Source organism: Camelus bactrianus, chromosome 3 (assembly GCF_048773025.1).
Source record: "Camelus bactrianus isolate YW-2024 breed Bactrian camel chromosome 3, ASM4877302v1, whole genome shotgun sequence".
NCBI lineage: Eukaryota > Metazoa > Chordata > Mammalia > Artiodactyla > Camelidae > Camelus > Camelus bactrianus.
This window is the reverse complement of record NC_133541.1, coordinates 14,504,044-14,648,222: the sequence shown is the minus strand read 5'-3', so window position 1 is coordinate 14,648,222 and position 144,179 is coordinate 14,504,044.

Genomic DNA, 144,179 nt, shown 5'->3' with positions numbered 1-144,179 from the left:
TGCAGTGGTTCTTAAAGTGCGGACCAGCAGAATTAGCATCACTGGGAACTTACTAGAAATGCAAATCTCAGCCCAACTCCACACCTGCTAAATCAGAAACGGGATGGGCCCCAGGCATCTGTAATTTAATAAGCCTTGCTGGTGATTTGGATGCAACAGACATGTAAGGACCACTGTTCTGTAGAATACTGCCTTACTCTGTCAGGGTTTGTAGCAAACTACAATGCAAAATTATTTCCATTCTGTGCTGTGTTTAAAAGCTTTTTGTTCTTATTAAAATGCAATGCTCATCTAATAAAATCAGATTATTCGATTAAAATGAAATGGATATAATACGATCATTTCTCCAGTAATTTCCTAGAAATGCTGAAAATCTTTAATGAACCTCAAAACTCCAAATATGAGATTATGTATACTTTGGCTGCATGGGGATGACTTGGAGAGGGAATGGCCAGTTTGGAATTTACTGAAAAAACACCATGGACTTGAACTTACTAAAGCTGATCCTGTACTGTCCCTGCTGAAAAACCAACCTGCCAGTCACAGAGACCAAAGCTGAGCCCCTGTTATTATAGCGCCATACTTCAAGGAGACCAACCAGCCACTTGGTAGTCAGTTGGCAGCTGATATGCCAGCAGAAGGCAATACTTTATAAGGATAGGGCACCATTCTTCAGGAAGGACTATGTGCACTCAGTCAGAAATCTCTGTATGGCATTGTCTCCTCAAGAGGAAGAATTCACAAGTCCACAAACCAATGGGTATATGTAAGAGTGGCCACACTCACCATCTGTGCACACTTACCATTGCTGAAGGAATGTGTGCTTCCCAGTCAAACAGTGCTTGGATCCTGTTACTGTATGGGACAGAGATATACAACAAAAGTCCCATTTATTAAAAACTATAGCTGCCACCTGGGCATCTTAAGCTCCTTATGTTCAGGGACCAGCAAGCAAGAAAGGAGTTGTTACCTTGCCAGGGCCAACTAATCTTCATCACTGGGAGGAGACTATATTCGATGGAGGCAGGGAGGAAAACATTTAGAACCAGGTGACTTGCTTTAAACAGCCTTATTTAACTGTGACTGTAAATGAACAGGTACAGTAACCACAGCCTCAGGAGGACATGTGATCAGGATTGAAATTCCTTAGGGATAAGGTTGTAGTTGACACCATGAGACATTAAAAAATCTTTAAAAGAATACAAAAAACATTAAAGAAATGTGAAAAAATAAGAGACATACAATGTAAGAGGCTTAAGAAAATAACAGAAAAAGCACAAAAAATAAAATTGAAAAGAAATCTAGGTAGTATTTCATACATAATGAAAGCTTATAAGAAATTGTTAAGTTCCTAGAAAAATCAAAATTGATTCAAGAAGAAACAGAAAATGTCAATGCATTTAAAACCATTAAGGAAATAGAAATATTAAGCAATTCAAAAGTATAAGATTCAATTCAAAAGATATGTTCTATAAAATGTTCACAAAAATGTTAGTATTTAATTTATGTGCAAACTATTCCTGGATACAGAAAAAGAGTGTCTTTATTTCTTTAATTAATTTAATGAAGCATTCAAACCAAAGATGCTACGAGAAAATTTCAGCCAATTTCACTTATGAGCAAAGACGTTATCCATTAATAAAATATGAGCAAATTAAATTCAGCAATGCATTTTTAATTGGGTTTTTAAATGTTTGTTTAATCACAGGAGTGAAAGAATATTTTTGCATTAGTAAAACATTAATGTAATTTATAATCTTGATCAATTAAAAGAGAAATACAAAAATAAAAATGAATCAGATACAATAATCATAAAGAATATGATAAAATCAATTACACAGACATAATTTCAAACTCTGAGTAAAATAAGAATATGAGGAAAATTTTAAATTTGACAAAGGGAGTATATCAAACACACATGTCAAAATTTTTTATGAAACTTAAGAATAAAGAAAACAAGAATGACAATCATCATCCTTCCTCTTCCTAATCTTATGAGTTTGAGGTAGTACAGTAAGACAAGACAAATAGATAAAAGCATAAAGGCTTGAAAGAAACAAAATTATAAATATCCACAATTACTATTTTTGTCTATGCAGAATATTGAAGAGAATCTCTTAAAAGTAAAAGAATTTAGAAAGTGTACCTGAGAGAGATCAATGTACAAAGTCAATAACATTCCCATACACAGCCAAAAATATTTTGATAATGTAATTAAAAATATAATATCAATAAGATGAACAATAAAAGCCATAAGCTTCATGAATTTAGTCTAACAAATAATAACAACAACAACAAAACCTTTAGGGAAAAAAGATAATAGTTATTGTCTTAGCCTCTTTGTGCTGCTGTGACAAAATGCCATAGACAGGGTGGCTTATAAAAATAGAAATCAATTTCTCACAGTTCTGGAGGCTGGAAGTCTGAGATCAGGGTGCCAGCCTGGCTGAGTGAGGGCCCTCTTCCACATGGCACACTTGTCTTTGTGTTCTCACATGGCAGAAGGGACTAGGGAGCGGTGTGGGATCTCTGTTAGAAGAGAGCTAATCCCACGTATGAGACCACCGTCACATCTAATCACCCCCAAAGGCTTCCAAATAGCTTCATCTTAGGTAGGTTAGGATCTTAAACTATTTGGAGAAGACACAAACATTGAGATCACAGCAACTGTCAAAAAAATATAAAAGAAAACCTTCATGGAAAACAATGTTTTTCAATGAAAGGAAGTTAGGATTGTGAAGAGGACCATTCTTGGTAATATAAACTACAAATGCAGGGCCAGTATTTAAAATTCCTGGAGTTCTTCACAAAGCTTAGCCAACTGACTCTAAAATATACAAGTATGAGCAAAGATGGAAAGAATAACCAAGGAAAACTTAAGATTAGAAAGGAAAGATTTTCTATAGTTAATAATTACATATTATTATGACGTTAGTCATAAAGCAGTGATTCAAGAGTCAGAAATACATGGAAACTTTGTATATGGTAATTTGACATCATACCAGAAGAAACATTGGTACTATTAAATAGTATTGTGACAACTTTTTAAATATAAAATTATTACCTATCTCTAATGCTCCATTCATTAAAATCAATTTCAGATCATTTAAAACACAATAAAGAATAAGAATAAGGGAAAAGAGGAAGCAGAAAAATTTTAGAAGGTAATACAGATGAATGTCCTTATGATATTAGGGAAAAATTATTGCTAAATTTGACCACACTAAAATTTGAAAGTTTTGACTATTTTAAGACATCATAAACTCATTTAAAAATTAAGCTATAAGTTAAAAATACTCCAATGCACGTAGCTTATAAATATTTTAGTCACAGTATATAATAAGTCACAACAAATAATAAGAAAATATAAATGACCCAATAAGAAATGGGGGAAAAGTATATGAATAGGCAACTCAAACTATATGAAACCAATATGAGCAATTAACATAGAAAACATGCTAATTCTCAACAGGATCAGGTAGGTACAGTAATGCTCCCCTAAAGATACCAAGGCTCTGATCCCTAAAACCCTTGGTATTACATGGCCAAAAGGATGCTTCAGATGTGATTTAGAGTATGGACCTAAAGATGGGAATAGTAGTCTGGATTATCTAGGTGGGCTCAGTCTAATCAAATGAGCCCTGAAAGCAGAGAACTTCTCCAGCTGGAAGGAGAGACTAAGACAAGAAGAAACCTAAGAGACTCAAACTGTGACAGGGACTGGACCTACCTTGGCTGGAGGGGAACCACATGGAAGGAAGAAAAGGAATGCAGGCAACCTTTCACAGCAAAGCCTAGTCCCTGGCTGACAGCCAGTAAGGAGAGAGGGACCTGAATTCACCATCAGCCTGATGGAATTTGGAAGCAGTTTCATCCAGAGAATCTAGAAAGAAAACAGACCTGCAATCACCTCGGTTCTTCCCTTGTGAGATTCTAAACACAGGACCAGCTGAGCCACTCTGTTCCCAGACTTCTGATCTACAGAACTGTGAGATGATACATGGTTGTTATTTTAAGCCACTAGATTTGTGGTAATTTGTTATGGCAGCAATAGAAAACCAGTATAGGACCAATGAAATATTTCCCACCTATCAGCTTGGCCAAGATTACATCAAGTATTGACAAAGATGTGAGAAACAGGAGCATAAACACAACTAGCGTGTTGGTAGGAGTGTTAGCTGATATGGCGACCCCACAGAAAGCAATTAGTCTCCATCCGTTTAGGCTGAACATGTGCATATCTTTGGACCCACAGATTCAACTTCTAGGTATCTGTCCTAGAGATGAGCGCTCATGGAGACAAGTCAAAGAATATTTTTTTATTTTGCAATAATTGTAAAGATAATTAATGGACACAAACTAATGATTACTCCTTAAAATGTAATGAAATAGTAAATGATTTATACACTTAATGGAATGTCAGGCAAGAGTTGTGACTGCTTCACATCTCATTTAATAATAATTATAAGAAGAAGATAAAAATATTTCACAGTTGTAAGCTCTTACTCTATAGAAGGCAATATTCTTGGTACTTAACTTACATTAACTATTTTCATCTCCATTACTCTTTGAAGTAAGAACAATAGTTATCCTAATTTAAAGATGAAAAAACCAAGACCAGTGGAGATGAAATAACTTACCTAAGGCCATCAGCAATGAGGACCCCAGGTTTGACCATTTATATTGTAGTTTATGTGAAGGGTGCCCCATAGTTTTGAGCAGCATATAAGATGTGTTGTCCTATGTGGAGATCTTGGAGGCGAATACGGTTTATCAGTATTAGAACTTGGACTCTGACCCAAGCGGTGTGGCTCCAGAATTCGTGCTCTTAATTGCCAAACTAATATTGCTTGGGTTTTCAATTAGTAAGTCCCTACTATATTCCAGGCACTGTGTGGATACCTAACAATGTCACTGATAGTGGATCAATAAGGACTTTGCCATGTTGAAATATGCAGTTTAGGGGCAGGGGTTGGGCTAAATATGCAGTCAGAGCATAATGTGATGATGTTCGGAAAAGGATGCACTGGGTATTATGGAGATGCATGGTATTATGGAGATGCATGGCAGGCGACCCCAGTTTAGGCACAAGTGGAGGGATTGAGGAAAGCCTAAAACAAAAGACAGGAAAACAGTTCCAATAAGAAGGCAGGTTCACAGCAGATGAAAAACTGTACAGAAAGTCCCCATTTTTAGAGAGAGAGAGAGACCCATGAAGGCCTGAAGGACCTTCATAGGCTCTTTCTTCCTTCTGAATTGTGTTTCTTGTAGAATGTTTGATACCCATCCAACAACTTAATTTAAAAAAAAAAAAGTTCCATCAGATCTGATCCTTGCCTATGGAAGTCACGATGAACGGCACAGAATGTCAAAAGGAGATGCAAGACAGTCAAAGGGGTTGCTTTCTGAAGACACGCAGAGGGCCTGCAATCTCAAAGCTGGCCATCACCCAGGATTTTATCATTACTATTATTATCATTAGAAAGTTTTAAACCAAGTCCTAATTGCTTTTTCCATCACTAGACTTGAAATGTGTGAGTGTGGAGGTGAGGGGTGGTAATTTCACAAAGAAATAAAGAACTTTTTCTTCTGTTTCACAGAGAAAAAAAGCTTATTTGGAGAAAATGCGGCATGTGCGACAAATATGCTGAGTGGTCAGCCAAGCACACCCTCATATATCTGCCCAGCAAAATTATGAAGGAATACAGAAAATCAACAATGTCACTAATATTAAGTGAGGAATTAAAAGCCCCAAGTGCATGCTTAGCATGCACGAGGTCTTGGTAACTCCATTATAAATAAATGAATAAATAAACCCAAAAGTACCAAATGTTAAAACTATAAATATCAAAGAGGCTATTGAACATTATTTGGGACTTTCAGAAGAAAACTATCTTGCTCCAAATAAGATGATAAATAAAAATCTGAAATTGTTTCACAAGAAAAGCCAAAGAATATTTTCTAACTGTGAGAAATTAATTTTTTATTGTCTAAGTGTTAGTGTTGAACAACATTCCAAAAATATATGCAAAATTATATCACTGCATATATTTGTCTTGGGAGGGAGTTTGTTTGTTTGTTTGTTTAACAATGGATGTTGGAAAAAAGCAATCTAAAGCTTCAGGGCTGTGATTTTCTTCCATTGCTTAGCAACACATACAATTATAGATATGCAGAAGCAAAATTAGTGACCTTTCTTTTGTGCCTGCCTCTAATGTGTATAAAGGATCTTTGATTATTTCAGCATTGTTCAAAAATTTGGAGGACACTCTAGACACAGGCATTGTATTGTACTATTTTTCAGTGTATTTTACATAAGCCAATAAGGCTTCTGTCTTTTAGGAAAACAAAAAAAACAGTAGTTACATATTAAAATTAGCATCCTTAGATACTATTTTAGTAATATTTATGACTTTGAGAATGTGATTATTATACTCTGCAATGTGAGAGGTAAAGCCACAATATGAATTCTTAAGAAAAAAAATGTGTTAATAATATTCTATTATGATATGTGACTATGTTAGTCAAGGGCTTTCCCAGAAAAATGAAGTATCAGAGAAGAGTCTTGGTTACAAGATGGGTAATTTGATAAGTAGTTTTTCACCTGAGAAAGTCAGCTGCTATTTTATACACAGTTGGTTGTAAAGAGGATTAATCCCTACAGGAGCCATTTATCAATATCTTGCAAAGTTAAGACACATACAACCTACAACCCAGTGAACACAGCTTCCATATATATCCTAGAGATACAAGTGTACTAGGAAATATATGGCAAAATGTTTGTAGTTGCTGTATTCGTTTTCTGTCACTGTGTAACAAATTACCACAAACTCAGTGCCTTAAGTTAATACAAATTGATTATGTTGCGATTTCCATGGATCAGAGGCTGGATTCTCTGCTCAGGGCCTCCCAAGGCTCAAATCCCAGCGTTGAATGGGACTGGAATTTCATCTCAGCCTGGGGTTCCTCTTCCGAGCTCATTTAGATTGTCAGCACAAAGCAGTTTCTTAGGCCTGGAGCTCAGCTCCTAGCAGTCGCCCCTCTCTGTAGGCGGTTGACAGTATTACTCTGTGATCTGCCCTTCATGTTTGTATGCTTCCAGAAAGTCACTTACAATTTCCAACTACCAAATACACAGAAGAACTGAGAACTATAATTTCCCTCTCAGGTAGATCAGAGTCATTCCCTAATACACATCTTCAACAGATTTCACATAATCAGCTTGGCTTGCCTTGCCTGGGTTCTGTCCAAACTAGTATGGCTAGAAAAGGAAGTCAGACAATGAGTAGGTGTTTATCTCACCTTGTAGCCTCCTTATAATCCCAAGAGGTTCACATTGCTGCCTGGACCCAGCTGTCTTTATATTCTAATTGCAAAAGATTCCACTGGGTCTGCATCAGCACTTGTGAGTAATTTTCAAATTAATCTCCAGTTTGGTTCAAATATTTGTTTGGTTGTTATCTTCCTGGTTACTTTGGATGTGCATACAAGGCATTAATGTTACCATACTCTGAGAGATTCAGAGATAATTTTTAGATTGGTATGCATACACAGAATTTTAAATACCCAGAAGCTAACTCAATCTTTTAAGATCTATAATTATCAAAATGACAGTTACACTAAACACATTTATTCCATACAAAAAACAGAGTGTAAACACTATGAATTTACAGTAATTGACATCTTAGGGAAATCAAAACTGTCGAGAAGCTCAAATTATGATTTAACGTGTAATATATAATTATCACTACTATTGGGTTTTTGTTTTTCTTTTCTTAAAAAAGAGTTCCCTTATAAGTTAGAATCAAAACATGGTGCTATGTTTAAAATTCTGTGAATCATACGTGTGATTACTCTGTTTTTCATAATATGCAGTTTGTTAAATATCAGATATTATCGATGGAAAATAAACATTGGTGTTTCTCATCATTTCATTTCTTAAAAGTTTACTCTACCCTCTTATATTATAGTGTTAAAGTAGCACATTTATATACTATAATTATTACAAGAACAGTCATCAAAATAGCATGTTTTATTGTCTTGGTACATTCAGGCTGCTGTAACAAAAATACCATAGACTGGCTTACAAAGTAATAATGGAGAGAAGTTTTTAGCTTTAAGTGTATATATTATGAAAGATGAAAAGTTGAATGATACATGCTTTTATTTCAAGAAACCACAAAAATCTAGCAAATTATCTCTAAAGAACTTAGAAAGAAGGAAATTAAATTAACAGGCAGAAATCAACAAAGTATAAAGTAGACATAATGTAAAGAAAATTAACAAAGCCAAATACTGGTCCTTTGAAAGGATTAATAAACTGATAAACCACTAGTAAGACTAATCACAGAGGGAAAAAGAAAGAAAATACAGAATAACAGCATTAGGAATGAAAAATGGAATCTCCCTAGGGATACTTTGTTAAAAAGATAAGAGGATAGTGGGTCCAAAACTTTATTTTAAATTTATAGGATAGTGTACTCATTACTATAATTAATTAATTACTATAAATTTGACAACTTAGATAATACAGATACATTTCTTGAAAAACATGATTTACCAAGCTGAATGCAGGAAGAAATACACATACACACTATTTTTCTGATCAAACATTTGTAAATAAGAGGTAGACATCATGATACTTCCCCTCAAAATATTTTAGCGTACAGCTCCTAAACTGGAACATTATTCTAAATCATCACCATATCATCACGCTCAAGAGATTTCATATGTATTCAAAGAAGTTTTCAAATAAGTGTTGAATATTTTAGGTAGTGTTATGTTTAAAACAACTCACAAACTTTTTCATTGATCACAAAATTTCTCCTTTTCAGCTTTTTTCCCACACAAATTACATTTAGTTTTTATGCTGAATCTCTTTTGATTTAGAACAGATTGCCTCACTTTATTTTTATTTTCCATGACACTGATATTTTCAAGTGCTCAGGCAATCTTTCTTGTAGACTATCCCACATTCTGGGATCTTTCCACATAAAATATCTCAGGTTGAATGTTTTTGGTGTGCTGCACATGGGTGACAATCTTCAACATCCTGTTTCACATTGCTTCGCTCTGTGAGGCATACGTGTCAACAAGTCACATATTTTCATGCTGAGTTTGGTGACAAATGTGATCTGCCAAATTTCATTTCTGCAGAGGTCTCTTTCACTTTGGAGTTATTAAATAACCTGTAAGGTGACATTTTCAAGCTCTATGAATATCCTGTTCTTTATCAAATTTTCACCCAATGGTCACCCAATTTTAGCATCCACTGATGAACCTTGCCTGAATTAATTAATACAAAGGTGTTTGCAAGATGATAAGTAAAAACAAACATTATTCCTTCTACATACATTAACTAGCTTTCTCTTCTCACCAACCTCCCTCTTTGATTAACATGTAGAACGTATGGATTCTTTGTTATTTAGTGTGTTAAAGTTCATTTACCATCATTATTCTTTTTGATGCTCAAGTTAGATGCTCAGTGTGGAAGCACATTCAAACTAAGTCTGTGTTGTTGTTGTCGTCATTGTTGTTTATAATATGCCCCCATCATTCTTTGAACATCTCTTGTTTTCTAGTATGACAAGATATCCTGGGCACACCTCATTATTTATTTGTCCTATATGTGGAATCCAGTGTTTCTCTAAGGTGACTGGATCCTGTTAGTGGCACCAGGAGTTCAGAAAACACACTCTTCTCTAGATATGATTATGTGGTTGCTACGGTGGTTACTGCTTACAGGCTCTGGAGATGAGAAATATGTTGCTCTAAAATCCATGCATTCACACTGATCTCTCCAACTGAAATCCAACACCATGGGTTTCTTCAACTTCATCCACTCTATTTACATATCCTTCTCCCACAGCAAGAGCCCTGACTTCAAACATCAAAATGTGTATTCATTTTCCCCAACTACATCATACACAAGCTTCTTTTGTAATTTCTACATAAATACCACCAACATCTCAAGACTATTAATTGTTCAAGAATTCCTTGCCATTCTTTCTGCCCTTTGATTATATTCTAATAAAGGTGTAAAATTAACGTAGCATGGTCAGTTGTTTCTGTATTAATTTAATTTTCTGTGTGTGTCTATTATCTATTTGATATAGGGCTAGGATAAATGTATTGAAGGAGAAACAAATAATCTTCTATGTTTAGGTCACTGTTGTTTGGAAGTTTTCTCTTAGGGTTCAATTTAAGCCTAAATAGTTCACACTAGTTGTACTTCTAAATAATTGCACAATTCATATAATTGATAGTATAATATATATCACTATAAATCTATGTAACTAATTTTTATAAACAATAAAAAGTGGCATTTTTACTTCTGTTTTCCTAAGAGTTAGCTAATCAAATATTTCCTTTGAATATCCCCTTCACTTCCCAGAATCCTTAGAGGAGATACGTGTGTTTTAAACAGCACTTTTTCCCCATTTGTTTTGACCTACCTCTAAGAGAATTAAAGCCTATACAATTTTTAAACAACCTATAGAAGGAGCATCCTTAAAATTAAGAAGTAATAAATTGAATCAGAGAAACTGGGAATAGAACATGAGAAAAAAAGTGAAGATAATTTCCAGAACGGCAACCTGGTAGCATGCCTTGAAAGCAGTCAGCACTAACATACAATCAAAGCATGGAGATAAAGGTTATATGGGAAGATATTGCCAGGCAATAAAAAGGATCAGATATATTGCCAGACAAGTTATTGGAATTTTTTTTTTGAGAATCAGATTACAGTGGGGGTGACAGAAAGGGTAGAAAGACTTATCCAAAGATTGCAGGAAATTGAAAGGTTTCATAACATAAAGTTCTAAAGGAAAGAAAATATACAATCATACTACTTTCACTTATTATAATAATAATGAACATTTTGAGCAATATTTTAACATTAAATGGGCATATAAACTTATTAGGAGAAAGGAGAGTAGTTTAAGTTTTAAAACCCTTAACTACCATCAAAAAAGTCAATAATGTTCACAACTCATAAATCTGGATTTTGTACTATATATGTAATACTTTGAAAAGTGAAGTTACATATGGGCCAAAAAAAAAAAAAATCCCTCAATGTGTTTAGAGTCCTTTCTCACGAGAATCAAGCTTTAGATTGCTGTATACGAATCCTTTAAAAGCCATGCCTCTATTTTAATGGTTGGAGTTTAATTTTTAAACTAATTTTTAGAGATGAGATTCTCTACCTCCCTTCCATATGCTATTTCTTTCCTTTCTGTTTTGCTTTGCTATAGTTGTAATCCAGTGGCACAGTCATGGCTATTTCAAGCATCATTCACATGAACATTGTTCTCAGATGCCACACACGTGAAGTAGCTTTGACATACTTCTTACATAATATGTAACCTACTTGTCTTATGCTTTGAGCTAGAGACTGTGGTTGGTTTCAGGAGATTGTCTCAATTTGAATCCCCGGTGTACAATGTGAAGAGGAAAAAGAGTGGATGGCTGAGTTGGGTAGCTGTCAGCCTTCATGGAATATTGGGTACACATTCAATTCCAAAATTTTGTGAACTATGCTCATTCCTCCTGGTTAAGGTTTTATGTTTCTCCCATGTTGGACTATATTTGGACCTCAAATTGTTCCTTCAAATCAGTAGGAAGCCCTGGAAAGCTATGATCCCCTGGCTGTCCTCTTTTCTCTTGAAGGATGTCAATGCTGATTATAAACTTGTTCTCCAGAAACTGCCACTAGGCTACTCCCCTGGCTGTCTCTTTCTCCCTGCGACTTGCCTCTGTTCAAACAGAAGGTTTAGGAAACAGTATGAAATTTAATTCACTAACTTTATCTTCTATCACCTCTGGGAGGTGGAGACGGGATGAGAAGTTGTACCATCAAATACTTGAATGTTCTGGGTTTTGGGGGTTTTTTCCCCCATGGCTGCCACTATTAAAAGTGTGTGAAGTGATGACTGAAGATGTATCCTTTCTCCTTTTGTTTTTATTGCTGTGTGCTTTTTCTTTTCCTTTTTATTTCTAGATTTAACTATTTATAATTGCTCTGTTAAATTCAGAAATAAACTCATCACTGTTCTTTAATCTTTCTGTAGAAATTCAACATATTTTTAAGAATTTAGAGTACTAAAGAAAGTATTTTTAAGTAACTTGAAGTTAACACAAGTTATGATTAGTAATATATTCATTACAGATGGAAGGAATTTTCTCCCTAGCTAAGGTTGGAATTAGGGTTGTTTCGGTTCAGTCTTAGCTGGGATGATTGCTTAGTTTATTCAAATTCAGAGGTAGTTGATCATTAAAGTGGACAGAATTAATAAACTCATTGGAAATATCCATGAGAACAAGTATTGTCCAGGACAATAAGGTATATAATCATTCAAAGTTTAGTGGAGCATGTGCAGGTGGTTTTCAGGTACTTCTGAGTATGTCTAAGTAATTGTGGTCATGCCAGCATGATTTCCTACAATACTCTTACTGCTCACTCTGCCAAATTACACAGAATTATGACCCAAAAGTACAGCTCCAGAGGGCAAAGGTGTTGTGACATATCTAATTCAGTGTTTTTAGTTTTGTAGTCTCTTCTTTGAATAAGTGGACCTCAAACTTCTCTCACTTTTACGTTTTACAAAACCTGGAACCGTCCTTAAGTGTGGCCTAATTGTTTTGTGTTTGTTCTTAATTCCAAATCCAATTTTGCAGTGTATTGCCCATATAAACCTGGACAGCATGCTCAGTCCACATAAGGTTCAATTTTCTCATCTGCAAAATGAAGATCAAATTACCTACCACGTGGGGTTACTGTGTGGGTTAAGGACTTTCAATGCTTTGATAAATGTCCAGCAATATTAAACAACCAAAAAATTATTTTATTTATTTATTTATTATAACAGTTATTTTAACTATTGCTAAACAAATACAGACACTAGTACGTATGATGACTGATCCTAACTTTGCGTTCTTGCACCAGGACATCCTACTTGCAGTTGAAAAGTCCATACTAGGAAGGAAAAGAGAAGGGAGATATTAACAGACTAGTCAAATCCATCAGCTACAGTCTTTCTTCCTGGCTGCTGTTTAGTTTCTCCTGCTATGCTACGGTTTCCTCAAGACTTTGAAAAGAGACACTTTTCCCATGCACTAAAGTTTAGTCACTTTTGTTCAGAGCTGGACTAAGAAAAGTGGGTGATACTGTCAAGAAAAGACTTTAGAGTCTCATCTAACACCGACCAAGGATAAACCTTGTTGCCCTGGATATGTAAAAAATGTCTATTCCAGCTCATACATAGTCTCAGACTATTTGTCTTACTTTAATTAGTGAGTCTAGAAGAAAAGTTTTTTATTAATAAAATTAGCATACAGAAATAGATTTGCTCATTTGTTTTCCCTGGCTGAGACAGGGTCAAAGATCTGAAAAAATTTAGAAAAGAATTTCCTATCCTGTTGCATTATTTATTCTCTCTTCAGTGATTTTATACTGAAAAAAAAACCCATAATATTGTAGAAGTCCATTAGCCATTAAAGGCTTTGAAGTTCCAATTATAAAATAAATCATTCATTTCCTGTAAGTGGACTTTCAATACAATGTTGGCTTTCAAAATTTCAGTTACATGCAGAATGTTTATTGTGTATTTTCTTTCAGTGAGACCAATTTGAATTTTGGCAATTATGTGAGAATATGCAGCCTTAAAACCTGGCTGAGAGCTAGTTCTAAATATGTGTTGAGTGAATGATTTAATGACTGGATGAAAAAATAAATGGAATAAATTGTTTCAGATTAAGTTTCCATAAATTTGTATAAAATGAAAATTTAGCTCTCCCACACTGTTCTGTGAAATATTTGGTTCAGATTTGCTTTTCTGCTTCCATTTTACAAAATATTTTAGACCTATTTTTATTCTAAGAGGAAATTATGCAAATAACACTTAATCGCTCTATAAAACAGTTCTGAATGAAGTGTTTCCAGTTATTCACAATTAGTTTGATAGATAAGGTTATTAAACTAGTTTTCATGCTTATTTCCTCTTGTTAGTTTATTCATTCATTTGTAATTTTTGAGGTTTTCATAGTAATTGTAGAGGAGGAAAATTATTTATAATATATTGAAATACTCTTAGATAAAATAATTTCTTACTGCTTTCCATATTTGCCTCAAATATAGACAGACAAATAAAACCTCTATGAATAATTTTAATCAGTGCCATTCAAAGCACAGACAAATAACTAATTCAGAGAAGCTTGGGTTTAAAAAAAGGAAGAATAATTTGTCCTTTATTTTCTTAACCTTATGGCATTTTATCAGTTTAGCCATAAATTATAGCACCTAGATTTCTGTATTATAATTGTCCTTTAATTTATATAAATTGAGATTTCCCATAACCTTTATAGAGAAAATAAAAATAAATAATTTTTACTCTTGGTAAATAATGTTTCTGATTATGCTAAGGTTATTTCATCTTTTTTTTTCTATTGCATCTTTCCACATCAACACACACATATGCATGCACATTTATGCACACACACACACACACACACACACACACACACACACACACACTATTTGGACCAAAAAACTCCCTTTCCCTCTGTTTTCAAAATTTAAATTTTCCAGTCATGTGTGTACTTTCCTTAGGTAAACTTTCTTTATAAACTATTTATGCACTGGTGCTGGGGTATTAACTTGCTTAGGTAACATTTTATTTAAATACATTTTACTAGAGTTTCAAGAGAGGGTAAACCTCGATAAATATTTATGTCATTCGGGAGTGTCTCAGCCCTCAAAGCATTTGAAATGTATGCCAATTAGATCTTCTCTTTTAAACCACACAGCTAAGAATGCTGGGGGAGTTGTCTGTCTGAAGTCTCAGTAGAAACCTAAGATAGAGAAGGGCTTTCCCTGAAGGATTTGTTAATGTTGTCTTTTGACAGATGAGTAAATTCAAGAGTCCTACAAAGTTTTTAAGACAATTGCATTGGCTTGGTCTGAAAAAAGTAGAAAGATCTCCAACAAAAACAGTTCTTAGAACCGCAAACTTCTGTGGACGGGAAGCAGTCTAAGAAGCCTACTGCCATAGACTAAATGTCTGCACCCCCAAATGCATACGTTGAAACCTAATTCCCAACACGATGATATTTGGAGGTGGGACCTTTGGGAGGTGATTAGGTCATGAAGGCAGAGCTCTCGTGAATGGGATTAGCGCCCTCATAAAAGAGACCCTAGAAGTTTCCCTTGACACTTCCACTGCATGAGGACACAGTAAGAAGATTGTCACCTATGAATCAGGACACAGGCCTTCACCAGACATGAAAGCTCCCTAGACCTTCATCTTGGACTTTCCAGTCCCAAGGACTGTGAGAAATAAATCTCTGTTGTTGATAACCCATCCAGTTTATAGTATTCTGTTATAGGCGTTTGAATGGACTGAGATACTGATGAAGTAAAATTCCCATTTTTAAGACCAAAAAACAAAATTAAATCAGGCCCTCCCAAATCTGCTCAATCATAAACAGCAAATTTTCCTCTTCTGGTGCTAGGAAGGTAACTCCTTAGAAGATAACATTAGTTTCTCAGTCCTGTAAGGGGTCGTGATGACCCACCACTCACCTTGTACGTGTAGACATCTTTGTTGAACACTATGGACAAAGCCAGTAAATCATTTCCCTTAAGCATGGCAATTGGTATGGGGCAGACTGGGTCAGATGACCTGAGGATATACTGGGCTACACCTAATGTAAGTTCTTAGTTTAAATACTCACTTATGAGATTACTAATGTTACTGGCTAGATTACTTGTACTTTGTCTATTTTATAAGGTTATTGTTTCTTATATTAACAAATGTGTGACTGAGCTTCTAATAAAAATAATGATAACTAGGCAACTTGAAATAATTAACCAAATATAGAATTCAATAAGATCAATGAGAGTCACAGTGAAACTCTAGATATGGGAAGAAGCAACAAGAGGGAACAATTTTCTGGGCTGTAACAGACTGATAAGACAGGCAGTTCAGAGACTTTTGGCTACCCTTAACAAGGCTTCGTCCAGGAAGAGCGCACTGAGTGACCTGGCAATGAAATCTTCGCCTGACCTAGGAATGAGCATTTCTAGGGCTACAGCACAAATTTATCATGAAATGGCTCCCAAATCTTGGTCAAAATTAAGACCTAAAGGGATGAGACTGTAAAATAAAGAAAGTTGCCTGCCATCCGGTTCTACAAGGATCAAATCATTGGCCAAATTATTGACCTGGAATACACTCTGAAAGAAATTCAAGGTCAAAATCAGAATGAGGCACTTTGTGCTGTGAGAAAACTGGCAGAACTGGCTCTCAGATAGTTAGATATTTTCAGGAGAAACTTTTATAAACCCAGTTTCTTGCATCATCCCATACTTAGAAAACCATTAAATAAGATACCCATTCTTTGCAAATAAAGGAGGCCTTCTACTGAGATGAATTATTGAATGCACGTCTCCCTTTCCCAAAAATCACATATATACTGGCTTCCCCTCTTATCTCTTCAGAACAGTCCTCAGAGCTTTCTGAAAAACTATTTCCTGGGTTATAAACCTTAGGTTGGCTAGAATAAAATTCTTTATTTCTCTCTTAGATTGGTTATTAATTTTTTTGTTGATAATACCTATTCATCTGTAAAATATCATTTAGGAAAGAAGAATGACTTAAGAGCTGAGACGGTGTAACCCTAGAGGGTGGAGACAAGAGATATGGAGAATTATTACTAGAGAGCAGAAGGACTGAGTTCTAATCAAGAAAGTGCAAAGAAATGCCCAGCAAGTTTTCAAAAGCACTATGGAATAGCCACTCCTGTGTGCCTCTTGTGTTCCCCATTTTTGAATGAGAATATCCATAGTCATGATCCTATTCTTATCCAACCATTATCTGTTGGGTTTTTGACACAAGGGGAGGCAGATACTTTATCTATTTCAGTTATGTCTTTCAATCTAAAGGGGCTGCACTTGAGAAACTGTACTGTAGGACACACACCTCCACACCTGGTCTAATTTAGATGATGAGAAAACAAAAGCAGTTAAAAATATCTGCTTTAATTTGCAGATCACATTGCAAAGAAGAAAAAGAGAGTTGTATGATATACCCATTAAAAACTAGCAAGGTTATTCACTCTATGCACAATAACTATTTTAATATTTTCTTTCCAAGAAGTCTAACATGCTAATATTCCAGATATATAATTATACATGAAGAATTTCTAGTCAGTTGTTATAATAACATACATGTTCTCAGAACTAAGTTGTTTCCTTTCTTATTTCTCTTTTTTCGGTTGGTTGGCTTATTTGTTTTTGGGTGGGGAGGTAATTAGGTGTATTTATTTCTTTATTTTGAGAGAAGGTACTGTGGATAGAACCCAGGACCTTGTGCACACTAAACATGCACTCTACTACTTGAGCTATACCCTCCCCCACTGTTTCCCTTCTTATTATAAAATCATTTTTAGTAATCTACATTGATCATTAGTGTTAGTAAAATGCTTTGTTCATGTTAGCTCACTATCTTCCCCTTAAAAATTTCTATAACCTTTAAAAGAGTCTATCATATCTTTATATATTTGTCAAAACTAAGAAATCTTACAGAAAAGAATATGGGCATAGTCCAATTACAGATCATTGTAAAGGTCAGCAAGATATCAATATTACAAGGTTGTCTGTCTTTGTCTGGGAAATCTCATGACAACTTTTAGCTGAGAGTTCAGTTCCATTGTTAGGCTCCCAACATAGAGGAACCTCTCACAAGAGTAAGTGTGACATCCTTCACGTGGGTAAAGAATGTTGGTTTTGACTGTCCTTCGACAACATACTTCCTTTCCATGGCCAGTGAGAGAGAGGGAGAAATTTAAGCCCAGAAGGAGTATCTTCTCTTTAGGATTTTTCTTCCCAGTGAAACTGATTGGACTATTCAAAGTCAGAACCAATCTCTGTACTGCTAAGAGTCTCTAGTGGAATGTTTTATCCCTAATGGTTGAAAACTGGGTTTGTGTTCCAGTCTTTGGCAAGTCCTTACTAAAACTGGTTTTAGAAAATTAGAGCGCATCTTTGCAGCTGGAGTGGGCAGCAGTCACATTGACCTTGGCTGTCCTCGGGTTAGAACCGCAGCTTTGTTACTTGTTACCTGTGAAATCATGGTAGATTACTTCAACCTCTCAGTAGATTAGAGAGAACCATAGTATCTCATAGAGTTTGTGAGGTTTAACTACATTTATAGTGCATAAAACTGACCTGGCACACATCAGAGCTCCATAGCATAGCTATTACAATGAAGTTTTTTTTTATTACCATGAGCTCTATAGGTTGTCTGGGTATGAGTAAGTCCCAAACAAAATTACACTTCTGTTAGATAGAAAGAATTGTATGCTAGATACTTCACCAACAGTGGCTGCGACAAGTAATCACCTCCTAAGATAAACTATTTTATAGTGAGAGATTGATTTACTACTTTAAGTAATGTCTAAGGCATTCACTGAATATATAATTTATTTAAAACATTGTTGATAAAACTGACAAGTGAATCCTGGGTTAGTCACTCAACTATTTGGTCAAAATGGGACTCATATGTCCTTATTGTTCTTTAGAAAAGGGCAAAATGATAATGAGCAATTTTAAGCATGAGTCACATAAAATAATGAAACAAATTTCTATCACCCATCTGGATTCTTCAGTTGATCATTTTAGAAAACTAAACATAAAGTTTTTGAAAAAATGAAAGTAAATAGGGCTTTCAATATGTATGTTTGATTTTGCTAAGTGGAATTACAGCTTAAAATCAGTTACTTAAAAGAAATGAATTTATTACTTTTAAATGAGTAAAAAACTAAAAGATATGGATATTAATAATTTCTTGATCATCCATTTTGTACTCCTAAATTCTACTTACTTGCATAAAGTTTAATCAGCTAGAAAAATATGTATCCATCAAAGGATAATGGAATTGCCTTGTTGGCTTGAACCCATCTTGAATTGCTGAGAACTGGATACGTGGATGGGGGAACCCTAGCTGCAATATCTCCCATCATGTACTTCTAAGTACGTAAATATATTAAAGCTTACTCCTTAAATATCATAAAATAAAACCAAATATTTATATAATTAAAATATTTAACTAATGTTCAGTTAACACATGGCATATCACTTTGTATAATTTTCCATAAGAGTTATTCTGTAAATGTTCAACTTTCTTCCTTATTGAAATGATCTCCTCATTTGTGTACTTGCTCATTTGGACTCAGTGTAAAATAAATAGATAATATTTTAAGTGGTTCTCTAGAATTATGTCATTCATGATTGAGCTTAGCATTTGTGCTACCTTATTTGAATAGGTCACATTTTATTCAGTGCCGAAAGATAGGTTGCCTGGTAAATGTCTGCATTACAACCAGTAATGTTTGGAGAAGGAAATACTTTGTGTTTAAAGGGTTTAATACTTTAAACTCTTAAAGTAAAAGTTGCAAATTATTGAACAGACTGATGCATGTGTATTATTGATCCAAAAATCATAATTATCTCAAAATTGTTTCAGCTGAATATTAATTTATTAGATAAATGATTTTTATATTAAACAAACACTTTTGCATTTAATAAGACACATGCATTATTGCACATTATTGTTTGCTTTAAAAATATAGTTCATTTGAATAGTTACCTTGTCTAGTATGAGGTCAAATGAAACACACATGTGCTAGCAAGCATTGTGGTATAAGTCTTTTGTTTCTTCAAAAAGTGTGAATAAAGTAGTTACTGTAGCAGTCAGAGAATACAAAACTCAAAAAAACTAAAGTCTTTTAAATAACTTTGAGTCCTGTGCTTGCAACCGTTAAGATTGTACAACAAAATATCAAAATAAACTGCCCAAAGAAGGCTTTGTTTTTCTTCTACTGTGTGTGCTAAGGTGGGTGGGACCAACACAACCTTTAAATGTTTTAAAGTAATATCAAAATTGAGGGCTTAGAAAAATTTATTTCATGAAGTAGATCAGGCAGGTTAATATTCAAAAGGGACTAAAAATATAATTATTTAATGAGACAGGGGAATCTTCTTTCCCACATCCCTCAGACATTAGTACCCTTTTGCAAGAACATAAACCAAGGGCCACAGAGATTAATGTTTCATAGAACAATTTTTGTCCTTCTAAATCATCTATTGTTTTGTGAATTGGAAATAAAACAATTGTTAATAATACAACTTGAATCTCATTGGATGGAAAACCTTTTTTGGTCAAGAATTATATCTTATTCTCTCTAAGCTTTGGACCTCAACAATGAAGGCAAGGTTGAGGCAGAGTCCTTCCACTGAATTTTGTCAAGATTCCTTCTCTACTCTGATGGCTGACTTCGTAAGTCTAGACATCTTTCATGACTGCATTATCTACTTCAAATGCTCACATTCAATCAATCATCATATATAGTGTCCAGTGTTTCCTTTTTCTCATCAGACTCCAAATCCTTATCTTCCCACCATCACTACTGTAGTTCTGAAATTTGTCACATATCTCTTTGATGTCCGCTGGAGCTTTCCTTTTCATGTCCATCGGTCCTATGCTCTTTCTGTCCGGTTCACCTCATGCTGTACAGTCAGCTGAGGCATTTCTAGACAGAAGGGCGATGCTGCTTGAACTTCAATTACTCTTAGACAATGTTAACTTCCCATAATGTTGCTCTCAAGAGATTTTAGGATCATGGTTCCTGCTTACCTCTCCTATGACTCTCTGTCAAATCAAAGCTTTTATCACAATTCATCTATTTGTGACTCTGAAACTAGATGGTGAGAGCCTTAAGACACTGTGTGTTGTATGTTTTATCTTGTTTTGTTTGTGTGCTCTCAGTGTTTAGAAAATATCTTACTTTTTTTTTTTTACATATAAGTTGTTGACTCTGGTAGAAAAATTAGGAGAACATAGTTACAGATAAAATTTCAGCATGAATTAACAAGTTTGTAAATCAACAGAATTAACATTTTGCAATATGAGGCATTTGATCTGTGATTCAGGTTCTCTTTTATTTTTTCTCTCTAATCTAATCTAATCTAATGCCTTCAAATTTCCCTCTGATTCAGTCACTATCCTGAAGTCTAGACTTACTTTCCTAGATATTTATGCAGCCACGTAAGACTGTAAGGGTACAAACTTCCAGTTCTAAAATGAATAAATTCTAACCATCTAATGTACAACATGGTGATTATAGTTAATAATAGAGTATATACTTGAAGATGCTGAGAGCAGATTTCATCACAAAAAGAAATGATAATTTATAAGATGATGAAAATGTTAGCTAACACTATAGTGGTAATCATTTTGCAATATACAAGTGTATCAAATCAACACAGTGTACATCTTAACCTTACACAAGATTGTATGTCACTTATATCTCGATAAAGCTGAGGGAAAAATGATTGTAAGAAAGTATATTCCAAGAGCAGAGAAACTCATTTTGTTTTGTTCAGTGTTGTATCTGAACACATACAATGGAGAAATACATAAACATATATATATATAAATTTATCTAATAAACATGTAAATATACATTAATATCTTTAATGATGTTTAGAAAAATTGCACCAATCACAGACACACAGTTCAGTGTATTATCAGAGTGAACAAGCCTGTGTAACCTCCACCTAGATCAATAAGTTAAAGCAGCATTGCAGACACTTCTTTCCTGCCCCTCTCTTAAATATTATGACTATACTGATTTCTAAAATCGTAGATTAGCTTTGCCTGTTTTTTGAGCTTAATATACATCCAGTCATACCAGTATTAATCTTTTGGATTGGGCTTCTTTCTTTCAACAATTATATTTCCCATATTCATCTATGTTATTACTTGTAAGAATCATTCATTCATTTTCCTTATTCATATGATATCCTGTTGTATGAATGTGTTTTAATTCTTCTAGTATTGAAGTACATTGGAGATGTTTTTGTTCTTTGGTAAAAGTAATTCATGTTGTAATCCTCATTCATGATTTGTGGTGTGTCTGTGTGGCTGTGTCCTGGGTAAATATTTGTGGATGGGTTGTTGGGCTTTAATGATTGTGTATGTTCAACTCGAAGAGGTAAAGTCAGTTTTCCAATGTGACTTTATCAAAAGAAATTCCCACAGTTGTGCATGAGAAAGCTCCCATAGCCCCACATCTTTTCCGACTCCTGATATTAACATTCTTTTTTATTTTCATCATTCTGACAGATAATTAACACTATTTATTGACAATGAAAAAAAAGTTTTATTTTGCTTTTCGCGGATGAGCACTTTTTCACATCTTTATTGGACACGTGATTGTTCTCTTTTGCAAACATGTATTAAAGTTTTCCTCCAATTCCCTATTGAGTAATATTTTTCTAATTGACTTGAATGAATGTTTTATATTTTCCAGACATGAGCCCTTTTTTGGTAATATATATTCAAACTATTTTCCCCTCACTTCTACATACTTAATGTTGTATTTTGATAAAATTAAATTAAGTTTGTCAGGATCATTGACTCATTCTTTTCCTTTTATTTAGTGTTTCTGGTGTCCTGTTTAAGAAACAGTTTTGTACTCAACTTTTCCCATCTCAGGGTCATAAATGTAGTCACAAGTATTATTCTATAGAAATGTAATTTTTCAATTTGAGCATTCACTTCTAATAACATTCTAATCTAATGCATCTAGAATTGGCTTTGATGCACAGTGTGAAGCTTTAATGTACAGAAGTCAAAGTTTGTTTTTATCCACATGGCTATTCAACTGGCACAGAGTAATTTATTTAAAGGATTATTCTTTAAGTTACCACCATTTAAATAAATGGAGTATGTAAAATGCTCACAGATTGTAAAGATAGCAGTTCCTCAAAAATTCATCTTATTGATGACAGCAATCTGAATAAATACTCTAGCAAGTTGTTTTGTGGAAATTGACACTCTGAACTTAACATTTGTATGAAAAAACAAAGAGTCAAAATAGTCTAGAAAATCTTTTAAAAAAAAAAAAAGAAGAGCAAAGTTTGAAAACTGACACTACCATATAGAAAGAGTCAGAAAAGATTTATAGCAATGAAGGCAGGAAGGTATTGGAGAAATGACAAAGAGTCCATTAGAATCAAACAGACAGTATAGAAACAAACCCACACATATATGATCAATCGATTTATAACAAAGATGACACTGTAATGCAACAGAAAAACATCTGCAGATTTTTTAAGACCAAACCACTTACCAATAAATCAATTGAGACTTATTGTGGATCTAAGTGTGAAATGTTAAAACAAGAAATCTTCTAGAAAAAAACAGGGTGGTTTTCTTAAATAATCTTAAAGATTTCTTAAATAGAAGTTAAAAAAGTTCCAGCCATGAGAAAAAAAATATCACATTATGAAAATAAAAAGGCAGGCTTTTGAGTGGGAAGAAATAGTAACAAAACATGTATTAGAAAAAAAAATAAACAAACTGAGACTATAAAAACAATATCAACAAAACAATAAGACAAAGGCAGTCAAGTTAATAGAAAAATTCAAATGTTTGAACAGCCACTTCAAAAAAACATGAATGGCCAACACACATATGAAACATTATTTTATTAGTGATCAGGAAAATGAAAATTAAAGTTGCAATACGGTACATGTACGCCCACTCAGATAGCTAAAATTCAAGTGCAGTCAAAACTGCATATTAACGACATGTGGAGCAATTGTCCAGCCACTTGGGAAAACAATTCAGCAGTATCTACATACCAATTTAATGAACTTACATACATGCCCAACAGAAATAAGTAGATACGCTCACCAAATCCTTGTACTGGAATGTTTATAGCAGTCCCAAACTAGAAACACCACCTACAAACATCTACAGAACAATGGTTAAGTGAATAGGGATACACTCACATGACAACGTACCGTGCAGTGATAGAAACGAACCAGCTACAACTAGTCACAAAAACATGGATGAATCTCAGAGACGTAGCATCGAGTGAAAGAAGCCAAACACAAAAATATGGCTCTATTTATATAAAGTTCAAAACTTGGCAAATCTAATCTATGCTGTTAGAAGATCATACATTGGCTATCCTTGGTGTTGACAGTGGCATGAAGGCTCCAGGAGAGTCTACAGGAGTAAGAGTAGTATTTTGTGTTGTCCACAGTACTACTTACATAGATTATGCACTCTCTAAAATTCATTGAATGGTGTACACTTATAATTTGTGCTCTTTTCTATGGACAATTTACAGTTCATTTAACGGTTACTATGAAGAAAATGCATACAACCTATTCAGATTTCTACATTAGCTTCCTGCGTGGAATCAGTGTAAAAATTTTGACAAGCAAGCTGTCGCCATTTGAGGTCAGAGTACCAGCTTGGAGAATTCAGGAGCACGAGGGTTGGTACCAGTGTGAAATCCTTGGGTGCCTGGTGCTTTGGTCAATCTCCCTTCACCAAAGAATAACTCAGACTTCCATGCTTTGAAGCTTGTTGACATTGGCCATGACTGTCATCTCAAACCTGAGCTAACATTTTGTTAAATCTGTACATTCCAAAACTTGGACAATAGGTGTTGAAATAAATTTCACAGAAGATCCCCCCTTTTTTTCCTCTTGAAATCTAGCTACTTAACCAGTGATCTATGATAGAAGAGAATCTTCACATTTGACAAGAACAAAAAAGAACTCACATAATTTTTTCCAAGTGCTAAATTCTGTAGAGATATTATGAAAGCATGGATTATACATTGAACAGCATAATTTTTTTAAGGAAACCCAACTTATTTTATTTTTTCCATATTAGCTAACATCCTATGATCAGTCTAGGTTTTTTATTTTTTATGATATATGGTTAATTAGACTTACACAGAAATTTGAAGAGAAATATAGGCATCTAAACTCTCTTAGGTAGGGTATCTAATCCCAAAAGTGACTGTGATCGGCTGAAAAAATAGCTTCTTTTTTTTCACTGAAGTATAGTCAGTTTACAATTTTGTGTCAATTTCTGGTGTACAGCATAATGTTTCAATCATACATATACATACATTTATTCCCTTTCATATTCATTTTCATTATAGGTTACTACAAGATACTGAATATAGCTGAAGGGCATAATTTTTATTTAACAGAAGTGAAATATCTCCTTTAAGAAAGGCTCTGTATTAAATAGGATGAAGCCCGCCCTCTCCAGCAGACAGGATTTGGCGATGCAGCATCGTAGCAGCATGGAACCAGCCTCAGCATGCTGTGAACATATTCATAGCAGCCTCATGGAAGTCCCAGGACTGCTGGGCCAGCAGCTGCTCACTACCAACGAAGCTCCTGCTATCACAGAGAACTCTTTTTCTAATTCTCCATAGAACCTTTTTATAGAATGGGGCTCCACTGCCACAAGGGCTCATCGCCAGTAAGGGATTGATTGAGCAGACAATGGCTAACCATAAATAACACCCGCTTAACTGGACATGTCATCCGTGCAAAAATAACTATCCTGTGTGTCATTACAGGAGGAATATTTCAATTACATAAAAACTGCATCATGGCAAATAGGGCTGAACAATATGAATTAACCAGAAAACTCACTTTAAACCTCCAAAAAAATAAAATAAATAAATATATACAGTAGGATGCTTAGAAGATGAGAAAACTTGATTTAAAATCACACTCTGGCGCATACTTTCTGTAAGTCCAAAGAGCAGTTAAATTGTATCCCTAAATATTTTGTAATACCTTCCTCAAGAGACAACAGTATGTTTCGTAAATTTAGTCTGATAGGACATACCATTCTAAAAAGGGAAAGTTCATAAGGCTAGAAGTCAGAAGACATTGACTCCCGGGTCCCATAGATACCTGAGCAACTTTAAGCAAGTCCCTTATACATAAAATGGAGATAAAAGCTGCTACACTGTTACTTTGGAATTGTTGAGAGAGCACCTGAAACAATGTGTGTGATGTGTGTGGAAGCCCTGTGTATCATAGAGAGCTGTAAAAAGGTGAGGTTTTCACATTTGGCTATAAGTAAAATGATCCCCCGATCATCTTTGAATAATCTGTATTTCTATTTCTGGGACAACTTATATAACTGATACATAAGACTAAATAAACATTTCAACATTTTTTTTTCATTTTCAGGTGCTAAGGAATCTCACATTTTACGTGAAAAATACACTTCACTTTTTAAAATATAAGCCTGCTTTTAGCTTCTGTCATGTAAACTCCCCATCTTTTGACTGTCTCATGGGCATATAGGTTTTGAAATGACAATATGTCAGGGCCAGACTATACAGCATTTTCTTATTTTCACTAATTTTCCTTAAAAGATGCCCTTTAAAAATCTGAACAATTAAATGTTGTATTTTTTGTGTCAGCATAATATTTAACTCTCTTGATTTATAACCTACAAACAAATCCAAACATATATTTTTCTTTTTATCACCCTGCATACCAAGATTTCCAGAATGTTCTAGATGGAATTGGCATTTTTGTAACAAATTTCTAAGAGAAAGATCATCATGAATATCTCTCTATGTCACACACACAAACACACACACACACAGAGCAGTAAGAAGATGATCCTTTTCTCTTTTCAAAATACACATCCAGTCAGCTTTGCAAGCAGCAAAGCTCTCGTAAGTTTATTGTACACAAAGGACCATCCAGAAAACGTAATTTAATTTTTTAATTAAACCTTCACTTCTATTTAATTGCACACTACACCTTCTCCAGTGCTGAGACATAACGAGAAGCAAGCAATTTCAAACGCGCTTGAAGGTCTTGCGCTGCTCAAAAGTAGAACTAGTTTCCATGGCAACGGGCATACCACCCTCTATTTATTCCCAATAAATGACAAATCAGAAGTGCAGCTGTAGTATCGGGGAATTCTATTTCTCCTAACACAATACAAAGCTACAAATACCTCTGCTAGCATGGTTACCACTTGTGACAACCTAATAAGTGGAAAAAAACAGGCTTTCAAAACGTAGTCTGCGGCTGCGTTCTCTGCAATGCGATGACTGTCACAGTAACCTTGACTTCTATTCTATAACATGCCCTTGGGTGAGAAAGCAAAACAGAAGGCATTATTTTCATGATGTTGGATATTTTACACTGCAAATGAGATTTGTTTGCTTTAACCTAAGAAGCAAATTAAATTCCAAATTACGTCGTCTAATAGCTACTGCTGGGAGGTGCCGTCAACAGGATTATTGATTCGGAAACCCAACATCTGCAAAACGCTAACCTGATCTATTAGGCTAAACAAAGGCTTTAAGGCTCAGCTGGTCCCTCTTTGTCGCCTTCATCATGCTTTTGGTTAAATGAACTCCAGCCCAGGAGATGGGAACAGAGGCTGGTGAGAGTCTATCAAGTTAGTTAGTGACCATATGGGAGAGCATCAATCTGACCTAGTACAAAACCTGCACTCCCTCAGGCTCAATCACATGAAAGCCTTCTCTGCACGTTCATATATGCGCATATGCCACAGACACACACTCCTTCCTCAGTGAACGCCAGAGCCATGCTGCTCGAGGGAAAAAAAATCTGTACCTTTCACATCTCAACTTATTTGTAAGTCCTCTCACGAAGTGTAACTGTTATGGAAAATAAGTATACATTCAAACAGATAGAGGATCTAATCTTATACTATTTTCCCATAAAAGCTGATCTTTCATAGTCAGAAATGTTGGTATTTTTTTAATCATCATTTCATTAAAACACATGCTAAAAGATTTAGGTATATGTCACCAGCGTAACTCTGATGAGATTGGGATGAACAATCAACCAAACACATAAATTTTTTATTTGCCAATTGGCAAGTTAAAATTACTAATGAAAACACATGCATACGCGCACGCACAGCCCTGCATTTTGTTGCCATTCTTATACTCTGCATGAAAGACCAGGGGCCTCTGGGAAGAGCAGAGGCCACGATCTGTTGTGATCTTCTGCCTGCTCGTGGCAGGTGGAAACACAGCCGAGCTTGCATCAGCACTCCCGCGCCCTGACCACTTCCCCCATTGTTTGTCAGCAAGACTGCTCATCAGGGATGTGAACAGACTAATGAATAGAACTGTTTCAGTGTTGAGCTGTTAATCTCTTTATGATTTTTTTCGACATCACCATTCTTCTTTGACACCTCTACTTGTTCTTGTCACAGCAATAAATCAGAGCATCAAAAGGTAAACATAGTTGTTTCTGAGATTCTTTAAAACTGTTCCCCCAAATCCTACATACACCCCTCAGAAATGGATTCCTTCACGAACACTAGTTAGAACAAAACCCCTCTTCTTAAAAATAGATATACTAAACCAAAGCCAGCAATAGATCTATTTAAACTCATAATGAGGAAGGTCATACACAAAGATTTAGCAAAATGTCAACCATATGCTAATGATTCTATTAAATATTGATACATCACTAAAATCACGTGTTATGATTTAATCGAATAATAGCAGATAAATCAAGTTGCCATATAATTACTACAAATTACATAGGAACTCAATACTTAGATTAGCAATTTTTAAAAATTAACCACCTACACTCACTCAATAAAATGCTGTTATACTATTTGAATATATCAGTTGATGAAAATTGGTATAAAATTCTGGGCTTGAACATTTTACAAGAGCAAAACTGAAACTGACCTTTGAGTTGTCCATATTCAAGTGAATTAATGTAAACAAGATTGCAGAAGGCATACTGAATTAACACAATGAAGATCTTCACTTCATAAACGAAGCATATTTTGCACACAAAGGATTGATGCTAAGCAAGGCTTCATTTTAGAGTCATCTATAGCTGATGTTTTTTTGAGTTTCAGTTCTTGCTCTGACACTACAGAGCCTGATTTGCTGGATCAATCTGTTTAATTTCTCATCATCAGCCCCTCCTCTATAACACTAGGTAAGCAATATCTGTCTCGGTGTTATCGTGAGGACCAAGTGAAGAAACACAGGCAACACCTCTGCAGTGCCAAGCACACAGTAGGCAATTAATGAAGTTTTTTGTCCACTTCCTTCTTTCTTCTACTCTAACTCTTAGACTGGGAAAAAAATTGTCAAGCTTGGGAAATGTATTCTTAACTGAATACCAGCTCCCTTCCCTGCTGTCTAGTATTTCATCCATTCTGTCTTGGCCTCAAGGAGATTCTCTGTCTCTTCAGAGTTCACTGGAAAAAAAAAAGCTTTATACATTTTGGAGGAAGGAGAGAGATTTATTGCTTTTAATAACAAATTTAAGACATAGCTTTTGAAAAATTTAAACAATATTTAGGTACATGAAATGAATGCTAAAATGCTCATTCTACTCATTCTTAATTTTTATTTTATCATAATTATGCAACTGCATAGTATAAAAAATCAAAGTAGGACAAATATAACAAAAAACAGTAGACCTTGTCATTCATATATTCATCTTCCTGTTCACCCACTATAGACAATGGATTTCAGCTCTTTAATTACTCCATCTGTTTAGTGTCAGGTTGTTAAATAATGTACTTATACTCTATTTTTCTTCAAGTTTTAGATATTAACCTACTGATTCCTTAATATAGAATATGAAGATTTAGAGATCCTTTTTCCTATTCCAACCATATAATCACATATAAATATTTCCTCTGTCCAACATCCAAAATAATTTTGCTGTAATTTTGGTGAATTCAGTATTTAGCATTTATTTTCTTTCTTGTACAGCATTCTGTTTCTACTGGAATTAATAGCTGTGTCTTTTTTTTTTTTTTTTTTTTGCTTTGCCTATTTGCTATATTGAACACATTAATTAATTGATTTTTTTCTTAGATATGTCTTCTGGAGCCCTCTTTCTTTCATTCCAGTTTGAGCCCATCTCTGCTGAAACCAGATGCACAGTTGAGGGAGAATTGTAACCACCTTGTAAAAATACCTTTATTATCTCTACTGTGCTGGATGTCTTGGGGTTTCCCTCCCATGACTGTGTTACATTATATGACTCCTTCTTGCTAGTAGACTCACTCTAAAGACTCTCCATGATGTGATGAAGCAAGTGGCAATGTTGGGAAAAATCATGGGGCTGGGAGCTGTGGGCAGAACCCAGGAGCTGTGTAAACCTCTAGTGTGGTATGTACAGTGACAAAAGTAAACCCAAGCGGTTCTGAAGTGTGTTAGCAAGGACCCTAACCCATAACATTTGGGCTAGGAAGACTCTTGAACTGAGTTTTTAAGAATGAATGAGGGTTGGGGGGAAGGGATAAATGAGGTGTTTGGAATTAACAGATACATACTACTGTATATAAAAGAGATAAATAAGGAACTACTGTACAGCCCAGGGAACTATATTCAGTACCCTGTAATAATCTGTAATGGAATAGAATCTGAAAAAGAAATTAAGGTTGTAGGTCTATTTCCTTCTGTCAGTATTTTGCTTAGGGGGTCTCCAGTCAACATTCAGCCAAAAGCTAAGACCCTCAGTTTTAAACCACAAGTGAATGAATGTTGCCAACAACCTGAGTGTGCCTGGAAGCAGAATCTTCCCCAGTCGAGCACACAGATATAAACACCACCCAGCTAACTCCTTGACTGCAGCCATGTTAGACCCTTAGCTGAGGATCCAGCCATGCCAGGCCAGGACTCCAGACTCTGGACAAACAGTGGGAAATAACAAATATGTGTGTTTTAACCCACTAAGTTTGTTGTAATTCTTTTGCTTATTGGTTCATGTTGATGTTTGCAGTTGGATATATTTTTTCAAATATACCCCTATATTTACTCATTCCCTCCAAAGTGATTGGGATTTTGCACAAATGGATTTTTCCATGCCTTTGGTTTAATTTTCTCTCCATCAACTGATATTTCCCTGGTTGTTGACAGGATGATATGAGAAAAATAAATGTTATAAAAATTGTAATTCACAAAACAAAGCCTGATTGTATCTGGTTTAATGAACCATAGCGCCCTTCTGAACATACAGAGTGCACATCATACACTTCTTAAAAAGGGACTGGTTCTTGTCCAAATGCATATTATTACACAAAAGTATATAGTTAATAAATTCAGCTTCATATCTGTACACATAGAAAGAAACAAAAGGAAACTCTATAGCTACAAATTTTAAAATATCTTTAGGTATTACGGTTAAATAAATATGTCCACTTAACACTCAGCCTTATGGTCCTATGTTAACTTTTCATCATAAAAATGCATGTTTATCTAGCCAAATGGACTAAATACTTTGAAGCAACCCGGTAAATACAACAGAAAATAACTTGAGGTGAATAAGTTTAATTTGTTCTTGGGTGACTCTATATCCAGTGAAAATAATACAAATGAGACATGGCCTCGAAGTGAGATTAGCTTACATTTAAAAGAAAATATTTAGGACAGGCAGATCTGTTCTCCAATTAGACGTTCTTGTGACTTTGGAAATCCAAACTAGTGCCTGGGAAGTTTAATAGGATCCTATAATGTTGTTAATCTTTGGAAACCAGAAACAGTGGGCATTTATTACTCAAGTGTGAGTTGTAAAACTATCAGGGTATTACCAGGAAAGTCAAGTATAAAAAGAAAAAGTAGCTCAAAATAGCTTTCATATTCCATGACTGTTTCTCCTAGAATTCATTTTAAAGCATGATTGCCTTTTCAGTATAATTTTTATCTCAAAATAATATATCACTTTACCGTTAAAAATAATCAATAAATTATAAATATGTATACTTAATTGCAAATAAATAAATAATGCCATAGTAATTTAAATATAATTTCTATTTATGACAGGGATTTTGTGATTTTTCTTGATATACTCGTTTATATATCCAATACATAACATAGTGTATACACTTCATGCCAAGTACTATGCTGGGTGATAACAATATATGCTCCTATCCTCAGGAAGTTCATATTCAAATGGGGAAGAATATACATTACATATGCCAATATTTAAGAAGATATTTAATTTGATCAGTCTCAAATGCTATAAAATATTACAGCATTTTATAGATTTTAACATCCTAGGAACAGTATTCTTAATAAGCCCTCATTTATCTCCTATTTTGCCTCCTCAAAATCTTTTTCTCAGTTTTTATCTTCCTTCAACCCCACTGCCATATGCAGTCAACAAAAATGTCAGGAATAAAATGGTTAAACAGTTAACTCCAGGCTCTGCCAAGGGCATGTTTTATGATATTATAATTGTTATGCACCCAGAACATTTAGCAAACAAAATAATATGCAATCCTAAGTTTACAAACTATTTTTCTACATTATTATTTTAAGGATATTTAAGAACATACTTAATACTTAAAGCATAAATCCATGCTTATGAAGAGGGTAGAATTATCTAAATCCATATAAAATTTATTCCATTAAAAAGGAATAATCTATATCATGTCTACACACAATAAATTCTCTAGAGAGAACCATATAAATGTCACAAATGCTATTCTGAGTATTAAGTATGCATAAAAGATTTTGTCCTCAAGCATTGTATAAGATTATCTAATTAAATGGTATTATGAGATCTCATAGTAATTAAAGAGAAATGAATAATTTCAGAATTCACTTGAACTCTTTAGTTAGAAAGCGTAACAATGTAAAACAATCTCAGGAACTAAAACCACAGTGATTGGAACCAAATTGTCATCTATTTGCAAAGTTAAGAAACATTATACATTGTTTTTCCATGACCTCACGGTGTCTTATGTTTCATTAAACACTGCCATTCTTTTCCTAACCACTTCCACCTCCAAATAACCCTGCCCATTTGGTTTCATAGGAAGACGCAGATGAGAAGTGAGTGTAAAGATGGAGGTTATGACTGTGACATGGCCAAAAAGAGGGAGAAATGAAAGAAAACAAACTGCTGAATTTCATTATTAATGTAGCATAATTCTAACAGACATCGATTCTCTGCAAATACTGTTGGGAAACCTAATTCTTTATGTTTTCCCAATGCCAAGGGAATCTCAAAGCATTTAACCACATTCTGGCAGGACTGAGGCGCACAGCACAACTGTAATACACTTTGGCAATCAAAACTTTTGAATTCTGGTCGAATAGCTTACCAGCTGTGTAACCTTGAACAAGTTCTTTAACCTCATAGTGCCCAAATTTCCTCAGGCAGAGGAAAAGGCTGTGGTAGACTGCATTTCTAGTCATCTTAATTCCATGCCTCTCTTTTCAGTCCCCCTCTCAGTGGAAGAACTTAACATTCCCACCCTTTTGAACTCAGTCATGACCAGGTGACTTTTTCCGACCAATGAAGTGAGCATGGAAATCACATAACATCACTTTCAAACTGAACTGTTGGAGGATTAAATGTATTAACATATGTAAAGCACTTGGAACAGTAATTGACATATAGTTAGTTCCATGCAGCTATTATTATTTTACTATATTTTACTATTATTTTAATTACTATTAATGATCTAATTCTCTATCTTTTCCTATCATATTTCCCTATAGATTACTACAGTATTGTCAATCACAGGATGTAATTTCCTTCTAGTCGATTAATTGAGGGTTCTTTTTCTATTTAGTTAGTAAATAAACGAGTTTTTACTGTGATCCTATTATGTACTTACAATGGTGCGAGGTAGGAAGAAGATTATTAAGGATCAAAATTGGTCAGAAAAGAGGTGGGAAAATCAGGTGGCCCAAACAACAATAAATGATTTTCTCAAAGATTATGAAACCCAGTCTTTGGAATTTGCTACTAATAAAATAAAATTTGCTTTACTACTGAAACAATGTATGTATCATACGTATATTTTTATGATATACATATACTCGTGAAAAAAATCATAATATAATATAGATACCATACGTGATATACATGTATACATACTATACTGTATATTATATGTGTATGTGTGTACATATCGTGTGTATAATATATATAATACATATTATGTGTGTTGTATATATAATTCCTGTATTATTACACTTGACTTCAGCCTCTATAAAAATATCATTAATCCATTTCAATTTTACCTAGTAAAATGAATTACTAAGTATACTTTACCTAACATAGGGGATTAAAGAAGTTGACTCTTGAATGGTGCTCTTTACCATTGAAAATAAATAAAAAACAAATTAACAACAACCTAAGGAAGGCCTTTTAAAATGAGTATAAGAGACCAAAAATTACAAATTGTCCAAGACAATCCTTCTAAAATGAAAAGGAGATGAGAAAATTAACAAAGGGGTGACGAACCATGAGAAAACAGGGACTATGCAGGGAAGAAAGATTTTTAAACAAATCATTAATATCCTGAAAGACATAAGACAGGGAAACCATCTGTGCCATGCTCAATACTCATCTTCTCCCTTACTCTTTTGTAATTCAGTTTAATTTTTTTCCATTAGGTGAGACACACTAGAGTTTTGACCCACACCTCAGTCATTTTAAGTACTACTGTCATCCACTCAACCCTATTCCAAATTTAGTCTGGCCTCTTGAAGTTCCTACCTAATCCTCCGACCCCTAAATCCACAAATAACATCATCTATTACTTCCTAAAGCAGGGTTCTCAACTTCAACTCTATTGATATTTGATTGGGGGTGGGGGGGACAGCTCTGCTGTATGTTATAAGAAGTTTAGCAGCATCCCTAGCCTCCACCCATTAGATGACAGTACCAGCAGCCCCATCAGTTGTGACAACCAAAAACATCTCCAAATATTGCTACACATTCAGTGGGGAAGCAAAATTGTCCCTGGTTGGAAACCACAGTTATAGGATAAAAGAGAAAATTTGCCAAGAGCTTTTTCAACTTCCTGCTCCCATAGCTACAGACTCAATAACCCTTCACATTCTTTACAGAGACTTAAATGGTAGGACTCTAGTCATTTTGAGAACTAACTTTGCAAAGCTTTGTGTACTTCATCTTTTTCTATTGAATTGCTTCCCCTTAACCTATATGTAGGTTGCTTCACCCTGATAAAATAACTATCAGTTCTGAATCTCCTTTAGCTATTGCCCTTCCTCTAACCTTCTCTAAAAAACTCAATCTTCTTAACTCTCGCTACACATCCCACCTCATTTCTTACTTCACAATTATCCAAACCCGATACACCAGCCATGTTAAACAGCATAGTTAGTTTTCATTCCTGCCTTGCTTTTTCAAATCTTTATTTTGGCCTTCTCTTTGTTCTACATAAAATATGATTTTCTTGTCATTCATCTAAACCTCATGAATTCATTTTTTATTGAAGTATAATTGACTTACGATGTTAGTTTCAGGTATACAGCAAAGTGATTCAGATATATATCTAGATTCATATAGATAGATACATACACATACTTTTTCAGATCCTTTTCCATTATAGGTTATTACAAGGTATTGAATATAGTTCCCTGTGCTGCACAGTAGGACCTTGTTGTTTATCTATTTTATATGCAGTAGTGTGTACCTGTTAATCCCAAACACTTCTTTTATCCCTTCCCTCCAACTCTCATTCATTCTTAGAAACTCAATTCGAGAAGTTTTCCTGGCCCTAACGTTATGGGTGAGATTCCTTGCTGACATACTTCAGAACCTCCGGGGTTTACTTTTGTCACTGTACGTACTGTACTCTTTACACGTTCAGTTGACTCCTTCTTTCTCTTTTTTCATAGCCATGAGCTCCCAGAGGCTAGGATCTATGTTTTCCTTTATCTATTGTGGTTAGCTTTCCTGAATCCAAGATGAACATGTACTGTGCCCTATTATCACACATACCCAGTCTGTTCCTTTGGCTTAATTTTACTCAACTGCGTTCAGACACAGTGGAAGCTGTTAGGAATTTCATTTACACCTTGATGCCTTGCAAATACATTATCTTCAGATCTGTCTATTCTGGTCAACTCATTTTTTCCTATCCATTTATCTGCTCATCAGGAGAGATGAAAGTTAATGGAAATAACATATGCTGTTCAGGGGCTGGTTAATAACTGCTACTATCTGACAATGCAGTAGCAGCTTTCCAATTGGAACCAAGCTGCTATTTCATTGATTGATGGCCTAAACGGAAATTGTTTTCTTTCCTCTCCTAAAAAGATTAGCCACACTTCTAAAAGAGGTGTTTTGAGACCTATGCCTGAACACTTCACATAAAGCTAATCAAGGATAATGAATAAAACATGATTTCTTGTCACTACTGAATGCACTAAATAACCCATTTCCATTTTTGTTCAATTGAAGTTATATAGAATGATATGGAATTATAACAGCATCAAATTAACTTAAAACTAGGAGGTATTATACACTATGTTATTATTGGGCTACTGGGTTTACAGTGAAACAGTTACTCTGTTTAGCTTTTGTTTAAATCCAAGAGTCCAGAGGATTTAACTGAGATCTTTTCTTTTGAAGTGCATTAGGGTAACTTTTTTTACTGAAGTATCATTGGTTCACAATATGTCAATTTCTGGTTTACAGCATAATGTTTCAGTCATACATATATATACATATATTTGATATATTTGTTTTCATATTCTTTTTCATAATGGGTTACCACAAAATACTAAGTATATATCCCTTTACCAAAACCCTCCAAAATTAGAAAAAAAAACTAGAAATATAATTAACACAATTCATGGATACTATGATTTCTTCTCATAAGAAAAATATATAATTTATACAAAGATTTTTGTCCTAGTGTTACTAAAACTTTATTAAAATAATTTAATCACATTCCTAAAACTAATGTACTCTAAGTTTTATAGGTTCATCTAGTCAAGAAATTTGTAACTCTGCTTCATTGCTTGGTAATGTGGGAATGAAAACATTGGGTAAATAACAAGAGACTCTTTCAATACAGAGTAACAATTTTGTCATCTCTGTTCTAGTTCCTTGAAACCAAAGAAATTCCTTTAAAAGTGGATTTACTTGTGGATTTACATGTGCTTACTTAGGCACATGGCCATAGAAGGGACCTAGTGAAGGAGTGACACTTATCTCCATTAACTAGTTCTTTTCCTTTTTCCCTTCTTCCTCCATTTCACAATAATAATGAGATCAGAGTGACCAAAGAGTAGGTGAATTTTTAACACTAAGATAAATTTGCTTGTTTGTTCCCAGAAGATACATTAAACAAATGTATTTTTTATCTATTGGTCTTGTTATAAAGTGTTACTTGAAATACTTTAAGACAATTTGATAGACTATTTTCATTATAACGTATTCTTTATCAATTTGCATGTTTATTTGTGTTATACTTCTCTCAACTGATTATTGTAGGATCCTGATAAATATTGATTATATAAATATTTTGATATAAATTATAGTACCTTCATCTATAATTTCATGTATCATCTGAATAGGATTTTTTGTTCAGAGAACTAATCATTCTGAGAATATATTTATTAGAATTACATGATCTAGTCATCAAGTTAAATTAATAAATACTCTTTGCATTCTTGGCATAAAGCTATGCCTGAGATGCTATATTGAATTGCAAATTTTTCATGCTTTAAAATAATTTCGTGCATTTACAAAATAATGGTAACCATACTCTCATTTATTCTTTTCTTTTACCAGAGTCAAACAATAACTATATAGCCCAGCTATTTAAGTTCATGTTACAATTGCTTCATATTTTTCTTGAATCTATCTTTTGCTCATTGATGCCATCTACCTTCTATGAAAGAGAGCATTTTAGGCAATGAAACAGTCTGATCTGTTCTCAGATTGGTAGGAGTATGTGATTCTTATGCCTAGAAACAATGTAGCCAAAATTAAAGTGGTAAATGTATAATGATTGATGATGTAAAGTAGTTTATATTTACAATAAGTCTATTGAAAGAAAGAAAGTTGTCTTTATACGTCAATGTCTTGTCTTTGCATAGTTCAATTGCTGGCAAATTCTTTTCTTGAATTATTTTGATGCTCTGTTATTAGGTTCATATCCATTTAAGATGATTATGCTTCTTGAAGAATTGACCCCTTTATCAATATACATTGCCTTTCTTTATCTCTGGTAATCTTTCTTGTTCTGAAATTGGCTTTGTCTGAAATTAATATAACTACTACAGCTTCTCTTAATTATTGTTAGCATGACATACATTTTTCTAGCCCATCTCTTTACTTTTCATCAAACTTGGCCTTTATTTTTAAAGTGGACTCCTTGTATACAAAATGTAGTTTATGCTTCTTTTTTATATCTGTGCTGACAGCTTCTGTCTCTTAATTTGTGCATTTAGGCCATTCATCTGTTAAATGATTATTGATAAAGTTGGATTAATATATACTGTGTTTGTAACTGTTTTCTATTCTTGCCTTTTCCCTTCTTACACTTTTTTTTTTCTGTCTCTGGTTTTAATTGGAATTGTGTTTAACTCAATTTTATCTCCTTTCTTAGCATATAAAATTATACTGCTTTTCATAAAATTTTTCATGATTGCCCTAGTGTTTCTACTACACATTTCTAACTAAGTCCACCTTCAACTGACACTACACTACTTCACCTGTAGTACAGGTACCTTCTAACACAGTATTCCTGATATCTTCTCTCACCTCTCGTGACATTGTTTATACTTATTTCACCTATCCATATGCTAGAATTATCCAATAAATTGTTACTGTCATTGCTTTAAACAAAGCTGTATTGCTTATTAACAAAGAATAAGAAAAATAAAAGATTTTACTTTTACCTTCCTTTATTTCCTCTTTGATGTTCATTTTGTGTGTACATTCAAGTTGCTCTCTCATATAATTTTTCTTCTACCTCAAGAGTTTTCCATGTTTTTGCAAAGCAGGTCTACTAGTAATGAAGTTCCTCAGTGTTTGCCTGAGAAAGTCTTTAGTTCTCCTTTACTCTTAAAAGAGAAATTCATTAGCTATAGAAATCTACGTTAGTATTTTTTTTTCTTTCCTCACTTTAAATAATTTACTTTATTTTCTTCTGGCTTCTATGATTTATGACATTAAATCTTCTGTCCAAAAATAATTCTTGTTATTGCTCTTCTATAGATAAGGTTAGTTTTCTTTCTGGATTCTGTGATGATTTTTCTCCTTGTCTCTTGATTTTCCTCAGTTTAAATGTGGTATGCCTATGTGTATGTGGTTGTGGGGGTTTAGGTGTTAGTGTAGATGTTGGTATTTATCATGGTTCATCTTTTCTGGCTCCCTAAACCTGTGGGGTTTTGTGTTTGTCATTAATTTTGGAAAGATTTTGGTCATTACTACTTTAAATATTTCTTCTGTTCTATTTTACCTTTCTTTCACTGCTGGCATTCTAATTGCATGTTATATTACATTTGCTTTTATTGTTCCATAATTCTTGGATGTTCTGCTCTGGTTTTTTGTTTGTTTATTTGTTTGTTTTATTCATCTTTCTCTTTGTGTTTCAGGTTGGGAAATATAAATTGATCTATCTCCGTACTTAATGATGCTTTTCTCAGCCATGTTGACTCTACTGATGAACCCATCAAAGCTATTCTTTATTTCTATTATAGTATTTTTTTTCATTTCTATCATTTCCATTTGACCTTTTCTTAGTAATCCATCTTAGTGCTTATGATACCCACCTATTCTTGCATATTTATTTTTTCCATTAATGTCCTTAGCATATTAATCATAGTTATTTTAAATTCCCTGTTGATAATTCCAACACCTGTGTCTTATCTGCACTGGATTCTGGCACTTGCTTTGTCTCTTCAGACTGCACTGTTTTCTTGCCTTTTGGCACGCCATGTAATTTTTTGCTGAAAGCCAGACATGCTATATCAGGTAATAAGAATTGATATAAATAACCTGTGTGAGAATTTACTTTATTCTGGCCAGGAGTGGAGATTTGTTTGATGTTTGCTATAGCTTTGATTAGGGGCTATAAGTTCCTCTAGTGTCCTTGTTTTAGTCTCTCCTCTGGGTTTCCCTAAATATTCCTCCTCAGAAAGATTCTGCATCTTGCAGTCCCTTAAAGCTATAGTCCACTGCTGTTTTTTGTAGCCCTGTTGATGCAGAGAAGGTGCTGGTGGTAAACCATGTGTGGAGGAAGGAAAAGAGAATTATATGATCTCTGGATTAAACTTTAGTCTCTTCATGGGCCTGTGTCTCAGGGCTGTGACCAACAGAAATGTTTTTCAGTGATGTAGCTCTTCCCCTTGTCCCCTACTCTCCTTTTTGCCAACAGCATCCCAATCTTAAGCCTCTAACTTCATGGCTGTTTGTTTGTTTGTTTGTATTTCTCTTAGGTGAAGCAGGAAGTCAGTAGCAACTGGAGTGGGAGTAATTCCCTTCCCCTAGCTGGGATATGGCTCTGATAGTCCTTTTTTCACTGATTAGGCTTTTGTCATGGAGAAAGTTCTATGTGTATTTCTCAGTGATTAGACCTCTTCTCCTACCAGCACCACAAAGTGCTCTCTCTTGACTCTTTATTGTTAGAACCTGATGGGTTTCCAGGAAGTAAAGCTCATGAAAGGGTGAGAGCACCTAGGAGTCTCTGTTTCATGTTAGTCCACGATCAGCTTCAGCAATTGGTCAAAATTACCATTTTCATGTTCATACAAGTTTGTGATTCCAGCAGCTTCTTCTCCAGGTAAGCAGATCTCAGCTTTGCTTCTCTGAATGCATTTGTCTATCCAGATTTGTAGGTATAGGCTTAGTCTATAATTTCAATTTTTTAATGGACTCAAGAGGAAAATCATTGCTTTTCAGTTTATCTAGTTTTTTTTCTTTTTCTTGTTTTAAGGATGGAGTGATGACTTCTAAGCTCTTTACATGTGAAAGCTGAAGCTGAAAAATCCCTGATGTTAAACATTTTTAAAACATTTTCTTATTTTTATATCTGAAGATTTGATAAATTGAGTTACCACATTGCTTTATAAAAGACCATAGTGAAATTGTTATTGCCATGCCATTAGACAAAACTATTGCAATCAAATTGGTACTTGTAAGAGTCAATGAAAGAAAAAGATTTTCTTTAACTGAAGTATAAATGAAATGGTTTTCTTAACAGTTTTATAGGGAAAAAAAGGAAGCTTGTAAAACTAAATATCATCATTTTTGTCACAATAAAAATTGATCTAGCAAGGATTCAAGGTTCAGGCAAAATAAAATTTGAGTGTCAATTTAATGATAAGGACTCCTCCCATTTGTAATACAGAGTTAACGTTTTTAATCTAGGAAGGATTTCAGAGTTCATTTAAGCCAATGGTCCTTAATCCAAGGTTCATGTAGTTCCCAGAGGTGCAAAACTGAATCAACAGCCTGTGAACCTGATGCTCCAGTGAGCACTTCTCACAAGCACTGGTCCTTTGGACCAGCATGAATGAGACACATGCTGCGGCACACAAGGCAGTGCTGAGCTGCTTGCATAGACCTGGATGTCATGGTTGATTTACATCATCATTCTGTTGCATCTTCAGGTGATACTTTCATTGGTCCCCTTCTTCATGTGAATTCACGTAATCTTTTTTTTACCACAAACATACATCAAAACTGTATTCTCTCTGTACCTTTTGTGTGTTGCTTTTCCTGTACCCACCCCAACCCACCATTACAAAAAAAAAAAAAAAAGAAAAGAAAAGAAAGAAATATGGAATACCACTTGTGTAATGGGCATAGAAGAAGCACAAAACCATAGTCCAAACACTCAAACTTGTTATTGTCAAAACAAACATTTAACTACACTCTTGACAGTACAGCAATCAACACTGGGATGCCAATGGTCATGATCGAGATCTTGAAGTCATTTATGTTTGCTTCACTTAAAAAACCCTTTTTAACAAATTAAAAGTCATAAACCTATAACTCAAATACATCTTTATAATTTCTATATCTTATATTAATTTCTATTTTAAGCATCAATTCCATCATATAGAAGAAACTTCATTTCAATCTGTTCCTTTCTCAATACGTTTTCCTCTAATTGAATCTAAAATTCAATTGAATCTAAGATTTATAGTTCCAGGGAAGAGTGATGTGTGGGGATGTCTGTGTGTGTGTGTGTGTGTAAAATATCTTTGGTAACTGGTACTATATTCTGAAACTGTATTCTGAATCCATTTCTCCAAAATATTAACACTTACAGGCATATCAGCATGTCATTCTGTAGGTATCATTAGCTCCATTCCAACCCCAACATATGCAGACACAGACATATATCATATGCTCAGAGTTTTCACGGCTAAGTAAGGCTGGCTACAGCTAAGGTCCTCACTCCCTTTGAATGTGGGAGTAAAATGAGGAGGCGGGTGCAGTATTTGCTCACAATCCATTATACTTAGTGATATTAAGGGACATACTAATTTGATTGCTTTTACTTTGTTTGCAAGAAAATTATCAGTTTTTTTAATTCTCTCCTGGAAAAGATTCACTTATCTTAGAAATTCTTATTTCAAGATATAAACTTAAAAATCACCTCCCACAGACCTCCTTGTTTATGTGTTCTCAGAACTGTCACTGGGAAAGTTGAATATTGTTAGTTTTTATTCATCTTCCCTTACTTCTGAAAATCACTCATCTTTCCCAGAATGTTCAAAACTCTATAGTGTATAGAATGAAGATTATAGAATAACTTCAAATTTCGTCTCATCATGTAAACATGGAAATTTCAAGTTAGTCATGAATTCTCAGAGTCTGCCTCACCACTGATAACAATTCTCCCAGAGTCATGGGCAATGATTTAAGATTCCTTTGCTTTCCTTCTAGTCTATTATTGTTTATGAGATACAATTTGCAAACATAAAATGCAACCTTTTACAATGTACACTTCTGTGCTTTTTACTTTTTAATTTTTTTAATTTTTGTGGGCGGAGAGGGAAGTAATTAGGTTTATTTATTTATTTATTTAAGAAGAGGTCCTGGGGAATGAACCCAGGACCACATGCATGCTAAGCATGCGCTCTACCACTTGAGCTACACCCTCCCCGCCCTGAGCTTTTTATTATGTTCTCAAAGTTGTTCAAGCATCACCACTATTTACTTTGAGAACATTTCATCACCTCAAAGAAGAAATGTAGCAGTCGTTAGTAATAACTCCACATTTCTCCCTTCCTCTTGCCCCTGGCCATCACTGAGCTACTTTCTGTCTCTAAAGATTTGCCTGTATTATTCATGTAAATGGAATCATACAATATGTGGGCTTATGTGACCAGCTTTTTACACTTAGTATATTTTTTTTCAAAGTTCACCATGTTGTAACTTTCATCCAACTTCATTCCTTTTTATTGCTGAGTAACACTCCATTGTGTGGGTATATGATATTTTGTTCATCCATTGCATCAGTAGATGGATACTTTAGCCATTTCCACTTTTTGTTCATTATGAATAATCCCCCATGTCCAAGTTTTTATGTGGACATACATTTTTATTACTCTTGGATACACACCTAGGAGTGAAATTCCTGGGTCATGTGGTGACTTTATTTTTAACGGTTTAGGAGAACTGCCAAATTCTTTCCAAAGTGGCTGCACCATTTCAAAATGTCATCAGCAACGTATGAGGATTCAAATTTCTCCACATTCTCGCCAACATTTGTAATTTTTCTGTCTTTTTTAATTTTAGCCATCCTAGAAGATGTGAAATGATATCACATTGTGGCTTTAATTTGCGTTTCCCTAGTGACTAATGATGTTGAGCATCTTTCCATGTGTGTGTTGGCCAGTTCTATATCTTCTGTGACAAAAGGTATATTCAAACTCTTTGCCCATTTTTAAATCGGGTTGTTTGTCTTTTTGTGGTTGAATTATAAGAGTTCTACATATATTCTGTATAAATATTTCTTAACTGATAAATGATTTGCAAATGTTTTCTCCTATTCCATGATTTATCTTTTCAATTTCTGAATGATATCTTTTTAACTACAAACTTTTAAATTTTAATAAAGTTCAGTTAATCTATTTTTTCTTCTATTGCTTATGCTTTTGGTTTCATAGCTAAAAAGCAAGCAAACAAACAAACAATAACCACAACAACTCTTACCCAACCAAAAGCATGAAGATTTACTCCTTCAAAAAGGAATTGTTCTTCTTAGAGATTTTTTCCTAAGAGTTTTAGAGTTTAGCTCTTACACTTAGGTCTATGATCCATTTTGAATTAACTTATGAATACGTGAGGAAGGACTCCAACTTTATTCTTTTGCATCTAAATTGTTTAGTTATCTCAGTAACATTCTATCTTTCTCTCATTGAATTACCTTGGAACACTTGTTAAAAGTCACTTAACCAAAAATGTAAAGGTTTTTTCCTGGAATCTCACTTCTATTTCATTGATCTATATTTCAGTTCTTTTGCCAATATAACACTGTTTTGATTATTAGAGCTTTGTCATTTTGATACTAAGGAGCATAAGTCTCCTAAATTTCTTCTTATTTTTCATAATGGTTTAGCTATTCTGGGTCCTATCTATTGCTTTTCATCAATCTTAGCCATACAAGGATGCTCTGAAATATGGAAGAAACATGTTCTCTGTAATCAGTACAATATGAAATAAATATTATTATTATTACAGCTCACCTTGATTCTTATTTCAAACTCCTGAGTGGAATAAAATAATAATCTTGGTATGTGTGTATATATATATATTTGAAGTATGGATGTGACATTTCTCATTTGTACCACCATCTTTCTCTGATGATATCTGCTGAGACTATTACAATGCACCCTCCTCCCCCAGTTCACCTGCCCATAGAGGTCACTCTTGGTTGCTCATTTTTTTTCTTAAGGTGTCTAGGTTGAGAACAACTCCTTTTCTCTTTCTGTGTCCTTCTCTGGCACATAGGAGTTTATCTCTCTGCTCACTATTTATACTGGGCTCTAAAAAACTCTTCAAGACTATTCAGGAACATCTTGCAGCCATTTCTATTCTGAGATCTGTCTGCCTAACTGACTATCCTCAGGGATCCTAACTTAGGTCTTTACACACACAGCTACCACAAACTAATGCTGTGTATTTCTAGCATCTTTGCCCATTAAATCTAGATCCATGAACTTGTATTCAGGGAATAGCAACCCATCAACTTTTTAGATATCCTCACTTCTCTTTTGACTCTTTTTACTTTTCTTCTACCAATCTGAGAAATCTTTATTTAGACATTAAGATTTATCATGTTTCCACTGTATCTTAATGCCTATGAAGCCCTAGACTTCAGAACTCAAAATCTTCCATGTGTTTTCTTTAATAGATTCCTTAAGGCATATGATATCTTCCAATGTAAGTAACTGAAGGAAATAAAGAGAAAATGCTGAAGAGAAAAAAGTTAACATTTCTATATCTTATTCACAAAGAATACAAAGTACTCTAAAAAGATGTCTATTTGTGTGTCAAGAACAGGAAGCTACATACGATAGACTGAAAAATAAGTGATTCTTATGCATTAAAGAATTTTTTTAAGTATTGAGGTCAAATGCAAAAAACAAACATTATATTTTCCTTCACCTAATTATCAGCTCTAGTCTGGAACTTGTGACAGACAAGCTATCTCATAGAGTAGGAGATACCAAAGTTAATACTCTTACAATAGGCACTCATCTTCATAAATCTATTGGTGTTGAGGTTAAAGTTAGTTGTTGTATTTTTTGATAATGGTCATAGAAAATTTATCATTTTGTGCACCACTCCTGTTACTTTTGTGTCCCTTGTATGTCAGAGATTTCTTACAGAATCATAGGGGGAAACTTAGTTCTACTTAGTTAGTTAGTTGATTAGTTAGTTGGTTAATTCTACTTAGTTCTACTAATGATGCAACTAGAAAAAAAATATATAATATGTTGCCTAGTTAAAGGAAGATGACTCACATACCAGAATCACATGGTGTGTGCTGAATTTTATACACTTTGTAGAAAGTTTTTCCTTCAAGTTGGAGGATTTCTTGACCACTGTTGTTATGAGTGCAGTAAACTTCCTTGAATGATTACCTATTCTTTAATTATTATGAAGAAATTGATTAGTACACTGACATTTTTCTAGAAAAGTTAGTTTGCTTTCCATAGTCAAATAATATTGAAAAGTTCCATATGACCCAGGAATCCCACTCCTGGGCATATATCCAGAAGGAACCCTACTTCAAAATGACACCTGCACCCCAATGTTCATAGCAGCACTATTTACAATAGCCAAGACTTGGAAACAGCCTAAATGTCCATTAACGGATGACTGGATAAAGAAAATGTGGTATATTTATACAATGGAATACTACTCAGCCATGAAAACTGACAACATAATGCCATTTGCAGCAACATGGATGCTCCTGGAGAATGTCATTCTAAGTGAGATAAGCCAGAAAGAGAAAGAAAAATACCACATGAGATCGCTCATAGGTGGAATCTAAAAAAAAAAAAAAAAAAAAAGCATAAATACAAAACAGAGATAGACTCATAGACATAGAATACAAACTTGTGGTTGCCAAGGGGGCGGGGGTGGGAAGGGATAGACTGGGATTTCAAAATTGTAGAATAGATAAACAAAATTATACTGTATAGCACAGGGAAATATATACAAGACCTTATGGCAGTTCACAGAGAAAAAAATGTGACAATGAATATATATATATGTTCTTGTATAACTGAAAAATTGTGCTCTACACTGGAATTTGACACAACATTGTAAAATGATAATAAATCAATAAAAAATGTTAAAAAAAGAAAAGAAAAGTTCTAAGTCACACTTGTTCTTTTGCAACCAAAGACATTTGTGTGATGATTTAAAATAGAGAGTGTATCTTCAGCCTAGCAGGAAGTCAGAAATATCAGAGTACCTAAATGAACGTCACCTGCTACTGGGATGAACATAGTAATGACCAGTGTTTTCTTAGAAAACTTTTATCTTGGATAAAGCAATCTGAAAAGGAAATTGTGTTATTCCATTTCATATTAAAGTATATTTCCAAAAATAAACATGCAAACATTTAACGGAACAAAATGCTTTTGCAACAGTTGAGTGACTCTGCGGGTGTCATTCCTCTGGTGATATTGATAAAATGAAAATAAATAGGTTATAAATTAATTTGTCTTAAAACAGATTATAACAACAATGGTGACTTAATGAAAGATAATTTCTTGATTATGAAGCCCTGGCCACATCTGAATAGAATTTGAATGAATACAGTTTGAGAATTGCTCAAACGTTCAACTCTCGTTTTTTCTATAATGATGATAGCACTGGAGTTTGCATCTGCCATTTGCTTCTACTACATGCTGGTAACATAATGAATATTTATCACTTTTACATGTAAAACAAAAGCCAGAAAATACTTTAAAATAGAGGTGTCGGCATGCTTGTAACTACTCTATCAAAAGTTTCTCTTTGCTTAAATATCACTGAAAAAAAGTTACAGAAGAATCACTACATAAATTTTACGTATATTTCACATTAGTGTGAAACTGAAATAGTCAACTTTATAACTTCAGGCTATATCTTAATGCAAACGACTACATCTACTTTAAAAATGAAAGCAGTAGACTTTACAGATGTAGAAACTAGAGATTTACAGATATAAAAACTAGAGACCTGAAAACGACATACTGTCTCCAGGTGGCAACATGAATTATTGACAGAGGAAGTAATAAATCCCAGATGCTTCTGACTCCAAGTGCTGTGCTATTTCCCTCATAAAATCAGGCTTATTCAGACACCTGTGAAAAATTAAGAATGCTATCCCTAATATTCGTTACACAGTAATGTAAACCACGAACACGTTCATTGGAACTTATGTATTGGATGGAAGATATGGTAAAATAAATCAATTATCTTTGTCTGAAAAATAGGCAGAATCAAGTCTGCAACTGACCCCTCTATGAAACTCCATCTGCCAAAGCTTAATTGTTTCCTACTTTCAAATTTACCCCCAAACCAATAGATCCCCAAAATAATGATAACCTACCCAGGCATGCTCCTTTATTACAGTAGGCACAATGACTATTCAATACTTAGGATAATAGCCTAATTCTATGTAAAATATGGGAAATTTAACCCCAGCAAGTTAATCTTCTGGAAAGAGCTACATTTTCATATAGCCAAATAGCTATGCTCATTATCAAGCATTATCAATGTTTAATATGTATATCCATCTAGCATTCACACTTTATCCTTATATAATCCTGGATATTATAAAATATAACCAACGTGTTAATCATGTCTCAGTTTTCATGAGAAATATAGACCAAAAAAATTTTGCTTAACATAAAACCAGACCATCAACTTTCAACACTCCTGGCCCTCCACTTCCAGCAAGCACAGTTAGTGTCCTGGGAGCTTATGCTGAAAGGTGGGCCCCCACTCACTGTTGGTCACAGTTGTCATCAGGGTAAATTGAGAAGCAGCACATGTTGGGGCGACTGTCCAAAGAACAGAAGACTGTCCAAATAGGTAATCAATCTGTTAGGGCCAGGCAGAGAGAAAGCTTCCAAGTAATGATGCCAATGGCAGAGAAATCCAGGAGACCAGACTGGAGAGAGGGTTCAAAGCAGATGGTGAGGGCTGTAGCCACCTGGAATAATTCTCGGAGTCAATTAGCAAGTACCAGTAGCGGATTTTTGGATAACTCTTCAAGCCATAGAAGGTAAAATGTCTGCCTTAAGAACATAGGCTGGATTTAAAAGTAAAGGGAATGATTTTTTAAATTTTTTAATTTTTTTAAATTAAAATTTTTTAATCCCTTCTACAAGCTCCCTTCTGCCATTACCTCATTCTCCACTCAGCCAAGAAACCACTGAAGATTTCTTTAATTTCTCCTCACAAGGAATCTCATCTAACTTGCAGGTGTTTCCTTATGTTACAACAAAGGATAAACATTACAGCACTGACTCTATTCTTAAATTTAGACTTCTGAATACTCTACAGAAAAAGGTACAACCCAAGAATTTTGGTTAATACAGATTGTTTTTTGTAATTTGACCCCCTACTACAATCAATTGTTCTCTTGTCTTTAACTTATTCCTTCTACGAAGCAACGATTTAATTTTGTTTACTTTTAATTTAATTCAATTATTTTTATTGAGGTATAATTGACATATAACACTGTGTTAGTTTCAGATGTACAACATAATGATTTGATAGTTCAACACATTCTGAAATGATCACACCTTTATGTTAGTTAATGTCTGTCAAACATCACTCACTATACATAGTTACAAATTTTTTTAAGATCTACTCACTTAACAACTGTCAAATATGCAATACAGTATTATTAACTATAATCAACATATTTTATTATTTTATATTTTATCATTATATAACTGAAATTCTGTATCTTTTGACCCCCTTTACTCATTTCTGCCATCCCCCACCCCTGCTTCCGGCAACTACCAATATGTTCTCTTGTATCTATGAATTCGGTGGTGGTTGTTTTAGATTCCATGTATAAATGAGATCATATAGCATTTGTCTTTCTCTTATTTCACTTAGCATAATTTGCTCAAGGTCCATTCATGGGGTTGTAATTTAAAATTTTTGAAGATCTATTTCTATGACTTCATCAGTTTCCCTCCTGTGCCTACATCCTTATATCTGACCTATACTTCCAGGCTTTCTTCCAATTTCCAAAGTGACTATGTGTTTGCTCACATTCAAGATCACCTTAATCCCACCTGTGTCATCTCCTCAAGGAGCTGGCATCCTTCCTTTATGATCACTCATTCTCCCTCTTTGAAGATAATCCTCCAACTTGAAAATGTGCTGCTGGTGGCTGATGTATTTAAGACAAAACAAAAACAAAAACAAAAACAAATTATAGATACTTTTCTCTTGGACCTAAGTTTCTCTTTAGCTAATAATCTTGCTCCTTTTCTTTTCATTTCAAATCTTCCAAGATAAGTCTTTGCTTTCTCACTTCTCAGTTAATTCCTTTCCAGCCTGAAAACAAGGTTCTGCTTGGCAGAGCTACTTTTGCTAAGGTAACCAAGGACTTTCTAATTTCCAAGTCATAAGACCACATTTCAATCCTATCTGCTGTGTTTAATACTGTACACAATTCCCTTTGTCCTAACACTCTACATTTTATTAAATTGTTCAGTTTTTTCCTGTGACTCTTCGTGTCACCCTGATCAATTCTTTTCAGGCTTCTTCATGTCTTACTCTTATACTGTTCACCATTTAAACCTTACTAGTGCATCCACAATTCTATTCTCAGCCCACTGTTCTTAGATCACTCTTTTTCTCAAGTCAATCTCTTCTATCTTAAGACCTTTACTTAATAATTCCTGAATGCTAACTACTATGCTATTACTCAGGGTTCTTCAGAGAAACAGAACTAACAGGATGCCATATAGCTATATATATGGAGAGGGAGAGAAAGAGAGAGAGAGAGAGAGGAGATTGACTTACTTTAAGGAACAGGCTAACCCAATTGTGGATGTTCAAGTTCAAAAATCTGCAGAGTCAGGGTAGGACTGCAGGCTTGAGACCCTGGAAAAAGATGCAGTCTAGGCCCAAAGGTAGTCTGCTGGCAGAATTCTGTCTTGCTGGGGGAAGGCCAAATTTTTATTCTATTCAGGCCTTTACCGATTGGCTGAAGTCTACCCATGTTATGGGGGGCAATCTGCTTTACTAAAAGTCCACCAATTTAAATGTGAATTTCATTAAAAAAAAAAAAACACATTTACAGAAAAATTAAGAATAATATTTGACCAAGTAGCTAGGTACCACCACTCAGTCAAATTGATACATAAAATTATCCATCAGGCTATGGAATCTAAAACATTTGCTATAACTTTCTATTGAGTTCCAGAAACATATAACATTAAACATCTTTATGTGAGTGTAACAAATGTAACAAAGACATTTCAAGGCCAGGGTACTCAAAATTGGCCCCTCTTACTTTGGCAAACGTGTTCTTTGTCCTGCATTTTCTGTCTCCGTCAACGATGCTACCAGTTACCTAGTCTTCCAAGGCAGAAAATTCTTGTATATCTCTGCCTCTCTCTTATAATCAATCACAAGATCTTCTCAAGTATTTCTTGGCTCTGTTCCTCATCTTGGCCCTCGTTTAGCCTTTTAACAATGTTTTGGTTTAACATGATAAAAGCCTTATACTCAGGTGAGCCAAGAATGTCCCCCAGATGCTCCCTGTGAACACCACTGCTGGATTGTCATTCCTGCAAGCTTTTAAGGCTTCAGGCTTCTAAAGTATTGTCACAGCACAATTAGAAATTGAGACTCACTTGCCTCATTGTGCCCATTTCTGCTGTACCAACCACCGATGCCAGCTGAGGAGCAAAAGGAACATCTGAGGGACCACATCTCAATGGAAAATCATCGACTGCCCAAGCCACAGATGATTCTGTGTGGCCCAAGGATCCATGGAGCTTCAAGAAACTCTTAGAACTCAGATTCTCCAAGCTCCTCATATCTGTTTAACAGCTGGTATGCAATACCAGCACCCATACACAGAAACACACACACACACATACCCTCTAAAGCTACACTTCTCATATTTGCCTCATCGTAAAAATCATCCACAGCACTTGTTAAAAATTCAAAATTCTAGTTCTCAGGATTAGCCATGGGGTGAAAACTAGGAATATGTATTTGAACCTGAGTGAAGTTGAATTTTCTCATTAGGAAACACTGTCCTACCAATCTCACCCCTGTAACTCACTGTGCTCTCTTGACCTAAAACAAATGCATCTCTTGGCTCTCATGCTCTTTTTCACATTCTCCCCACCTGCTGAACATTGTGCCCACTAAATTTCTCTTGCAAGATAATAAAATCCTCTGGCTCTTTCCTCCACATAGTGACGGAGAGAAGGAGCCCCAATTTGTAGCGATGAAGAGAAGGAGGCGGGGTGCAGGGATAACACAGCATGAGGGCGCTGAGTCCAGACAAATATCCCTATGCCAGGAGAGACTCAAACAAGGCCTGAAAGGAAAAAAAAAATGAAGAACATATGAAAGAGAGAGAACCCTATGAGAATTAGAATCCAGGGCCTACAGGGAAACACCAGCTTTTGAAGCATGAAAGGACACCTCCTGTATTGCAATATGAAAGGAAAAGAGGAGTGTGACTGTAGACGCACTCTGACTTTCATATTTTTGGTAGAAAATTGAGGACATTCCCATCTGATGACCTTTATTTAGTCTTTCAAGAAGGAGGCAAGCTTCTCTTTGCAGAAAGTGCAAATAAGCATGGGCTATTGGAGCGTTAGAAGACCAGAAAAGATTTCAAGTTGTTGCTGTGAGTGGCATGAAAGCAAACTGTCTAACGAGATAGAGTATTAGAAACTTGAATTTATATTGGCATCAGTCTGATTTGTGTGTTTTTGTGGGTGTGTTTTCTCTAAGAAGTGCTCTGCTTCACAGATGCAAACCCAGGGAAGGCAGGTGGTTGGGTTCATCAGTGATGATGAAGGTTCATGTGGCACAAGTTTCTAGATGAGATAACAGATTAGAGAAGAGAGATTAGTGAATTTAAAGAGAGTAATTTAAATGTTGATCATTGTGAAGATTCTTCTTGGTGTGAAGGACATCTACCTCCAAAGGTACCTTATGAACCTGGTATGCTTAGGATATGGGTAGGGTCCCAGTTAGCTTCTTGCAGTTTGGACTCCAGTCAAAGCTACATTGATCTTCTGATGTTCTGAGTCCTGAGACATTTGTGTTACTTAAGAGCCAACACCAATCACTCCTGAAAAGCTTGGATGTTTTCCATTTACACTATCCATCATCTATGCAAATGAACAAAAACCATATGGGGAAGATTAAAGAAAGGTTTCCAGAATATTTTTGTCATGTTATAAGGCTCTTCCCTAAGGAAACACAATTGTTTTCTCCCTTCAGAACATTCTGTGTCTCTGAACATACTGAGGATTTATCATATTGGGAGAAGGGCCATATAACGTCCATTATGCTTACTCAAGCCCGATCTCTATTCATGGGAGTTGGGATGCTTATATTAAAACAACTGATGGTGGTCAATTAATCTTTGACAAAGGAGGCAAGAATATACAATGGAGTATAGACAGTCTCTTCAGCAAATGGTGTTGGGAAAACTGGACAGCAGCATGTAGATCAATGAAGCTAGAACACTCCCTCACACCATACACAAAAATAAACTCAAAATGTTTAAGTTAATGCTAAGTTAAATACTTAAACATAAGACAAGACCGTATAAACCTCTTAGGAAAAAACGTAGGCAAAACATTATCCGACATAAATCTCAGCAATGTTCTCCCAGGGCAGTCTACCCAAGCAATAGAAATAAAATCAAAAATAAGCAAATGGGGCCTAATTACACTTACAAGCTTTTGCACAGCAAAGAAAACCATAAGCAAAACAAAACGGCAACCTACGTATGGAATGGGAGAAAATATTTGCAAAAGATGAGGCTGAAAACAGCTTAATTTCTAGAATATATAAACTTAATAACAACAACCAAAAAAAAAAAAAAAAACCCAATCCAAAAGTGAGCAGAAGACCTAAACAAGGAATTCTCCAATGAAGACATACAAATGGCCAATAGGCACATGGAAAAAATTCTCAATATCGCTAATTATCAGAGAAATGAATGTTAAAACTACAATAAGGTATCACCTCACGCTAGTCAGAATGGCCATCATTCAAAAGTCCATGAATGATAGATAAATGCTGGAGAGGGTGTGGAAAAAAGGGAATCCTCTTACACTGCTGGTGGGAATGCAGTCTGATGCAGCTGTTATGGAAAACAATATAGAGATTCCTCAAAAAACTAAAAATAGATTCACTATATGATCCAGCAATCCCACTCCTGGGCATATATCCAGTGGGAACTTTAATTCAAAAAGACCATGCACCCCAATGTTCATAGCAGCACTATTTACAATAGCCAATACATGGAAGCAGCCTAAATGTCCATCGACAGATGACTGGATAAAGAAGCTGTGGTATATTTATATAACGGAATACTACTTAGCCATAAAAGATAATAAAATAATGTCATTTGCATCAACATGGATGGATCTGGAGAATGTCATTCTAAGTGAAGTAAGCCTGAAAGAGAAAGAAAAAAAACATATGATATCACTTATATGTGGAATCTAAAAAAAAAGGAAATACACCTTAACTTATTTAAAAAACAGAAACAGACTCACAGACATAGAAAACAAATTTATGGTTACCAGAGGGGAAAGGGCATAGGAAGGGATAAATTGGGAGCTTGAGATTTGCAGATACTAACTAATATATATAAAATATATAAATAAAAAGTTTATACTGTATAGCACAGGGAACTATATTCAATATCTTGTAGTAACCTATAATAAAAAAGAATATAAAAATGAATATACATATGTATATGCATGACTGAAGCATTATGCTGTACACCAGAAATTGACACAACATTGTAAACTGACGATACTTCAATTAAAAAAAAAATAAAACTGAAGGAAGGAGGGTATAGCTCAGTGGTAGAGCACATGCTTAGCGTGCATGAGGTCCTGGGTTCAATTCCCAGTACCCCCATTAAAAAAAAAGTTAATAAATAAAAACCTAATCACCTCCATCCCCCTACCCCCCAAAAATAAAACAACTGAAGAAAGAGGATCTTGAGCTGACCATCAGTATCGCTCCCAGATACCTTGCCATCAGATAGCCTACGTGAAAGAGCCCAGCAGGTTATACAAATCTCAGAGGTCTAATTATAATGCCTCTCACATTCTGTTGGGAAATCATACCCACTTAGCCCATGATGGCAATACGCGCCTACCCATCTCTGCCACACTGTGATTGTCTCACCCTTGTTGACCTCGAGGTGCCCATATAGAGTCTGCAGATTCTTCTCAGCCTCAGCTGTCTCTGGGGACATTGACCACAACCATCTCCACCAGGCCACAACAGAAGTGACCCTGTCTGTGTGGGTTCTGACTAACCTCGTGTTAATATAGCCCAACAGTGTATTACCTCATGCCAGCATCACCACATGTGACTCATTTCCTGCCCAAGGGTTTCCCTGTGAAATTTTAGATGTGAAACCATGTATACAGTCTTGAGGACTTCAAATACAAAATGAAGAAGGGCAAGGGAGACAGGAGTTGATGAATAAATTCTTCCCCCTTCATCTTCCTGGATGGACTGTTCTGTGATGTAGTCATAAGACATTCCTAAAAGACCCAGTTGTCAGTTTGATGTGGTACCGAACAGTGACCAATTTGTTGTCACATCCTGATATTTATTCTCCCTTCTTCTCTGCCTCACCACTGCTTTTTTGGTTCTGCATTCCCTAATAGAAGCTTTTCCTGTAGGCTCTTCTCTCTGGGAGAATCCAAGCTAACAGTCCATTTCATTTGTAGAGTATTCCACCAGCATTTCTAGCTTAGAAGCGATGAGTAAAGAGTTATTCTACATAAAATGTGTGTTTTCCTCAATACTTTCTCAGATCCTTGGTGAAGAGTGAGTTCTCTGGATTTTTCTCAGGGGATACTGGGCTTTAGGTGAATGGGATGGGATATGTATGATGGGTTTAATACAGATGTTGAATACTTCGTTCTATACTCATCAAGGTCTTTCTGAACTCTCCATGTCTTTAGTATGGGTCAGAGTTAGTTTGCATGGTGACCGCCACTCAGCACTTATGAACACTAAATAAAATGTCATTCCTTAGTTACCCTGTCCTTCTAAGTCCTTCCCATTGTCTCTGAGATGAAATTGAAGCACTTTAGCCTCATACCCAGGATCCTCCTTGTCTCACGTGTTAGTTTCTCTCTAGCTTTATCTCCTGCAACTCCTAACCCTGCCCTTTGCAAACTATATTTTCAGTTTGCCACACACATCACCCACGTACCAGCTTCTGTAATTTTGTTCATACTGTTCCCTATTCTGGGAACTCAAGCCCTACACTTCCCTGCCTTATAAACTTTTTATTCATAAAGACTGAGCAGAGCTTCATTTTCCTCCAAGAAACATTTTCTGATTTTTTCCCCATCCACGTCACCCTAAGATATTATGTTACTATCAAATTGTATTATTATGGTAAGATCACTTGTTTTCTGGATGTCCCTCAAAGTAAACCAACTTCTCTGACAGCAAGGACCAAATTTTATTTATATATGTGTCCTAGGAATTTGAACAATGTTGGTTTACAGAAGGTGTCAAATAAATATTTGTTAAATTGTTGTTAAAATACCCATTACGGGAGGGTCAACGGAAATCCATTAGACAAAAGCACAATTAATAGGAAGATAGAATTCAAAGAAAAATACTTAAATTTATCCATAAGAAAAAGATATAAGGAGTAATGTAGAAGGCAAGCAATAGAGGTTTCAGAAATTGAAGAAGATGCCAGGCACTGAAATTCTTCCTAATTGTAGGCATTGTTCCTAGCAAATTATGTCTATTTCAACATTTCTCTATTAGAAACTCCTTAGTTCCATTATAAACACTGACTCCCAAAGTGATTCCAATTCAATTTAACCTCTAGTATATACATGTTTCACAGAGGCTGCGAACATTTTTATTTATTGCCAGATGGCTTTGTTTTCCATTTTGATTATGATGATGTTACTGTCAAATATTGTTGTTCTAACAACTTTGGATACTTGAACTTAAAACCACTGTTTAGTAGCATTTACCATAAAGGTTAGGAATAACTAATTCCTCAAAGATTAAAACAAACTGTTATTATTATACCAATATCAGATATAATAATCAGAGTTGTTACCATGGGTTAAGTGCCCACCACACAGGAAAAGTCCAGTATGATGCGTTCTCTTTAATCCTCATAATTACAAGAATTTTTTTTCCCACTTTAAATCTAAGGAAAAAAGAAAATATCTCAGAGAAATTAAGGGATTTGATCTGAGCTCAGGTCTAGTTGAGGCCAAACTTGTCCTATTAAGAGAACAAATTGACACGAAGTAACAGAATTAATTTTAACATCAATGGATAGCGTCATGATTGTAAAGTTTCAAAAATAAGAATAAGAAACTTTCAACACTCAGTCCCAAGAGACAGGATTTCTGAAGAATACACTGAATTGTTTTTTTTCTTGCCATTTACTGCTGGCATTTACTTTCGTTTCATTTGCTTTAAGTGTTGTATTTCGTTTCAGATTGCTTCCACTATTACCAAAAATGAATTTGGAGCACAAACAAACAAACAGAAAAATACTGACAAGTTATTTCCAGTTCCTTGGATGAGAGTTCCAGGGCTCTGTCACTTTCAAACAGAATCTTTTCTTTTCCTACCCTGAGAAAGTTACTGAACTAATGGTGAAAGTGTGACTTTTCTTCCATGTTGGGAAATTGCCCTTCATGGTCTCATACTCTCCTCACCCCCACCAATTCCTCAAAATCTCCTTAATGAAATCCAGCAGATACAAATATTCAAGAGTCATATCTTTCATCGATGCTGACAAATTAGATTTATAAACGGAAAATGTGTTTTTTGTCAAAAGCTGAGGTTTCTCTCATTGCTCCTGAACCAGGACCAAGATTTAATAACATAGCAGTAGAAATGAGAACGCTCCCTGATAGACTGAGATCATCCCAACTATGGTAGCAGAAAGGGACATCCGGGCCCCCAAAGGGAACTCCAGCATGAGGGAGGAAGATCAGGGCTGCGGTTCCAGGGTTGGTTCTGGGAATATGAGCAGCTGTGGCCGGAAGCCCAGCCTGGATGGGCCATCCTGGCTCAGAACCCATGCTCCAGGGAGAATGTCTGAGTATGTGAGTATTAACCAGCGACCCTGACTGGAGAAGTCCAAGAACGAATCCCTCCAACCTCAGGGTGGGCAGGGTGTGTGCCAGCCTGCATGTGTTGTCCCCACACTGAATGGCATGGGGACAGCTTTCAGGAGAGCTGTGTTATGGCAGCACTAAGAGCACAAACAGGCAAATGTGTGGTCTCCCTTGAGCACTGAGGGAACTCTGAAGTTTGCCTTTAAATGGAACTGGGAAGCCAGAATGGTATTGAATAGGTCTTTGTGGTACCTCTACAATTCAGGCAGTGAGGGAATTTCTCTAGAAAGATCCCAGTCTTGCTCCTAATCTGAAAAACAGGGCATCTACCAGTTTTCATGTTGAAATCGGAGGTATGAGGTCACTGTTGCACTGTATTCTGGTAATGGCTGTCCTACAATTGCATGTACATATACATCTGATAATCAAGTAAGCTGCATGTAGCATTTCTATCGAATTACGTGTAAGCAATTTGAATCCACCCATGCTCCTATACTGCATTAGAGTGGGTGGAACCTCCTTAACCATTAAAGTCAAGATTGCGGTGTCCAGAATAAACAAAATCAAGCACAAGTACCCTTACACAATGTGGTTTTAGCAAGATTTAATTTAGTCTGATTGTGTTACCCGTTACAGAACCACAATTTTCATGCCACTGAGAAGCTCTAATTTCAAGCTGACCACATGTCAATGATCTTACACAAAATATTCTTTCCTGGGTTAACTGTGATGAAATCTTAACATCAGCACTGTCATATTATTATAAACTTAATGACTGTGACACATATATTCCAGATTCATAATGCATCTGTTTTTAAGAACAGGGGTTCATGACCTTGTATTTTGGTACATGTGACATTCTTTTGTAATGTCTAAATGAAGCATCCTTTTAGGAATGCATAGTAATGTAACTGAGTATTTCAAATGTAAAATTCTAATTAGGATTTTATGTTTAAATATAATATTTAGACTTTATTGAGGATTGTACTGCCTCCTTAATTATACTTAATAATTATGCACCGCATTACATATTTCCAAACCCTCTTCTCATTAGTGAACACATTCAATCTCATCATTGATTCACTTCAAAAAAGGTGACATTATACCCTTCACTTATGGATGATAAACAGAGAACAATTTTCCCAAGGTCATGTAAGTATAAGCTCACATCTTTAAGCTTTTGGAGGCTGCTGCTGAGAGAGAAGGACTAATCCCTACAATTATTCTGGCTTGACATTTAGCCCTTCATAAAGTCCCTAAAGTTCAGAGAGAATGCAGTCTTCATCGCAATGACCCGTTCATCCTCCAGCGCACCCATCAGAGCCCTCCCAGAATCAGTTCCTTAGCAGAGGTGCTTTTGCGTCCAATTGCTGTTAGAAAAGGAAAGACCAGGTAAGTTATTATGCATGACCCCACCTCCTGAGAACCAGAATAATGTATTGGCCACTGCTTGCTTCGTGGAACAGCAAATATCTTCTTTGCTGGCGCCTAAAATCTAGCTTTGTGCCTAAACAGCAAGTTTCCAATACTGAGAAATATTAAGATCCTAAAGATCCTTGGCTCAACTGCCTAACCAAATTTGAAACAAGGAACACATTCCGACATTTTGATTCTCTTCAAGTATTCATTCTGAGCTTCCACGTAGATGAAGTTAGGCATTTGTAAAAATTCTCAAGAGTCTAAAGGCAAAAGTACCAATATGAGCAAGTTTTTTTGCCAGATGTTTTGGGAACTCACCAATCAAAAGCATTTCTAAACTCTGCCAATGGGGGATATGTGAGTGCTCTCTGCTAGACTCATGCAATTCTAACTTCCATCCCAGGGGTGTTTGGTTGCAAGGCGTGGAGCGTGGCTGCCACATAATCCTGAGACATCTGGCCATTGGGAAGAATATTTAATCAAAAAACACACTTCATGGTGACGTGATATAACCTGAGATTGAGTTCAGGTGCTACAGAGGTAAGAAAATATGAATTTGTACCTAGTAACTTAGTATTTGTTAATTTCACATAACCTCTTTTTCTCGATCCTTCTTTAGGGATACATGGATTGCTATACTTCTTTAAAGTCATCATCATATTAGCATTTTCCAAAGTGGCACACATACTTCCAAATTTGTCTCCATCTGTAAAGTCAAATACCCCGCTAACGTTGCCCCAACATAAAAAATTAATCAGAGTTAAGTATTTTGATCAAGAAAAAAATACTTTTTTTAGTCCTTCTTAATTGCAAAATCCCTTTACCTCAAATGCCAGCATTTATTTCTAGTCAGTAAATGAGTAAAATGAGAAATGCTGCCTTGGAGAATAATTAGGACAACAACAAAATGCTGTTTCTGTAATACATAAAATAATGCAAAATGCAAAACAGGAGTAAAGTTTCTGTAAAGAAGAAAGATAACGTCGGGAGGTAATTCTTCAAGGATCTGCTATTTCTGCACATCTTCTGAACAAAAGGCACCGACAACTTTTTACAAGGTTATTTGCAAAGCTGCTTCAGAACAGGGGTCACATTTGCTTAAATTCAGGGCTATAAAGCCTTCCTATTTCCTGACACATTCCAGGATGATGAAGATGATGCCTGTAGAGGAAAGGACAGGCAGAGGCTAGCAGTCTCCTTCTAAGATAGGGGCTTTCTTGAGGTCAGTGTTCTTCAAGTGTAGCAAGGATCTGCAATTGGGAAGAACAAATCTCACTCCATATTAGATCTGTTCCTTTAGCTCTAACCCTGTGCTCTGTTTCCTGTGCTTAGTCATGCTAGTTCTGCACCTTTTGTAAAAGACTGTTGCCTATAGACTGATAACCCATTCTCAAGGCTCTGACCTTTAAGGATCTAACACTTTTCCATTCATATAGAGATAAATTGTTGCAGAACAGAGAGAAACATTTGTCTTGGAAGTTTACAGGAACATTGTGACCCAATGTATGGGGACAGCTGCAAAAACTAAGGATTCCAACACCAGGAAGTTTGCAACAACCAACCACACCCTCCCCATCCCTTTTTAGCATAAAATAAGCCTGAATTCTAACTCAAGTAAGATGGTTCTTTGGGGCACTAGTCCATCATCTTCTCAGTGAGCTGCCTTTCTGAAGAAAGTTGCTATTCCTTGCCCCAACAACTCGCCTCCGGATTTGTTGGCCTGTTGTGCAGTGAGCAGTATGAGCTTGGACTTGGTAACAGACCCACTGTGTGGGCAGCCCCATATCACCACACTGGGGACTAGAGGACCAGGGGAAGTGATGCAGACAGGAAGCCCATGCTGTCCTCTGTGCTGTTAATAACAACTGTCTAAATCCATTCGGGCACATTGTCCCCTTACACTGGAGTGTGGCAAGCCTGTCTAGTGGTTTCAGTAGGAACTGCCTCTTAGGAACTTCACCACTGCTTGTCAGGACATAGGAAAGCAAGCTCTAGTCTTAGAATTGTATCTATTGCTCTGTTGAAATGGAGGAAGCCAGAAAGTGCGTAGCAAAGCATCACGGCACAAGCTCCAGAATGGAGTTTTCATGGAAAATATCTATCTATGAGTACAGGGTCCAAAAATGCCCTGATTCTGCTAAGAAAGTTAAGAAAATCTACCCTGCATATGTGTGTGTGTGTGTGTGTGTGTGTGTGTGTGTGTTTTCATCTCAAGAATCCAAGTTATTCTTTGTCTGGGATTGTTGACTGGATGAAATGGGAATTTTGAGCCAACACATCTGAGATGTAAATGTAAGGAAAAAAAGACTTTGATTACCGACATTATGAAACATACACACACACACACATTAATAAACTTTGGGGGAGAAAAATTCTGAAAGTTCCTATGGACCAAGAGGAGATAAATTAAAATTGGTAGCATACTTCCTATTGTTTTACAGTACAGAGAGTAGTATTGAAATTCACTTAATTTTGTTATTTATTATTTTACTTGAGTGAAAATCAGAATATCTCCATTTGCCTTTATAGAATTAGTCATTGACCCTCTAGCCTGTTTTTCTAATGCAGCTTAACATATTCAATGGGACTTCTCCTATAAGGATAGAACGATGACCTCAGCATTGGGAAAGGATTACTGTATTTCACACTAGAGGAAAACTTGCTGACTAGAGTTTACCTTCAGAATTTGGTTTCACCGGAGTTTCGGTTTTTGGTTTTTAAGTATTTTTTAATCTGCATAGTTCTTAAGTATTCAGTGCACCATCCTAAATCATTGTTTAGTAAATTAAAGCATTGGGGAGTGAAAATGACTTACAAATGGCTTTTTTAGAACATGTATAGTCTGATTTTTCAGCCCAAATGTTTTTTCCCTGTTTTGGAATTTGGCAAGAATGTGAGAATGTCCTATGTTGGTTAACTTTCAAACAGCAATTGTGATTTAGATATATTTAAAGGCCATAATAATAATAGACTATGGAAAAAGCTTATGTAAACCATGGAACTTTGTTCTTGTAGTTACATTTTTTAATTTACTTTCTTCAATTGAATAAAGACAAAATTTGCTTTAATAAAGATGTTTGAGTATTATTTATTTTAATTTAAATGTACACTTATGAAGGAAAGTAAGTAAAATAATTATATCTGGACTATAGTATAAAGAGTTGCAGACATTTCTGCCAATTAATTTCTATTTAAATCTGAATTCTAAATCATTATCTCCAACTCACCAATATGTCATGTTCCAAAAATGCTTTGAAGCTAAATAAACCTCAGACCACATTTTCCTATGGAAACAAGTATTATAAATTACACTTTGATTTCTAAACCAGTGCACAAATCTCATCTTCCCCATGTATACAGATGTCATTGTAAGGATGGTGGTGTCAATCTTTTTGTTTTCTAAGTTTTGAGGAACTCCATTCCTCTGGAGGACAACACCTCTCCAAATGAGTCAGGTGCTCCCTTGAATTGGAAGCAAGTGCCCAGCAATGAGAAATCTTTTGAGCAGTAAGGCAGGAGAGCCCTAGAAAAGAGAAGGGGAGGGACAAGTAGCAGAATGGATGGCAGAACAGCCCCGATTGCACAGGTGAGGGTGCAGACCTATACTCAACTTTCAAAGGCAAGTACACTTGCCCTTAGCCCAGCCTCCAACTTCTCGCACCACAGCACCCAGCCAGCACACCTTCTTCTTTCTTCTCTCCATGTCAGAGTTTCACGATCTAACTAGAAATTGAATTTGCACTGAGGGTCTGATTATTATTCATGAAAACAGTTTAGAATTATTTTGAAATCATAAAGTCACTGGTCTATATTATTTTATTTTTTCATTTCATTCAACTATGCAATTGTTCTGTCTATTTGTGATGAACATACACAATACATGGAAGACACTCAAGGTTTGTTCCTGAGTCTTATAATTCATATCCATGTCCCAATTAGCATCTGAGGCCATTAAATTTGTTGCTGTAGAAGATGTCTTATATGGTCAAGGTCTTTAACTGCAGGGTCACAGACAAGAGGAACCAAAGAGTAGAAAAGGAAACACATCCAGAGTACCCCATCACCACTTCTTCATAAACAATTCAAAACGCACACTTTCATTCTCCCTGTTATACTGAGAACACTGCTCAAAAAAAAAAAAAAACTACTAGACTAGCATCAACAATTTACTACCAATATGTAAGTTTTGATTTCCATAAAATTCAAATATCCCTAGGAGGAACAAAACTGGTCGTAATTATCAACATTGATAACGATGAGTCAATTTCAGATTATTTGGTAAGAGCACTTTGTTTAAAAAAAAAAAAAAAAGGAAAAGAAAGAGTGGGGAAAAGAATATTATAATAGGCACTGAAGTTTTTCATGACCAATTAAAACTCCAAAGGAATAAACGTATATGAAATGTCATTATTTAGAAATATTGCTGTAGGTAGAGGTCTATCTGATAGAAGTTCTGCCAAAGAGGTTATTTTCTAACTAAACTAATTTTGACTGAAGACTTAAGAGCCAAAGCTTTCAAACTAATGAAATACTGGCGTTTGCTTTCTGAATAATGATCCTCCCATTTTTTAATGTTTCATTTGTCTATGTCAATACTCCCCTTCCATTTCTCTTCCATTTTTCCTCATGTTCATCCAATCACATTCAGCCCTTAGACTGATGGCAAACCAGAACCCCCAGATCAATTACTCACACTAAGAAAGCAACAAGACAACAGCAGTATTACACAAAAAAAGTGAATGTTCTGAATTAGAATTAAACATCCAAAATGGATATATGTATTTATGTGCTGATCTGCTATTAAAATATTTCCTTGGTACCAGTGGTATTTATTATTCTTTAGAATCAACTTTGCCTTACATTTTTTTTAACATTTTTTATTGATTTATAATCATTTTACAGTGTTGTGTCAAATTCCAGTTAACATTTTTATTTTGGGAATAAAAATTTCATTTTGAAGTCAAATGATTGTTTAATATCAATTTAGCCATCACGAGGAGATGATATTTTTAATACATCTTAATGCTGATTAGGTGATGACTGGTCATGAAAATATATTTGATGCATATACATTTTTTTTCAGTGTAGTTTAACATTCTAAAGCTTCATATAAAAAGGAAAGCTTATTAAAAAGTCTTCTATTTTTTCTTTTAATGTAAACTTACTGACACATTTTGATAGATACATACATGAGAAAAAAATATAATTGTTGATCATATTTTTTGCTCAGTATCTATGAGAAACACTTTTTTAGATAAAAGAATTCAGATTTACCTACTTCTCAAAGAAAAGAAAAACAACAGTAAGATACCACTTCAGGAAATTACTAAGTTTCAGAACATTGACAAATTGTTGGTATAAAATTGAAGAATAGATATTTGAAGCTTATAAAATGAAAGAAATTTAACCTACTACAAGTCAAATTCTAGTATGGGACTATCAAAATTTTCAATATTCATTTTTCATGAGAGAGCCACATTTTACATATATTTTTACAAAGTTGAATAATTTCAAACCATGTAAATATTATGTTACACTGAAGTTCCTCTAATGACACAATTGTTTCATCCCTGCCTTTCTTCTTAACCATTTTTTTTAACTGAAGTATAGTCAGTTTACAATGTTGTATCAGTTTCCGGTGTACAGCATAATGTTAATTCTAGCGTATTTTCTCCTGTTTGAAATGAATAACTTGCTAATTTATTCAAAACGCAACATTGTTTTTGTTGTTGACCAACAGTGCCTGTGATGAGCATTGCAACTCAACAAAACTGCCCTGCTCCTGTAGCTAACACACGTGCTAGGTGACACCCTGTTCTAGAAGTATCAGTTCTTCAACTGGCCAGGGTGGGCTGACCAGTTTCTCAGTTAAAAAGAGGCGAAAAGAATCCCCAGCAATCTAGCCAGAATCTAAAGTGTAAGCTCTTTCAAATACACCACATACGTGAAAGTTGGAAGCTGTAAAGAAAGATTCAGGACAATTTCTTGGAGCCCTCTTACAGCAGAGACAAGGCAGATACCAAAACACTTCTTTAGGTAAAGTCAACTCACAAGGGGACACCAGGGCATTCTGACTGAGCCCCGAGTATCAACACAACTGTGACTACCTGCTGTTTTAATTCTCATATAAAACAGTTTTCCCAGGTGCAAAGCATTCCCAGCAGGACCTGACCAGGAATAACTCTTCTTCTCTCCCAATCTCCCTGCCTAATCCAAAGTAGTAGATGTTTCTCCCTCTCTCTCTCTAACATGATAATTTTATTTCAAGGCCCTCATTCACGTCCTTACCTCAGTACTTTGATTAGATCCACCTAAATCCATTCCAAAAGTGTTTTCAAATTCTAAATCTTGGAGACAGATGTTTGGAGACTATTGATCCCTTCCTCCCAACAAATGACAGGCACTTAGACAGATCGATTCAACCTGCTGTCAGCTTGGGAGAAGTCAAGAGAAAGTTGTAAATGGTTCCAACATCTTTCTTCTACTGATGATCTGACAGGCTCACATCTAAGAAAGTCCCACAAAGGCTATTCAAAATTATTTTCTAACTTTGTTCCTGAATTGAGGAAGAAAAAAAAATTTTTAGTAGGCAAAAGAGAAAAGAATGCTTTTGCGGTGTTCCATTCCATCTTATAAATCCGTTATCAACACCTCACAAGAGTTCACAAGGGACACCAAAGGCATTTTGCCACCATTTATAAACCATTGATGTGTTATCATGTGGCACAGTTATTTTTATGGCCTCTTTGAAATGGTATCTTATAATGAACAAATTCAGTATGAAAACTACGGAGAAGTTCAATTTTATTTAGCACAGCTCAGGCCTTTCCTTGAAACCCGTGGCCTGTTCTGAGGTTTAACTTAAATAGTTCAAGGTTAACTGTAAGATGACTCAGTGAACAAGCTGACCTGATTTTGTTTGCATGCTGTCTTTCTTTTGGTGACCCGTGTCAGTATTTCTCACCTCATTGGTACCATTATTCTCTGGCTCTAGGGTGATAACAAAGAACAAAGAACCCTTTGGACTTACAGAGGACACATTCACTTTATTTGCTATTTTTCCTTGGGAGTTTTGTATCTTAATGCTTAAAATTTGTTAAATGATTTCCTAAATAAAAGTGTCTCTTTCTAGTCTCTACCCTTTTAAAATTCCAGGATAACGTTTCTGAGCACAATGTTTTATTTTGTCATCCTGGCTCCTAAAATGATATAAGAGAAAATCCCTAGTAACATTGAAGAGCGTGGATGGTTTTCTTTTTAAGGGTTTTTTTATTTTCATGCATCTCCTAAATACTTAATCTATCACTTAGAAATAGACAAAATTAAACTTCATGGTTAGTTTCATGTATATTTAGAATGTGTATTATGTAAGGCTTTATGAGATTCAAGAAAAACTTTAAGTTTGTTTTAAATAATTTTTACAGATTTGCAAATTATCGTAACTTCCATAAACTGAAAACTTTAAAGGACTATCTTGTAAATTCAAAAATTTTAATTAATTTAAATTTGGCAAAATTAGCTTCCAAGGCATTGTGATTTGATTCAATGATTTCATGAATATTGATATGTGCATGCTTGTACTTACTAGAATAATTTTCTCATTCTTTTCCTAAATGTATCAAATTCAATTTACTTGCATGCTTCCTTATTTGAAATTGTATATTAATGAAAGATTAAAGTATGTTATTATACAAATTGCTTAAATGTCTTTTTACCTGTGATGTCATAATTACATAGATATGCGGGGATGATGGGGAAAGAATTAAACTTAATTAGCACAGAAGTATGAATACATATGTTAATGATGCTCATGAATAAAATATTCTGCTTTAAAATATGATAACATATATGTATTTAGAAAAAAATATTTTGTAATCAAATTTGTTGTATCTATCTATTGCTAGTGACACCAAACACTGAAATGACATATGTTTCTCTGGAATGAACTCTGATTTGTCTTACTCCGTATGCTAATCCATATGCTCTAATTTATATAAATCCATCTGTGGCCAAAACTCTGTTGCAATAATGATTTAAATATCATATTTATATAACATTAAAAATAACTAAGAAAGAGTATCTTTTGATTCAACAATAAACAATTACCAAAAATGAATATTATGAAATAGAGAAAAATGGGACAGATTTCTCACATGTAAAATGACAATTTGCACTTATGATGCAGATCAGGTGAAAAAGAGGGAAGAAATACTGTTTTATGTGAAAAAATTACACATAAAATAGAAAATAATGGGTCATCATACAACAATTAGTTTTTTTATTATCACATGGTTCTACTCTATATTTATCTCTTAGATCTATTTTTTAATCCCCGACTCTTACTGTCAAAATCAGAGCTTCTTAAATTAAACATTAAAATATGGCATGTCATCCAAATACCACACAATCCCCCATATGGTGCTGTCATCACTTTCCACACACCACTATCTCAGACTTTTGCACATATTCTGTTGCTAAGGCCAAAATGAGTAAATTTAGCCTATGTGAAAATAAAAGGCCAAATAAAAGACCCCTATCATCAGATACATGCATCCCACTCAGCTAAGAGTCTTCCTTTCTTTCCTCATCTCAAGGACAGGTTTGCAGAAGAAATTCTATAGCCTCTTGAATTTGCAACCAGAAAATCTGATAGGTAAATTAGAAGCAAAATTTCTCCTAATCATTATAGTAGTAAACACTTTGTTGAGGAACAGGATTTTTATTTAAATACTCACTTTTTATTGAGTATCTATTATACACCATATAAATAAGAAGAAGGAATATAATTCTGAATAAAATAGACACAACCCCTGCTTTCAGAAAACTTTTGTTCCTGTATGCAGATAAGATATGAATTAATCTCAGTGATGAATGAATTGTATAATTTATGATGCTGTATTAGTTTCTTTGCTGCCATAAAAAAAAAGTACCACAAACTGGATGGCTCAAGAAACAGAAATTCATTATCTCACAGTTTTCAAGGCTAGACGTCTGAGACAAGACTATTAATCAGCAAGGTTGGTTTCTGTTTTTCTCTGTGAGGGAAAATCTGTTCCATGCCTCCCTCTTGGCTTCCAGTGGTTTGCTGGGGATCTTATTTCTTGGCTTGTAGACACAACACCCTGATCGTTGCCTTTATGTTCACATGCGACCTGTGCGTCTGTGTGTGTATGTGCATGAGTGTGCGCACGTGGGCAAATCTCTCCTTTTTATAAGGCACAGGTTATTCTGGTTTAGGAGCTTACCCTGCTTTAGCCATGATCTTATCATAACTAATTATATCTGAACGACCCTATTTCCACATAAGGTCACATTCTAAGGTACTGGAGGTTTAGGACTTCACCATATGAATTAGATGGGAGGGGGGTGCCCAATGCAACCCATAACATATGACAAGCACTTTAAAAGAAAAAAAAACACTATTTCATAACAGTATAAGAGTACAGCAATTGGAGTAGGGTGTGAGGGCTGGGTATGATTAGGGATAATTTGCCCAGAGAAGTGAGTTCATGAAGGAAATAGAAGAAGAGTAATTGACAATGGATGCAGAAAAAAATAGGGTCATTATAGAAACTCTTGAGTTTCAAGGTGATTTTGTTTAACAGCGTCCAAAATCACAGGAAGCCAACTCACTGAAACATTGAATGGGCCCATCATATTCAGCAACCAAAAGATCATTGTTGACCTCTTCCACTGAAGTTGGGATGAAAGCTACGAATGTTTACAGTGTAGACAACACTTGCAAATAGGGGAAATGGTCATGAATGACAATAAGGGACTAGAGAAACTAGATTCACTAGAGAAAATTTTAAAAGAAGGGTAAATTCAGAAAAAAAAGTAAACATTCAATGATGAGACCGAAATATATAGACTATAAATCTTTGCAATTAAATTTATACAACTTGCATTAGTGTCAGAGAAAAGGGTTAAGAAAGATAAACCTAGAAAACAGGGTAAATTTAACAAAATAAAAATGGACTAAACCATTGCAAGATAAATACTCTACAGTAAGTCGATATGGTAAAGGAGAGATGGAGTACTTTTCTCAAAATGTGATGAAATAAAATTTTGGGCAAAGACAGTGAGTGGGAAGAGAGGAGAGCAATTTTAGAAACATCAACATATAGCAGTAATTTCTGAAAACTCTGAAGTATATCCACCTCAGATTTTATTGTATATCAACCTTATAAGGCAGTCCTGTGAGTTAATTGGGAAAATCTTATAAGAAAGAAATGCTGGTAAATGTTTAAATCACTGACTTTTCTGAAAACAAAAATGTGTGAATACACATATTTGTGTGTAGACATAGATATTTATATAAACACCCAAACCTAAATCTATTATAAAATTACCTGTTATAAAGGATGCACAGCATGCAACTTGCAAATAATAAGATATACATTACTCTTTATTACAAGTTTCTTACAGCCAATTGAGTCTTACAAAATGCTTACACTGATTTTTATCAAATTCTTGTACGGCCAATCTAGATTATCAATTAAATGATAATTTAATTCCATCATGAATATTATTCCATATAAATGTTGGTTTATTAATGAGTAAGATGACATTGAAATGACATGGACATATGCTGGAATTTCACTCATTCATCAAGAATCTGGAATTTCACCCATTCATCAAGGTCCTGAGTGACTTCTTTGCTGGTTGGATAATAGTCTTTGGATACCAGGAGACTATTTTCTCCAAGATTGTGCTATTCACAATGTAACAGATACAGATACAAGGCACTTTTAAGTTTAATTGACATTACTAACATTTTTTTCTATCACTTTTTTAAGTCTAGAATATCAAAAATAAATTAGGGGATCTCCAGGTTGATGAATGCATTTAGGTTCCCAGAGAGGGTCTGGAAGCTCCCTCTTTATATTTAGGCTCTGATTTGTAGTTTTTTTCCAACATCCATGATGTAAATACTTCTGACTGTTGCTGATTTCAAGCTACCAACCTGGTATCACTGAATACAAAGTTGGGAAGAGATGCCTAGAATTACCACATTATATGATATTTTAACCATATTGATACAATCAACATAACCTCACAAACACAGATAACAGTAAAATAATTAGAAAGACATGAGCACTGAATATTTATTACTTTTGGTCTTAAATTATTTAAGAGTGAGGTTTTATAATTTAATTTCTAATTATGATCATGTTTAATGACTGACTCAAAGACTCCTGAAAATTTAATGATCAGCTATCATGAGCCTGTGACAGTCACCTCCAGCACGCTGAAACCAAATTCTTCCTGAAAGTAGAGTGTTTAGTCACTTAAATTTGGTCCAAGAATAAGAGGGGAAAGAAGATTCTGGCAACAGGACAAGGTCTACTTCTCCAGTTAGCACCATGACACAAACTCTGGATTTTTTAAAATGAAGACACTTCAGTAAAAGAATAAAAACTGAGAGGTGTTGCCTTAAAGTACAAATGGTATTTAGTTATTAAAAATTTTCATCTGAAAATGGGGTCAGGAGAAACAACTATAGAAAGAGTTCAGTAATTCTCTAGTGAAATACCCAGACTGAGTGTGAGTGAAAAAAGTCAACAGAACTGTCAGTAAAACTGCAAGAAAAGCAATGAGATAGCCATCACTCAAAAACTAATAGTTTATCGGATTTTTTAGAACAACTGCTTCCAGGTGACACCTGAAGCTGATATCAAAAAAATTACTCTTGTCAATGTCACAAGTGACCTTGAAATTGCCAAATATACTTGAAAATTTTAGTCTCTAACTGACTTAACATTGCATCAGTACATGACATATATGTCTATTTTCTTCTTTTTACACATTCCCTCCTCTGTCTTCGAGAGCACCGTTTCTTGTTTGTTTGTTTTTCTGCTTCTACTTCCTGGCACTTCTCCCACCCTCCTTCTCTAACATATTTTAACAGCGATGTTCCTCAGGGATCTATCATCACCGTTTTTCCTTCTCACTTCACATAGTCCAGCAGTTCTCAACAGGGAATTTTTATTTTACCCTCAAGGGGCATTTGGCAATATCTGGAGATATTTTTTGTTGTCACAACTTGAACTCTGCTACTGGTTTCTAGTGGATGGACACCAGGGCTGCTGTTAACCATCCTATAATACATAACTGCATCCCTCTGTCCACTGCTCGTGTTCAGTTTGGAGTTCTACAGGCATCTCACATGGAACGTTTCTAAGACAAAATTCATCACCTCTTTCCCAAATCTGCGTCTCTCCATGCAGTTTCTAATTTTGCAAAAATAAAACTGAGAGTCTAGTCTTCTAAAGTCTGGTCCACTCCACCTCTTTTACCCTTCAGGTCTAAGCAGCCGCTGAGTTCTGTAGCTTCTGTCTTTGATGCTTCTCTCAGAGGCACTTCCGTGCCTCAGTGCTAATATGTATCACATCATATCAAGAACCTCTTAACTAGTTATCCTTTTTCCAGCTTTATCCCCGTTTAAGACAGACTCTTACATGACACTCATAGACATCTTTCTAAAAATGAAATTCTGAGCATGTTCTTCCGTTTTGGAAAACTGTAAATGATTTTGAAACACATTTCATCTCCTTAATATGGATTCAAACATTTCATGACTATGAACCTCAGGTTGACCCTTAAGTCCATGCTAAATGCCAACTTTCCTGAAAAATACACGTTGAGAGCAGCATTCTCTCTGTGCTTTCCTGTGTTTGCCCATGATTCCATCTTATCCATTCTTACCCTCTTCTCCCAGCTGCATGGTTAGCATTCATTCCTCCATCATCACACAACTGAAATACCAGTTTTTCAAATACACTGGCATTTTTTTTAATGATAATATCCAGTTTGGTAACAGTATGAGTAAAAAGCCATCCTTGTATACTATTGATAGATTTATAAATTCCAAAAACCATTAGAAGAATAATTTGACCTTTAAAATGTTAATATTCATACTTGTGGCAATTTGGAACATTTATTTTATACCTAAGGTTCATATAAATGTACAAGGATATATTTGAAAAGATGCCCTTTGTAGCATGACTTGCTAAGGCAGAAACAATGGAATCAGTTCAACAGAATGACTTTAAAATATGTAAATTAACATCTTGAAATAACTTGTAGGCATTTTTAACATGAGGTAGATTTGTGTGTATTGACCTGAAAATCTAAGTTATATTGTTATAGGAGAGGGGAGCAGTATATTAGTATGGGCCAACTATCAGCAAAGGGGAAAAGTGTTTTTGTCCACTTTAAAAAAAAAACATTTCATTTGTTAATTTGTTTTGTTTTTTAGATCCCACATATAAGTAACAGCACACAGAGCTGTATACAACAAAACAGAAAGAGACTCATGGATACAGAGACCAAAGTAGTGGTTACAAGGGAGAAGGATGAAAGAAGTGATGGCATGACAGGTGGTTATAAAATAAATTTCACAAGATGTAATGCACAGCACAGGAAATATAGTCAGTATTTTATAACTTTATATGGTGTGTAATTTATAAAAATATCAAATCATTATACTGTAGACCCAAAACTAATATAATATTCTAAGTCAACTGTATTTCAAATAAAAATAAATAAATAAGTAGATAAAAATAAAAATAAAACTTTTATTTTGGGATGATTTTAGATTTATAGAAGTTACAAAAGCAGTACAAAGGTTTTCTGGACACCCCCACCCAGTTTCCCCCATTGTTAACATCTTACATTTCCACAATACATTTCTCAAAACTAAAAAACCAATACTGACATACTACTATCAACTGAAGTCTAAACTTTGTATATATTTCATCTGTTTTCCACTAACATTCTTTCTCTGCTCTGAGATCCAATAAAAGGCACCCCATTACATTTCATTCTTTCAGTTATGACTTTACATGTGTCTGTATTATTTATATTTTTTCAAAATGCATATACAATATTCATGTACAAAGTAACAACTATTACTGTCTGACCTTCTTCAGTTCCCAAGGAATCTTAAGTGTTCCTCCAAGATCACATGCATTATAATCATTAGTTTTCATTTCTGTCTCCAAAACTGGTTTTAATTAGGCAACTCTGAAATAAGAGGGTTCTCAGAATTATTAGTTTATTTTGTTTCTTCACATCATAATGCCCCTGGAGCCAATATGCAAGCACCTTAATTTAAAAAAACACAATAAACTAAATAAATAATAAATATCATACACTGGAATAACAGATCCAAGGGATTGAACTGCATAAAATATTCATCCCTACATCTTTATACATGGTAATGAAATCTCTGTGTGCTGAGAGGAAAGGTTCAAACCTCACCAGCAGAGGCTCAGAACCAACTAACAAAATTTCAGTGTAAAATGAAGCAGGTCATTAAATGAATTCATGACCACATTTCAATATCATATAAGTTATCAATGAAACATGATTACAGGATGTAATAGCCAGAGATAATTTGCACATAGCAAAGCAACAACACTTATCACTTTTCACTGAGTGACAAGCCTTAACACTAAGCATTCAAAGGTCTTAGCTGACAGATGACTGGATAATGAAGTTGTGGTATGTTGGAATACTACTCAGCCATAAAGAAGAATGAAATAATGCCATTTGCAGCAATGTGGATGGACCTGGAGATTGTCATTCTAAGTGAAGTAAGCCAGAAAAAGAAAGAAAAATACCATAGGATATCACTTATATGTGGAATCTAAAAAAAAAAAAAAAAAGGCAAATGAACTTATTTATGAAACAGAAACAGACTCACAGGCATAGAAGACAAATTTACGGTTACAATTGGGGAAAGGGGGTGCAAAGGGATAAATTGGGAGTTTGAGATTTGCAGATACTAACTATAGAAAATAGATTAAAAAGTTGCTACTGTATAACACAGGAAACTACATTCAATATCTTCTAGTAACCTATAATGAAAAAGAATATGAAGAGGAACTTATGTATGTATATATACGACTGAAGCATTATGCTGTAACCAGAAATTGACACAACATTGCAAACTGACATCAATCAATCGATCAATCAATCAAGAGAAAAGGTCTTATTTGAGAATTCTAAAATGTTCTTTCTAAGAAGAATTCTCCAGGAATCATATTACTGATTAGAGATTTTAGAAAATCTTTCCCAAACAGGATGGATTTGACCACTGAATTTTCCCACACCCATCTGATAAATGAAGAAAGGAAGGCTCACAGAGGTGAGGAAACTTGCTCAGGGTGACAGGCTAGGTGATGGTAGAGCAGTCCCTAACTGACACTGATTTGTATCATTCCCCTTTCTTACTAATAAGGAAACTGAGGCTCAGCTTAATTTCACTGCATGTAAGTTCATGGAATAAATCAAAGGGAAATTTCTAAAGCAAAATGTTTATTTTACATAGATAGGGGTTTTGTTCATTTGGCCACAGGTAGAAACAAACAAATGCTCAAATATCATTTTTTTTCAAGGTTTTGTAATACTGTTGAAAGACACGGAAGTTCAGCCTGTGTCTCAGTTATGGTGAGGTGTAGTTGGTTAGGTGTTGCTGGTGGTGGATCTGAAGTATCATCCACTGAGCTCTCCTGGATCTTTATTCTCCAGGATTCCTTTCCCTGCAAATTCTGAGTTAGTGTGAGCCTCATGTGGCATTTTGCATGAGAAGGTGAAAGGGAAGCAGCAGCCTGTTCCTGTGCTCTGAGCTCTGGCAGCCTGCGTGGCTGGTGAGGCTCACTTCCATCGCCCTTGCTCACCTGCGCTCACCTGGTTCATGCTGGACACCCTCCACCCACAGTTCCTTCAGCTCCTGCCAGACCTACTGGGTCAGCATCTTCAGCATTTTCCCCAGGTTGAGCTGAGCTCCCTGAGGACAACAAGATGTTCTCCTGCAGGATGCCCCACCATGAACGCTGGAGGCTGGGAAGCAGTGAAGATCAATGTAGGTTCCAATACATTCTCATTCTCTCAATAATTCACCTTTGTGTACTAACCAGCAGAGCATTTGATATATTTTCCTATAAAGTGGTGTATCCTTTTTTATTGAAGTATAGTCCATTTATAATGTTGTGTTAATATCTGGTGTACGGCATCGTGATTCATTTATATATATGTATATGTATATTCATTTTTATATTCTTTTTCATTATAGGTCATTACAAGGTATTAAATATAGTTCCCTGTGCTATACAGTAGGTCCTTGTTGTTTGCTCCAGAGGTGAAGTTACTTCTGTCTTCCAAGGCTGTTAGTTACACGAGTATATTTGAAAAGACAGCCCAGGAGAGAGATGGTCAGTGCTTCTCTTCTCAAGATGTGTAGAATTGTAGGAAAAAACGCAGATTTTTCTTCCAACAGATTATGCTGGACTTGGTTCAACATCTTCATAATACTGAAGATCAGGCATCTGCCTAATCTTCACCTCAAAAAACCTGAAATGGTAAACAGGAGGAGTGTTCTCTCTAGCAGAATAGAATTCATCAAAGTCATTTATTGAGCTTCCAAGTTACATACGGCATTGTATTAGAACTATAGCAAATTACTCAGCTAAAAAAATGGTTTGTTCCTTAACTACTTCACCTTACATCTATCAAGAGTAATGTTCTAGGAATGTGTTTACTCATATTGGTATGAAAATAAAATTCTGCCTTAAAAGGCAGGGTCATTAGGCACATTGAAAGTGTGAAAAAAGACAGATCCATAGATAGAGGATAGTTTTTTTTTTTTTCAACTTGTACATGAATACAAGACATTCATGGAGGATTGGCTGATGGCCTGTTTTTTGTGCTTTATTCCTGGAGTGGGAGGGGAGGAGGAATATTGAACTAGAAGATACATGATTGCCATCAGCAAGGGCTCATTTTATCTGTCAACAGACAAAATTGCATTTACTTCTTAGGCTGTGTTCACAGATAATATTGGAATGTCTGAACTCACCTATAAGAAGGATAAAAATAAATTTATTGAAAGATACTTTGGACAGTTTTGTTTAAATTAAGGAAAACTCAACAACTTGACTTTGCAATGAGATATTTGTACATTGTAGGGGTTTCATCTTGCCTGTGGTTTTTCGTATTGGTTGTTAACTTTTCAAACGCTAGATTTCTGGCTTTTTCACATTATCCAGTTTATCTGTATGTAAAATAATGGTTAAAACTCCACTAATTACGGAGTTTTTAATAGATTACAGATATAATACATTTTTAAAATCTCATAAATATAAATGGAAAGATGGAATCCAACATTGACACCGCCATGAGGTAAGTAGCAACATCTGAGCCAAGGGGCCGACAACTGCTGAGACAGCTGGTTTCCAAGGCTGCAGAGGGGAGAGCCTTCTACCTAAAGGTGCGTATTTAAGTAAAAATGAATGGGAATGAGGGGAGGAATAGAGTCATGCTCAACTCTGTTAATGGCTGATCAAGAAAGAATGCAGGAGAGTGGACTCTTCCTCTCCACCCAGCAGGAGGTCATTTGTCCCAGATTTCCCCTCCTAGCAAAGTGAACAGCCCAACCACAAAGGGATTCAGGAGTATCTCATTCTATTTTACCTCCGATAAAATGTTCTCATATGGCAGTTCCACCAGTTTCTTAGCCCCTCAAGTTAATATCTAAATTCTCTCTGTAAATAGGATGATTATTCAGAATTCAGCCATTACATATAGTTCTCTGTGTTTGATCATTTCACTGGTTATTCTCCTGAAGTCTACGTGTGAACTAGGAAAGCAACTATATCATGTATTTACTGAACTGCAAGGAAAGGAGGAACGTCAGATTTCATCTTGTAACTGATTAAGTTAAACTTGAATAAAAACTTAAGATTTGAACATTTCACATACATTTTTATAGTCGAAGTATTTAAGAAATTTATAAGAAATAAAAGTTTTCCCACGAAGAAAGCCCACATTGTGTGTATGTGTGAAATCGATGACCTACAGTCATTGAAAGTCATGACCTCAATGAAAATCTAACAAGTAATTTATTTTCTACAAGGTTCCTAAAACGTAAAAAGGTCACTACACACATATATCCATTCTTAAGTATAAAGTACATGAAAGCCAATTAAAAGACTGGAAAGAATTTGACCATTAGACAAGAAGGAGAACATGATTTATTTGGTTGCAGAATCTTCAAGCAAGCATTTTATTATATATCCATCATTTCAACAGCACTTTGGTGTAGCTTCATGCTGCTTAAAAAAAATTTTAAAAAAAAGCCTCCAGCACAGAATATGCAAGTTCCTTGAGTCAGCTGGTGATTGACAGCCGAGAGAATTTTTGTGATTGACAGGAGACAGCAATGCCCCCCAGGGGGACTGTTTGCAGGCTGATACTAAAAATCACACCAGTCTCTCTCTCCTACTTTTTCTCCAAAATATTTTATTAGTAAACTTCTCCTGGTGTTCTACCTAAGCTATTAAACACAGAAAACCTGAGCTACTTCTCCCAGAAAGGAGAGAGCAATGTATTAGCTAAAGCACCTTAAACGCTGAACCACAGTGACGTGTCGGAAAACCAGATCAAGCTCCCAGGGTCGAAAGCTAAAAAAATTTTCTCTTATTCCTTATTTCTGAAAAGGTTCAAAATATTCTAAATCTTCTCCAGAATTGCTCTTCTCTTATTCCTCCAATCTTCCTCGATTTGGGATGAATCTTGGACATAGTTGATGGTCAAGAAAAGAAAGACCTAAAGTAGTCTTCTACTTTCAGTTCTTTTTCTAAGTAAGAATACACAATTTTGAAAATGAAATACACCCTCCATTCTCTATTTTCTAAACTAAAAGTGTTGGGAAAATATTTAGGATCTATACTAGACCCCATTCCTGCTGGCCTTCATTCCTTCCTCAAACATTCTAAAGTCATTTTTGTGTTTGCAACAGCTGCGTTTGGGGAAGTCAGGAATGCTCTTATTCCAAATCTTCACATGGCAAATCCTTAGTCATTTAACATAGTCTAACCTCACGAATAAATGAATAAAACAGGGTACTAGGCAGCAATGCATTCAGCTTTATTAATTAACAAGCATCAAGCAAAAATAATTAAAAGCTACTCAGAGATTTCTTCTACTACATAGAAAGCTAAACTTCCCCTTCCTCTTTCTCCCAGACAAGGATCAGTTATGTTTCTTCGATATCTAATTGAGCTAATTTCTAAATTTTCCTAAATATTTTCTGTAGCTAAAGAGAATGGCCACTTTAAAAATTCAGTGGCTCACCTCCAGATCTATTCCAATTCTAAACAGACCTGATGGGACAAAATGTGGGAGGGATAGAGGAAAAAACTGAACAGAGTAAACAAACACCGCTTGCAAAATAATGGGAAGAAACATCTCTGACTTAAACATGATTAGGAATGCCTCTCTTTCTCAATGTGAGGAGCTAGGTTATATCATTTCCAAAATGGGGGAAGAGGGAGAGGAGGAGATTCTACAATCTGAAGATTAAAAAGTCTGCAGTTTATACTGGTGAGTAAATGGGGAAGGGGACTTAGAGAGCTCTGAACTACCTATGACCCTTGGCAGGCTACATGCCACCACTGACTCCGGCTAATGTCCCCTCCCTTAATTACTCTTGAGTAAATAAGCACTTTTGACTTTGGAAGATGTAGAGCAAGAGGCTGGATCCTGACACTGAATCTATGCTGAGTGAATAGAATCCCCCAGAAGAAAGGTAAAACTTTGATGATGGAGATTAGAAAAAGGAGAAAATCGCTCTCAAAGAGAGGCACAGAGACTAGACCAGGGTGGACATTCAAGGACACTCTGAACATGAAACGTGGCTTTTGAGGCATCAAATACATGGTGTGCAGTTTAAAATATTTCTTTCCTAGTTTTAACTTTTTCTTTTGGTATCATTGGTAGAGTGTGGTACTTCCTAGAGCTTTCTGGAACAGGGTTCTAGGGAATAAAACACAAGGTAATGAAGGGAAGCATAGCCTGCCCCACATATCCCTCTCAGATGGCCCCCAATGCAGGAAATGGCCAAATGGGAGGGTTGTTGATTAAGCACCAGACAGCAATGAAGTGAATTTGAGGGAGATGATTTAAGGGAGAGCAGGGAACAGAGAAAGAGCGATTTTGGGGAGCAGGCTGATACCAGACACAATGAGGGCAGCAAGATAACCCCTCTTCTCTTCCTAAAGTAGTAGAGGGGGGTGATCCTCGATTAGAGAGAGGAATACTGACCTGCTGGGTTATATGTGCCACAAAATCACATGCTTACAGTCTGAGATACCTACTGAGCATCAGCAGTGATGCAAATATGTCTCAAGGACTCACCACTGTAATCTAATAGATGTCCTAGTGGCGCTGGACTAAAGGGTACTACGTTGTGAAATGTACTGATTGCTGAAGTGGATATTAAAGCTTGCTGCTTTAAATCATTTGGGGGGGGGAAGTTTGATGTTAGCTCATTAATTTTACATCATGTGATGCTAATAAAATCTCTTGGTTTCTACACAGTAGCAGTGCTAAATGGAGATTTTAAAATAATGAACAAAATGACTAATGGATAAGGTCATTGAACCAATTAATGAAAACTCACATTTATGAAACATTTATAAGGAGATAAATACATTTCTCATAAAATGACTCAGTAGGGTGTTCATTAAGAGGTCAAGATCCTTAAAAAATGAGTAAATTCCCAAAATCAACATATGCAACTTCTCTAAAGCATTTCTATCTGTACAGAGAGAAATGTTCCTGTAAATAGCAAAAGCTCAACCTTGCCAAAGACTGTTCATTTGGTGCCTGGAACACTGAGATCATTTCTGCACTTCCAGGCACCCCCGCTATCAGGTGATCCTGCACACAGACACTTGCCTGGACTTCTTAAAACACCACATCTATCTGGCTATTCTTCTATCCAACAGATTTTCTGTGGTTGTTCCTGGCTTATTAAACTTAGCTCAGATTTCTCTTCCTGGTGTTTATGCCCAACCATATGTTTCCAGTTACCTACTGCTACACAACAAATCATCCCCAAACTGTGTGACTTCAAACAATGCTCATTTAATTACCTCTCATGGTTCCTGGAGGCCAGGAATCCACAGGTGGTCTGACAGAAAGTCTTCTATGAGGTTGTGGTGAGAGGGAGGCTGGACTTGGAACACTGGGACTGAAGTGACTGGGATGAGTGAAGCATCACTTCATCTTTATGCAGTGTCAGAACTTCTCCGTGTGGTCCTCTTACAGGTGGCACTCTGGGCTTCCTCACAGCATGGGCGCCTGGGGACAGTCAGAGAGCTGACTTGGCAGTGGAGGGCTCTAGGCCTAGTGTGATTGTTCCAGAGAAGGGGGCAGGAGCTATATGGCCTTCTATAACCTAGACTTGAAAATATCATAGTGTCCCTTTCACCATATACTTTTCTCAGTCAGTCACTAAGGCTGGCCTAAAATCAAGGGGAGTGGCTATAGACCTCATCACGTGATGTGAGGAGTCTCATTGTCACACTGTGACAAGTGTGTGGGATGGGAGATATCAATGCGGTCATCTTGGAAAATACCATATGCGTCACAACCTCCAACTGCACCACAATTATTCAACCTAAATTATGTGTTCGCTTAGTTTCTAGGTCCTCATTTCTCCCTTACTTCACCAAATATACTCTGACGTTTTGGGTTATTGCTATAAAACAACCACCCTCTTGCAGTGGGTAGAGTATATGCCCCTGCCTTGTTGGTACTTTTTGGCCATGTGACTAATAGCCAATAAAAATTTAACAAATGTGATGCAAGCAGCGACTTTAACTGTGATTGTCTGTTTTTGCTTGGATCTTAAACTACAGTGAGCTGCTTTAAGAACAGCTTTTTTCAGTAGTGGATGCCCCTTTAGCCTGGGCCCCAGAAAGAACAAACATGGAGCATACCTAAACCAATCCACAGCCTGGAGCCAATCTCAGCTGATAGCAGCTTGAATGAATCACCCCAGTCACTGAGTTTTTGACAGTTTGTTATGTGGCTGCATTATTTTGGTGGTGGTGACTAATACATATCCTATTGCTTCAGTGAGACTCATTTCTTCATTATATTTCCTAACCTTCCACACATAGTCTGATCTGTGCTCATAGCATTTCTGTGTCTGTTTTGGAATGCTACATCCCACTCTTCTATCCACTTTCATATCCTCTCAATTTTCAAGGCTGCTCATATTTTCTGTCTCTCTAAGAACTCAGACTAGCTTACAAAGTGATGAGAGACCATGTGGAGAAAAGTGACATTGTTCCAGACCAACTGACAGCACGTTGATCCCAAACATGTGATGGAACATACCAGAGATCAGCAGTGACATCTCACCCACAGCTGACTGTAGATGGATGAATGAGCCCAGCCTACCGTAGACTTATGAGCAATAATCCATGATTGTTATTTTAAGCCATTGTGTTTTAGAATAGTTTGTTACCCAGCAATAACTAACTGATACACAGGTGTTTATTAATCCTGTTCAAATATATTAAAATACTTGCTCATATTAACTTATATGGGCTATTTTTGAATTTGTAAAAACGAAGAGGAGAAAAAAATTTACTAAATAAAGATTATAATGTTTTCATAGATTACAATAAAACTGTGCTACATAAAAAGCACACTACACTTGAAAATTATTCTTTAAAAATTATCTAGTATTCCAATGAGAAATTTGGTGTTTGCCTCATCTTCTTTGCCTATAAATTTAGTTGATTATATGCTGAGGCACTTAAAGACTAGGGGCCCTATCACACCCTCATAAAACTAAATAAAGAAACTTGAATGTAGAAAACTTTTTAATGTTACTTTTACCATTTCCTCTCCCCTCACACTCTCCTCTCTCCATCAGTACTTTGAAAATATCATGCTATTTGAAATTTCAGCACATTTCTTCATGCTATTTTCTTTGTTTCTGCTTTTATCTGCCTATATAATGCTTACCTATCCTTAAAAACTAGTTCAAATATCACTTTCTCCAGAAAGCCCTTTCAGATTTAAAAATTTGATTATAATTCTACTTTTTGTTGTCCCCACTCCACCCTGTAAATATTTCTGTCATAGTCTGACAATGGGGAAAGTAGTAGCACATACTAGTCACTGATTGAGAGATAAATCACGTTCTGTAGGCTAGCACTCCAACTGGTGGAATAATTCCATGTGTCATCTGGAAAAGTCTGGAGTGTGAACAATGCAGCGATCTAATGAGTCTGTGAGCTCAGATGTAAAAATGTGGATGAGAGATGAACACAGTCATGCTGGTTCAGCTATTTCCGTAACAGAAGCATAAGATTCATAGACATCACTGGGTGTGTCTGATTCATACCACATTTTCAGTTGTGACTACTGAAGGTCTCCATGCCATCATGGTACTAACAATTACTGAAAATTATCAGCTGCCCTTGAACTTTCCAAAGATATAAATAATCAGGTTGTGAGTCTACCTCTACAAGTAGTTGTTCTATAGACCTTTAAGTCACAAGTTTTGGAAATGAGTCATAACTCAAGTTACAATTGCTAATTTTCCCAGAAAGGTCCTGATTTACTAAGTTTAACCCAGCAAAATCATGAGTAGTATTTATTTTACTCTCAAAAGCTCCTTAATTTAGATATTAATTTGTATTGTCACATGGTCACATTTTTTATGTAAAACAGATCTTTCTATATAAACTTGCAGTTATTTTAAATTCAACGTTAGCCAGTTATTGTTATTTCAAATAATAGATGTTTTTTTTGTTTTTATTTTTTCATTACTTTTATTGAATTCAATTTATATACAGTAATGTGTACTGATTTTAAGCATATAGTTTATTGAATTTTGACAAATGCAATCACACATGTGCGCGCCACTAATTAAGAACAATTCTATTATCCAGAAAGTTTCTTCATGTCCCTTTCTAGTCTATTCCATGCTTCCTCCAGGCAACTACATTTCTGATTTCTATCACCATTCCTTAGTTTGTGTATGCTGCAAGTTTGTACAAGTAGAAATATACAGAATATACTATATACCATTTTTTTTTTTTGCTTCTTTTGTCCAAGGTAATGTTTTGACATTCATGCAAACTGTTGTGAGTATCAATAGTTCATTCCTTTTACTGCCTAGTACTCCGGGTATGCATATAACATAATTTGTTAATCCATTCACCTGGGGATCAGTGTGTGGGCTATTATAGGTCAAAGCTGATAAAAATATTACAGTGCATGTCTTTTCGTGTCCAAAAGTTTTTATTTTTCTTGGGTAAGTACCCAGTAGTGAAATGGCTATGTCACAGAGTAAGCACATGCATAAATTTACTAAAACACTATCATACTCTTCCAATTAGTTGTACCATTCTTTATTCCAAACATCAATGTATGAGTCCCAATTGCTCTACATCCCCTTTAACACTTGACATTTATAATCTATTCAGTTTTAGCCAGTATAGCAAGAAGAAGTAGCAAAAATAATCTCTGAATATTGATAATAACCAAAATAATTTTCAAAAATATTTTCCAAAACTACAATCTGAACACTGAAAATAAAGTTAATTTTAATTAAGTCAACTAACCACAAAATAAAGAGAACTGATTTTAAGTCTTCCAATTTATCTTTATTTAAATACTTTAAAATATATTTTTAAAATCATTATATACCAAAATTTTGAACAAGAAAAGGAGATTGGCAGAACACACATATTTTGACTGTCATTTTCTTAATGGAAGAAAATGATTACCATATTCCAATTTTAGAAATTATTTTATTTTATGCTTCTTAATAGCTCAATAATCATTTCAAAGAAGGTTTGGGGATTCTTGTTCATGGTCAAACTGGAAAATATAGCAATAATCTTAAAATCCTAAAGTTTGAAAATTTTGTTATCAGGTCAGAAAAATTATATTCTTCTTAGTTCAGTTAGCTTACTTTAGAGTAACATTATTCATAAAACTATGCTCAAAGAAAATAAGGAATGAAAAAATCTGAAGCCAAAAAATACATGATGCTAATTTTGTTAAATGGCTATTTGATCACAGAAATCATACAAAAATCTTACTTAAAAATGAATTATTGTATTTAAACATAGCTGAGTAGCATTCTCAGCCTGAATATATTCATTTCTATTTTTAAACATCTGGTTATAGTTCTAAGGAATACTTTTAGTAAAGAATATTTCAAAAGACTTAATACAGTGTTTGACTAAGTAAGAATTATCTAATTCAAAATAGAATTCACTGTTTGCACTACCCACCCACATAGTCAAGGAAGTAAATGACACAAAGGTAATTTACCTGTAATCAGTTCAATATCTCAGGCTCCTCAGTGGAGCAACCCAAATTATGAAGTGAAAATCTCTTAAAGCTATGGCTGACTATTATCTAAAGATGAGTCTCTCCAGGGTAACTTTGGGGAAAGACATTCAATGACTAGAATCAATCATCAATCACCATACTAGTATAAGTCCATTATCTTGTAAGCCTAGGAGCTTTGGATAAAATTTATTTGATGAATCTCAATGAATCATAACTTTTTTGCTAAGAAAGCAATCAGAAACACAATTTAATATTAAATAGAAAGATAAATATATTTATCAAGCTATATTACAATCCATTTTTTTTAATTTATTATATACTAGTAACATAGCATTTACCTTGTTTCCCTATCTAAAATAGATATTATTTATAAATCCATTATTTTACTAGAAAAATATAAATGTATAAATATATGTAGAATTCTAATTTTCATTTTATCAAAACAAGAGTTAGAATACATGAACTTCTGATTAGCCATAAGAAAGCACATAGAGTGATTCACCATGCTTCACTTGGCATTATATATAAATGGAATTCCTGAAAGTTCAGATACGGAAGAAACTAAAAGCATCAGAGCTTAAGAAAAAAAAAAAAAAAAGAACATAGCCATTGGAAAGTCTTAAAATACTTTGATAACAAAGGACATAAAATCAATTAAGCAAGGTAAGCATGCTTTGTACTCTCATGGAATGTCAACTAAACTTAAAACATTGCTACCACCACTGAACGCAGCCAGCCATGGAAAAATCTAGTACTCTATGTGATACCCATCCACCCTACGCTCTTTTCTTGGACTCAGCTGAACCTTTAGCTGTCTTGGAAAGGCTGAGGCATCTCTGTGCAGTCTACCTGTTTTTCCAAAACTCAGCGATCTCAACCTTTCCATCAAGCTGTTGCTGTATTTAGTTTGTTCTAAGTCCAATATGTATTGAAATAACTTGTTTATACCTTAGAAAGTTAATCTCTGATTGGCTTTACTGGTATTTTTATTAGGAGTATTTTTTCTTAGACTATTTTTTCAAAGCTGCCTGTGGTTTAATGCCCTAAGTTTGACCCTGTTTTTTGGTGTGAGTCCCTTTAATTTTAAGCTGATGATTCTACAGAACGTGAGGGGTTTTTTAGGAACACAGGTACTGTATTACAGTAGATATGTCTACAAGACACACATACGTAATCATTTGTTAGGTGTTCCCACCATTCCAACTTAAGAGAGCAAATGAACCTACATCGAAATATTTCTGCCCTTGCCTCAACTCCACCAAGTGTGTGTGTGCACACACACAAACACACACACACCACTTGTTATAATCATTCTACCAACGAGCATGATAATTACATAAAACTTCTGAATGCCATCAAGTATGTTGAGGGAATTCATTCATAAATTTAGCACCATGGCAGGCACTTATGTAAGCATGATAGGGCATTCCTACAGACCTCTAGATGCTTGCATTCTCAGGATGGACCCAAATAACATGCACAAAATTGTTCAAAGTAATTGTATAAGGCAGTGAGAATTGTCAAAACAGGTGCTTTTTACAGGAAAGATCACAAGAGTTCAGAGGAAGGAAGATCTTTGTGGGTCCAAGCACAAGGTCAAACCAAATTAACTGCAATCTCGAGTGACTGGAGAAGCTGTAGGAAACAGGAAAATATCCCATCTTCCTGAGCATCAATTTTACTTAATGGTAACTTAAAACTTTAATCTTATCATTATGAAATATGATTATGAGTCAAAGTCAGGTTTCAACTATGCATGCATGATTTAGAAGAGCTTTCTGAGGCCAGACACTTCAGCCTCACCCCACCACTCATTCCATCCCTTTACTTTATTTTTTAGTTAGAAAATGTCAAACAAATAATTTAGAAAGTATTATTCTAAATGACCATATATGTGCCATCCATACTGAATATTTTGCCTTGTCTGATTTAAATTTACACTTCAGAGGACCATTAAGGAATTAATGCCTCCTTTGTACCCCACTATGGTATCCAACCCATTCCCTCTCTCTGCATAGATGACTCATCTTCCTAAATATATCAAACATACTTTCTGTTCCTGTGTTCTTGGCTTGTAGCCATTGATAGCTATCCTAGAACAATATATAGTATTACTTTCAGTATTATACAAGTTCTCATACAAAAGATCATTTTATACAACACTATGTGGCTAGTTTATTTTTTTCTTATTCATTATGTGTTTTTAAGAATTATCCAGGTTGATGTATGGATCCTGGAACACTCATTCTAATAGCTCTAAAACATTCCATTGTATGAATATGCCAAAATAACTCTCTCTCTTTTGCCTTCAATAGACATTTTTCTTTATTGCACGCAATGCTTCTAAGAATTTTTTGTATGCATCTCCTTTTGTACATCTGTAAAAATATCTCCATTGGATTCTTAGAAATGAAAATGCCAAGCTATGGGTTGTACACAACTTCACCTTCAATGAACATTATCAAATTATTATGGATGGTGTTGATAGTCACCAAATACATCCACCTCTCTGCTTTCCAGTCACTTCTGCCACACATAGGTTTAGGTGGGACCACGTGACTAGTTCTGGCCAATGAGCAGTGAACAGAAGAGGTGTTGCCTTCTGCTATTTTTAAGCATATGAAGTTATTTTTCATTGTGTTTTAATTTTATTTCCCTTGATAGCATGTAAAGAGATTGTGCAATTCTTCATTTGTTTATTGACTATTACAGTTTATTGCCCCTGGGGATTTCAGCTTCAATGAATTAATACTATTGCCAATTTTCCTATTGCATTGGTTACACTTTCTTAATTATTTGCCATTCATTTTAGATTCTGGGTTCATATCAATTAACATGGCATAAATTACCAATGTCTTCTCCTAGACTTTGTCTTATTTTTTTAATTTTGTGTAATGTTTCTTCAATTATAGAGATCATTTTTTAAAATTTAATGTATTTAAACATATAAGCTTATCCTTTTATGATATAAATCTTTTTGCATATTTGCATATTTAAAATAGACTTTATTACTTCTGTCATAAATGTGTTCTCATAATATTGCTTCTTTTTTTTTTACTTACAGAGTGTTTAGTAAGAAGAAAAGATTATAATTTGTGGTATAGAATACAATGATTCTTTCAAAAATAATCATAGTCAGAAACACACATTAAAATTTATTTTATAGAGTAGAATCATTTCTTAAAAATTATCCAATATTGGTAAATCAAAATATGTATTAAAAATCTGAAGATACTCCATCATCTATGGAACCAGTACTAAAATATTTTGAATAATGCTTTTCCATTTCTTATGAAAGGAAGGCTCTTAATTTTAAGTCTCCTAAAATCACTCGAAATGGCTCAGAATAGATGTGGAGTGAGCAAATAATATGTTTTATTGTTATTAGTGAAACTGGAAAGCCCAAAGAACATTCAATGAAGGTTATCTTGTGCAATACTAAAATGGATACTAAAGATATTTAAAACATCATTTAAAACAACATTAAAAATGGGATTTCTGTGAATACAAATGTCAACTCAACAATTCAGACCTACGTTCAAATAATGATAGTGAAAAATAAGGATTAAATATGTTTGTAAAAAAAGTGTCCTAAAAGTAGCAACCATTAGGTAAATATTAACCATGCCAAAACCTGGAAGGAAAAAAGAGTATAGACAAGGTCAGAACACAAAACTTTTCTTCCCCCTGAGGCTGATTCTTAATTATGGGAGGAAAGCCCTGTGACATAAATGGGTTTGAATGACAATTCAGGACAAAGGGAAAAATATCAAAGTCCAGGGGCTACCTGAGTTTTGAAATGTTCAAGTGGGAGTTCCAAGTAACCCCCTTCCTTGAAGCACAGATTCAAAAGGTTAGATTTCAGAGTAATTGCATACAGTAGCCATCTCCCAAATTTGCAATCTAGCTTCAAATTATTTGTGTAGTCACGAATTCTCAAGCCTTGAACTTGTATTAAAGCAGTGTAGAGGAAGAGATGTGCTTCCATGGACAACAGTGTACTGTCTTGAGCAGGAGGTGGCAAACCCAGCCCTCTGGCCAAATTCAGCTCAGCATCAGCTTCTGTAAATAAGATTTCATTGGAACACAGTCATACCTATGTGTTTCACGTTGTCTGTGGCCACTTCAGCTCCACAATGGTTGACTTGAGTACTCAGCACACGCAGTCTAAAATATTTCCTATTTAGCTCTTAACAGAACACTTTGCCCACCTCTTGCCTAAAGTACACCTTTCTGGGTTATCTTATTCTGATTTTTTGGGAGGTACTTCACCACTCTGTAAACTGTAGATAGTTGATAGAAATACATGATAATTCTTGTCTGTAAATATGAAAGTATAGGTTCAATCCATTTCTCTCCCCTACTGTAGACGAAGCTAGTTTTATCTCCAAATGTTACATTCATTTCATTCATTTCAATATTCCTGATGCAAACATATGTATACATGTATACACAGTCCTTGGATTTTCCTTTGAGCTGTTTAACATCTTCCCAGTTTCCTAAATGAGTTAAATGAAATCCTAATCACGTTTGTTTTTGTACCTGTACAAAAGTCATCATTTTAAATTTCTTTCAAAAATCATTCTTCAACAGTGCTCTCAGATTGAGTTGTCCCTGTTTGAGGTTGAGCTACGTAAGTGTGTAACCAAGCATGCGCTGACTTATTGATGAAATAGATAGGAATACTTGATTTCTTAGGACATATTGTGATGTCGGTGGCAATTTTGTATGCAGTTTAACACTGAACTGTCAAACCTCAGCCAGGACAAAACTCTGTACATGGGCAGTTGTGCTATTTGTAGTGCAGCACATGTTTGTTTCCTAAAAACATGAGAATTCTCATAAAATGCTTATTGAAGGTTCCTCATCAAAAAGAAAAGTTAGTGTGTTTACAATTACATTTGCTGCATTATCTAGTCCACTTTTCAAAACAGTTACTTCAGTGAGAACTAGATCTTGCCCTTACATTTACACATCTGATGATCAAGGACATTTTCCAATGATTTGTTTCTGATTCTGTGCATTTTTCTCTTAGTCTAATCGGGCTGCTGTAACAAAATGCCAGAGACTGGCTGGTTTGAACAACAGAGATTTCTCACAGTTGTGGAGAGTGAGAAGGCCAAAACCAAGGTGCCAGCATGGCTGGGTTCTTGGTGAGAGCCCTCTTCCTGGCTTGCAGACAGCCACCTTCTCAGAGTATTTTCACATAGCGAGAGAGAGAGACAGAGAGAAAGCTCTAGTCTCTCTTCTTTTTCTTATAAGAACACTAATCCTATCTTCAGGTACCAACCCTCATGACTCTTCTAAATTGAAAGATTTCCCAAAAGCCCTAACTCTAAATACCGTCTCATTTGGTAGGGCTTCAATAAATGAATTGGAGGGGGCACAAACTCTCAGTCTACAACATATTTCAAGGTGTGTTTCTACTTTACAGCCTAACTATTTCCAGTGCTGTGTGTAAAGGAAATAGTAAGAGTAACTGAACTCCACAGGAATGTGACCATAAACCCCTCAGGTACAGCCCACTGAATAAAACCAGCGGTCTCCCCATCTCTTCCTCGTCTTAGCTGAGTCCTAAATGTGCCACCTGAACCACAGTGCCTGAGGGGAAGTTTTACAGACAGGAAGATCGAATGGAAGAAAGAGCAGTCTCAACAAAATTACAGTCATGATATTTTAATTTTTAAAGCTCTGTTGGGCCCTTCCTGAAGTATGCAGTGCAGTGTCTCTCACTGCGCTCTGGGCTCTTTTATTTTCTGCCTTTGCCAGGTTAAAGCTTCTTCCCTGGTGAAATGAATTTAAATAATAATTGGTGGTTTGAGAAAGAGAACATTTCAAATATCATTACATCTTAATGTGAATATAGGATGAAGAGGTACAGGATGTGACCAAGATCAAGATTTATTTGATCTTGCTTCACTTACTCAATTACAGAACTTAAAGGAAAGCTTTTAAATGAAAAATCTTCATTTTGCAACACATAAAGTTTAGCTCCAAAGAAAACCCTCCATCTGTTTCCTGAAAGGAAAAGAAATCCAAGCTTTTCAGACAATCAAGGATAAAGCCTATTACCAATAATGTACGGAAAATCAAATAGTAAAACCCTATGTGGGGATAAAGCAAATAGAAATCTCAATTATCCAATTTAAGATTTAATCTAAAGGCTGTCAAGAATAAAAATTAGTCTGATTCCCATACATAAACCTCGTTGTTTTGTGAGCTCTTTCTAAGCACACAGTTTCCATGAGACTGTTGGTGGCAACCTATTGTCCCAGAAAGCATTCTGCTGCAGTTAGATGGCAAATCTGTGAAATTACTGCTGCATCATAAGGCTTCTACGCTTGAGAACGGGTGTAAAAATCAGTCTTTCACTTGATCTTTTCTCATCTCTAAAGCCAAGTCATTAGAATTGCTTATTTTTCACTGCAAAAGAGCATCTGAGAGTTTGATATCTTGAATTGATCAATTTTCCAGTGATTTAAATGGAAAGATGTCCCACCTCTTTGATGCTCACCCACTGAAGTTATATAACTGCTCCTCGTAAGAAAGATGTTGTGTCTGCTCTTAAATATGTAGGAATGAATGCTTCAAATGAAAACCAGGAAGCTCTGCTGGATCTGAGACAATTTTCAATTAAATTAGAAAAGAACACTCTGGTCAGTGTGAATACTGATCTCCAAAATTAGTCTCGTGCCACCGACCTATCAAATGTATGTGCTTTCAAGTCTAAGTTATATCACTATACACCATAAATGTTAGTACGCTTAATCCTGTAAAATACTTCCAGGTAAAGTAATCACATTTAACAAACACATCTACTTTAGCTTTAGCCCAAACTCCAACAAAAAACATTAAAAATATTATAATTTTAAAAGCCTTAAAATATAAGTCTAAAAGCCACAAAGATGATTAGAGAGGAAACCACAGCAGTAAAATATTGAAAACTGAAAAGTACAAAGACCAGACGTATGGCTTAAATAAGTTATCAGTATGAAAAGTCAATTAAAAAATCCTTATTTAATAAAGCAAGAACCTTCAATATGCTGCATACAAGAGACCCACTTTAGGGAGAAGGACACATATAGATTGAGAGTGAAAGGATGGAAAAGGATATTCCATGCAAATGGAAAAGCCAAAAAAGCAGGTGTTGCAGTACTGATTTCAGACAAAATAGACTTTAAAACAAAGCCCATAAAGAAAGATAAAGAAGGACATTTTATAATGATTAAAGGAGTGATACAAGATGAGGATATTACACTCGTTAATATATATGCACCCAATATAGGAGCACCTGAGTACATACAAGAATTACTAACAGAGATAAAGGGGGATATTGATGGGAATACAATCATAGTTGGAGATTTTAACACTGCATTAACATCACTAGACAGATCTTCCAGACAGAAAATAAACAAGGCAACAGAGAAATTAAATACTACAATAGAAAAACTAGATTTGGTGGATATTTTCAGAGCATTACACCCCCAAAAAATAGGATATACATTCTTTTCAAGTGCACATGGAACATTTTCCAGGATCGATCATGTACTTGGGCACAAAAGAAACCTCCACAGTTTTAAGAAGATAGAAATTATCTCAAGCATCTTTACTGACCACAATGCCATGAAACTGGAAATCAACAACAGAGAAACAAAGGAGAAAAAAAGGAAAGCATGGAGATTAAACAATATGTTATTGAAAAAACAATGGATCAATGAGGAAATCAAAGCTGAAATTAAAAAATACCTTGAGACAAATGATAATGAAAGCACAACCACTCAAAACCTATGGGACACAGCAAAGGCAGTGCTAAGAGGGAAGTTTATAGCGATACAGGCCTTCCTCAAAAAAGAAGAACAATCTCAAATAAACAATTTAACCCACCACCTGAATGAATTAGAAAAAGAAGAACAAAAAGCCCCAAAAAGCAGCAGAAGGAAGGAAATAATAAAGATCAGAGAGGAATTAAATACAATAGAGATTAACAAGACCATAGAAAAAATCAACCAAACCAAAAGCTGGTTTTTTGAAAAAGTAAATAAAATCGACAAACCTCTGGCCAAACTCACAAAGAAGAAAAAAGAGAGAGCACAAATTAGCAAAATAAGAAAGGAAAATGGAGAAATTACAACAAACAAAATAGAAATACAGAATATCATACGAGAATATTATGAAAAACTATATGGAACCAAACTGGATAACCTAGAGGAGATGGACAAGTTTCTGGAAACATACTGTCCACCAAAACTGAATCAAGAAGAATCTGAACACTTGAACAATCTGATCACTAGAAAGGAAATAGAAATAGCAATTAAAAACCTCCCTACAAATAAAAGTCCAGGACCGGACGGCTTCACAGGGGAATTCTACCAAACATACAAAGAAGAACTCATACCAGTCCTTCTCAAACTCTTCCAGATGATTGAAAAGAGGGAATACTCCCAAACTCATTCTATGAAGCCATCATCACCCTGATACCAAAACCAGGCAAAGACACTACAAAAAAAGAGAATTATAGGCCAATATCACTGATGAACATAGATGCCAAAATCCTCACCAAAATTTTAGCAAATAGAATCCAACAACACATAAAAAAAATTATACATCACGACCAAGTGGGGTTCATCCCAGGGACACAAGGCTGGTTCAACATACGCAAATCAATCAGTGTAATACATCACATCAACAAGAGAAAGGACAAAAACCACATGATCATCTCAATCGATGCAGAAAAAGCATTTGATAAAATTCAACACCCATTTATGATAAAAACTCTCGCCAAAGTGGGTATAGAGGGAACATATCTCAACATAATAAAAGCTATATATGACAAACCTACAGCCAGCATAGTACTCAACGGTGAAAAACTCAAAAGCTTCCCACTAAAATCTGGGACAAGACAAGGATGCCCACTATCACCACTCCTATTCAACATAGTCCTGGAAGTCCTAGCCACAGCAGTCAGGCAAGAGAAAGAAATAAAAGGGATCCAAATTGGAAAAGACGAGGTAAAAGTGTCATTATACGCTGATGACATGTTACTATATATAGAAAACCCTATAAGGTCCACACAAAAGCTACTAGAGCTGATTGAAGAATTCAGCAAGGTAGCAGGTTACAAAATTAACGTTCAAAAATCAGTTGCATTTCTTTACACTAACGATAAATCAACAGAAGAAGAAAGTAAAGAAACAATCCCCTTTAAAATAGCACCCAAAGTAATAAAATATCTGGGAATAAATCTAACCAAGGAGGTGAAAGAATTATACACAGAAAACTATAAACCACTGATGAAGGAAATTAAAGAAGACTTTAAAAAATGGAAAGATATTCCATGCTCTTGGATTGGAAGAATCAATATTGTTAAAATGGTCACACTGCCCAAGGCAATCTACAGATTTAATGCAATCCCTATCCAATTACCCAGGACATATTTCACAGAACTAGAAAAAAATCATAATAAAATTCATATGGAACCATCAAAGACCTAGAATTGCCAAAGCATTACTGAAGAGAAAGAAAGAGGCTGGAGGAATAACTCTCCCAGACTTCAGACAATACTATAGAGCTACAGTCATCAAGACAGCATGGTATTGGTACCAAAACAGACATATAGACCAATGGAACAAAATAGAGAGCCCAGAAATGAACCCACAAACTTTTGGTCAACTCATCTTTGACAAAGGAGGCAAGAATATACATTGGAATAAAGACAGTCTCTTCAGCAAATGGTGTTGGGAAAACTGGACAGCAGCATGTAAAACAATGAAGCTAGAACACTCCCTTACACCATATACAAAAATCAACTCAAAATGGATTAAAGACTTAAACATAAGACAAGATACAATAAACCTCCTAGAGGAAAACATAGGCAAAACATTATCTGACATACATTTAAAAAATTTTCTCCTAGAAGAAATAAAAGCAAGAATAAACAAATGGGACCTAATGAAACTTACAAGCTTCTGCACAGCAAAGGAAACCAGAAATAAAACAAGAAGAAAACCTACGGAATGGGAGAAAATTTTTGCAAGTGAAACCGACAAAGGCTTGATCTCCAGAATATATAAGCAGCTCATACGACTCAATAAGAAAAAAATAAACAACCCAATCCAAAAATGGGAAGAAGACCTAAACAAGCAATTCTCCAAGGAAGACATACAAATGATCAAAAAGTACATGAAAAAATGCTCAATATCACTAATTACCAGAGAAATGCAAATCAAAACTACAATGAGGTATCACCTCACACCAGTTAGAATGGCCGTCATTCAAAAATCCACAAACGACAAATGCTGGAGAGGCTGTGGAGAAAGGGGAACCCTCCTACACTGCTGGTGGGAATGCAGTTTGGTGCAGCCACTATGGAAAACAGTGTGGAGATTCCTCAAAAGACTAGGAATAGACTTACCATATGACCCAGGAATCCCACTCCTGGGCTTGTATCCAGAAGGAAATCTACTTCAGGATGACACCTGCACCCCAGTGTTCATAGGAGCACTATTTACAATAGCCAAAACATGGAAACAGCCTAAATGTCCATCAACAGGTGACTGGATAAAGAAGAAGTGGTATATTTATACAATGGAATAGTACTCAGCCATAAAAACCGACAACATAATGCCATTTGCAGCAACATGGATGCTCCTGGAGAATGTCATTCTAAGTGAAGTAAGCCAGAAAGAGAAAGAAAAATACCATATGAGATCGCTCATATGTGGAATCTAAAAAACAAAAACAAAAACAAACAAACAAACAAAAACAAAGTGTAAATAAAGGACAGAAATAGACTCACAGACAGAGAATACAGACTTGTGGTTACCAGGGGGGTGGAGGGTGGGAAGGGATAGACTGGGATTTCAAAATTGTAGAATAGACTACACTGTATAGCACAGGGAAATATACACAAAATGTTATGATAACTCACAGAGAAAAAAATGTGACAATGAGTGTGTATATGTCCATGAATAACTGAAAAATTGTGCTGAACACTGGAATTTGACACAACATTGTAAAATGATTATAAATCAATTAAAAATGTTAAAAAAAATCCTTATTTATACTGAAAAAATTTTTAAAAAGCTAAGAATTTTGAAGCACCAGGAGATTATAGAAGTAAGGGGAAAAAAAGGGACTAAAACCAGAGGGGATGTTTTAAAATATTTTTTAAGGAACAGTAGGATTCCTAAGAGCTCCTTTCTCTCTTCTGGCAAAAAGTTGATAAGTACCAAGATAGAAAACTAAAAATGTAAAAGTAGTTGCTTCCGAGGAGTGGAAAATGTGGATGAACTTTGTGAACCTTGTTAAGGTTCACAATGCATAAAACTGGTAAAAACCAAAAAATTCAAATGTAAAAATAACAAATAAATACAAAAAGAACTTTCAATATTTTTCAATAGCTTTAAATGCACCGTCTCTAATGTGGAGACCACTGATACAGAGAATGGATTAGATGATGTGAATTAAAGATTAAAAAAAAAAGCAAAAGTGAGACCCTCAGCTAGGGTCAAGCATAGGCGCTAAGACCCCACTGCCACTGGGTCTTAGGTGCATTTTACCCACATCAGAGGTGAAGGAGAGTTACTGTGGATGGAGGTAGCACCAGCTCCCACAGAAGTGCTCAGGTCAGTCAAGAGACAAAGGTTTGTTATTCCTTAAAGACAATGGGATGCTTTAGCCTTGGGTCATTGACTCTATCTCTTCTCACTGCCTGGACGCTCTTCCTTAACATTCACTTGCTTAACTCCTTCAGCCCCTTCAAACCCATTTTCAATACCACCTGCTAGGGAGACTCCTCCTGACTGTCTTACACAGTTTTGCATCCTGACAACCCCTCCTCCATAGCGCTCATCACCCTTTCTCCTGCTCTGTTTTTTTCTTTGGCCATTGACTTTTATCCCCTTCTAACATACCAAATAATTTACTCATGTGTGTCTGTGCCACCTTTCTCTTGCTTGATACCCTTGTCATTTAGTTTCCTTTTCCTTCTCTTAGTGGGTATGTACTACAAAGCAGGGATTTTTGTCATATTCAACAGCATCTTCAAAAGCCTAGAGGAGTGCTGAGTGCTCGTATACACTCAAAAAATAATTTCTGGAAGGATAAATTAACATCGAAATAGTGTAAATTATTAGAACAAAAATTACAAAACTTACATGGATGATTGAAGAAATCTTACTGGACATTTTAATAAATTAGAGATTTAGCGACATGTAAGTTTAACACAGGGATAAGAAAGCCCCTCATTTCCAGAGCAACTATGAAGTAAAATAGACTCAGGTGGGAATTTGGATAAAATCTGTAATTCCATATTTGCACATTTTGCCGAAATAACTGGTTACCATGCAACCTCAGCCAACTGAGCGCTTAAACCAAATAATAGTAATGATAACAAGCTTGGAAATTGACTCTAAAATTCTCCTGAAATGGCATAATTGATTCCCCAGTGCTTAATCATTTTTAGCTTTTAAGGTTTTAAAAGTAGGTATTAAATGACAAAGTCAACCAAACCCTTAATAGTTATAATTCTGTGTTAAAGAATAATCTTCACACATTTTATGTTTTAAATGTATGCAACTTTTAAGATAATTCTGCCATTGCAGTAGCAGATTAGTTTACAATTTCAGTTTAAAATGTCTTAATTAGTAATTGTTTTAGACTCTTAACTTGAAATTCCACTAAGTTTACAAAAAAAAAAAATTTAAACCTTAAAAAAATTAGACTCTTCCAATGCAAAAGTTTAATTTATTAGACTTACAAGAATTATTTGAGTACATAGAAATGTTATTTTTATTTTGGCTGAGGAAGTAGATGTCCCTAAAATGAGAATCAAATACATTAAAATTATAAATTATTTTTTAATATTAAAATATATTAAATTACTTTATAAAATAGCCCTTAATGTGGTCATTAAAATCTATTAGATTTATCAGGAGAATGATGAGGTATGTAATTGAACTTCAAAACTTGATAATGAATAAGAGCTTTAAAGCTTCTTATTTGAAGTTTAATAAATAGATTATTAATTTTAAAATAAAGTAGCGCTCAACTAATCTTTTCTGTGCCCCCAAATGGCCACACTTTATGAAAGTGCTCATGTTGGTATAAATGAGTTCAACAAAAAATTTGTTGGAGTAATTTATTTTGAATAAATAAGGAAGAAGAATGGTGAAAATGAGGGACTTGTACTTGGTGAAGAAAATAAACCCTACAGAAGAAGTAGAATTGGTGTTTTTTGTACCACATGTGCTCAGCCCAACAATTTCAGCTGTAAGCTGCAGTGGACAGCTGCCCTGTACCTTGGCAGCACCTCAAGTGCCTGCCACATCTCTCCACTTTGCTGCCCAGGAATTTTTTGCAAAGTCATAGGAGTTCACTATAATACTAAAACAAAATTATACATTAGGAAACAAGCAGGGGCAACTCTCAACTAATTGGAGAATGTGAATTAGTAGATATATGTCTCCCCAGCCTCCTATTCATCCCTGGGATAAATCCTCAGAGGCTCAAGTATACACAGTGGTAACCATCTCAACAAAGCATTTTTTTACTGGCATATAAAAATTTCTCCTGCCTCCCAGGATCACCTCCCAGATAAACTCCATGTACCTAAGTCCTGTCTCAGGCTCCACTAGGAGGGAAAGGCAAAGGTAGGACAGTATATCAAGATATTCTCAAGAAGATTTCCACTTATAACTAAACTGAAGCAGCAGTGACTTGATTTACACACCTATTTGACACAACCAAAAACTGAGCAAGTAACAAGGGTTGTCAAGATATTGAACATCAGACAATGAAAGACAGTGACCTCTAACAAAAACAAAATGAGCTGTACACTCACCCCAGTTTACTGACTGAAGAGATGGTTTAGACTACAACACAGTGAAGCAACCCAGATGGATTCTGAAGATGTCCCTGAGTTATAAGGTAGAGGTAGGACTTTAAGGGGATCGTGGCAGGTAGAATTTGTAGGAATGAGTATAATAAAAATTTTAAAAAGATGGCTGCACAAAGAGATATCAGAGGCACCTGCAGAGCATCCTTCTTGAGTCTTCAGCTGAGTACCGATCAGCACATTTAAGTGAGGAAACTACCCAAGAAGCAAGAAAGAAGCATTCAAAAAATAGAACTAAACAATCCTCAGATATCACGAAAGGTGGAGGATAGTTCCTGTTCCCAAGCAACAAACATGGAAAATCTTGTATTTCATGGGACGTTGGGTAGAGCAATTCTTAGTGAGAAAAATTAATAGACTAAATGCCACTCTGGTCTAACTGAACAAAGCTTAAAAACAAAATCTGAAATGATCCACGGTTTCCAAATAACTTGAACGCTTCTCAGAACAAAGCACAGGAATGTGGGTAGGACTGAAAAAGATACAGCACTCAACAAGGAAAAGCACCAAGTCTGATATCGAATTGCAGGTGGCCATGCATGCAAAGGCAGGGAAATAAGAGCCATCATAAGAAGGAAAATAAATCTATTAAAATGATTACAGAAATGACACAGCTGACAGAGTTAGCGGAAAAAACATTAAAAGAGTTCTTATAACTGTGATCCATATATTTTAAAAGATGCAGCAAAGATTGAACATGTTAAGTACAGACATGGAAAATATGAAAAAAAAAAATTGAACTTCTAAAGTTAAAACCGCAAGGTCCGAAATTTTAAAATAGATAAATATATATATAAATGTAGAGATAGATAGATACATAGATACATAGATAGGTAGATAGGTAGATAGGTAGATAGATGGAAAGAAGTTTGCAATGGATTAAATGTTGCCAAAGAAAAGATTAATGTACTTTGAGATATAGATAACAATGCACACTATCAAAAATAAAACAGAGAAAAAGAGACTAGAAACAAAAATAAACAGCCACTAGTAACTTGTGGCTTAACAGATGTGTAACTAAAATCCCAAAAGAGAGACGAGTGAAGAGAAATATATACAGATGTAAATTAGACATAAAAGGATACTAGTATCATTAATGATTAGGGAATACAAATTAAAGCTGCAATTAAATACTACTACACACCTATTTGAGTGGCTGAAATTAAAATGCCTGGCTCTGCCAGACGCTGGTGAGAATGTGGAGCAACTGGAATGCTTGTACACTGCTGGGAACGTGAAACAGTGCGATCACCTTGAAAAATACTTTTCACTTCTTGTAATGTTGAACATACCTATATAACCTGGCCATATCATTCTAAGTTACTTACCTAAGAGGAATGGAAGTATATGCCCATACAAACACCTATACATGAATGTTTGCAGCAACTTTTTTCATCAGCACCCAAAACTGAAACAACTCAAATAGATGTCCATCTGCAGGTGAATTTATTAACAAATTGTAGTATAATCCATGCAATGGAATCCTACTCAGCTATAAAAAGAAATGAATTATTGATATGTACAACATGGATCAATCTCAAAATAATTGTGCTGAGTGAAAAGAATCCTACCACCTCCACCACACACACGTATACACACACACACACATACACACATACACACGCAAAAGTACATACCGCATGATTCCACATAAATAAAATCTAGAAAATTCAAACTAATGTACAGTGACATAAATACATCAGTGATTGCTTGGGGGCACAGGGACAAGTTTAGGGGCAGGGAGAGTTGGGGAAAAGTACCAAGAGGGGCACAAGGAAACTTTTGGTGGAGAAGGATATATTATGTTGATTGTGGTAATGACTTAACAGTTGTATACATATGGCAAAACTTTATCAAATTGTACAATTTAAATAAAATATAAGTAGTTTATTATATGTCAGTTATACCTCAGAATGCTGTTTAACTGATAAAGGATTATTATCCAGAACATAAAAAGAATTCTTACAACTCAGTAGCAATGAATCAGCCTGATTTTAAAATGAGCAAATGACTTGAATAGACACTTCTCCAAAAAGAGTAAACAAATGGCCAATAAGCATTGAAAAAACGTTTAACATCACTAATTATTAGGAAAATACAAAGCAAAACTACAATATCATTTTGCACTCACTAGAAGAGCTATCATGAAAGAAAAAGGAAATAATGTGTTGGCAAGAATGTAGAGAAATTGGAAAGTTTGTGCAGTACAGCAGAGAACATAAAATAACATAGTATGGTGGTTCCTCAAAAAATGAAACAGAATTACTCCATGATCCAGCAATTTCACTCCTGGATATTTACCTAAATGATTTAAAAGCAGACATTTGTATACCTATGTTCATAGCAGCATTATTCATAATAGCCAAAAGTTGAAAGCAATCCAAGTACCTAATGGTGGCCGAACTGATAAACAAAATGTGGTGTATGCACACAAAATATTATTCAGTGTTAAAAAGGAAAGAAATTCTGACACATAATACAACATGGATGAACCTTGAAGACATTATGCTCAGTGAAGTAAGCCAGTTAAAAAAGGAAAAGTGCTCTATGACTCTACCTCTGTGAGGTAACAAGAGTAGCCAAATTCATACAGAAAGAAAGGAGCTGGGGGAGGGGAGAATGGGGGACATTGTTTAATGGATATGGAGTTTCAGTTTTGCCAGATGAGAAGTTCTGGGGAGGATAGTGGTGATGGTTGCATCACATGTGAATGTAGTTAATGCTACTGAACCATACACTTAAAAATGGTTCCAATGGTAAATTTGATGCTGTGTATATTTTACCACAATAAAAAGGCTATTTAAAAATAAGGAAGAAGAAATACTGTTAGTATTGTTGCTAAATGCCCCCCCCATGCTGTTGTTAATATCATTAAGAAGAGGAGAATAAGCAGTGATCTGCTGAAATATCCACTGAATAAGAGATGTGAGCCAGAGTTCAGAAGACGGTTGCATCCCAGTGGGTGAGAAACTTCCCAGTGTGTTCTCTCATAACTACTTGTGATTCCAGAGCAAAATAGTGGCTATCCACAGCCCAGAAGCAGGGCTGGGGAGAAATGTAAAACCTACTTGTCTATCATTCTCTATCCTCAACATATCCCAAGGTTTCCTTGGTCCTCAAGCTGTAGGAGGTGCCGACAGTCAGAAAGCAAGAATAAGATTTATCTTACGTCAAAAAGTACCCCAGATTCCCACACTTTATCCAGCTGGATAATGCACATCAACATAATTTCCTAATTAACCTCATCCATTTTTGTCTCCACTCCCAGTGTTTTCCACATGTTTTCTCTGGGGAGTATATGATGATAGATCTATTCATGAATTAAAATTCTAGGTATGGGGTCACCCTTAATTTGTGTTTTTCTGACAGACTTTTCCTATTTTATTCTGTAAGTTCCTCTATAGCAAAATTTTTGAAACTAATGTTGGATCTATCAAAAGTGTTTATTTTTCAAAGTCATCACTCTTATTCTACCATCTTTGAAAGTTTTATTTCTCCCTAAGGCATCTTTCTTGTAAACAATCTAACATCCAACAGAATTCAATCTATTTGGCCCTCTTACTGCATCTCACCTGTACTCAGAGTCACAACTCCTAAAAATTCCCCAGGCTTGTTTTCCAATACCGTGAAACGTTTTTTTCACAATAACATTAGGTTATTTCGGAAATTGCCAATAAGTGCCTGAAGTTCCCTATACTAATTTTCCTGACATTTCTCCCTATATCCAATCAGCTGTATGACTTTTCAGCCACTAGAACGAGATTCCTCAGTTGATGTCACTTTTGCCTCCTTACCTGCTGCTGTTGGAAGGGAATTTTCAATAATTTTGTTAATTACTAATCAATAACATTTACTGAACCCTCATCATCTGCGAGGCCCTATTCCAAGCACTTTATAGATATGAATCTCCCTTGGTAGAGATAAAATTATGAGTACCCTTTCCTAGAATATAATACCAAAAGACAGAGAAGTTAAGCTAAGAAAGTATTCAACTTCAGGGAGCCTGGATCCAGAGCCCACACATCGAACTACTACACAGCTTAATTCTTTCAATCCCTTCCAAACCAGGGTCCTAAAACCAGTAACACGTCACATATCCTTCCTTCTTCCCCACTGGATCTCCTTACTTAGATCCCTCTTTCAAAGCAATTAAGATGAAGAGCACATTCTTTTGGTTTTCCCAGTGGTCTCCAAGGAAAATCTTTTCTTCTCTCAGATCCTAATAATCCTGAAGTTGTTTTCTGACATTCTTAAACACTTCGTCTTCTTAGTTTTATGTTTATTTCAAGCATCTTGTAATCTTTCTTTCTTTAACAGATGTCCTTTCACTATTGCTCTGACAAGTTAATTCCTGAAGAATTCTGGTCATATTTCTTAGATGATTGGGAGGAGGACGAAGCACTCTGAACTTGTAATTATTTCTTTCAGAATTTTTCTTTCTCTCCATCCAGGTGGTTACTTCAGCATCTCCAACTCCTCTACCCTTTAATTTGTAAATAAAATGATTCAGGTCCAACAACAGAGGTTGGTCAAGGCATAAATTTCTCCTAATTTTCTACAGTTTCCAGCTCTGAGCCCTGACTCTCCTGATTCCCCCAACTCACTTTAACTTCTCTCTGGTAACTGTATTTTCCCTTCACCCTGTGATGACCGCATGACACACGGTCTCTTTCGATCTTGATTTCTGGCAAACATCACTCTCACAAGGCAGTTCTGAGGAATAGGCATTAACGAAGATTCAGGGAGTAACACTGGAGTATTACATAGAAGCCTAGCAGAAACTAGAACATAACGTTAAGTGCTACATATTTCTTTGTTGAAAACCTCTCAACTATTCCCCATTGCAGGGAATTTCTCACTTGCGGAATCCCTACCTCCCTTCCCCTCACACAGTTCGTTGCCCTTACTCATTCCCTTTCTCAGTAACTGCAAGAGTCAGCTCAAATTTTTTCTCACCTTACTAAGCAAAGTAACACATATCCATGGGGACTTTTGCTGAAATTAACGATGACAATCCCCTACTTATTTCAGCTAAAAAATAATGGTTATATATGTGTGTGGGAAGGGACATTTTTGCTTAGATAAACTCAAAAGTGCTTAAAGTTACAAATGTTCCTCTCTTACAGGATGGCTTCTAGCCTTTGATGTGTCAATGTGAGCTATGTGCCTAGTGGGGAGATCTTATAGTTATAATGCTGCTTAGTACACAACTGGGGTACTCCTTCTTAAAAAAATTTTTTTTTCCAGGGAGTAGGTAATTAGGCTTATTTATTTAGTTTTTCAATAAAGGCACTGGGGATTGAACCCAGGACCTCATGCATGCTAAGCATGTGCTCTACCACTTAGCTGTACCTTCCCCTCATGATGCTCCTTTGGAGATTATTTACCTGGAAGTTTCTGCCCTGTGGTCACTGAATTTAAAAGAAATTCTAGGGCAATGCCCGATACATGGTGGGTCGGTAATAATTCTCCAAAGAATCTGAAAAAGATATCATGAATAACTAAATAAATAACTGAAGGAAGACTCAGAGCTTCCTGCAGCCCACTTCTGTTTATAGGTTTCCTTTGAGAACTGTGATTTTATGTATGAGAATTATGAATATTTTCTGGTAAGATAACTGTAATTCGAATGGACTTTCATTGCAACAGTATAAGATTATATACTTCCAATTGCAAATTATCTGATCCTTTGCTTAGAGCAAATATAATTTGGGATAGAAGATATTTCGACATAGAAAGGAAAGAATACAGAATATTTAACTATAGAAGGGAAAGTAATAACTTCCACAAACTGAGATGTGGAGAATGAAATGTGCTCTGCCTCTCAGGTCCTCTGTGGAGTTGGATGGCTGGGAATATGGGTGTAAATACGGGATCCTCAAGCCCACAGGGAAGTCTTTTCTGGTCACCAACTGATTTGGTAGCACCTACTCACCATAGCCAGGATGCTTCCTGATGTATTTCCCACAGTATTATGAAGTCATTTCCCCCTCTTCTTGTTTTTCTCCTCATGAGAGAAATGTACAGATATGACCCCAATTATTAATGTTGCTAATTAAGCATACGCAGCTAATATGCAGACTTACCGTTGTTTACACTAACATTTGCCAACAATGCAAGTAGGTCTCAGCCCCTTACAAGCACTTCTGTATTAGGCAGGAATAAATACTTAAAGTTTTAGCATCACCTTTCCTATTCCAAATCACAATGAACACTCACTATGACACCCACCTTTTAGGCCAACTGTATATAGTAAAATATTCATTTTGTGGAAAAAAGGAGACTATGGTACATCTTGAGGATGTCTTGCCTATTTAAGTATCTGTTACGGTTATAAACTGTGTGTGGACAAATAGTGTTAAAGCCTGAAAAGCATGCACATGACGTCAGGTGTGTCTCCTCCATCTGACGGAGGACCGATAGCAGCCCAGGGGAAAGCAATGATGCGAAGACACCTAAACCTCAGCTAACTTCATCCAGCATGTGCTACACACTCCATGGTCACAGTCAACAAACAGCTATAGAAGAAGGGTGAATTCTAACAGAGCTTCAAAGATTAAAAAATACAAATTACTAAAAAAAAAAAAAAAAATCTTCTAAGACATCAGTTCTCTATAATGCTTCACCTTTTCTCCAAAGATTAACAAGGAGAAGAGGCAGTGCAAGCATGTGTATTCTCTACGTCTTTCTGGGATTCAGAGCCCCGGAAACCCAACTGTCGTGACAATTACTGCTGAACCCTGTAGGAAAGACACTTACCAATTTCTTTTAGAATTTGAGGAAACTAAACCTGGATAGAGAAGGCAAATTGGTTATGCTCTCCTTGACAGCCAAGATCATACAGATTGATGATACATCAATATTGTGCTCATTTGATTTGGCTGCTTACATGATTGATCAATGATAGATAGATAGATAGATAGATAGATAGATAGATAGATAGATAGGCAGACAGACAGACAGACAGACAGATCCTAATGAGAAAATCAAAAAAAGATGAAAGAACAATAGGAGGATGTTGGTCAACTTGAAGAATTAGATAAAACAGTCAAATAGATTCTTAGACAATTTTATTCATAAAATCAGTTTAACGTTTGTAAAGGCTTGTTTACAATGCATAATCTTACAATTGTGATACAAACTCCCTCACTAAGTCCTTGTTAAACTTCATATTAAATATTTGACTCCACCAGGACACGTCTATAGGCATCCAAATCAGAATATACTAATGTTATTAATCTGACCAGCTTTCTCAAAATATATTTTTTCTTGCTCAAAATAAAGTCATTGAGAGAGTATGTGGAAGACTTTGGAAGATTCGAGGTATATCTTATGTTTGGGAGAATAATTTGGGAGAAAATAAATTCTTACCTTATATTCAAGTGTACTTGATAGTTCCTAACCCAGACAAAATGCTTTGGCATTTTGAATAGTCTTCGGAGAACATGTGTTTGGAACCATGGGACAAAGTGCACCATGCTACCAAAAGCATTTAAAGGCAAATGGAAGAAGTAACCATGATATATCAGGCAATTTATTAAGTTTGCAGTTTAAGATTTATTGGGTCATCATATTCAATATGAGTTGGAAGAGTTAGAGCCTAGGGGTAAGAAAAGCAATTGAAAGCAAAACGCATTGATCCAAGAAGAATCATGTGAAAGCCTAAACTAAGATAGTGAGAGGAAAGGAAAAAGAAAGAACTATGATTCAAAAACTGTAAAGGCAGCAATAATTAGATAAGTTATTAGGAATACACAGAGCAAAAAAGTAAAAGGCTAATAGGTGTCTGATTTTTCTAGCCTGAGACATTGACATAGAAGCTGTTTTTAATAAGAATAGAGGAAACTTCTATAATAATATATTAGCACCTTGATAAGAGCTGGAAATTGATTGCTGGCTCTGTCACCTTTTGGGAAAAATTGGTCCATTCTTAGTGAAAAATTAGAAGGAAGAGATATACACTGACTCAATTATTTTTTCGTGAAAATAATTGTGTAAAAAGTTGAACTCTTAAAGAAATATTATTTACTCAGGTTTTTCCAGATACAATTTACATTTAGCAAAGTTCACCTTTTTTAGATATACAATTCACAGAGTTTTGAACAACATAAACAGTCACATACCTCCAACAAAATTGAAGTGAAGATCATTTTTATTTCTTAAAAAGTTTCTTTATTCTACTTTGTGATTAATCCTTTCCCCCCATCCTTAGCCCATAGTAACTGATAATCTGATTTTTGTCTCTACAGTTTTGCCTTTTCTAAAACATTGTATAAATGAGATAATATACCAGTTTTTGAGCCTTTTCCCTTAGCATCATGTTTTTTACCCATTTCATGTGGATGTATATATTAGTAGTTTTTCTTCTTATTGTACTATATGTGTGCACTATAATTTGTTTATCTATAAACCAGTTGATGGATATTTGGTGTGTTTCCATTTTGGGCAGTTATGAAAACAGCTACCATAAACATTCATGCATAGAAAACCTTACAGACAAATGTTTTCTTTTTACTTTTATTTTATTTTTATTTTTGAGTAAATACCTAGGAGTGATATGCTAGATCAAACGATAAAGATATGCTTGACTTATCAGAAACCACAAAATTATTTTCTAATGTGGTTTAAATATTATAGAAATCTAATTATAAAACCTAAAACTATGAAATTTCCAAAAAGGATTATGAGAGAGAATCTTTATAACTTTAGATTAGGCAAAGATTTGTTTAGATGGAAGAGGTAAGTCACCAACCACTAAAAATTTACAAATTACAGTTAGTCAAATTAAACAATGGAAAGATAAGCCACAACCGGGGAGAAAGTATTTGCAAAACATGTATCTGATAAAGGATACGTATCCAGATTGTATAAAGAACTCTCACAACTCAGTAATAAGAAGACAGCCCAATAAAACTTGGGCAAAATATTTGAATAAACATTCACCAGAGAAAAGATACAGATGGCAAATAGGAACGTATAAAGATTTGAAGATGTTAAACATTGTAATTAGGGAAATACAAATAAAAACCATAATTGAATATTATACATTTTAGAAGGCCTCATTTTTTTTTAACGTAGAGGAAGATAAAGAGTAACTAGAACATTGAGCTTGACCTCTTTGTATTTTGTTTCTGATGGTGGATCAATACTTGTGATAGAAAAACAGTATTCATTTGAGAGACAGGATCTTTTCTTCTATAATATTACTCAAGAAGCTTCTTTCAGAAACAAGCAGACAAAGTCTCCAATTTTTAGCAACCTTGTTTCATGTAAGACACTTCTCTGAAGACATTAATTATAGTTGGAAATCAAGTTCTTCCTAACTACTACCTATAACAAATATCTTCCGCTTGGAAGAAATGGAGACAGAGACAGAGAGAGAAGACAGAAAAAGAAAGAAGTAAGTAGAAAGAAAGGGAAGCAGGGCGGAAAACAGAAAGGGAGAGAGGGAGAGAAAATAGATTTCATTCTAATCCAGAGACTTAGCTAACATGGAGCTAATAGTGTCCATCAGGAATTTGAATCTGTGGTCCTGAACCATGCAAATAAAAAAAGAAAATTTTAAATTTTTAAGGTTATTTCACTGACTGTTTTTCAGTTATCTTTTCTACAACAGACATTTGGGTTACAGATTATTTTTTAATTGCCTCTCACTACTCAATGCATGGGGCAATAATTGCTTGCTCAAAAAGGCAAAGTTAGGTACCTTTTATTAAATGGATATCAAAGCCTGAAAGCACTCAATTAAGAGCTCTGATCAAAAGACTCCTTTTCTATATGCCTAACCCTCATCACAATGAATGCTTCTGCCTGAACTGAATTTGGCAAGAGTTGTTTGTTTGGTCATTATATAACCCTCCATTTGCTTTGCCTACATATGTCCCCACTGACACTTGCTGCCAGGCTAAGCAGAATTTAGACCAGGAATTTGCAGAGTCAGTACTGAAAAGCAGCAAGTGAGCAGCAGGTTCAGTTTCTGGTAAAGACCCAGGTCACAGGGGTGGGTAGGGGCAGCCAGAGGTCAAAGAAATACAGAGCCAAGTGGGACCGATGCCAATTTTCATGGTAAAGAGCTGGAGCCAAGAAGTCATCCAGAGACCAGGAAGCATCCACAATGACTCAAGACGGGCAACAGTTTCCAGAGAGATCGAATTCTGCAGGATGCTCCACGAAACCATTGTAGGTTAGCATGTCTGAGCCAATCCCTAATCTGTAACATTGTACAGATACCATCTTCACTCTAAAACCCCGGGATTACTAAAATGCTGTGGATCATTTTGCTGTTGTTTTGGTTGTTTATAACGATTGTTATCTCCATTAATAAGCACGATACAGATAAGTTTATTATCTTCATTCTCCTTTCTTCAGGCAGATAATTGCAAATTCTTTAGATTCATGTAATATTTACTTTTGTTTGTCTCTCCTGACCATGTTGGTATATTGAAAATTAGATTCTTGATAAAATATTTGTTGACTAAATTTTTCACTCATATTCAGAGAGGTAATTCTATGTAGAAAAAGCAGAACTATACTAGAAGGGGACTTTGAATTCTAGCATTTTTCCCAGTAGATAGCTTGAGATTTACCTAAATTTTGTGTGTTTCATTTGCCACATTTGCAAAATGTAGATAATAAAATAATGCTTTAGCTACCTGAACATAGAAGGTTAAACCAATATATTGTCAGATAGCCACAAAAATTGAACAGACTTTTCGGAAGAATGGGAGAGTTCTACAATATTTTTTGGAGGAATTGGGTTCTCAGTCCTTACACTCCCAATATGGAGCTGGGAGAAATATAGAAAGCATTTACATATAATTGCATTTCCAGAAGCTGGAAAAAAAAAAAGCCTTCAGAACCAATAGGGCCATTAATCCCACCTATTCCAATGAGATGCCTCACAAGTTGTTCTTCATCACTGTGGACCCATAGATCTTGGACATACTTTACCTCAACTCTATAACTTATTACATTAACATTGTCAAACCAAGTCAGTGTTGGATGAGAGTTTAGAATGCCTTAGGAAGAACCTTCTAGAAGAAAGAGCACATATAGAAAAATCAAATTAAATGTTAAAAGAATCCAATTTCACATTCCAGTTTCTTGATGACACGTAGCTCAAGATACATTTCTTCCTTCCTAAATACTATTCTAATACTACATATAAGAAAAATAAAGGGAAAGAAAGACATTATACAGAGACATGTCCTATCAGTGGACAAAAATTGGAAAATTCCTTGACATCAAGTGAATACCACTCATTACTGAACTCAAGCAGAAGCAAGTTACGCTAAAGGATAAGTGTAACATATTTTTCAACAAAATAATCCAAAAATGTAGTGCTGAAAGAAGAAGTGACAGGGAGGTCACGTGGAAGACTGCAGAGTAACGTCAACAGTTCTCTCCTCCCTAGACACACCTGACTGTATAATTTACACTACGCTTGGATTTGGCTTGGAATGGTTACTAAGAAAAGTGGGAATTTTGCCAAAGCCGACTTTGATTATTGGTGTTAGGAGAGAGAGAAAAGATAAATAGTTCTCCAGCTAACTTCCAACCACAATGCACATGCAGGATGAAATGACTCAGCACAGCCATAAATTCCCCAGAAACTAATATTTACAGTAAATCCTTCCCTATTCTCTTACAACTGGCAGCCAGAATTCAGGCCAGAAACAGACACTTCTAATATCTCACCATCAGAAGATGGAAATTTGGTTGGTTTAGAAAGTAGACACCAGGAAGCAAACCCAAGAACTTTAACAACTCTACCACAACCGGGAAAAGAGTGGCTTCTCAAAGCATTAGTGTCTGGTTTTTCCGTAGTGAAGAAACTCAAAACAGTCAAAAACAAAACAAAAACCCAAAGTGTTGGTATAGCTATAAAATGTGCCTGTAGCAATGCAAACTGATTTTGTAACAGACAGAAAAAGGTAGCACGTCTACCTGTTGACAAAACTATGTAGACTCTTGGCTCAGTGCTTTATGAAGTCCGTGCCAGCTGCAATGTATGGATATACTCCATCAGCTCTAAAGATTGGCACTATTGTTGGATAATATGACATTGGAGGATTCTCAACACCCTGAAAAGAAGCCCAAACAAAGTCAGTAAGTCCACTTTCTCTAACGAAACAAGGTTAATGCAGAAAAGTAGAGAGATGTTAGTATTCTCACGAGAAATTGCGAACCTCTTACATCTGTAAATCAAAAGCAAGATACTATTACAAATGAATCCAAAAAGGAATAAAAGGAATTTTAAAAAGGAGTTGCTGAAATTTTAAAACATTCAATCTAAGCAGTAAAATAGATAATGAACGTAGACATTTTATTCTTCTTGAACAGAGCGTGAGTCTCTCATCCTATGCGAACTGTATCTCAGTACATGTGCTCTGTAGTCAGTCTTCTACCCCCAAATGTCAAGTGGCAGCACCAATAAAATCTAAATTAATATTTTAAATAAGTATAATAGATGAAAGCAAGCTGATTCTTAAAAATACTGAGAAAATACAACCTCCTAGTAACCATTCCCAAGAATATATAAATGAGAAAAAAAAATTATAGAGACAAAGAGGATTAAAATACTGTAGAGGGATAAAGTATAACATTATACCATAAATGTACCAATACAAATATTTTATTTAGAAATATAAACGATTAACCTCACCTAATAAAAGGCTATTTAGAAAGCCTACAAAGACCAGTAACAAAGGCACTTGACCCATAAGACTTTCCAGGTAGATTTTAGCAAAGGGTCAAGTTTTTTATTTTATTCCAGAAATAAGAAGCCCTTAAAATATTTTCTATGAAGCTGCTATAACGCTAATATTCAATGAGCAAAGATGGCATGAAAACCATGATACATCAATATCACATACGTGTATATGATGTATTAATACTCTAAAAGTATAAATTCATAAAATCCAACAGAAGTAAAAGAATACTATGTCAAAAATAGTGCTCATTTTTCTAGGAAGGTAAGAATAGTACAGTATTAAAAAATCTAATGATGTAATTCATTGTATTACACATTAATAGAGAATGCTAAAAAAAAAAGGCATTTAACAAAATTAAGCACTCATTACTAATCAATACCTACACTTAGCATTTCTATTATTAATTGATGTTCTGTAAGCCCTTGTCAGCACATATTGTTAAGAAAAAATTTAGATGTATAAGTATTAAAAGGAAGGAATAAACGTTATATGAAAATTATCTAATTGGAAAGCCAAAATATATTAAGTGAAAAATATTAAGAAAGTTTTGCTAGTTTGTCAGATTTTTAAAAATATAAAAATCAATAGCACTTAAGTTAAGTAACAATTATCAATTATATCTCATTAAAATATTTTAAAATTCTATATAATACCTAATTTTATTCTGAATATTAAATACACAGTTCCAAGGCAAAAGGTAAAAAAAAAAATTAACACAAAGAATGTTGGGTGTATGAAAAGACAGATTTTTGTACAGTGGAAAGACTCAATGTTATAAAAATGCCATTTGCCAAATATTTATATAAAGTCAGTATGGGCTCAATCAAAATTGTTGCTGTATTTTCTGAAAATATATATATATTTCATCTTTTTTTGCTCTAAAGTTCATCTCCAATAGCAAACCATTAGCATAAGCAATAAAACATTGATTTTTAAAATATCATTTAAAACTTACATCAAATCACGGCATGTCCCTCTTGAAATATTCCGATGGCTGGCTCTTGTTTAAAATCTAAATTCTTTACCATGGTAAATAAGACTGTATTTTCCCATCACCCATATTCTCCTCCAGTGCTACACACTCACACAAGATCACAATCCCCTCTTCTCTTGTGAGAAACAGAGTAATGGGCCCCAAAGATGCCCATGTCCTCATCCCTGACCTGTGGATGAGTTCAGTTATATAATAGAAGAGAATTAAGATTGCAGATACTATTAAGCCATAAAAAATTAATAAAATAATGCCATTTTCAGCAACATGGATGGACCTAGAGAATGTTATTCTAAGTGAAGTAAGCCAGAAAGAGAAAGAAAAATGCCATATGATATCACTTATATGTAGAATCTTAAAAAAAAAAAAAAAAGACAAACAAACTTATTTACAAAACAGAAACAGATTCACAGACATGGAAAACAAATTTAAGGTTACCGGAGAGGAGGGAGTGGGAAGGGATAAATTAGGAGTTTGAGATTTGCAGATACTAACTTCTATGTATAAAATAAACAAGTTCATACTGTATAGAACAGGAAAATACATTCAATATCTCATAGTAACTTATGGTGTGGCACCGAGAACTTTATTCAGGATCTTGTAGTAACATATAATGAAAAAATATGAAAATGAATATATGCATGTATATGTATAACTGAAACATTATGCTGTACACCAGAAATTGACACAGTATTGTAAACTAACAATATTTCAATTAAAAAAAAAATAAAGATGTCTATAAGAAAAAAAGCAATTCACAGTACTGGCCAATAAATAAATAATATGATGTTGAACCTTAAGTAATAACTAAATAAATGTAAATAAGAACAATGGGATATTTTTCATGCATCAGATTGGCAAATATCAAAATATTTAACCAGTTGAATATGAAGGGGGACTGAGAACACTCAACTAATTAAAGAGGGTCAATTGGTATAACATATTTTGTAACAACTATCATGCCTTCCTTTTGAGCTAACAATTCCACTTTTACAACTACATGCATATTTACTCAGAGTTACAGAAATAGAATAATCACCATAGTGTTGGTAATTACAAGAAGGAAGAAAGAGTAGAAAGAAAAAATGAAGGGAAGGAAAGAGAAAGAAAGCTTAAGAAGCCGGTTACAGAGCAGCATATGCAGAAAAATTTCCCCAGGTGTTTGCACACATATGGTGTATATAAATCTGAAAGAACATATACCAAAATTTTAATCATGCTTATACCTGGAGACTTTATTAGGGAATCAAAAAGACTTATCATTGTTTTTAGGTGTTATTTTTTTTTTCTGTCAGTTCAATAAGCCACTAGAAAACAAGTTTAACATACCATCTCTTGGAGTAACAGAAACTGGTGAATGATAATTATCAAATTTACGAACATAAGAACAGTGTAGGACTTCTAAAAATGACAAAGGACAAAGACCATTAAATTTCCTAAGGAAACTCCATGGACAACATCACCACAAAAATGTTTTACAATATGACATTATGTAGAAAATTAAGGGAATTTAATTTATTATATTTCATAATTGCCTTTTTCCTATTTTGCAGGTGCATATTACTTCCTTTCTTCCACTCTAGTGCCCCAAATGTTTGGGGGAAAAGAGTCAGAGTATCAGTCTCACCTTTAGCAAGGAAATAACTCCATAGATCAAAATCTAATAAGATGAATCTGAGCTACAATGTTAGGAAGCAATTTTCATATAGGAATAGTGAAACTGAAGCACATTGAAACAAGTCCTCCCTGACAGTTAAAACATTCTAGGAACCAGTTGACAATCATATGTGTTCAGTCTAGAAGCATAAAGAAGCAGTCCCCATGGAACTAATTAGATCAGTAGGAGAAAAACTTAGCAAATTACCTCCCTCTCATCCTCCAGAATGACTGTCAGGATATCCAGTAGATCATGCCACCTCTCCAACAACAGTCCTGCCAAATCAAACATCATTGTCCTGATGTCAAAAATGGCTAGATCAGTAATGCACCTCCTGATCTTTGCTTCCTTCATTCCCTGACTCGTCCCACTTTTCTCTCTCTTCTGCCTCCCAGACTACACTCTCCATGAAAGGTCTTAATGCATAAATATTGGGCTAACACTCTCCTTTTTGCAAAAGTATGCTGCCTTTCTAGAGACAGGACATAAGATACACATCTGCATGGGTTTCCTCTAAGATGCAAAAACTAACTTTTCAAAAATTAAACTAATTAAACTATGTCAAATTTCATGGATATGTCTTAGTTATCAAAATTCAGCTCTGTGTCCTTAGACACGCCAGTTAATTGCTCTGAACTTTAATTTCCTAATTTATGAAATTCACTCTCTCCTAATTAATCATGGGTTTCACTTATGCTACGTTTCTGATGTTTTACCAAATACTATTAACAAAGAGATAAATATTACTAGTCAATAACCTCAGTTTTCTAGATAGACCAATAAATTAGAAACCATGATAAACTGCTAACTGCAGTGACAGGGTTTTTTGAAACATTGTGGGCACAAGACAAGGAGCACCTAACCCAGCCTCAGGGCTTTAAAAAGATTAAAAACCTTCCTTGATGAATCAATCTCTGTAAAGATTCTTAAAGGATATGTAACCTTTAACTGAGACATCACATTGGAAAGAGCATTCTAGGCAGAGAGAATAGCATGAGAAAAAAGCCCCTGAAAGATATTTGTTTATGGGATACACAACATGTCGCTGGAAAACAAATCACAGAGCCAGAGATGAGTAACGAGGAGAGAAAAGCAGACGGGTCTGTTTGCACCATTTAGAGCTGAGGTTATGCGGCAAGTGACAGAAAGGCTATGACAAATTCTAAGTAAAAGAATGACACGGTTGTGTTAACAGTTCTTGGTAGTCTTTTCTAACCCAGATTCTGTGATTCCATAGCCCTGTATCTCCTAATAAGACAGAGATGAAAAGTGGCATTTGGCTCCAGTAATATAGATACTGTGGTAGTACGCTAGTAACCATGTATTAAATGAAAATTATGAATTATTTGATCATGTAAAAATAAGCCCAATATGCATGCTTTTATCAGACCACATCTGGAATGCTGTTTTTATTTGGAGGCAATATATTTTAGGAAAAATGTTGTTAATCTGACAATATCCAAAAAGTGTCCAAGATTATAGAGGATTTAGAAAACCATTTCTGGGGAAGAAAGTACTTTCTGTCTTTAAATTTTAAACAGCTGTCGGATGAAAGAAAAACAGACCTTAGGCTGTGGAACTTTAAAGCTTACAGATTTAAGATATATATATGTAATCTGTGAGCAAGTCATAAGAAGCAAAATTCCAGCTTAGTATGTGAAAACAGAGTGTGACAAAATTTAAGTTTTTCAAGAGGGAATAAATTGTCTTTTGACATACAACTTCAAGGAGAGTTTAAAAACCATCTCTTCTAAAACTGGTGCTACTCTTTTGACAGGACATGGAGGAATAACTTGCATTCTCACCATAAAAACAGAACAAGACATAACAAATCAAAACCTCGCCTTCTCACCATAGAAAGCTGGAAAAAACATATGAAAGAGTTGAGTTTAGATATATTCGCTATGTGTGTGTATATAAACCTCATAAAAAATGGATGTATTATATATTCTTCTAAGCATGCACTCTTTCAGTGTAGCTTTTAGAATAAATGCATTTCTGTCAGTTTCATTCTTTTTTTAATATTTTGCTTGGGATATTGTATTCATGTGAACAGATATAAAATCCATATGTGCTTTATATTACTTAAAATGGGGGGGAAACAGGAAAGCCCAAATCAACATCCCGTGTGATTACCAATGGGATACATGACATTGTTGAGCATTAAATCATTTTGTATTACAAATCTCCAAACTCCTTCGATGACAAATGGGAAACATCCAAAGTTTTGAGAAATTCTACCTAAGTGAGATTTTGGACTTTCAAATTCCTTAATCATGCTTCCTAAAATTTTCTTTGCTTATAAAAACTGACTTTTCAGTGAAGTTCTTTTTGTTATGATTCTATAATGAACCATCTTTTAAGAACCTAACTTTGAACAATGTAGCAAGAGAGAAAAAAGCTTTCAGTTACATTTATTATATACAGTGACTTGAAATATTATTAACTTCTTTACGTGGCTAATAGTACCAAGGTAAACTCAGTTCATATTAGTTCGGCGTATTTAAAAGCTATCCTCATCTTTTTAAAAAATCCATTATGTAATAGTATATCTATTTCTCATGAGGTTTTTCTAAAATAGCATAAAATATGAATTTTATGTTCTAAGAAGTGGAAGGATTAATAAATAATGAGCACACACGTGTGCTTAAAACACATCATATGATGTTTTGATATAGTTTATTTATAAACCAAGAAAGCACATTCAGGTGTGTAATATATTTGAAACTTTCTTATGATATCTCATGGAAAGGATGGAGAAAAATGCTATAAATGGCAATATTATTGGGCAAACATGTAATTGAATTAATGACCCTGTCCAAAGGTAATGATTGATTTAACGTGGAGAGATTTCTTTGGCTCCTCCTCAGTCATGGCTGTGCATTTTAGTCAACATATTTGATGTAAATATTGCTATCATGCTTATGGAATTTCAAAGTAGTCAGAGGTCCAAGGAATAGCTAATATAATGAGTGATGAGAGGGACTGAATTTATAGAATACAATAAACTGAGAACAGACGTAAATACTTATGCCCAGGCTTTCCATTGCCTGTATAGCATAGGGGAAGGTGGAATTTTATTACAAAAAGTGGATGTGAAAAAATCTTAGTAGATTCAAATCCCAATGGGCTTGAATGGAATAGCTGAAGTACCCTTGAATTTTATTTAACTGAATCCAAGCTGTTCGTTTGATTTTCTGCAAACTCATTATGAACCAAAAGAATGCCATAGCTGCCCCAAATGTTAATGCCATCCTGAAATGCACTAATTACAATATTAGATCAGAATACAAGAAGTCAGAGTAAGTGCAGCTCTGGTCTGTCTTGTTCAGACAGTCCCGGGAGATGTTTGCTCTCCATGGGTGCCTCACTGAGAAACTAGAGTGCGTCTCGAGAGAAAAGTCTACAGAGTGGTACACGTGGATTAAAAAGGCTGATGAACTGAGAATGTTTCTCCTGAAGAAAAAAACACTTAGTATGTCAGCTTGAGCCCCCCAAGAAGCAGATGTCAAGACGGGATTGGATATACAAGAGATTTATTGGAAAATGTCTTCCAAGGACAGAAGGGAGAGAGCAGGAATAGGTCAGAAGAGTCTTAAGACTGTGATCCAGCACTGACACCCGTGAAAAACAGAAGAAAGGGAGGATTGTATAGGAAGAGCCTCAGAACATAGTTCAGTTCTGTGAAAGTCTTGGGCAGACCTATGGAAAGTCCTGGAGGCAAACTTGGCTCCTACAGGGCAGAAACAGTGTTCTTCCAGCATGGCAGCTGTGTTCAGTCACTGAGTCGGAGCAACGTGGGGGAAGGATGTCCTCCTGTCAGTGCCCCAGTGCCTCCACGGGTGCAGCCATTGGAGGCTGTCAATCAGATCTGCTCATCCAGCAGATCTTTTGAAGGCACACTTCCACGGCTGCTACCCTTGGGGAGGGGTGAGAGCCGTCTTCAGTTCTTCTCAAGAGCTCTGAGAGGGACAAAGGTCTAGATTTTTCCCGCATAACTTCAAAACAGAGACAGAGAACAAAGAGATGGATAGAAACTCACACTTCATCAAAATATGAAGAATTTCTAATCATTAACATCTTGAAAATATAGTGAACAATGTCACAAGATGATGAGTAGGAAAGAATCAGAAGTTAGACTGGAAGACCTGTCAAGCCTCTTCTCAAATCTTGAAATCTAATGAGACAGGAACAAAGAAACCAAACAATTGAGGGATACGATTTTTTCAAATGATTATAAGGAGACTGGGTTAGAAGATTTTATTTTCTCTTTTGTAATAATAATAACAACAACAACAACAATAATAATAATACATTTTGCATTTCAGTAAAAAATAGTAAGGAGTATACTAAAAAGCCACTGCCTCGTACTAGTGTGAGATAAGTTTTCCTCTGCCTTGAACTAGAATCAGAGAACAGTACACTGGATTTAAATCATCACCTCTGAACTGTGATGTTCTGAAATACATCAGTCATGTTTGTCTGCCCTTATTTTATTTAAAAAAAAAAATCTTCTGTATTTTCCTTGTCAACATAGCATACGTCCAGGCAAAAGGGTATTTCTAGATTTCAGTCATGTGCTAGTTTCTGCTTCCTTCAGGGGATAACAAAATTAAAAAGCTTTTGTACTCAATATTTTCTCAGGCCAGTGAAAGGGTTAAGTAAGCTAAAGTAAAGTCCTGAATATGAGAATTGAAAATCTGGCAACCAGCCCAGAGTCCATTTCCAAAAAGCAGCAGCTATCCTGGGCTTGTACAAAGGATGTGGTTACCTTGGCAACAGTAGCTAAGAAAGAAAACATGGCCGACAGGTACATGTACCGATTGCTCCAGAAAGAAGAAAGCTGCCCAGCTACCGCCGCACTCGGCGTGAAGGAGTCATTTTGAAAATCTCAAAGTTTTAAAGCTGAACCCTCTATTTTCCAACTGCAGGTATTTTCCCTGTGGTATTTATTTAGGTCACGATCAATGAATTTCATCATTTCGGCATTTTGTAGCAAAGGCTGAGAATAAATATACCCCCCAACCTAAACACAGCCACTACAAATGATTGTCCAGCTACATCAGCTTACTCAAAAGGCCAGTTTCATGAATGATTCCCTCAAAATAAGCATTGATTTTTTTCCCCCAAAGTCTTTGAATTAAATTATTTGATTATGTTCCATTTTCTTTTTTATTCTTCTTCAGAACTATGACTTCCACAGGAAACATTCAAACTGCTCAGTCTCCATCATGTTTTATATAATAATTTGTAATTTATGCTGTCATCTTTTTATAAAAAACTGAATCTTCACAGCATCTTTTTTTTAACTGAATATTTCCTGATAAAATACTTTGTGGAATTCACCTTGGAGATTTGTATAAAAGGCGCTAAAAGGGTTGTGGTTGTTAATGCTATTTCCTTGATTATAAAGATGTGCTTTTTTCCCTGGAAAGCTTGCAAAGATTGCTTACCAGAGTATCAATTTCTCTAAATGTATACTTCAGATTGATCTATTTATAGCTTTTACCATAATTTATGAGTACACTGTTGAGTTACTCAAGCACATGGCAATCAGACCCTGAGCAAAAAGGGCATAAGCCACTGCTTAGTGAACCAGCTTGTAACACATGCTTTCACTCCCCATGCCCACTGCCAAATAGCCAGTTCTGTTTTCAAAAAAAATACATGATACAGGGAAAAAAAGACCTATATTCTTTTAAGACATCAGAGTCCTGACCGTCATGTTTCTCTTAGCTTACGAAACAGCCTTAATAAGACCCTTAGCCTCCTGAGGTTCCAGAGACAGCACGAAGCACACCACGTAAATGACCTCCAAGGTGCTTCTTGGCTGTGCTGTTCCATGAAAATGGGCCACTGCCTACTGTGAGCACAGAGCAAAGGTTTGACTTCAGTTGATCCATTTGATGTTGGTTAGAGCTTCTTTATCAAGTTTCCTTACAAGTTTTCTCTGCATAAACACTCCTGATTTTCCTTAGCAAATTAAATACTACCATCTTTAAAATTCTATGTAAGGGACAGACTGGGATTTCAAAATTTGTAGATACTTACAGACATATGCAGAATAGATAAACAAGATTATACTGTATAGCACAGGGAAATATATACAATATTGTGGTAGCTCACAGAGAAAAAGAATGTGACAATGAATATACGTATATTCATGTACAACTGAAAAATTGTGCTCTACACTGGAATTTGACACAGCATTGTAAAATGACTATAACTCAATAAAAATGTTTTTAAAAATTCTATGTAAACATTCATTGTGCACAGTGAATGAAGGACTCCAGTAGACACTACTCAGACATACTTTAAGGCCTTTTGATTATCTGTTCCTTGGATTAGAGTATGAAATCCCTGGGGCAAATCTAAAAACACACAGAGTGTATTGATTGCTATTTAACAACGTAGAACAGCAAAGGTAGGCTAGGGCAGAAACAGACATATCTAGTTATCTTTGGCATAGGAGCAGGCTAGGATGACTTCAGGGTTATCCATGATTCACTTTATAAAATAATGTTTATAAAATCCAACCAGACCTTTTAAAGGAAAAAAATATGAACCCTTCTACCCACTGTAGATTCATGTTACTTTGATTATGCTTATAAATGTCTATAAATATACATCTAGGTCTTATGCTCAGAGGACTTAGCCACAGAAACAAATTAAATAGGAACCAAATTATAAAGCCAATAAAATTGAAATTAATGTTATTAATTTAAGGTGGTACATTATCTTGAAATTTAATCTGTTTGAAATTTGAATATTGTACTGAATGTCACATCATGGTTTCAGAAGCATTCGGCATGTCTATGCTACTGTGTGTCACTTGCTAACTCAACTCACCCACCCTTTTCTCTACTCAAATTCATGTGAAACCTTTGTCTGCACAGTGCTTCATAACGTCATTTGGCTTTCTATGTCTGCGAGTCTGTTTCTGTTTTGTAAATAAGTTCACTTGTCTCATTTATTTTTAAATTCTCCATATAAGTGATATCATATGGTATTTTTCTTTCTCTTTCTGTCTTTCTTCACTTAGTATGACCATCTCCAGGTCCATTCATGTTGCTGCAAATAGCATTATTTTAGTCTTTTTTATGGCTGAGTAGTATTCAATTGTGTGTGTGTGTGTGTGTGTGTGTGTGTGTGTGTGTGTGTGTATCACATCTTCTTTATCTAGTCTTCTGTTGATGAACATTTAGGTTGCTTTCATGTCTTGGCTATTTTAAGTAGTGCTGTTATGAACATTGAGTGCATGCATTTTTTGAATTAGAGTTTGCTCCGGATATATGTCCAGGAGTGGGATTGCTGGATTGTATGGTAGGTCTATTTTTTAGTTTTTTGAGGAATCTGTATACTGTTTTTCTTAATAGCTGCTCCAGACTACATTCTTACCAACATTGTTGGAGGGTTCCCGTTTTTACACACCCTTTCCAGCACTGATTATTTGTGGACTTTTTAATGATGACCATTCTGACTCGTGTGAGGTGATACTTCATTGTGGTTTTGGTTTGCATTTCTCTAATACTGAGCACTTTTCCATGTGTCTATTGGTCATTTGTATGTCTTCATTGGAGAAATGTTTGTTTAGATCCTCTGCCTATTTTTTTGCTTGGGTCGTTAATTTTTTTGTTACTGAGTAGTATGAGCTGTTTCTATGTTCTGGAAATTAAGCCCTTGACTGCCACACCGTTTGCAAATATTCTCTCCCATTTTGTAGGCTGTCTTTTTGTTTTGCTTACTGTTTCCTTTGCTGTGCAAAACTACCAGTCTCTTTGCCTGAAACCCCATGTGTTTTATGCCCATTAATACATCTTTGTACCTAGTGTAGAGTTAGGTACCTGGTAGGTACATATTAAATATTTATCAAATTAACTAATAATTTAATAAATAAATAAACAGAAAATGAGAATAATTTAATAATATTTCAAAGGCAGTAGATATTGAGAATTGATCTTCTCTGTTGATTATAAGAAATCTTTTATTCCAATGTGTATATTTGGACTACAAAGCTACAGATCAATTATATGGATATATACATTCCTGCTCATTTGACCATCCAGTGTTAGTACTTCGGAAATTCAGCAAGTTGCATAAATCAAGTTAAGATTCTCTATGTTAATGTACAGAAAATAAGATTGTGTAAAGCATATTAAGTTATCTATTACCTACAGATTAAATTTATCTTTTTCTCACTGCCCATTGTTAGAGTTAATCAGGTTTATTTTTTAAAGGTCTTAAACATCATGAAATAATAGTTGAATATCCTACCTAAGATAATTTAAATGTGATAGGATGTTTTATTTCCATTGAAAATCTGAATCCCATGAATGATGGAAGCTTTCAAAATTTATAGTTAACAAGGCAAAAAAAATCTCACTCTAACAAGTTCTTTTATAAATTCTTAAATGTGACTTATCTTCCATTATATATCAGTTTGATGGTCTTAAATGAAAGTCAAATATATCATTGTTTAACTTTTTCCATTTTACAGATAACTCTGAGGCCATTTACCTAATTCTTGGAATGAAGAGAATTGTTCTCTCCTACAGTAGAGACTACTGGTGCTAGTCTCTTAATGAAGAAACCAGATAGAATAGGAGGTAAACTATGAAAGTTGAAGAACAAAAAACTTAAGATATAAAGCTTGAAGAAAAAAAAAACGTGTAAATATATATTTTTTAAACAATTAGTTTATAGTCTATTCAATACTAAACTATTTGGGCAGATAGTCCAAGTGGGTGTGAAGAAAATATGAGGCATGAGAAATGATGCAGAGAAACAGAGAACACAGTCATGTTATTTACTTACTTATTTATATAATAAATTTGGCATTGGCTTAGTTTAGTGTAAATAAGATCACATTTAGGGACCAAACTGAAAGCAAATAAGTATCATTTTCATTTATAATTTTAGACTTTATTCTACTTGTCCTGATTTTAAAGACCATCAGATGAGTCACATATTTTTGTTGTTAAAAAAAATCCATCATTTCATCATTGGACAGATATCCCCATATTAATAAAAATTAACTCATGTCAAGACTAAATTTCAAATCATGTAAGAACTGGCTTTTACCACCAAAGGAAAAGAATTGATACATCAAAATAAATAGATATTAACTCAGATTAAGTCAAACAGCACATATTGACTTGATAGTAAGTTGAATTGTTAGGACACATTATCTAATGAAATGGTGTAATGGTGGAGGTGAGAGAAGAATGTACACTTGTGAACGTGGGTGGCATGAGCTTTATTAAGGCAAAAATAGGTTTTAAGAGAACTGGGTTTGATGTGAAGAGCATGGGGATTGTGAGCTGGATGATGAGGAAAAAGAACTCATGTAAGTCCAATCTAGTGGCAGACCAGCCATTCCATTGGCATTCTACTGGTATTAAGGGCTTTGCTGCTACTGTTATAGGACATTTATGGTCAGATAAAAACATGACACATTTAAGAAGCTAAAAGAGGGCCCATGCGTCTGGAGGGGAGAAGCAGAGGGAGGAAAAGGCAGTGGATGAGAAGAGAAAGTACAGCAAACTCCCGATTTTTCGGGGCTTTGTAGGACTGATGTCTACTCTTTTGTTGCTAAGAGTAGTGGGAGAATATTGAAATGATTTAAAAAGGGGAAGTGACTCAATCAGATTGCATTTCTAAGAGATCATCTATGTCATTACTATGTTATTCAACACTTGCACTCTTGGGCGTTTAATCCTAGAGATATTAAAACCCAGACATGAACATTCATAGCAGGTTTATTTGTAATAGCCAAAAACTGAAAACAGAATATATAGCCCTCAGTGAGGGCACGATTAAGCAGACTGTATTCATCCATACCACAGAATACCATGGAGCACCATGGGATATCATAAAATACTGCTCAGCAATAAAAAGAGGTGTCTATTGATACATGTAATAACTTGGATAAATCTCAAGGAAATTATGTTAAGTGGGAAAGCCAAGGCTCAAAAGGTTAATATTGTATGGTCCAATTTATATAACTATCTTGAAATGGCGAATTTATTGAAATAGCAGATTAGTGGTTGCTGGGATTTAGGGATAAGGAAGGAGTGGGTAATGGGAAAGAGGTGAGTGGCCATAAAAGGCAAAGAGAGAGATCATTGTCGTGATGAAACTGTTCTGTGTCTTGAATCTCATGGTGGGCACAGGAACCTACAAATATGATAAAATCACATAGATCTACATACACATGTGTGCACACACACATTTACTAATACAAGTAAAACTGGGAAAATCTGAATAAACTGGTGGGTTGTATCAATGCCAGTATCTTGGTTCTGATATTGTACTATAGTTTTGCAACTTTTTCAAATTACCGTTGTAAGAAATTAGGTTAAGGATGTATGGGATGGCGCCACATTATTTTTTACAACCACATGTGAATCTACAATTACTTCAAAAATTAATTTTTGAAAAGATCCTCTGCTTACAGTGATTACAGTGGGCAAGAAACGATGCTAAGAGAAGCAGGGGCAGGGGCTTCTTCATTTGTTCAGTATTCTCCACATCTCATGCTGGTGAAAAAGATTTCCTCCAAATACTATAATTTAAAGCATACCAGTCTCATAGACGTGTGACCTTGTATTTTGTTTCTATGCTCATTCCTTGACTGCTTGATGAGAATTTGTAAATTTATCAAGACCAAGGATTGCGTCTTATCAAAGTGTATAACTCCTGTGATAGCCAGAAGAGATATTAGATTTCAGTCCTACATTTTTAATGAATTACTGGATGCATGTGCACATGCTAGAAGTTCACAGCCCGTCCTAACAATTTGATGTTGCTTTAATTAGCTCAACAATAACAACAACAAAATGAAGACATGAAGACATGTTAGGTATGAGTAGTGTTCAGTGGACTGTTGTTTATTTAGAACACAGTTCATTAAACCTAAAGGTAAAAGGTTGTCTTATAGAAGCCCTGTCATCTGTCTCCCTCATTTTTAGAGAGCAGAAATGTCACATGACCTTCTTAAAGACTCAGGGGCCAAAGGTGGCCAAGAAGCAGATAGTCACAGGTAATACAAGAGTCAAGTTACTTTGAAGAGCATTGGGTTAGGAGATGTGCACCTCAGTTAGGGATTAAAGTTGTTTCTAACTGACTGAAAACAGATCACTTAGTTGGCATATAGTGGAACAAAACCGTATGTATTTATTAGCAGGTCAGTGATGGGCTCCACAGTGTCTGAAGGCCTTTGGACAAAGCCCTGATAAAACCAGGGAAGCCAAGGAAATCATTGCATTCCCCACACATGTGAGGACTGTCATTCTACCGCATGAAAACACATTTTGAGGAAAAATAGATAAAAATACATTTTCTTATTTACAAAAACCACAATTTTCTTATTTTAACATGAAGGATGTTTGAAAATTGCAATGTTACAAATGCTGTGGGCAACTAAGAAAACCGTGACAAGATTATTAGGGAAACATTAAGAGACAATTTCAGAATACAGTGGGATATTGCTACACAGACCGGTGGTTTTCAAGCAGGCTGCATATTGGAATCACTTGAAGGTTTTAAAACTATCAACATACAAATAAAATTCCCAGGACTGAATCAGAATGTTTGGGATAGGACCTTGGCCTTGATTATTTATCCTTTATTGTTAGTGTTGTTGTTGTAATTGTGATTATTAAAGCACCTTGGGGGTTTCTAACATGCAAACAAGCTTGGGAACCACTGACATTAACCAAAGGCAAAATTACACATTCAAAAATGCTGCATCCTGTCCCAATGAATATTTTCCTCCATTTATCTAACTCTGTCTCATCTTTACTAAATAATAAGCTTCCTGTAAATCAAATTTCATGACTTATCTCCTGTTCTTGCCCAGAATTCAAGAAGTTCAAGGTGAAGAATAGATATCAAACCACAATTGTTAATTGACACAAGACACAGAAATTATTACAAATAAAAATATTCCACTTGAGGCTGTAGCATCAGATGCTCGAAGAGAAAGAAAACTGGCCCCTTTTCTTTCTGCTCACAGTCCTAGACCCCAAAGTGAACAATATGAGTAAATCCCTTCAAATGGACCTGATTCCAAGGTGAGGACATAGTCATAAAGCGACATTGCATCTTGATCCTTTTCTTTTGAAAATGGTTCTAAACTCATGGGGCCAGTACGGGGAATATAAAGATCATTTACAAAGATTTTGGGACCTTAACTAGCTCATGCTCTGGTGGAGAAAGAAGGTGCTGGGTGTGCTTTCTCATGACACCCCCAGACAATATTACAAAAATCACTCCATCAAATAGTGCCTTGAATAGGGTTGTCTCCGATTGGGAAAAGAGACCAAAACTTTGGAACAAAGGAACACATCAGCATCATGGCATGGTGAAGCCATGACCAAAATCAGAACCCTCCCAAGGGAAAAGGGAAAATGACACCTTTGAATCACTAGATACCAGACGCATTCTGAGTAGCACCAAATACCTGCGATGTGAAATGGACTTATGCCTGAGGAATCACTGCCAGGGTTAGACATTTACTCCTCCTCTGATGTCTGGGAAGGCTTTGAGTTATGAGAGAATGAAGGTGGCAACAAAATGAGAAAAAAGCTTAGGAATTTTTTATACCTTTGATATATCTGCACTCCTCCCTTGAAAGCGTGACTCATAGTTAAAAGTTAATTCATTCAGTCGCTCTTGAATCCTAAATAAGTCATTTGGGAGTATGGGAATATAAAGATCATTTACAAAGATTTTGTGACCTTAAATAGCTCACGCTCTAGTGAAGAAAGGAGCATGTAGTAGTCATGAAGGTGTCTGTATGATTAAATCTTGTATATAGAAGTAAGAATAGATGTTTCGAGTTGTCAGACCCCAGTGGAATGAGGAGGCAGGGACCATGAAACAAAAGTCTTGGAATTTCTCCACCCATTCCTTGTGATGTCATTTTTCCCAAGTGATTCCAATCAATGTTACACAAGTTCCATTTTATGTCAGAGAAGTCTTTATACCAGATGCCAAAGATAGGTTAGAAATCTTGCCTGGATTCTGTGAACTCTTTCAATGAAATGCTGTTCAGTGTGATTCAAAAAGGAATAAAGTCCCATGTGCAAGTTAATCTCTGGAGACTGGAAGTTAAGCCACAAAATCTTGTCACAGGCCTTGTCCAAGATATCTGCCTTTGAATTGATTTGCACGATTATCACCATCATTTGGGAAGGGGCTTCTGCCCCAGATAAAAAGCCAATACAAAGGTAAACACTGTTGGTATATTTGAAGAAGAGTAGATTTTTGGAGAAGTAGACTTAGGGCAAGGATGGAAGAGGAAATACAATTTTAGGAAGCTTCATATCCTCTAGGAGATGCTAGCAAAGCATTCCAGCAGTAGATGTACCACTTAAAACTGGAGGTCCATCCAGCAGCTTTCAGTGAGTGACTGCTATTAAAATCTAAGAGCCAAATATGTTGGGTTTTTTTTTCAAAATGCTAAGAAAATTCCCTGTAGAGAGATGATGGAGTTGTGAAGTTGTCATTACTGTAACACAGATTCATGGGAAGAAGCTGCACAAGAGCCCTAGATACAGATAAGCCCTGGAGAGCCAGGCAGTGAATGGTTAAGGCTCCAATAGCTTATCCAGCTAGCAAACACTTCTTAAAAATTGCATTAAATCTGCTGTTGGCAACAGCACAGGAGAAAAAGTAATAACCTCCAAAGCTATCGACAGGAGTTTGGCAACATCGATCAAAATGTTAATATTTATACTTTTGAACAGAAATTCCATTTCTGAGACTGTATCTTAAGGAAGTAGTCAGCAAAGTGTAACGATATATGTAGAAATATACCCATCCTGATGTTACATGTATGATATTAAAATTGGAAATACCTCAATGCCCATCAAGAGGAAATTATTTCTATAAATTATGGGAGGGCTAACAGAATCCCAGGTGACCATTAAAATGCATGATGGAAATCTTGAGCTCTTGCGTGCATAGAAGGATGTAAATAACTTTTTTTACAGACTAGTTAAAATACTGATAAGAAATAGTATGCATAGTAATTTTTTGCTTTAAAAATGTATTTACACAGAAAAAACTCCAGAGAATGTAAAATTAAATGTTTAAGGATATACAATAAATAATTAGCAAAAATTATCATTGGGCAGAGCATTTCATCTTGGCACACCTTATGTCCTTCAAGACACATTTCTATATGTTCTTCCTTTGTTTCATATTCCTTTATTTTCTGAAACTTTGCATTAATGATATAGATTTATCATTAAAAATAAAACAATGACTCGATTCCTGTTGTTTTTTTTTTTATACTCCAGTTAACAACCTTTAGAGATTTGTGGTTTTCAGAGATCAGGAACAGGAAAGAGGTTAGGAACCCCAAGTACCACATCGGTTAGGAACCAGCTCTCTGATTGTAGGGTCATAAATTTCATAGGAAAGCAAAGGCTGCCAGCCTTAACCAGGGGGTCACATACATTCTGGGTACATTCTGGGTGATAAGCTAAATATTTAAGTATTTTCCAAGAGTGAGGTATTCAGAAGCATCATTTAGTCATCACCTGGGTCTATAAGAATTATGTCTTATTCTACTTGGTCTTTCTGTAATTTTCAATACTCTTAAACATACACTCAATTCTAGAATTATTTTCTTCCTTAACTTTCATCACTCTCTCCTGCATGGTTAAAAGTAAACTCCAGTCTCTTTTCATTTCTTTTAAAATTCTACTGGTTTCTCTTTTATTCTCATCTTGTGAAAATAATTATTCTTTAGAGCTCTCTCCTTTAACCTTCTTTAAATTTTTTTCACTCCTCCTGAATAATCTACTTCACATTCAGTCTCATCTACTCCTCATTAGCTTTGTGCACCAATTTTTAAAATAAAATATTAGCTATATTCCCCATGTTGTACAATGCATCCACTGGTAACCATGAATTTCTTCTCTGTGTCTGTGAGTTTGTTTCTTTTTGTTATATTCACTAGTTTGTTGTATTTTTTAAATGCCACATGTAAGTGATATCATACAGTATCTTGTCTTTATCTGTCTGACTTATTTCACTTAGCATAATGCCCTCCATGTCCATCCATGTGGTTGCAAATGGCAAAATTTCATTCATGCCTCCATAATTTTTTTTCATGCTCCTTACTTTCAAGAGTCAAGTTGTCAAGGACTCACTCCAGAGTCATTGAAAAATTACCTAGGAATGCCCAACAGAAGAGACAATTTTGTATCAAGAGAGTTATTATTCTGGAAGCCTGAGATGACATAATTGGGTAGAGAACCAAAATCAATTTCAAGAAAAATCAAAGACAGGGAAGTTAAGAGAGTTCCTAGCAAAATTATTGCCTATAAAGAAAAAGACAGGCACAAATAATAGAGGTTAAATTATGACCTGGATAGATTAAAAAAGAGAAGTAAAGTTAAGAAAAGAGATCTTAGCAAGTAGTTCAGCCTTGAGAAAATAAATTGACAGTCGGTGCTGGTAAGCCACTTTTATTTGGAAACTGGATCCTTTCAAGCAAATGAGAAAAAGACAAGTTCAATTGTAGAACACTTGTAATCATTCCCCTAATATTCAATTCCACCAGTCTCTTTGGCCAGGGTTGATTTAGTCCAATATATATACTTGGACCTAAGCTAAACCCAAATTCTTTCTCTTAGGAGTTTATGAACTAGAACAGGGACCAGCAGAGACAAAGGGCAGTGTGAGTTGAGTTACATCATAACAATGGCCTGTTGAGTTGCTGCTTCTGACCTCCCCAGAACAGCCATGGGTTCCTTCCTTCTTGAGATTCAGTTTAAACTGCCCAGAATCTGTCACTAAATTTCCTTTTTGACTTGAGTACACCAAAAGTTTTCCAAATTATTTGGGAAGAGAGCAAGTTGGAGAACAAGATGTTCAATATGATTCTTTTTTGTGCAAATTAGGGTGCTTAAAATTTAGATTTAAAACAACATTAAAATAAATCTGGACCCCAGGAATGTGTTGATTTCCAGTGTGGGTGGAAGGTGCTCACTGACATTCATGTATGTAAACTAGCTGCTCTCCTGGTTGGTGGTGTGGCGTCTAGTAGGCATCATGCAACTTGATTGCACATCTTGGGAGAAAAAAAAAAGCTTGACAGAGATGAGCAGGCATCAGTGAGGAGTGGCATTGGATTAAGAGCAGGATGTGTCTTAGGTGAATCTGGGGTGCAAGCACTCCCTTCAAGAGGATCCTTCAGGAAGAAATGTTTCCAACACATCTCACCATTGGAGTCAATGGATAGGTCAACAGTTTAAAACTTTGCTTTCCAGCAGGTAAGTAATTAAAATGTAATGTTGGAAGATTTAAGGCAGGATTATCCCAGTGAGAGAAATAGCCATACAATCATAACAAAGTAAATCATTCCAAAAAATTCATTGTTTAAATTAACTTAAGTAGCACAGGCAGAGGGGAAAACTACAATTGAGATAAATCAAAACTATAAGTGCAAATATCCACTTTGTGATGCATCTGAAGATTGGGGTTAAAACAACAGAGCAAGTCGTGGGTACAGTGGTCAGCAGTACAAGATACTAAGGATGATTCAGGATGAGGGAGTGGGTGCTGAAAGAATCTGTCTGGAAACACTTGTTAGTATATCCTTCAATCCACAAGTTCATTATTCCATGACAGCATTTACCCTACTGAGATCAATGACTGTCTTGTAGATGGTCCCCCACAAAGTTTAGCTCAAGAAGAAGAGGAACTGTGGGTTCACCTCTGGATACCCAGCCCTTAACAGAGTACCTGCCACAAGGAAGGCCGTAAATGGTTGCTGAGAGCATGTTGAATGAACTAGGGCATTAGTCCACTATTTGGAGCACGAAAGTAGTATTTTAATCCAATCTAGACAACTGGAAGAAAATGGTAGAAGCAAATACATCTCAATAAAGTTATTCCTAAAAATGCAAATTGAGTATCTTTGTATAGCATTCTTTTTCAGATTGTAAATAATTGCCTTATTCTTTGGAGAAACTTACAAACATTAAACTGATACTGGAAATAGGAGGGGGAAAAAAGCAAACCCATCTTGTTTGCAACAAATCGAAGTATGCATCTTCTTATTTTGCCAAATCCTCATATTGTAGGAGGGTGTTATCTTTGAGCTTTTCCCACTAATATATTATTATCCTGTAGTGTTTGTTAATATTTGACCATAGCGGGGGTCAATCACAATGTGCTTAATGAAGAAGGATCTCTTTGCTTTCACACCAAGTAAAATATTTGGACTGCTTCATTGGACACTAAGAACTGTATCTTTTAAAAATTGTCTATTTATGGTATGGTCATACCTTAAAATGATGTAGTACATAGCAAAGAACTATTTATTTTAAAATATCAACTTCAGCTTTGAAATCCCAGAAGAGAGAATTAAAACTGTAGACAATCAGAAATTAGAGTAAATCTAATTGCATTAAGGTTTATCCATAATCAAAACATAAGCCTAAACTCTCAGAGATCCCAGTGGTTCTCAGTTGAAAAGAACAACAAATAAGATTGTTACAAGATAGGCATTTATAGTTCAATTTTAATCAGTTTCTCTAGTATTTGTAGAAAGACAATAAAAGGTGTCAAAGGAATTGCCATATATGATGAAGTCATTCTTCTTAATAAATTTGTACAAAAGCTTCAGCATTACAGCGTGTTAGACAAAACCTGGAATTGCAGTCTACTTTGAATAAACTCAAAGTAATAGGACAAGAAGCTCTCCAAGAATTTTAATTTGAATGTTTTAACATTCTATGTCTTTTTTACCCTCTGCAATATTTCAGTGTTCAGAAAGGACATTGTTAGCATTATTGCAGAACTGTAGAGACACAACAGCACACTGGAAAAGCAGGGGTTTAGAATGAGCTAGAACTCACTATGAATATCAACCTCACTATTTTTAGCTAATTATATAATCCACTTGAGTCTCTGTCCACACAAGTCTCTGGAAGACATGATGAATGAGTTGACATGAGGAGTGAAGCAAATGGGAAAACACAAAATTCCTGGTACAAGGTAGATGCTGGAGAAATAAATGTATCTCTTTGGGAGGTCTACTGATTTTTTTTTTTTTTTTATGTACGAAGATTTGGAATACAAATGGACAGCACACAAAGCAGGAGAGGAAAGACAAATATGGATTGCAAAACGGAAGAAAACTAACGTGCTGAGGTCTAAATATTACTTGTGGGTGAAAATCTGTGCTGGTTTCCGATGGCGTTACCATCGTGTGCAGTCAGCCATCAGCCCACAGCCCCCTCAGCCCTCTGGCATTCAGAAAATGATCACTTAGCTCCTGAATTTGTGCTTTGATGGATCGGATAAAGCCTTTACTAAACTGATGGCCTTTCATGTTCCGTTGTCTCTGCAGAGTGAGAAAACCCTGATAGGAATAATCGCTGGGATAATTTGGGAAAATAGCCTTGCGTTCACTGCCCTTCGAATTGAATTCAGAGAATCTGTGTTTTTACATATATTGCCTTAGACAAACTCCACCTGAGATGGAAAAATATTTTCAATTTTTTAATTTGTTATCATTAGCATTCCCTCCATTTAGCTGTTACTTACATGCCTTTAAGGTTTGGACTTCAGCTTTTCACACATTTGGAAAATGTACTGTCTGAATAAACAATCTGGTAAAAGTATCTGTTGAATTCCACTAATCCTGTCATCTTGACAAGGAGTTTTTTTAAAAAAGGAAAGAAAAGAAGAAAATTTCTCATGTTCCTGCCCAGAGGAGCACTAATGGTTTATGAACCCTTTCAGAGTCATACAGCAGAGAGAAAAATGGTTGCCTTGGTAACAAGGCAAACCAATCAGCTGCGCACACTCTCCCCAGAGCATCTAATTTATTCAGCAAACGCAGGCTAGAACAGGTGGCTAACCTAAATGATGCCGAAAAGCGTTAGCTCTCACACAGAGGCACCCTCCACAGTTTCTTATACACAACGTTTAATTCTTGTCCCTCAAAAAGGAAGCATTAACAAGGTGCACTTCAGTGAGGCATGCAACACATTAGTAGTCAGAAGTGCTACCTGCATTTGTCACTTTTGAATTTTCTGGCAAAAAGATATGTGATTTCAAGGACTGATTGCTTCTGACAACTTAATTCTATGAGTTAGGTCGTTTTACCTCCTATCATAAAATTTCATTACTTATATTTTAATAAATCAAATATGATTGTGAGTTTTAACAACAAGAGAGTTTACCCCTGGATTTCACAATTCTTGCTTTAGATAATAAACAACCTCAGAAATTACAATTCCTTAAAGCCATCTGAAAGCAATAGGTATTTGTAAATAATTCTGGATTATAAAAGGAGAAAAGAGGGGATAAAAACAAGCTAGTTAAAGCTCTGCTTATTACAGCATTAAATAATTCCATTAGCTAGGTTTGAAGTTACAAAGGAAAAAATCTGGAAAACTAACAGTAAGGTATAAACTTTTTTATACCATATAAGGACTTTTTGATCCAGGCCCACTTTCCTTCTCCATCCTTATCTCCAAACACAACCCCAAATACATCCTGATTTTCAGTCAACAGAACACCAGTGAAATCTGCTCTTCAGATTCATTGCATTTACTGTCGTTTCTGTCGTAGAATGTCCTCCTAGCACTGTACTCTCTGCTCAATGTTTATCCGCCTTTCAAAGCTAAGATCAGGCATTTTCTCTCCCCAAAAGCCTTTCCTCACGTCCCCAGAAAGAATTACAAGCGTCCTGCTGTGCTCCCTCTGCAAGTGGGTCCATTGTTTGTTTCTATAGCTACTTGCTTCCTCAGATTGAGTCCCCCAGATCTCAAATGTGGAGAATACATTCTATTCCCTTCTCATATCCAGAGTAGTGTCTGGCTCATAGTACAAAATCATAAATATTAAAGAAAAGAATGAATTAACGAGCACAATTGTACATTATTAACACAAAATCTGCACAAACCTAATATAATGACAAAACATTCTCAGAAATTAAAATAAAAATCTCGCTTATTTAGATAAAGTATAATCATGCTTAAAGGGTCTGTATTTTTTTTTAAATGAGTGGAAACTTTCTTCAAACGAAGTCTCATGTGCAGCTTCTCTTTTGAAATCTGAATGTCAGTCCATCATCTAAGCCATGGAGCCTGCTCATTCCGCCTTTCAAAACCACAGGCTTCCAAGAGCAGAGCTTGAAAAGACTGGACTAGACTTAATGCACATTCAATTTTGCCTTCCTGCTTCCCAGAACATAGTAATCACATAAACAAGTGTTTATTGGGAAATGACATTTAAAATAGGAGCCATTTGCTAGGAAATTCAGGTCTTGGTGTTACTCTATTGATCTGCTTTTGAAGTCTTCTGATTATTTGCAAAGGTGACCCTTGCCGCCTGAGGATGTTTCCTTGGCAACAGGGATGACTGCTTCTAGCATGTAAAGGAAAAGCATCTCTGTTTGTTTTATACTCAACTACCACACATAGATGCTATGCTGCTTCAAAGAAAGCAGGCAACCTTCATTTTTAAGTCCCAGATCAGCTCTCCAGTTCGTGGGCTGCACATTACTCTGGAAAACAAGAGGTGGTGATAATTGTCTGGCAATAGTTTCCCCATCTCATCAAAAGGAAACAAGCTCTATATTGATGCATTTCCAGTCCCTTTTTCTAATTATCCCACATGCCTGCCTATGCATATACACACACACACACACACACACACAAAACATACACACAGCACACACAAAATGACATACATATTTTCTTTTTCTTTTTTTCTTTCCATCTTCTGCAGTGAAGCTTTTGCTTGCTGTCAGATCTCTTCTTTCTATATGATCTCTGTTTTACTTATTTTCTACTTCCAGCAACAGCTTCTTTGCACATCTCAGTTTCCAAATTACAAATCTGAGTTAAGCATCCTGCTATTGTGGCCATAAAAGTTTTGGTTAGAGCCACTGGCATCTGATGAATCTTTGTAACCCCACATTACTGCCAGAGGAGATGAAAGTATAAAATAGGCCTTGAAATCAGTTGCTGGTATCAATTTCCCTTTAATTCGCATTTGCTCACACATTCTTTTAATTACTACAGCAACATTTTATTTGTTATGCTTTATTGTCTCCCCAAAGCAACTTGGGAACAGTTTCCTTGATATCAGCGACACTTCTTTATGCCAATTTCATACAGTTGTACAGATAAATCACAAAAGGGCTGGAAAACCTAATGTGTCAGACATACCTTCCTATTAGTGAAATTGTTTTGTCTGGATTTTTTACTCAAAGGAGGGGGGAATTAATGGGGTTGTATAGAGTTGTGCTGGGAAAAATTCTTCCTAAAGGGTGTTTCCAGATATCGCTTTATGCTAATTTTGGTAGGTAATAACTAAATAAATTAGAGCTTTAGAGTGGATGATGGTGTAGCAAAAGGCTCAAACTCATAGCCCAGCTTTTTAAACATAGAATGTACAGAATCCTAAGTATGAACAGTAAAAGTAAAACAATTTCTCTCATTCCTGAAGTATCCAAGGAATATGAATTTTTAAATATTATTGAACAGATAATGTTACAAATCCATAGATTTAAAATACATTTTATTCTAATATAGTCAGAAGTGTAGGTATGCAATGAACTTAATAATGCAATTTATTATTTTACGTGTTATAAAATGAACACCAAAAAACAGTAAGAAACATGCCAATGCAAACTGATCCCAGACATTGGGCAAATATCAGAAAATATTTTGATGCTTATTTGCTCATCATATGAAATGTTCACCATAAAATTCCTGAAGATGAGAATTGCACTTTGCCTTTATTGTTAAGTGTTTTATTTTATAACCTAATGCTCAACTTTCAACAACCTCTATAAATTATTTATGCATGTGAAATCCGTTAGGAATGCTTTCAACTAAGAGTAACAGAAAATACCATTTAGAGGGACTTAGTAAATATTGATTTATTTTTCAGACATAACAAGGAAGTCTTGAGGCAGTTGATATTGGTTCAGCTGTTTTAGCATGTTACAGCTGGCATTTCTGAAATTCTCTTATTTTCCTATTTGCCTCCTCATCGTCACAAAATGGCTGCAGAAGCTTTCAGCATCCCAGTCTGCCTTCAAGAAAGAAGAGAAAAGGAGCCATGCAGACATGTCTTTGCCTTTTATCAGGTAAACAAAATCTTTCATAAAGCTCTTAGTAAGTTCATACTCATGTCTCAGTGTCCATAACTAAAGAATATGGTCACTCTCACTGCAAGAGAACCCAGGACCTTAAGAATTTAGTTTTTCATCTATTCTAACAGAGGTGACAATGCAGAAACAGATTTAAAATACCTGAGGGTGAGCTAAAACATTAGATGCTCATTTTTAGATACATGATAGACACATACAAACATACATACATATAAATAGAAAGAAGATACAAATTGGGAAAGAAACAAATAAACCAAGAAAGAGATCAAGAAAGAAAAGAGAGAAAATGTATTCCACTGCAATCTTAAAATAGAAAAATGAGGTATTCAAAATGAGAAAGAGATGATATGAAGCTGCATATAAATGTTTTCCAAATGCTTTTTGTGGTGGAATCCCAGAAGCATGCTCAGGGGACAGATTTCACTCATAACCAAAGCAGATCAACAGTGAGTGTACAGCAATGTTGGTAGATGTGAAGAACATGTGTGTTTTGCCAGTTGGTAGCTCAAGGGAAAGTTTCAGGGAAACTATCATTAACTAACTTAGTTACTCATGATCGTTCAAAAATTAAAATAATTTTTGCATAGTCTTCTTAACACAGAATTTGGAAGAACCACATTATTACAAACTATTTATTATTTGCTTTTAAAGTTACTTCTAGGTATTGTGAAAGTGTTTACAAATATTTGTAGAATCCCTTTTTTTCCCTTTGGGTCAGCCTTGTCCAATATGAAAACCAAGTGGGCCGGATGAGTGGCTATAATATCAAGTCAGCAGGTTCAATTTCTCAGTCACCTTGCCTTTTGTCTTTCTAGAAAATGTTGAAATTTCATGCTACCTTTTTGTCCTCAGTCACTTGCTAGAATGTAAGCCTCTTGGGAGAGGCTTTGTTTTTCTTGTTTGCTGTTATGTCCCAAGTGTTTGCAACAGTGTGTGATACAATAGAGTCATTCAGGAAGTAGTTGTTGCCTAAGTAGGTGAAAATTAAAAATTAATCCTTGGTAGACTACTTGCCTACTAGGCAAATATTCTACTTTGATGTGAAATTCAATAAATTCTTCAAAACTTTCTTCCAACATTAATTGTACAGCAATAAAGTTAAACATCAAATTCTTCTTCAGAAAACAGCTCATTAATCAAAAGGTTTGGACTATAAACATCTCAAGAGTGAGAACCACATGCTTGTCTTTTTGTCTCTGTTGCCAAGCCCAGAGCCTGGCATATAATAAATGTTTGTAAAATGAATTGCTGACCAGATTTTATACTGAGCAATTACTAAAGTGGTGGTAATGAATATTTTGGTTCAAACTTTAAAATAAAACTATCTTGACATGTTTCCAATGAACATTCAACCCCTGAACTTCCTTCTTAAGAATATTATTCAAGCTCAAAACAGCCAACTTTTCAACCAGAAGGCTAATGAAAATCTGAGAGGAAATTCATAAGACCTGCCAAGTCAGAGTTAAGCATACACTCACGCACGCACACATACAGATCCATCACATAGCTGTTTCTCTAGTATAATTCTGGGCTTGCAAAATAAATTGTTCTCAAAGAGAAAAAAAGAGTACAGCTAAGAACCTTAGTGGATTTGTCTGTAAGAACACAGAACCAAATAATCCTATGAAGAATAGTATTCTATAAAGTCATGTTCATTAATTTGTATCTATGCAATTCCAAAATCAAGTTGTAGCAAGTATAAAGGAAGATAATATATTTTTTTATGGCTGGAAGGATAAAAACATTGCTGTCTTGAAATGAAGTCTTTTTTTTTTTTTTAATCAGTATTTAAACCAGGCTCAAAGCAAAGCTCACTAGTAACACTATGGTATATACAATTCTACAACAGAGCAGCAGGTAAGGTAAATATATACATTCTCAACAAGTCAGATGTTGTATTTATTGAAATACTTTCAAAACAAGCTCTACTCTTTCACTCCTTATATTTTCACTGCTACATGCAAGCTTAGTTAGGTGAACAGGATGTTAATATCCTGTGGGTATGAATATACACATTTTTTTAAATCACTCTAATTCCTCCAACTCTTACTGATTTCAGCACAGCCGTGAGACTATCCTTGCATAACTGCAAACACACCGCTATTTTTAGGTTAAGCATTTCATTCCATGAAATGAAAAGAAAACAAACAAAACAAAAGACCCCCAAAAAAAAACACAAACAAAAGACAGAAATAAGTCAGTTGGAAAACAGAAGGCTGAAGTGTTAATTGAACATTACCTTTTTCTCATAGTGAGGCAAATGCACCATGGTCATTTCTGTCTTTTCTCACAGTGCTGATTTAAAACCCCCAGCTGAGAAGGCAGCTGTGCAGAGCAAGGAACTGGTGAGCCCAGCAGGAGTCCTGTATCCTAATGCTGCTCTCAGAGATTCATGCTTTCTCTCAGTCGCTGTGTTGTCATTGGTAGTGCCAGAAATGTGAAATGTTGTCCTCTTTTCCTCAGCAGTGGTACAAAGATCACAGTGATGGTGTCTTTAAAGACTTCAAAAGCCTGGATCACTCCGTTTTTATTGTTATTTATTTTCAGTGTAGCCTCCAAAGAGCCGGCATTGGCTACTTTTCAAGGTATTTGAAATTCTAGAGAGCGTTCATTAATCATAATGTTAATGGAAGAGATGGCAAAACAGAGATGAAAGTTACAGCATATGGGAGAGGGAGTGGTAAGTTCGCTTTTTCCCCCTCCCTATCCAAAAAAAAAAAAAAAAAGACTTCACTGTTTCACTGTTAAACTGCAATTTTTTTTCTCTAGATTACAACAATGAAACTCTTATCTTAAAAGAAACAAAAACACTGTATATCATGCCTCTGATAAAAGTAGCAACGTAAAACTTACTACAACCTAAAATAAAGCTACATTTTTAAAAAGCCCTTGAAAATGGAATTAATTTATTGTTCATTTCCGTATGGTGGCATTAAAAATGTTTTATGAAGTACTCTGGAAATGACTTGAAAAATAATTACAGGGAAACTGCCGGACTACATAATGGATGCAGTTGCTGGTGGTAGGACATGACTGACGTTACAAGATTGTCATATGTGAACAAAGCATGTCATATTCAGAGCAGAGGATTCTGGTGGGGTTCAAAATCAGAGGAAAATCAATTGCTTCCATTTCTGAAGGTATGATTTATTTTAAATATAATAAATATAATAATATATATGTCTAATGTATAAAATTGCATTTATGTATATAAAATATCCTTGTGTGTTGATGTGTATATTCAAAGACATTTGGCTTCAATATCTAAAATAATATTTACTATGTTTTGATAATGTAATTAATTATTAAAACTTTTCAAAGAAAACTTGAACAATAATTTAAAATATGTTATTTTATTAATGAGTATATTTCCATTACTATCTGAAAGCTACAATTAGATATAAAAGTCAATATAAAATAACTGATAAAGAGGAATATATTCTAAGTAATTTTAGGAGTTCTTCTATTTATATTTGGCTATATACAACTAAATTATATATATATAAATATAACTAAATTATGTTTTAATTAATTTTGTAAGTCAATTTTGGGAAAGATGTAGAGCTGAAATGTTAACATTTAGAAAGTCTCATTTCCCTATGGGTTATGTCATCTAATAAGTATTTATGACAATATATTTGGTGTCTAGAACTCTGTCATGCTAACTTAAATCAAGATTTCGTGAAATAAAATTTCAGACACATACATCATGGACACATGTCCTTCTTCCAGGAAGTCTTCTTTTCATTTTCAAATGGAGTTCCAATCAAAAATATTTGGCAAAAAGAAAACTAGTATGTTTTCTCTCGTGGCATAACAAATAGCCACAAATTCAGCAGCTTAAAATTAAAGGAGTCATCTCATTTTGGAAATATAATGCACTAATTACATAAAGAAGCACATAGTTCTAAAGTGTTGCCTTAGCATTTTATTTTATGATTATTTTTTTTTTCCTATTCATTCATTCATTCACAAGATCAATTGCGATTTCTGCCAATAGTTGAAAGTTTTGCCCTGAAGAAATTATCTAAGTATTTTTGTCTACTAAAACACTATTTCTAAAAATATCAAATATTCAGTTTTAGTCTCAATAAATATATGCAAGGTTACCCAAAGATGCTACCCTGCATAGGAAAACACATGATGAGAAATTGAGGAGTTAGTGATATCTACAATAGTCTTATCTTAGAGATGCATTTTTCACCATTCTTCAAAATGATTTCAGATATCCATAAAGACATGTAATAAACAAAATCAGCCTCACCAATCATCATAGAAACTTAAATATTTAAGTTAAAGGTTGTATTCCATTTTTGCCTATTAAATAAACAATTTTTTAAAATATGCAATCCACAATAATGATGAAGATACAGCGTCATATCTTATTGTTGATAGTTCAGACTTGTACATGGCAATTTGTCAGGAAAATAACAGCAATAAAGAGACAGATAAAAAATGACAACTTGCCATTTCCCAGACCTTTTATGTTAATGCTGCATTTATAATATTGCTCAGCATGTAACATCAAAGAATTTAAAAAGTGGGAAACTAAATGTCCAATAAGTAAATTCATTTCAGAAAGTGAAAATTCATCCTGGGAGTGGGCAGTTAGAGCTAGACTGTGATGATCAACACACAACACATCAACGCTCATCGGAGAGGCGTGGCTATGATCCAGTCTGGAACAAGACAGATATAAGGACACACAGCAATCACAAAAACAACTAAACAGTCTCCTTTTTGTACTAACTTGAGTGACTACTACTTATTTAACCAATGGCAGCCAGCATTGCTTTGATCCCCTACCTTCTAGAGAAAAATCGCCAAGTTAGCTAATCCTTGAATTGCCCCTGATTTCTGACAGCACTTAATTCAGAAATGGCCACCTCTTCTTGTAAACCCTGCTTAGAATCACCCAACGTAAGCTCAAATCCTTTAACAGGTCTTTTCCAAAATTCTCCTTGAAACCTCGGCAGTTCCTCTGAAGAACACTCTCCTTTCTGCCTAGAGCTTAATAACTTTTGTTTCCCTAATGTGTGTGCCCACTGGCTGGTGGATTCAATAAGTTAAATTGTGACCATTTATTACATTGTATGCTGTGTAGCCACTTTAATGACAGCGTACAAATGGTAAAACATGATAATAACTACATGAAAACATGTAAAGAAAATGTGTCAGATGCTAAGGTTAAAACCTTGGGTTTATTGGTATTTTTCCTCTTGGTAGTTTCTTGCTCATTTTCTATTTCCCTAACTTCCTTTGAGTAAAAATATATATGCAATGTGCAAAATTTGAATGCCTTAATCTGTTTAAGCCAGGTGGCTTATAAACACTAGAAATTCATTTCTCGCAGTTCTGGAGACTGGGAAGTCCAAGAACAAGGTGCTAACAGAGCAGTGTCTAAGGCGGTCCCACTTCCTGATTCACAGACGGCTGATTCTTGCTGTGTCTTCACATGGAAGAAGGGGTGAGGGAGGTCTTCGGGGTCTTTCTCATAGGGAACTAATTCCATTCATGAAAGCTTCACCATCATAACCTAATCACTTCCCAAAGACTCTACCTCCAAGTTGTGAATTAGGTTTCAACATATGAATTTTCAGAGGACACAAACATTCAGCCTCTTCCAGTGAACAGAACAAAATCTCCTCCTTTAGTTAAATAGGAGAGCTCATATATGTATCTTATGCACGTATTTTCTCCCTTCTATTCAGCAAGGAATAAATGTGCACATAGCAGTTGATACATATTATTAATTTATGAGCCTAGGTCCATAAAAATAATGGTTAATTAACTCATGCACATAAGTTGATGGATTGGTATACATAATGAATTAATTTATATGCATTGTTGATTTTTTGATACACATAAGAATGCAGTAATTCATTTTTCACAGGTTCATTATTTTTGTGTTCATTTATTTATCAAATATATATTGAGGTTTGTTCATGATTAATTGCCTAAACCTAGGGCTAGTTTAGTATGCAATGGGGAGGTGAGAAGGTTGGTATGTCATCAGATAGAGGGACCCAGGCTCTATTCTCAGTTAGATGATGCTATGGGAGCAGTGTCGAGGGGACACTTACTTCCCTGGGTGCCAGAGGGTAGGATTGGTCAGGGGTGAGTTCAGGGACTAGGTGTTGCTTACCATGAGTCCTTAATAACAAGTAGGTGTTTGTCAGGTGAAGAAGAAAAGAAAGCGTATTCCAGGATGTGTATGAGTCTATAATTAAGAGCTAAAATGAAAAAGACAATTAATGCTCCAAGAGATTAGAAAAGTTGAGATCAATGTGGGTGTGTTTGTGAAGGATTTGTGAAGGAAGTGTACTTGACCTAAATCTTAGAAAATGGAGATGACTTAGAGGCGGAGAAAGAAGATCCAGCCTGGAGTAATGACATAAATACTTGTCCTCGTCTGTGACATGGTGGGTGATATAAGTTGTGATAGGATAGTTTGCTTCTGTCCATAGAGAGCCGTCAGATAAATCAGGAAACAAAATTTTATTTTTGGGGCAATCTTTCCAAGGGCCATTCTACGAGCTCACATGTGACAAACCTTCATTCCAGTGGTAGTAAATGGTCACTTGTTGTGTATCTTTCTCAAGCCAAGGGAGGTTCACACATAAAAAGTCAACTGAAAACCTTGAATGAGTACTTTCTGATCCAATCCAGTTGTTCCTCAAAGACACCACCTGTCTCCTGGAATTGCCCTCACTGTACTGTAAGAGATTTCACTGATGCATTGCTACATTTTTTGTGTTCTCTGAACTCAGAGTCAGGCCAAAAATGATAAAAGTAGGAGGAAATCCTTCTTTGAAATTAACTCGCTAAAAAAAAAAAAAAAAAAAGGAAAAACAAAAAAAGGAAAAGAAGACTAGTTAGATTTTGATGGAGAAACTTATGCCAAGTTCTAAAGGCATAGAAATGCAAAGTGTGGGGAAGGATGTTTTTCAAACTTTAAATTGGGTCTGGAAATGTTGCAAGGATGGTTACATATGGCTGGCAAACAGAACACAAGCCAAAGAGGCAAAATGAGTACAAGAAGATGTGAAGATTAATCTGTGCATATGGGGAACATTAGCAAAGAAAATGTCTGTATAGGAAATGGGCCACGTTGGTATAGAAAGGAGCCCAGTGGAGAGAGCAGTTTTGAACATGATATGAATGAGGAACCAGACAAATTACAATTTGACATTTTATACTATCTTAGATATTATTTCTTTTTTATTTCCCTCTCTGAGTCTGAATAACAGGCTTTTACTTCTTTATCTAGAATCATCTTTTTTCTCTTTTCCATCTCATTAACATAAAACATAAGAAAGAAGTCTGTTTCTCTTGCACTGTTAAAATGTAGACACATCTAGGAGGAAGCAGAACGTGGCACCAAACATTTATTTTGGCCTATTTTATTTTTAAAAGCACACCTTTTTTTTCCACTGATAGTTGGAGAATCAATGCTAATTTAGGGGAAAATCAAGAGAAAATGCAATAGAATGACTCTTGTTCTAAATAAATTTCTTTGAAATATAGTTCATACTAAAAAATCTTATTCTGAAAAGGTAGAAGGCATAACATTGTGTGTGATTTCAAAACTTCCCTATTTAAAGAGATAACTGTTAGCATGTTTAGATCCAGGACAAAGATATTTTCACAACATTTCAACACCATCTTTCTTATTTAAAAACAAAATCTCATCCAGTGACTTGGTTATAATGTTATGTAAAATATATATGACTAGATTAGTTATGTAATGCTGTGTAACATATTATCTCCAAATTTTGAGGCTTAAAAAACAAAGATATATTATCTTAGCATTTCTGCGGGTCAGGCAACCTGGTACAGTTTCACAGGGTCCTCAAGTTTGTGGTCTCTCACAAGGCTGCAGTCATTTCAAGACTTATCTGAGAGAAGAGGTACTTCTCTGGCAACCACTGATTTTGGTTTCTGTTTCTATAGTGTTTCCTCCTCCAGAATCTCACATACATGAAATCATAAAATACATAGTGTTCTGATATTGGCTTCTTTCACTCAGCAATATTCATTTAAGATTCATGCATGTCTTCCCAGGGCTTGGTGGTGCATTTCTTTTCGTTGGTGAATGCTATTCCATTGTATGGATGTACCACAGTTAGTTTCTCCATTCACCTTTAGAAGGACATACGAATTGCTTGCAGCTTTTGCTGATTATGAATGGATCTCCTATGACCATTCATGTGCAGGTGTGCAGGCTTTTTGTGTGGGCATAAGGTTTCAAGTCAATTGGGTAAATACCTAGAGGCACAAATGCTGGGTTATAAAGTAGGTCTATGTTTAGACTTTGAACCAACTTTTGAACCAATGATGGACACTAAATGATAGAATGATGGTTATATATATATTTTTTCCAAAACAAAATGTTTCTTGTAAACCAGAAGAAAATTGGGAGAGAATGAGTTCCACAATTACTGTAAGGTGGTGTTTCTTAGATTGGATTCTGTTGGGGACCAAAGTGGTGGAGGGGAAGGATTTTAGTGGAGACAAATTCTCAGTTAAGTCGTAAAGATGAAAGAATAATATGAGGAAGTAGCAGTCAGGCTGAAGGAAATGTATTTCATATCTGAATTTGGGTAATAAAATGCAGAGTGGAAAGCAATAGTAGAGAGTTTATTTAAAAAAAAAAATCAGTCCTGAGAAGGAAAAGAAGTATGAGAGTAAAG